This window comes from Callithrix jacchus, chromosome 8 (genome assembly GCF_049354715.1).
Source record: "Callithrix jacchus isolate 240 chromosome 8, calJac240_pri, whole genome shotgun sequence".
NCBI lineage: Eukaryota > Metazoa > Chordata > Mammalia > Primates > Cebidae > Callithrix > Callithrix jacchus.
The window spans coordinates 88287321-88431499 of NC_133509.1; the positions used below are offsets into that span (position 1 = coordinate 88287321).

General features: G+C 38.2%; 1 non-coding gene and 1 pseudogene across 1 annotated transcript; one reads left to right on the forward strand and one right to left on the reverse strand.

Annotated features, from left to right (window-relative positions):
- The first annotated feature begins 34064 nt into the window (after nucleotides 1-34064).
- Nucleotides 34065-107886, forward strand: LOC100402986 (small ribosomal subunit protein uS19 pseudogene; annotated as a pseudogene).
- On the reverse strand, nucleotides 100503-100643 carry LOC118145194 (U4 spliceosomal RNA). The gene has a single exon (XR_004730326.3). It is a non-coding gene; the product is annotated as a U4 spliceosomal RNA (small nuclear RNA).
- Nucleotides 107887-144179: the final 36293 nt, after the last annotated feature.

The following is a 144179-nucleotide window of genomic DNA, read 5'->3' on the forward strand; positions in this document are numbered from 1 at the left end:
TGCTGAAATCCCATCTTGGGTTCACCTCTCTCGGGTAAAAAAGGCCCCTCATGGACCCTCCTTATGCTGGAAGGCTGTTCCTACTGGCCCTTTATCTGTCAAACCTACCAGGGCCTAGCAGCCACACCCCCTACAGATGGAGATTCTTCCTAACTGAAAACTATACCAAAACCACCTTCATCTGTAATACCCCTCCATACAGCCACAACCACCTTCTTGCAACTTCCGACTGCCCCGCAGCCAGATGCCAAAGTGCCATATATCTGAACTTCACCAAATTCCACAACTCCCATACTGATATACCTCTCATGTGCTTCAACCATGACCAACCATCAGGAGCATGCAATAATACTCCTTGGCGCTCCTGCATGGGATGTACTTGGATGAGCTGTCAACTACATATAGCTGTCAAGTCCACAGTACCTGCCCGATCTCAGCTCAAAATCATCCCAGATGTAGATGGAGAAGGAAACACCATTATCGGTTCTACACGGTATTCCCTTCTCATACCTGACCCCTGGGACAACCGGTGGAAAAGCCCCCAGAAAGCTGCCGTGTATGACCACATAGATACCAAATATCCCTCTTCCCACCTGTACATCTGGCGGGCATACGTACATACAGTCCACCAAGTCCACTCTGACATTAGCCTACAAGAAAAATCTCTGAATGACCAATTGCAACCACATTCACCTCCGTTTTCCTGGTTAACCTTTCTCCAAGAAGGAATCAAGTTAGCTAACCTCTCAGGATTAACTGACCTAACCTCATGCCTCATGTGTGCCTTCTTAGGACAGACTCCCTTCATTGCAGTCCCCTACCCCATCCCTCTCAACCTTTCACCCTCAACTTCTTCCTTCTCCCCTATCAAGGAAGTTGATCTCTACACTCCACCTGATTTTGAACAGCTACCTGTGTGCTATTCCCTAGGCCGAAACTTCCCTAGCTGTAACAGAACTATACCGGTAACCACTAATATAACAGCCCCACGAGGAACGTTTTTCTGGTGTAACAAGACCTTAACAAAAACTCTCTACATTGGTCTTTCCTCATCTCTTTTATGCCTCCCGGTAACCCTAGTCCCTCGACTCACTATATATTCCCCAGCCGAATTCCAGATGCTGCAAACTCCCCATCGCCGCACCCAACGAGCCGCCTTCCTACCCATTGCCGTTGGAGTTTCCCTTGCTGGTTCAGCACTTGCAGCAGGATTAGGAGGAGGGGCACTAGTCCACTCTCACCTGGCTATAGCCCGACTGACCTCGCAATTCCAAGCAGCTATTGATGACTCTACTGAGTCTTTAGCATCACTCCAATGACAGATCACCTCAGTTGCCCAAGTTGCCTTGCAGAACCGAAGAGCCCTAGACCTGCTCACTGCTGAACGAGGAGGGACCTGTATCTTCCTACAAGAAGAGTGCTGTTACTACATCAATGAATCCGGCCTAGTAGAAACCCGAATCGAGAGCCTCCAGAAACTCAAAACTAACCTGCAGAGTCAGAAGTTCTCGGCTAAAGCCACGGCGTGGTGGTCTTCCTCTATGTATACCCTCTTGTCCCCATTGCTTGGGCCCCTAGTAGCTGTTTGCCTAATCTTACTTATTGCTCCTTGCTTTCTACAGTTCCTACAGCGGCGCTTTCAAGAACTGACTCGAGTCACCATCCACCAGATGCTGCTCCAACCCTACCCTGAACGAGTGCAAGAAACGGACCTCTCCCCAAACATCCAGGCTCCTTAAGAAAAGAAACCCCAGCCGGGCACGGTGGCTCAAGCCTGTAATCCCAGCACTTTGGGAGGCCGAGGCGGGTGGATCACGAGGTCAACAGATCGAGACCATCCTGGTCAACATGGTGAAACCCCATCTCTACTAAAATTACAAAAAATTAGCTGGGCACGGTGGCGCGTGCCTGTAATCCCATCTGCTCGGGAGGCTGAGGCAGGAGAATTGCCTGAACCCAGGAGGCGCAGATTGCGGTGAGCCGAGATCGCGCCATTGCACTCCAGCCTGGGTAACAAGAGCGAAACTCCGTCTCAAAAAAAAAAAAGAAAAGAAACCTCTTCAGAACCCCCCATCGACCCTTGTCAGCAGGAAGTAGCTAGAGAGACAACTGACGCCCCTGACCCCCTCTTTTTCTTTTCTTTAAGGAGTCGGGAATGTTTGGAAAACTCTGCCCCTACCGCGAAAGCTCTCTCTCTCTCTTTCCCTCCCCCACAAAGAGGCTCCCTTATCTCTCACTTTACATACCAGCCCTAGCCCTCCCGCCGCCCAGCTTCCCGCCCAGCAGTTCAAACTGACCAACAGTTGCCCACCACCTCGGCTTTCGGCTTCCCCACCCCCCAGCCCTTCAGCCCCCTATAAAACAACCCTGCCCCTCTGAGCGGCGCGGCCATTTTTCCTTTTCGTCCCGGCTGGCCCGCCCGGAGGCTCTTTCCTCTCAATAAAGCCTGAACTTAAGGAATTTCCTCTAGCCTGAGGTCTGGTTTTTTCCGAACGAGCTCAGTCTTCCCGCAGAGGGTAGGTCGGACACTTATGTCCAAGCAGGCATGGCTTTCACCAACACTCCATTCATACCAGATCTTTGAGAGTCTGTCCCAGTGACATAGAACTAAGCCAGGCCCATTTCACATGCAACTGGCTGGCTCCCTGCCTGCCTGTGCTCCCCACAAACCCTGACTGATTGCTGGTTCCTGTGCTGCCCAGGATCACTTAGCCCAGGCTTTCTCTGTCTCTCTGGAACATCTGCTTAGAAAGGAAAAAGTAGTTTTCCCCCAAACTGATGTTTTATTTTCTCATATTCTCTTTTGGATCCAAGTCTTTCATATTTGCTAATCTAAATGTATTCTGACATGCTTTGTGTGAATTTTTGTTTTGAACGACACACATAAAATTCAAGCTGGTGTTCTTGAAAAATTATCAAATAACTGCTTTTGCTGATTTTTTTAATTGAATTAGGACATATATTACAACATGTGTTTCATAGTTACTATAATAAATAATGTTTCACTTCTCAAGACTGAGTTATAAAAATAATTGATTTTGACATGAACCCATCTATTTAATATGGTCTATAAAATGTTCAAAAATTCCAAATAATATGATTACCTAACAAAAGAACCAATCTGCTAGCTGGATGAGGACTTGAGAGCTCTGTCTGAGGATTCTATGGAAACCCAGTTACAAAGACTGGAGGAAGGTCTCAGCTGTCTAGTCCTGATGTTTGTTTATCTACCCAGCATAGCTTAGGGTGAAAGTCTTGTATTTGTTTCTATGGTTATAAATGGTCCCACCCTTCTGGACATTTACATTGAATCAGCCAGCCAGCCAGCCAGCCAGTTGTGCCAAAAAAGTCTGGGAGTAATTAAAATGAGTTACAAATTTTATTTTATTTATTTTTTTGCCATTGTACCATTTCTCTGTCAGAGTCTAACACAACCAACGTATGCAAGACAAGACGAACAGTCTGAGAATGGTGACAATACACTAGCAAATAAAGAACATATTAATAATGAATTCCAGCTAATAAAGCTGTATGAATCAGGTGTTCTCCCTACCCCCCACCAGCTGTGTTTACTGTAAGGACATAAACAAGCCCATGCAGAGCCAGCCACTAGTGGGGGCGGGGCCCAGCAAGGCCTGATTTGTATAAGGAGCCCTGGAGACTCTTGGGAAATAATTTACCATAAGGGAAAGAAGGGTCAAATGCACAGGTTTGCTGTACCAGCAGTGTTTCAGCAGTCAGAGGAGATGGGGATGAAAACAGCATAAGTAACATTTGCCACACTGATCTGTCCTTCAGTGTCCTCACCCAGAACTGGCAGTTAGGCAACTTCCAACAAAGGCGAAAGCAAGCCTCTACAACATGTTAGGAGGTGACAGACTCTTACCCTGCACACAGCTCGCAGCTGGCTCTAAACCTTCAGCAGCAATAGCAGCAAAGACATCATGGCCCCAGTACTGCAAAGCCTCAGGGACCCCTTTGATTAGAAGAGGAGATGGAGAATTCTTATCAGGCACCAGGAGAGTAGCAGAGCACCTCCATACGGCCTCACCACTGGGGTTGTGGCACACTAATTTACTGAAGTATTGATTTCTATTTTGTGTTGGAAAGGGATGGATGAAGGAGTGGTTGTAGTTCTGAAAATGTTAGCAGTTTGAGCCCTACTCAGTTCACATAAGAAGGCTGAACCTGGAGAAAAGGAAGGAAGGAAGGAGGGAGGGAGGGAAGGAAGGAAGGAAGGAAGGAAGGAGGGGAAAGGAAAGGAAAGAAAAGGAGTTCTGTCTATGACTGCTAAGCACCCTGTTTTTGTTCCAGGCTAGAGCCAAAAGGGGTACAAAGCCAAATGCTAAGAAACTGCTGCATTTACTGAGGTAACCATCTTTGGCTAATGTGAAGCACCTACAACTTATATAGAGGAAGTGGTAGAAAACATGTGTTGCAAGGAAAAGAAAAAAATACATGGCATTTGTAAGGCCAGTTGCCTTGAGGGGAGCTCGGACATGCCCATCCCTCTCCACGCCTGAAAACTATGTCACCACTATGTGCTGACATCAAGCCCTGCATTCAGCATCTAGCTCCACCAAGTGGCTTCCCCCACGCCCACTTCTGCATTCCGCACCAGAATCTGCACTCAACACTAAACTCGCCACTTGGCACCTAGCCTGCTGTTAGAAAACCCCGCCAAAATTTACAGGAAGCCCCACCAAAACCTGCCCAATAGCATATTGCCCCACTCCCCCTGGGCAGCCCACTCACTGGAAAACCCGCCTACCTACCAATAGCAGCTTGCCCCATCCACGTCCTGTTTCTCCACAGCCAATCAAACACCTTCACTCCCTATAGAACCCCATGCCCGAGAGACGTCGGGCATGACTTCCCTGGCCCCTTTCCCCAGGACCATGGAACCTCGTCTGGGAGCTGAATAAATTGGCATTTAATTTTCTTATGCTGGCCTCAGTTTCCTCATTTTAAACTCGGCAATAACCCTTACAGCATTACTCTGGCCCCAATACAGGCACCAATTTTTAATTAAAAATCTATTTTATTTATCTGGTAAACTGTTGATGAAATGGCAAACAGAATGATAGACCTCAGTTTTCTATCTCATCCTTTGAGGATGTGGCAGCAAATGGCTTTGATGCTGAATAAAACAACTCTTTTGTTTTATTCATGCAGACAATCTGCCAGTCATGGTCACATTGCTTCTGCTCTATGATATCCAATAGACATTAAAAGGCATCCTGCACAGTGAGGCCTTGAACAGAATAATGTTACTATAACCACCATCTGGTCTGATATGAAGAGAGTGATTATTTCCTAATGCCAAGCCAGTCTAGAAATGCCTGAATCTGGCATTGGGAGGGAGGAATCAGTGTAATATTTTATACAGATCACACTTAGTAACCATGAGCATGAAAACGTTTTGGTCAACAGTCTTGAAGTCCACGACCAGAATAGTAGTGGTATAATCCATTGAGCACAAAAGGAACAGATGAGAATTTCTATTTGTCCTTTTTTTCATATAATCATCAATCACTTTATATGAATAGACACTTGTGCCTGCCTACTTTATATGTTAGATGATCATGTGCTATAAATGGAACATGAGGTAACAATTTTGAAACTCAGAGAGGCTGCAGACATAACTCTTACTTGTGAGTTTGTCTTCAGGACACGAAGACATATCACTGTACCCAATTAGGTGAATGTATATATTATATTGTCTATTTCACAAAATGAGCAAGAGAATTAAAAATATTCTTTAAATGAAATCTCATATTGAGTAGTCCTGATAAAACAAACATGTATAAACAATCAGAGAACAGAAGAACCGATGCTTCCCCATTCCTTAGTTATGAGATAGAAACAAGGAAACTTTTAAAAAATCTGTGTAGAAGTTGTATAGAATGATTAAGGGCAGTATATATTGAAAATTAAAAGTTCATAGGCCCTCAAGACTGTTGACCAAAACATTTTAATGCTCATGGTAACTAAGTGTGATCTGTGGAAAATATTACACCGATTGCTTCCCCCTCACACCAGATCCTCACATCTTTCTGGGGACAGACCTTTCTAGACCGGCTTACCACTAGTGAAGTTAAAGTTGAACTCTGTGCTAAGAATGTAAATTTACATAGTCTATTAGCTAATAGTGTTTGGATGTATCACCATCAGCAAGTCATTAAAACTGAAAAAAAAAAACTAGAATATTGTTAATAAATATTAGTGAAGGAAAATATCTTTGTGCTATTTATTTTGAAAATTATGTTAAAATATGGGCTACTTCACCTTTATCTTTTTTACAATTCCATTTTTGTGTCTGTTGTATCATGTGCATGTGAGGGCATGTGCAAAACTGTTTTACTGAGATGGATAAATCAGTGAAGTTCAGAGACCACTGGTGTAATTCCAGATCAGGAATGTATGCAAAAATCTCTCACAGAGGGCTCTACAATAATCCCCTGAACAATAGGTAACCCTTTTACCAAAACTAGGCCTCAAATATTTGGTTAAGAAAAGGGTTCTGAATTGGCCAGGCATGGTGGCATGCCTGTAGCCTCAGTGACTCGGGAGGCTGAGGCAGGAGAATTGCTTGAACCCAGGAGGCAGAGGTTGCAGTGAGCCGAGATCGCGCCATTACACTCTAGCCTGGGTAATGAGCAAAACTCTGTCTCAAAAAAAAAACAAACAAAAGAAAAGAAAAGGTTCTGAGCCTAAGAATAAAATTTTACAACCATCATTTTAGGCAGGCTTATACCTTCATTTTAGATTATCACCTTTTGGCCCAAATGTATTTTAATTGTTCACTGAGGAAAGAGAAGGAGGAAGGGATAGAGGCTACTGTATCTTGATCTAGCAGATTTTAAACATTTTTGTACCACTCTCATATGCTAGGTCTGGATTGTCAATTATTGCTTCAGTATTCTTTAGAGTGATACAGTATAAGCTTTCCAGGTGTCACTGTTCTTCTCTTGGCTGCACCCAATCTCTTCGGTACCACAGGCAGAAGATGCCCCACAAAGATCAAAGTAATAAAGTATAAAAGGTGATTAAGAGAACAAAATCTCATAAATATCTAGAGGGCAAAGGGACCATGAGCCATAGGCTTTTTGAGCAGGTAATAGTATGACTGTATCTTTCATGAGACTCTCTGAGTGCTTTGTTAGTCAGTATTATTATCCTTATGTGACAGATGGTGACATTGACACCTAGAGAGATGTGATACATCCTCAGAGTCATATATTGCATTGAGGGTGGAGTAGCAAGTGGAGGAGTTAGCAGACATCCTATAAAGCTATATTTATGCCAGGTGTGCTTTGAGAAGAGCTGGACAAAGCTTGTGAATAAAAACAAGCTGTTACAATCAGCTGCACTACCTATTTCTCTCTTTCCAAACAAAGGTCTGAGAGTAGAGAGGGAAGAGAAAGACAAAGCAATGTTTACAATATGCATGGGGAAAAATGATACTTGACATTTGGTTTTAAAAACATTCTTTTTTTAGCTTATGTGAATAATTCCATGAACTGAAGGATAAATTATGTAGTTTAACATCAGTTTATGCCACCTCATTTCAATCTCACACAACCCCACTGCCTCCACCAAAACCACCAGGTTTAGCATCAGTATTTTGTGTATACCTATAGTTCACTTTCTCATTATAGTGCCTGGCATATAATAATCACTCGAAGAACTACTGCATGAATAAATCTAGATAGATATTGATATTACTATCTCCATCTTAGTGATACCAGCTCAGAACAGTCAATTTGGACAGTCGCAGCATTCATTCACAGCAGAGCTGGGATTTTTAACTCTTCCTCCACCCTCTCACTTTACCTACCACTAAGAAGCTTATCAAGGAATCTCAACCCATGCAGTAGTCTTTCAGAAGAGATCTAGAAAATAGAATGTTCTTTATTTTGCATATTTCCAGCAATGTTCTAGTATCTCATGATGTTTCCACTATTCCATTTAAGTCTACCTTAAATCCCACAACTCATAAGACAATGGCTTATGTCACTAGTTTAGCAATAAAACAACTTTACTATGACATTTCTAGTGCTATTGTTTTATCTTACATATTTTGTAACCTCAATTCAAGTTTATATTCTTTGAAGGCAGAGGTCCTGTGTTACTTACATTTTTTTTATTACTTTCAGCATCTTGTGCTGTGTTGTTGACATAGTGGTAGAAACTTAGCATTTTTAGTAAACTGATCACAGTGAAAGAACATTACTGCTGTTATTCTGTGACTGGACATCCAAAGACAAGAAAGCTTCTTTTACCCTCACAACCAGCATCTTATCACTATAAAGACCACTGAAACAATAGCTGATCCATGCCCAGCCGTGAGACTGACACAAATTTTTTTTAATCTGATGTATCAAAATACCATAACTTCTATCACTTGCTCTTTCTTTTTCTTTAATAAACAATTATACACATATTTGGGACAATAAGATAATACAAAAACTCAGTACCTTTTGGTCTGGCTAACAAAGAGAAATGTTAAGGCCTTAGGACCACGTTATACCAAATAGAGATTTTTTTTTTAATAGCTCACATACCTCTTTTTATATATAACAGAGATAATGCGTGTGACTGTCTTCCAATACAGGGTATGATTGGCAGTTTCCACTCTCCTCAAAGTGAAAGGAAAGCACTGGTTATATCAAGGGTAGGTCATATAGCCAATGGGTTCCTATGGCCTAAGTACAAAATATAATTTACAAAAGTGTCCAGTGACTGCACTAATATATGAGGCTGGTGGGCCATGTTTGTCAAGCGTGGAACTCTGGTGCACAGGTACTGACAGCTGGTAATGAGATACAGAAACTTTTTCCACATCAGTAGCCCAATCACTCCTGGCTTGGAGCTGTCCCAAGATCTGTGCCCTCTGCTACCGTGTTTATGATACACAACACAGCATGGGCTGCTGAACGTGCCCATTTTTCAGTTCCAGGGGTGCTCAACCATTTCTTCCACATCTTTACTCATGAGAAGTGATTTTCCAAATTCTTGGATCCTGGAAAGGACCCAAACATAGCTCACTAAACTAATTTCTCTCGGAGTTTTTAAACGCATGTGCATTTGAGCATAAACACTATCCATATGTTTCTGATTCATTTACACTGAACTCATCAAAGGACTGTGTTGTAAGAGTTGTTTGATGTCCAAGAATACTTGAGGGTTTTTTTTTTAAGATGGAATTTTATACTTTCACCATTTTCCTTAGAAAGCTGAACGTTGTTGAGAGTAAACAAACATGGACCCCCCAAGGCTCTGGGGTATATTCTTAGTCAAAATTCGGAAGGAGGTGGGTTGGCGGGAAAGGCATCCCTGGCCTCGAGGGTATACTGGCACTATTCCCCAAAGGGTAGGAAGTGCTCAGGGTGAGGAGGGATACCCCTTTCAGGAGATCTTTTTACTTGGAGATTTATTCATTGGATTCCAAAAGGCCATTACAAAACCTAAAACAAACACAATTCTTGGAAGCTAGCTGGGGTCTCTTGCTTCCCAGTTTGAGGAGGAGGCTTTAAAATGTTTCCACTGCAATTGCCCTTCATTATCGGAAGAGAACCAGAGGAGGCTTTTTAGGAAACCCAGTATTTATTCACCTGAACGCATCCGTGTCCTACATTTATATGCTAAAGAGACAAGACAACCATCTCTGGCTACAGCTGAGAACTAATTAAGGTTGCTCTTTAACAAACATTATGTGATTCATTCCATTCTTCCTTGATTAAGAACAAAAGAGATGGAGAGTCATTTATTGCCATGAGTCACTTGAGGTACAATAGAAGGAATTCCAAAACGCTGCTGAGACAAAACAAAACTGACATTATGAAAGCCATGTCTAAACACTAATTTAAACTGTCAACTCACTACCAAGGAAGACTCCTGACAGACAGAGAATTAAAGCTTGAAAGACCTCATAAATCACTGCGGAGATTAGCACCAGCATGAATGAGTTAAAATACACTTCTGCCTTCAGAGCGTTACAGGGGTTCAAAGCAGTCCTCTAGGATTTGATGGGAAAATTAGTTGTAATAACTAGGAAGAGAAAAAATCTCAAATATAGCTTCTTGGGGACTTCAGAGTGCAGGCCTCACCCACCACAGTTATTTCAGGTACCTGACTTAGTGAAATATAATATAGACGCTTTAGGGATCCAACATACAGTGCAATAAAAATGACTTTTGAAAAATGTTGGAATCCAGAAACTTTATTTGCAAATACCAAACATTTTTCAAACCCCAAACCACTAAAAATAACTACAACTTAACCTAAATGTATGACTCAGCAGTGGATTTAACACCACTTTGTCCTTGTTTCCCATTTATGCCTCTCTCCAAAAATCCTGCGGCATATATATGATTTTTGGGCAAGACTCACCATTTCTCTCACTCGATGGAGTTTCCAAGTTCTGTTGCCAGCACCAAGAAGTCTTCAGAGAAAATTCTGTTGGCATTTCCAACAATTTTTATATTTAAACATTGCCTCTTTAAGGTCTTTGAGTTAAGAAGAACCTCTTACTCCAGTGAGAGAATCCTCAATCTTACCTACTGCTAAAAAGAAAAGGCCTAAGGAGCTTCTGCTTCTAAGTGGTCTGCACCCAGAGAGGCTGAGATAGATGCCTCTGAGAGAGAGACTATTAAGAGCTGAACAACCATTTAGAAAAAGAAGGAGCAAAAAATATGAACTCCATAGAGTTATATCATGCTACGGTAACTCTTCTCTACACTCCTGAGGTGTGACTAATCGTTTCTTTATAGGTTCTTTCCCAAAGCCCCCATAAAATAAAATCTTTTCCCTGAAGTCCTTGGTGCACTCTAGATGATCTCCTTGACTTGGATCTTATCATATCTCTGCCTGTCCAGAAATGATTTTCTGAAGCACATGTTCATCTGGTCTCTTCCTTCCCCAAATTGGAAAATTCTGCATGCAGTAATTTTATTCCATTCTTTGATTTTTTTTTTTCCTTTTGGCTTAAGTCAAAGTGATACAGAAATCCACATGGAGAAGAGTGGAATATAACCGCTGCAGCCTTCAGACTGGATCCTCTCTTAGCTAGGATACGGCGGCTGTGTACTCTTTTCCTTTCCGGCTCTTTGCTTCTCTCCCTCTGCTCTCCCTATTAGTGACAGTTGTCAGAAACAGTCTGAAATAGGTTTAAGTGGCTAAGAGAACATTTAAGGAAGAATCTTGAGGTAAACCAGTTGATTCAACCACATACATCCAGCTGTGGGACACTCACTCCCCAAGTTCTAAGACATAAAACGTAGACCCCATCTTGGATGCAGGTCTCAGGACTCCTTTAAGGATGTGAATTGCTCCAAAAGCTTTTTGTCCAGGGTCATAGCTCTGTCAGTCCTCTGCCCAATGGGAATCTCAGTTTAACATTTTAGTGGTGCTACAGAGGTTGCGTTACAGTCATGTGACTCTAAATTCAGTTCTATAATGCCAAAACTATAGCACTTTATTCTTTTTTGGAAGAAAGGCAGGAAGTATGCAATGTAATCGAGATCCCTCCTCAGGCTCCCCTTCCATAATCCAAAATAGAACTCAGGTTGAAAACTGCACAAGTGGTCTCAAAAAAACTGTTGTGAAAAGCATCCTGCTTCTTTGAATATAGACTTGGTCATATGCCTATCAATTTCTACAGAGTCCCAGGCTCATCCCCACGCTATGCTGGGAGATCAGAAGATGAAAAGAGACACTTAACTCCATTCCTCACCAGAAGAAGACTACCGCTCTCTCATGCCTTCTGAATCTACTCTTATCAGCAAGGGGTAATTGCCCCAAAACTCCCACATGAGAATCATGAGGAGCCTTGTCTGAAAAGTTGAAGAAAAACTCAATAGGAAAGCCTACCTGCACATGGTACCCTCAGAAAGGAAACCGAATTATGAAGCTCTGCCTCTGGATACTGTACCACTGTCTGCCTTTCTCTGACCACTGGCTCCGGGGACTGAATCTGCATGTAAACTCCCCTAGCCTAGTTCAAATGGCTTGTCATTATTTCCAGGTTCTTAATTCATCATGAACTCATAGATCTTTTCAAGCTCTTATGGTTCCTTTTAAACTTTAGTTTATCCAAGAGTATACCAGGTATTAGGCGGAAACTCTGGCATCAGGAAAGGGCTGGCTTGCCAGCATTTGAAGTGCAGATGAGTGATTTGATTTGGTTACCCTATCTAAAGCTCTGAGTGCAGGGAACACCTAGTGTAGCCAGAAACCATGTTTTCTGTTTATAGGTCAAATGACTAGCCTCATAGAGAATCATAAAGATCATATTTGGATTTGGCCATCTCTTGCTAACATTCCTCCTGTGTTTGTAAACATTGCTGACTTTGACCCCAATCTCTCACAAAGCCATGACTGACACCAAACAGCCACAGAGGAGCTGCAGAACGTAATGTGATTCTGTAATACAAAACAGGATGGCTTGTTAAATGTGCAGATCTGGAGAGAATTCCTGACATAATCCTTCTTACGTCTTTCATGATAATCATTTCCATCTTCAGAACACATGCAAACAGTGGTCCCTTGGATGTTGTTTCTGGAGGCTGAACTGAAATTCCTTCTGCTGGGCTAACTGCATGTGATAAGGCACTGGAGCTATGAGTATGCAAGCAGAATGTACTAGAACCCACAAAGTGGGAATGAAGACAGAAAACCCAGGTACTAGCTAGGCACATCAGAAAAGGGCTGGCACTTCAAGTGCTAGAGATGCTGCAGCAAAAGGAAATGTGTAAAACAGCAACTACTCTTCCAAATAGTGGAAATCAGCTGTGGTCATTACTCATCCATGTACACATTTAAAACACTGATTGAGTGCCTACTGTGTGTGATAAGCATTCATAAGGGACTATGATTTTAAATGCATTAGTAATCTCACATTTTTAATAGTCATGCTAAAACAAATACAGCTCACCTCTCAGAGCAGAGAACTAGAGTCTTCATAGTGGACTGGGTTTGTTTATTTAAAATATAGTTACTATTTTTAAACAGGTAAAAACACAGAACATTGGGAAAGGGTTAAAAATGGGAGGAGCCTAAGTCAATTAAGTAAACAAAGGAAAAAGAATTGAATCCTGGATCCCACCTAATCTGCACCTTATAGAAATGCAGTCTAGAACCAGCTCTCCCTAATGTCAGTTGTCAGCCTACACATGATGCTTCTTCCTAGGGAGTCAGCTCTATAAAGCAGATGGGCAAAGATTCTGGCTTCTTTTAATAAAAACCCCAGCCTACTGCAGTTTTGGGGAAACCAAGAAAGTGGGCATAAGGCTAAGGTCTTAAGTTATATGAATTGTTTCCATATCTAATGGACTTCCAGGAAATGTCACCATGGTCATTTATATAGTCGTGCAGAATATCATGAGAAAGCAAAAGAGCATGATCAGATCCAGGGCAAGGCTACAGTCATGGACACATTTTACTCAGATCATTGTCTCTCTACCTCAGGGATGAGAATTTTGTTTCTCAAAGACCTTATAATCAGTCCAATCAATAACTATTTCTTGAGGTTGTTGCTGAGTCATATGATATAATACAAAATAATAGAGAGAAGTAGAAAGTGGAGGCTTGAACCTAGGGAAGAATATAATAGTAGCATGATAAGAAACACCCATATCTGTAGAACACTCCACTGTGTGCCATTTTTTAAAAATCATACATCACTTCACTTTTTTCTTACAACAATCCTGTGAGCTAGACATTATTAACCCTTCTGGCAGCTAGGACAAAGGAGCGATGGAGAACAAGATTTGCCTAAAATTCCACTGATCCCAGACTTCTAAGACCAGTACTCCTTCCCTCACAAGACACTGTGGAAGTTGTGTTTGGAGACTCTGCACAGTAAAATATGGAAACAGTTCAGGGAAATCTGAAATGCAGAAATGATATTTTTACCTTTGCATAGCCATAATAGTACCAAATCCTCATTTGTACAGGGATCTTAAACATCTGAAAACTAGCATTTTGACACTTCGTTGTGAGATATTTTCTCAATGAGGGAATTTTAGATATGTAACTCCTAATAACTGTGTAGCCTGTACCAGGTACAGAGAAAAACTTACTCTCCAACAGTCCAGGAAATCTAATCTAATCCAAAACTTAAGACCACAGCTGCTCTGCCAAAACTTCTTATCTTTTTTTCTCTCTCTCTAGAAATGTTAAATATGTCTTTAAAAACTCCATACACTTTCTTTTTACATGGCAACTACTCTGTCCCATATGCTAGAAAGAACAATATTGATGTGCTGTTATCTTGGCATGGAAATACAGTTCTAAGACCTTCACAATATGAAATGTACTGAACAATGGATTATCAGGCTTTGCATATGATATTTTACCAGTTCCTTCAATGGTAATTTGCTAAGCCCATTTCACATAGAGAGAAAACAAAGGTCCACCCAGAAATAAGGTGAGAAACTTGTGGTAGAAGTATTGGTCGAACAAAACCCTTCAGGTAATATTTTATTACCAACATCTTTTCATCTTTTCGGAAAGCCAGATCTAGATAACATATAGATAGCTGAGCTAAGAAATCCAGATGATGTATGTTATCTAGCTAAAAAGAAAGACATACAACTGAGACAGACAAGGTAATTTGATTTTTTAATTTTTATTAAAGGACATCCTGAATGTAATAATTTTATAAAAAAGAAAAAACTAAGCATGAGCTCAACCTGAAATAACAAAGCTCTTGAGTTGAGAAGCTTCTTCAAAGTTCTTATGAACAGTATGTTTCAAGTCTGCTAAAAATAATCAAAATTCAGGCTGAGTGCGGTGGCTTACACGTGTAATCCCAGCACTCTGGGAGGCCGAGGTGGGCAGATCATCTGAGGTCAGGAGTTTGAGACAAGCCTGGCCAACATAGTGAAATCCCATCTCTACTAAAAATACAAAAAAAATTAGCTGGGCATGGTGGTGTGTGCCTATAATCCCAGCTACTCAGGAGGCTGAAGCAGGAGAATCGCTTGAATACCAGAGGCAGAGGTTGCAGTGAGTTAAGATCATGCCACTGCACTCCAGCCTGGGTAACAGAGTAAGATTCTGTCTCAAAAAACAAAAGAATAATTAAAATTCACTTCAAGTTAACAAATTCATCATAAGCATGGACCACTACCCAGGAATCATGCTAGGTACTAAGTAAGTGGTTAAAAGAATACCAAGAAGTTTATAAAATTATGTCATCACAAAGTGTTCAGATTTAGAATATCTTAAGATACTTTGAAGTTCACTCCTGTTAAAGAAGGGAAACATATATAATGAAAGCCAATTGTTTAATACTTCTTGAGATAAAAGATGAAATTAAAAATTGCATACAATCCAATTATTAACAGTAATATTGGATCAGAAATTAAGTTGTTTTTTTTTTTTTTTTTTTTGAGACGGAGTTTCGCTCTTGTTTACCCAGGCTGGAGTGCAATGGTGCGATCTCCACTCACCGCAACCTCCGCCTCCTGGGTTCAGCCAATTCTCCTGCCTCAGCCTCCTGAGTTGCTGGGATTACAGGCATGTACCACCATGCCCAGCTAATTTTTTGTACTTTGAGTAGAGACGGGGTTTCACCATGTTAACCAAGATGTCTCGATCTCTTGACCTCGTGATCCACCCGCCTTGGCCTCCCAAAGTGCTGGGATTACAGGCTTGAGCCACAGCGCCCGGCCCAGAAACTAAGTTTTAATGACAACCCAGATGAAGAAGGTTCAAAATGTTTGTTCTAAGAAAACATATACCCACCTGCAGAGTTAGATACCATTCCAGGAAAACTTAGCATGTGGCAGGAAGTATTGGGGAGGTGTGGGTACTACAAATTAGAAGCCATGAGGAATGCCAAAGAGTTAGACAAGATTCCTCCTTTTGGAGTTTACTACCGTTTTGAGTACAAAAGAAACATGTAACATGACCAAAGAACATCTTTGTAGAGTAGAAGTGAGATGGGAGGGAGGACAAATGCAAGGAAAAGACAATCAGTGGCACTTGTCTTCACTCTCTTTCGATTATGTCAATAAAATTTCCCGAGAAACTAAGAAGAGAGTTAAAAATCTATATGCAGAAATAAATTTTTCTTCTGGAACCCTGGAATAGATTATCATAATGGTAATTTTTCAATATATGATTTTAATACATGGTTATCAGTACCACTATTCATTAAAAATTATAATCAGATTGATATATTGGTGATAAAGAGTAACTTCATACAGCTCTTCTAACCTTCCCTAATTTAAAAGGGTCATTGCTTAAATAATGGTAGGTCATAGGTAGGGTGACTACATGATCTGGTTGATTAAGACAGCCTTAGTTTACACCAACTGTCAATAAATGAGCCCTCTTCTGTTCTCATAATTATCCTGATTTGGATAATAAGCACTATGGTCATCTAGTCATAGGACAGATAAAGAAATTTCCAACTGGAATCTCCTTAATTACCACCAATTAGTAGCCTTTCCAAAGTAGCACTGTGGGCAAGGACAGGAGTGGACTTTCCAGAACACAAATTTAGAGGCAATGTTTCCTCCAGGAATCAACTTCTCTCTGATGTTAGAGGCATCAGAGGCCAGCAGGCAAACATGTCTTCATCTGTAACTGAAGTGGAAAACAGGCAAATGTAGATATCAAGAACTGGCCCCATCATAGAAGGTGTCACTAAAGATGTAGAAGGAAGCACAGCTCCTGGTCAATCCACGATTCTTTTTTTTTTTTGAGACGGAGTTTCGCTCTTGTTACCCAGGCTGGAGTGCAATGGCACAATCTCGGCTCACCGCAACCTCCGCCTCCTGGGTTCAGGCAATTCTCCTGCCTCAGCCTCCTGAGTAGCTGGGATTACAGGCATGTGCCACCATGCCCAGCTAGTTTTTGTATTTTTAGTAGAGACGGGGTTTCACCATGTTGACCAGGTTGGTCTCGATCTCTCGACCTCATGATCCACCCGCCTTGGCCTCCCAAAGTCCACGATTCTTTTACTCCCTTAAGGGCGCCAAATCACCGAGCTGATGACATAAACTTAAATCAACCAGCACCTCACCTTAGGAGATGAGAGAAGAATTCAAACACAACCCAGAAAACAGCAAGGTAATCCAAGGAGACCTCACTAACACTCTACTGGGGGGCAAATCCAAACTTCAAACAGCTGCTTATCCTAGAATTATTAACCTGAAAATAATAACAATAATATAAAATAAAACATGGTAGAGAGCTATGTTTTAGAAATAATCAACTATAAATAACTCAGGTCAAATTTAAGTAACATCTGCTTAATATACTCAAGGAAATTCAGGAATACAAGAAATCTGTGAAACGAGGTAAGGTGAGAAGACAACCAACTGAAATGAAAATAAAGAGGGTTAAGAGGCACAAAAATGTTCTAAACCTTCAGAAAAATAGAAGACTGAATAAACAAAAATAAATTTAGTATTACCTTTAAAATTAACATATAAATAGTAAAAATTAGAATTAACCTAGTAAAAGCAAAATCAATGATATGAGAGGCAGAACTAAGAAGCATTCTATGATTGGTAACAAAGGCAAGAAAATTAAATCAACAAGAATGAGGATTACAGTCAAAAAATTGACAAAGGATAACTAATCAGTACATATAAAGACAAATGGAACAGATCGAACAAAGATATAAAAGAAGAAAATTTTCCTAATATGAGAAAGTTCTCATTATACAGATTAAAATATCATATCATGAATCAGATAAATGTAATGATAAGAAATCTAGACTTTAACAAAAATTAAGTTTTAAGGAAAAATAATCCCAAAAGTATTAAGACAAAAAAATTATCTATTAGACACATTTTTTACATTAAATGCTAGAATACCATGAAATTGCAACAATTTTATGAAGGCATCTTACCCACAATTTTACATTAAGCAACAAAAGAGATTCTCAGATAAATACAAATTTACAGTTACAATGATTAATATTATTTTCTTTAAAGTTGTACCTCCAAACATGAAACAAAAGATCTGAAAATATAGAAATAGTGATAGTAAATGATGTGTGGTAACTAGAAGACATTTACACATAAAACTAATTTAAGGGGTAGAATAATTTAAGATGGTGAAATAGAAGGCTACATTGTTCGTAATGCCCACAGGAACACCAAATTTTAACAACTATCTGTGGACAGAAAAGCACCATCACAAGAACCAAAAATCAGGTGAGCAATCGCAGTGCCTAGTTTTAACTTCGTATCATTGAGAGACATTGAGAAAAGTCAGAGACACAGTCGTGAATCACCAAAGCCACTTTCCCTATAACCTGACAGCAGCTATGCAACACAGAGTCTGTGCACTTGAGGGAGGATGGTGTAGTGACCGGGGAACATTACATTAAACTCCGTGCTGACCTGACAGAGAAGAGAATAAAGATGTGCTGGGCTCAGCCAGTGCCTGTACAAGAAGGGAGCATTTGGACCAGAGCTAGCTAGAAGGGAATTGCCCATTCTAGCAATTAGAACTTGAGTTTCTTAGCAAGCCTCGCCACCGCAGGCCCAAGTTCCCCGGGGTCCTAGGTAAAGTCGAAAGACAATCTAGAACACAGGGACTACAATTCCTAGGCAACTCCAAATGCTGGTCTGGGCTCAGAGGACCCCACTAGGGTGGCATGTGACCTGTGGAGACACCAGCCAGGGCAGCTAAAGGAATGCTTGTGCCATCCATCCCCCAAACCCAGGCAGTGTGGCTCATAGCCACAACAGTGTTATTTTTCTTCTGCTTAAGAGGTGGAAGGCAAAGAGTAAAGAATACTTGGTCTTGCCGTTTGGATTCTAGCTCAGCTGCAGTAGGATAGGGCACCAGGTAGAGTCCTGAGGCCCCCATTTCAAGCCCTAGTTCTCAAAAGGCATTTCTAGACACTCTAGGCCAAAAGGGAAGTTGCTTCCTTGAAGGGAGGACCCAGTCCTGACAGCATTCGTCACTTGACTAAAGAGCCCTTGGGTTGTAAATAACCAGCAGTGATAGCCAGGTAGCTTATCATGGGCCTTGGGCTCTGAGACACGCTAACTACAGATGTGACCCAGCACATTCCCAGTTGTGGTGGTTACAGTGACTCCTTCGGTTTGGGAAAAGTAAAGGGGACTTTGTTTTGAACCTTAGGTAACAGGTGACCCCAGTGGGGTAGAACAACAAGAAGGACTTTAGAGTCCCCACGTCTAGCCTTAGGCTCTTAGACAGCATTTCTCAGCCTTCCCTGGGCTAATGGGGAGTCCAGTGCCCTGAAGGGTCAGTCCCAGGCCTGACAGTGTTCACCACAAACTGACTGGAGAGCTCTTGGACTTTAGGTGAACATTGGTGGTGGCCTGGAAGAACTACCCTCCCACCAAGGGGCCATGGTGGTGGTGCCCACTGGGAAAGGCTCCTCTGCCTGTGAACAGGGAAGGGAAGAATGGGAAGGACTTTATATTGTGGTTTGAGTGCTTCTGTAACCATGTGATAGAATATAGGGAAACTTACTAATGTTTTTGCCTCTCATTTTCAGCTCCGAGACAACATCTCTGAGCCCGTTCAAGGTCTGGAGAACTTGAATGAGAAGAACATAAACCTGGCTGGCTTCACCTGCTGATTGTAGAGCCTTAAAACTTTTGAGTGCACACAATGGATAGACAGGTAACGATTACAGTGGGCCTTGGATAAGACCTAGTGCTGGGCTGGCTTCAGGTCTGACCTAGCACAGTTCCAGTGGTGGCAGCAAGAGGGATGTTTGAATCGCTACACCCCAAGTTCCAGGTGGCTCAGCACAGAGACAGAGACTCCATTTGCTTGAAAGAAAGTAAGGGAAAGAACAATAGTCTCTGCCTGGAAATTGAGAGAATTCTTCTAGGTCTTATCCAAGACCACCAAGGCAGTACCTCTTTGAGTCTGCAAAAACCACAGCTATATTCAAGTCTCTTTGAATATCTGAAAAGCCTTCTTAAGAGGATGGGCACAAACAAGCCCAGAATGTAAAAACTACAATAAATATCTAAATCTTCAAAGCCTAGGCACTGACAAATATCTACAAGCATCAACATCATCTAGGAAAACATGACCTTACCAAACAAACGAAATAAGGCACCAGGGACCAATCCTGGAGAAAGAAAGACATGTCACTTCTCAGTCAGGGAATTAAAAATACCTGTGTTGAGCAAACTCAAAGAAATGTGAGATGACACAGAGAAAGAATTCAGAATTATCTGAGATAACTTTAACCAAAAGATTAAAATAATTCAAAAGAATCAAGCAGAAATGCTAAAGTCAAAAATGCAATTGAAGTACTGAAGAATGCATCGGAGACACTTAATAGCAGAACTGATCAAGCAGAAGAAAGAATTAGTTGTGATAATAATGCTTAGCTATCATTTCAGGAGAAACAGCACCCAGAATGGGTCAAAAATAAATACACATACCAGCTGGATAAATGTTTAAAGTAATTGGGTGAATAGAGATATACACAACTACTCCAAACTAAAATATAAAACATCTCGATATATTTACATCAGATGAAATAAAATTCAAGTCAAAACATTTTTAAAAATGTAAACCAATGAGAACAGAGATGCAACATAGCAGAATTTCTGGGACACAGCTAAGACAGTGTTAATAGGGGAAATTTATAGCACTAAATGCTTACATTAAAAGGTTAAAAAGACCTCAAAGTAATAACATAACATCACAACTGGAGGAAGTAGAGAAACAAGAGCAAACTAACCCCAAAGCAAGCAAAAGACAAGAAATAACCAAAATCAGAGCTGAACTGAAGGAAACTGAAAGGCAAAAAAACTTATAAAAGATCAGTGAATATAGGAGTTGGTTCTTTGAAAACATTAATAAAACACTAGCTAGTCTAATAAAGAAAAAGAGGAAATCTAAATAAACATGATTAGAAATAACAAAGGCAACAGCAACACTGACCCCCACAGAAATATAAAAGTCCCTCAGAAACTACTACAAACACCTCTGTGCACACAAACTAGAAAATGTAGAAGAAATTAATAGAATCCTGGATACATACACTCTCCCAAGACTGAACCAGGAAGAAACTGAATCCCTAAACAGACTAATAAGGAATTCTGAAATTGAATAAGTAATAAAAAGCCTACTGTATTAGGCTGTTTTTACACTGCTATAAAGAATAGCTGAGAATGGGTAATTTATAAACAAAGAGGTTTAACTGACTCACAGTTCTCCATGGCTGGGGAAGCCTCAAGAAACTTACAATCATGGTGGAAGGCAAAGAGGAAGCTGGCAACTTCTTCCAAAGGTGGCAGGAGAGAGAAGAGAGCAGGGAAACTGCCGCTTATAAAACTGTCAGTTCTGTAATAACTCACTCACTATCACAAGAACAGCATGGGAGAAACCACTCCCATGATCCAATCACTTCCCACTAGGTCCCTCTCTTGACTCGTGAGGATTACAATTCAAGATGAGAGTTGGGTGGGGACACAAAACCAAACCATATTACTTGCCAATCAACGAAGGCCTAGGACCAGACAGATTTATAGCCAAATTCTACCAGATGTATAAAGAAGAGCTGGTACCTTTCCTACTGAAACTATCCTGCAAAACTGAGGAAGAGCAACTCCTCCCCAACTCATTCTATGAGGCCAGCATCATCCTGGTACTAAAACCTGGCAAAGACAGACACACAAAACTTCAGGCTACTGGTATAAAAACAGATGCAAAGGCCAATAGAACAAAATAGAGAGCCAAGAAATAATTCTACACACCTAAAACCATCTGACCTTTGACAAGGCTGACAAACACAAGCAATGGGGAAATGACTCATTTAATAAATGGTGCTGGGATAACTGGCTTGCCATTTGCAGAAGATGGAAACTGGACCTCTTCCTTATACCATATCCAAAAATCAACTCAAGATGACTTAAAGACTTAACTGTAAAATCTAAACTCATACCACCCCTGGAAGGCAACCTAGACAGTACCATGTCGGACAAAGGACCTAACAAAGATTTCATGATGAAAACACCAAAAGCAATTATAACAAAACGAAAAATTGAAAAATGGGATCTAATTAAGCTAAAGAGCTTCTGCATGGCCAAAGAAACTATCAACATAGGAAACAAACTACCTGCAGAATGGGAGAAAATATTGCAAATTATGCATCTGACAAAGATCTAATATCCAGCATCTATACAAAACTTAAATTCAGAAGCAAAAAACAAAAAACAACCCATTCAACCACATTAGAAAGTAGGCAAAGGACATGAGCAGATACTTCTCAAAAGAAGACATGTATGCAGGCAACAAGCATTTGAAAAAATGCTCAACATCACTAATCAAGAGAAACGCAAATCAAAACTGCAATGAGATACCATTTTACACCAGTCAGCATGGCTATTATTAAAAAGTTAAAAAATAACATGCTGGTGAGGTTGTGAGAAAAGGGAATTTATGTACACTGCTGAAGGGAGTGTAAATTAGTTCACCCATTGTGAAAAGCAGTGTGGCAATTCCTCAAAATGCTAAAAACAGAACTACCTTTTGACCCAGCAATCCTATTACTGAGTATATACCCAAAGGAATATAAGTCTTTCTACCATAAAGCCACAAGCCACATGCACATGACTATTCATTGCAGCACTATTCACAAGAGCAAAGACATGGATTCAACCTAAATGTCCCCATCAGTGCTAGACTGGATAAAGAAAATGTGGTGCATATACACCATGGAATACTATGCAGCCACAAAAAAGAATGACATCGTGCCCTTAGCAGCAACATGGTGGAGCTGGTGTCTATAATCTTCAGCAAACTAAGACAGGAACAGAAATCCAAATATGCATGTTCTTACTTATAAATGGGAGCTAAACAATGAGAACACAAAGAGGGGAACAACAGACACTGAGGCCTACTTGAGGGTGAAGGGTGGGACAAGGGAGATGATAAAAAAATACCTATGGGGTACTACATTTATTGCCTGGCTGATGGAATCATATGTATATCAAACCCCTGTGACATGCAGTTTACCTACATAACAAGCCCTGTACATGTACCCCTGAACCTAAAATAACAGTTAAAATTTTAAAAATTACAATTAGGTCATTCTTTACTAATAAAAAGCACATTTCTCAATCAGAATGTTATTTATATTAATGTGATAAATAATTCAAAAGAAAAACAATGTCAAGGCTAACAGAAGCATGTTAATACTTAAATAGTTGACAATTGCTTCTTGATAGATCAAATAGGCAAAAATAAGAATATAAAGAGTCTGAATTATGTAATATAAATTGTTTACAATAAATATTTGCCAAGCTTATTACTCTCATGGTAGAAAATACACTTCCTTTTCAAGTATCTAGACAGCTTTCCCTAAAAAATTAATTTCACAACATGTGAAAAAGAAAAACCTACTTCTTAAAGGAATTATGCACTATGTCTTCTAATCACAGTGAAATAGAATAAGCAATTACTAACAATGCATAAACAAATAAACATGTCAAAACTTTTCTTTGTAATATAAAATTCTTCACCAGGACAAACTACAAATCACAAATGAGGAAAAAATATAGATATTTTGATACACGGGAACATAAGGACGATCTGATGGATTTACATGAGGAATTATCCAGTAAACTCAGAGTTAATGATAAGAAAGAAGACAGCTTGAAATCCCAGACTAATGAAGAGAAACCAGAGTGGCTGTTGGACAACAGGCCTTAAAAGCGATCACTCTCAATTAGAATAGTTGGTTCCAAATAAACAGGAAATTAAAAGCCCCAAATATTTTGATTCAGCCTTATTTAAAATTACCAGTAAACTTATATGTCATGAGGCAAAATGGTATTTAAACTAGAACCATGAAGATGAAAATGATTATTGACACAAACTTTTGTTCTAAAGGTGATGGAGAAGGCTGAAAATTTTACATAGAGAAATAAAAAGCAATAGCCAAGAAGGCAAAGTTTCTGTATAATTTATACTTACGTTTTATTTTGTCATCAAGAGACTTAGTTTTTATCGAGTCTGTTTACCAAAAGAAAAAAAGTGCTTCTAGTGATTTTCAAATCCCATGGATTGTAACCTGTGACCTTAGGACTGTCTATGTTTGTTATTAGAAATTGCACTTGTTGGAGCGTTTTGTCCTGAAAACATGAATTGGCTCACCAACCTTGTGATAATTAATCCATCAACTATGTCCTCATGGATCTTGTTAAAACTAATCTAACTATTATATAAACCATAGTTATCTCGCAAATTAGAAAACATATTTTTAGGTTTTCTTGTAAGACATTTTGCAAATAAAATAGATTTTAACAGCTCATTCATTTTTAAAATGCAAAGCAAAATATCTCACAGCTCCAAAAAAATTATTGTTAAGAATAAAAAAAGAGAGAATTCCAAGCAAAAAACAGAATAACTAAGACCCTGGATAATATTAGTGCGTAGTGAAGAAAGCATATGTTTCTTCTCCTAAAAGAAAAAAGAATAGCAACTGCAATTAAAGGAAAAATACAACTGTATAAGAAAGTAAGGGTCTGATCATGAAGTAAACTAAGATATGAACTAATTGTGAACATTTAATGGAATGCAAGAAAAGATACGGATATTTGCTATTTGACAAGACGGGCACAACTTTGGACTGATAAGGAAGGAAATAAAGTACCAGCATATTACTTGGCTCCATGAAGAATGATATTTATGTGGTTATAAACAACATAAATCTTAAGTTCAAATTACAGAATACATCTATAAGGAAATCACTCAGAAAAGAAATGTAGTTACATAGCAAATTTTGACAATATGAAATTAAAGATAGAGTATGGAAAGTGGAAAAAAGTATGCGGGCTATTACTTTCCTCTGACAGTAAAGCAGCCAAGAATTATAAGTTTAAGTATAATGTTTAAAGGTAAAGAGCAAACCAATGGACTAAGAAAAATAACTTCTAAAATTGGGATAAAGCTTTCATTCCAATATTTGGTTCTTCTGGTGTAATAACCAATGACCGTCTCTATGCAAAGCCTGCTGGTTGATAAACCCATCCATAACCACAGAGCTTCAGTCATCCTTTGTGACCTCAATCATAGGTAAGAACAGACCACCAAAGATCACCAGAAATTAGAAGAAAATCTACAACATCAAAGAGAAGCCAAAGGAAAAAAATACATACTAAAATGCAGGAAATGGTGGTGGTAGGGGATAAGCTACATAGAAGCTCAATTCAAATACACAGAGAATCAGCCTAGCAAAGGAGGAACTTGAAGAGGAATTGTAAAAGAATCATATAAATAAGCTTATCATGGTTGAAGGGCACATGTCATCAAGGTAAGATGATTTACCAAGTTCTAAGTTATATGAAACAAGAAAAAGCTACACTTAGATATAACATTGTGCAATTTCAAAACTTCAAGACTAAAGATAATATATAGAAAACTTCCAGAAAGAAATAAAAAAAGATTGTCTTCAAAAGAAAAAAAAAGATTCCTGAGGCTAGAACTATTTCTTTTTGAGAGGCATGAGTTCATATACTGGAAAACCACCAAGAAAGAAATATATCATTTTATAATAGTGACTTTCTGGTAAACAAAACTTACACGGAAATATCTTGTTTCGGGTTTTCAAAAAAAAATCATAGAAGACATTATGCTTACCAAACAGAGTGTAATTATCTTCCTTGACAATGTCAAATGCAGTGGAGAGAAGCTGGCTGGTGGAATGTAGAAGGAAACATAATGGGTATGGTGAAGTAAGAATAACCTCCTCTCAAGATGGGAGTCAAGAGAAATTGTTAATAATAGATGGAATAAGAAATTGAAATAAAACAAAAAAATCATCTTTTATACTAACCTCATCTCCTTCCTCACTCAGAGAAGGAGAAGATGAGGTTAGTATAAAAGAGCTAGATCCATATCCATCATAGCAGAGAGTCAACAGATCATGTCTATAGGACATATCTGAGGGACAGCAGTATAATAATCATTCAGATTTAGGGAAATATTAAGAGAGCAGGTGAAGTACTTATTTGCCAGATATAAGACAGGAAAGAATAATTGAAAAGAAGTAGGCAGAAGAACTCCTGGGGATCAAAAGAGATAGGAATGATTCTTGTTCTATTAGCTGGAAGGAAAAGATGTTGTAACATGTGGGCATCAGATAGCATTCTCAGAAGGTATAATAGGGCTCATTGTTAGCACTATGCTAACGGTGTCTCTGAACCCCAACTAACAAAGCTGCAAAGGCTCACGATGATCCAACTAAGTCCACGTAACTTAACTATATACACAAAAGCAAACACTATTCAAAGTACAACATTCTGCAACCAATCATAAAAAATTTATTGTTATCCAATTAAAAGTGGCCATGCCTGTAGAGAATGAATGCAATATGCCTCATAACCAGGAGACAAATCAATCCACAGAAAAAGACACAGATGTGACAGACATTATGTAAATAGACAGAAGACTAAAATGCTATTATAAATATGCCCTGTGTGTTCAAGATGGTAGAGAAAAATGTGACCATGACATGAAGAAAAACAGGAGATAAAAGGGAATAGCTTCTAGTGATAAAATCTATAGTAATGAAGACATTGTGATATTAGCATAAGGTTAAACATATATGTAATGAAACAGGAGAGAGCCCAGATTTACAGATGCCCATGTATAAAGTCAATTGTTTTTCAAGAAAGGTTTCAGGCCATTCAATGGGCAAATGATAGTCTTTTCATAAATAATGCTAAGATAATTGGACAACTGTATGTAAAAACAACTTAGGCCCTTACTATCATACACAAAAATTAACTTTAAGTGGCTCATAGACCTGAAAATGACAGCTAAAACTATACAACTTCTAGAAGAAAACAGAAGATCTTTTTGATCTTGGGTCAGAAAAAATTTTCTTTCACACAACACAAAAAAACACAATCTGTAAAAGAAAAAATTGATAAATAATCTGTATCAAGTTAAGAACATCTATTCTTTGAAAGACAATGTTAAGAATATGAAAATACAAACTATATTTGTAAAATATACGTCTGGTAGCAAGCTTGTATCTAGCATATACAAACAACTCCTATGATTCAATAAGACACAACTTAATAAAATTACACCAAATGTTTGAATTGATACCTAATCAAAGAGGATATATACATAGCAAACAGACACATGAAAAGATCTTCAGCATCATTAGGGAATACAAATTAAAGCCATTGGATACTCCAACACACACTAGAATGTATAAGATTGAAAAGTCTGCTATACCAAGTGTTAGCAAAGACGTGGACCAAATGAAGCTCTTGTATATTTGTTGTGGGAGTATCAAATAGTATAGATGCTTAGCACAAACTTTTGGTGGTATCGTCTAAACTTTCACATACCAGGTGACCCAGAAATCCAACGCCTTAAGATTTACTCGAGAAGTTAAAACATATGTCCACAAAAGGTTTATGTAAGAATGTTTATAGCAGGTTTATTCATAATAAAAAACTAGAAACAATGCAGATGTCCATCAGCTAACGAATGGATAAGCAAATTGTGGTATATCCATACAACAGAATACTACCAAACAACAGAAGTAAGTGAACTACTGATACACACAACAGAGCAACAGATGATTCTCAAAATCATACAGAGCTAAAGAAGCCAGACACAAAAACTACACACTGTATAATTCCTTTTATAGGAAATATTAGAATAGAAAAAAACAAAAGTGACAAAAAACATAAAGATAAGTGTCAGGCATGGGGTGGAGGAGGGGATCAACTGCAAAGGGGCACAAGAAAATTTTTCTGGAGAGATGGAAATGTTCTGTATTTTGATTGCACCAGCAGTGGTATGAGCATAGACATTCATCAAAACTAACCAACTGTACACTAAAATAGGCTAATTTTATTATATATAAATTATACCTCAACAAAATTGATTCTAAAAAAAAATAGAAGTGAATGTAGAAGCAGGCCTGATAGCAGTAGAACATTGTTTCTTTTCATTTTATGTCTATACTTTTATTTCCATGGGCATGCATAACATTGACTTCAAAAAAAAAATTAGGCCAGGTATGGTGTCTCATGGCTGTAATCGTAGCACTTTAGGAGGCCAAGGCGAGCATCCTTCTCAAGCCTAGGATTTCAAGACCCGCCTGAGCAACATAGCAAAACTTCGTCTCTATGAAAAGTGTGAAAAATTAGCTGGTGTGGTGGTACACACTTGTGGTCCCAACTAGTCAGGAAACTGAGGTGAAAGGATCACCTGAACCCAGGAAGTCAAGGCTACAGTGAGTTGTGGATGCTGCCACTGCACTCCAGCCTGGGGAACAGAATCAGACTCTGTCATAAAGAAAAAAATTCAAATAAGGGGGAAAAATTGAACTTTACCAGATTAACTTGAATCACACCTTAATATGGTCAACACAATTTGTTTTATTTAAGGAAGAAAATAAAATATTTCCCCCAAAGCACCCATAATGTAAACATCTCATTCACAAGGACAAAAACAATCTATATGGAACAAAATGTTCCTGAGCTCCATGAAGAAACTGGATTAATGTAAAGATACAGTTACAATAAAATCACAAGTTGCCTTTCAAAAAAAAATGTACAGTATAATCCTAATGTTCGTCTGGAAAAATAAATATACATAAACAGTCAAGAAATGCCTGGGTAAATGATTTCTGTCTCACAGAACAAGGATGTTATGTTTTTTAAAAATTATTTTACTCTCTGTGATTTAGTATCACTCCCTTATTTGGTGGATTTATATATATTTATAGCAATCCTCAGCTAAGTGATCTTGGTTTACAATAGGTTCTGAGAAAGGAATACTGACTTTATACTGGGCAGGATTCTTCCAAATTCATTCTCTCATTACAACATGAGATTTGGATAAACTGCCTTTACTTAATGGGCTCAACTTTTAAATATTTAGCTTGTGAACTAGATGAGCATGGAAGGTCAACTTATGTATTCTGGAAGATAGAGAAGGCCTTGTCTGAACAAACCTCGAATGTGCAAATTTGTTTGTCAACATAGTCAACAACTCCTCCAAATAATGGAAGTTTAAGAGTTTATGAATCAACCTGAACAGCTTGCTGATGATCATTTAACAGACTGTGTGGGAAATTGAGTTTACTTCAAATTTATGAACTGATGGAGCTATTCCCAATAATGATTAACAATGAGTCATAGAAGAAACCAAGGTTCATTCTCAGGCACATGTGCCTAATGTCAGGTGTGGAGAGAGTGAGAACAGTTGTAGAAGAGGGAAAGGTCTCATGACATCTGTTAGCTAATTTTCATTTTTAAAGTGAAGACACAGACTGGAAAAATTTTTAGGTGAACTTAGTACCTAAAACATCTCCAAAATGGGTGCTTTGTGAAAAGCCTGGGTCACAATCCCTGAAGATTATTATTAATGTAAGAAAGCAATAACTCAGAGGAAGCTGTAATAATATCACAATATGTTTACTTAATTTGGGGTCAGAATATAAGCGCAGGGAACAAAGGGTGGTTGAACACATTTTCTGATAATTAATGTTTTTACCTGAAAAACACATCATACGCACATTCCAAGGCCCAGATGTGAAACACTTAGAAAGGTACTATATAAGAGTAACTGAAGCAAATTTAATAGCAGCTGCTTAAATAGAAAGAAGACATAGAACTGATCTTCCAAAAGTGATTTTTGGAATGCAGTCAACATTAAGCATGTTTAAAAACAGTAATTAATAAAATGAATGATATTTACTTCGAGTTTGTTCAATAAATATTTGTCCCAAAAATGTTGATTGAGCATCTGTTATGTGCAGGGACTGTAGTAAATACCTTAAAAACACAATCTTATCCCAACAACAAGAATCCAATCAGGGAGGTAAGTAGTAGTATTTTAAGTAGTTTATACAAAAAGAAATCCAAAATAAAGAGTGTAACAATTCATCCAAGTTCACACCACCAATTAGTAGTGGAGTGAGAATGCAAACCCAGGTATTCTGCTACAAAGAATACAAGTGTTGACGACTAATCTGAAAAATATTATTAGGTCAAATCCAACCTATTCCATGAATAAGTACTTTAAAATCTAAACAAATATAGCATAAAAATGTAAGATTTTTTAATGTTTTTCAAACAAAAAATAAATTTTTGTTAAACATTTCTAATAATAAACCTTTTGGGTTAACGTCTCATGTAGAATAACCAGAAAATGACCCAATGTCCTTCTGCTCCTTTTTACAAAGGAATGTTATTTAAGAAATATCAATCCGCCCATAATTATTAAGTTACCATGAATGTACTTTTGTACCTACGAAGCACATAATTCAGCCCTAAATTAGACATTGCAAAGATCATATAGACACTAAGAGGATGCATAACACTAAGTTATGCATCACTTAGCTGGGACACATTCTAAGAAATGAGTTGTTCTGGCATTTCATCATTACACCAGCACCAGAGTGTACTTAACACAAATTTGGTGTTGCCTATTATGAACCTAGGCTATACAGTATAGCCTATTGCTATACATACAGTATAGCGTATTGCTCCTAGTTACAAACCTGAAGAGCATGTTATTGTGCCGAATACTGTAGCAATTATAACACAATGGTATTTGTGTATCTAAACACATCTAAACATAGAAAAGGTACAGTAAAAACACAACATAAAAGACAAAAAAATGGCAACATGCATAAGGTATTTAACAGAAAGGAGCTTGCAGAAGTGGAGGGTGCACTCACTCGGTGAGTGAGTGGTGAGTGAATGCTAAGGCCTAGGACATGACTGTATATTGCTGTAGACTTTATAAACACTGTATACTTAGATTATATAAAATTTATTTAAAAAGTTTTATTTCTTCAATAATAATTAACCTTAGCTTAATATCACTTTTTTACTTTATAAACTTTTAATTTTTGTAAACTTTCTGACCCTTTTGTAATAACACATGGCTTAAAACACGAAGACATTATACAGCTGTCCAAAATGTTTTTATTTGTTTATAACCTTATTCTATAAGCTTTATTCTATTTTCAGTTTTATTGTTTTACTTTTGAAACCTTTTGTTAAAAATTAAGATACAAACACACACACTAGCCTAGGCCTACACAGGGTCAGGATCATCAATATCACTGTCTTCCACCTCTACATCTTATCCCACAGGAAAGTCTTCAAGGGCAATAACATGCCTAGAGCTGTCATCTCCTATGATAATAACACATTCTGGAATACCTCCTGAAGGACCTGCCTGAGGCTGTTTTACAGTCAACTTTCTTTTTATGAGTAGAAAGAATGCACTCTAAAATAATCATGAAAAATATAGTACAGTAATCCATAAGCCAGTATCATAGTTGTTTATTATCATTATCAAATATGTGTACTATGCATAACTGTATGTGCTATACTTTTATGCAACTGGAGGCACAGGTTTGTTTACATCAGCATCACCACAAACACGTGAGCAATGCATTGTAATACCATGTTAGGACAACTACAATGTCACTAGCCAATAGGTATTTTTCAGCTCCATTATAATCATAAGGGACCACCATCATACCATGCGGTTCATTGTTGACTGAAACATCATTATGTAGCACATGACTGTACATGAAATGATTAGAAATGACATTGAAAATAACTGTCTCAATGATCTGCCTAAACAGTTGGCAAATACAAGTGGATACAAATAGCACCTTGTATAGAACAGTGATTCTCAAAGTGTGGTCCAAAGAAACCCAAGAATCCCCAAAACCCTTTCAGGAGGTCCTCAAGATCAAAGTCATTTTCTTAATGTTTTATTCCCATTCCATCATGCGGGTACAGAGGTTATTTTCCACTACTGTGTGGTTGGAATGTGAATTCCTAATTTTTCCAGTCCCCACAAAGTGCTAAATCTTATGGTAAAACCACACTACGTGTTGGGCTCTCAAAGTTCATTAAAATGGTCTCTGCCCAGCTGTGTATACACTTCAAAATATATGATAGCAAATGCTCCTATCTTCTCTAGCGGTTCTCCAATTTGAATGTGCTGGAGAGCTTGTCAAAATACACTTCTGGGCCCCATCCCCAGATATCCTGATTCAGTGGGTCTATGGTGAGTGCTGAGAATCACTGTCCTCAGCCGTAGGCCAGCCAGACTCTCACCCCTGTCCAACTGGCAGGGCTTCAGATGGTAAAAGGGAGTGTATGACCTACTCTAACCTATTCAACCTCTCATGGTTTATCCTCAGACATTGTTCTTTAAATGCTTTCTGCCTGAGTACAACTGTTCTCAGATAAGTACTCACGGAAAGGCTTTTGAAGCATTTGGCTTTAAAGTTCTTTCTAGAAGTTTACACATTGGAAACATTAGTTGAAGTTGGACAGTTTAGTCTTGAAATGATTCATCACAACTGCAAAGTTATGCAGGTGAAACCCTTGGAGCACAGGCAAATATCTGGGAGACGCCCTCAATCCTGTTTCAGTCTGTAAAAGAGGTAGGTGTTTCAACAAAAACATGATCTGTAATTGCTAAGGATATGCTTTTTGCAATACTCTAAAGTATGTGCTGCACCCAGTGAAATTCTATGAGGCAGAGAAGTCTTTGAGGGCCTGCTGTCCTAACAGAACACTGGCCAGTATCCTGACAGAATTAGGAAGTCACTTTGAGCTGCCCTCCAGACAGGAGCACACACAAAGGAAGGCTTCATCTGAAATCCTAAGCAAAGAAAAGTGAAGTGAGGAAAGTGGAACATTAAATTTTAGAACTGGCAAGTAGCAACACTTTGCAACCTTGAAGATATTAACTAAGAGCTGGAACTCCACAGAAGTATGGTTTTGACAACTAAATGCCCCCCAAAGGTAAAGACTGTTCCTGGGAAAAAAAATCTAAAATGAAGTAATTTAACCCAGGTTAATAGCCACTAAAATCATATGTGCCAAAATTCAGGGGAGAAAAAAATAGTCTGAAGAAAAGAGAGAAAGAAGAGAACTTACTTTGGTAGAAGGAATGCTCTCATTCTTAAATGGACTGTACTTATAGACCCATTTTCCTTGTCTCTCCTCAATGATGTGTCTCTCTTTAGCATTTCCATTGAGAGATCTTCCTTTTCAAACCCTTCAGGTTTCTATGACACTTTCCGTATTCAAGCAATGACATTTTGCTTTCTTTTTTTATATTTATCTTTTCTCAGATCTGAAAATCTCCGTTGTTTCTAAACCAAGAACTTTGCAAGGATTCCAAAGCCACTCAGGGCTTGTTCATTAAATTCATCCAAGCTTGTTCAACAGGAGACCATAGGGCACCTATGAGGTATAACATACTCTATTAGATGTTTTGGGAGGAAAGGTTGGTGCATTTAATGTGGATTTTGCCCCAGAAGGGTCTTATAAGTGGTTTGGTTGAAGAAATAAGTTGCCTATGTGTATGATGATGAAATACAAGTAATTCTTGCTGCAAGATAAGTAAACATAGATGCAAGGAAAGTTGAGGGACAGGGATGGAGGTCAGCAAAGACTTTGAGGAAGAGCAAACAACTAAACTGAGCTTTGGAGAATAGTGAACTGCAGAGATAACGGTGGTGGGAAATGCAGGGAGGGGAGGTACTGCATAGCTAAAATTTCAGTTTTGCCAAATTTGTCTGTAACAGTATACATGTGCAATGCAAAAACAGCCAATACCCCAAGAAGCTCCTTGTGAGTCCGATTACCTTATTTACATAGCAATCCCCAAAAAATAACTTCTAAATTTCAGTAACAACTTTGGAAGCATTTGGGGAGGTTTTTTCCTTTCCTCACTGGATATTCAATTTCCTAGTGTAAAACCCAATTACCAGAAGACAATTCATATTTGTGCCTTGATTGAATAAATTATTGAAAAGAATCATGCTGAGATTTACATTATGTGTACACAAACATTGCATTTCAGATGGGAGAGACTACTACAAATCCGGCTTCATCTATATCCTTTTTGGAGAATAAAAGATAAATCATCCCAATGTAAATTTCATATCTTCAGGTCTGCCTTTGCTATCCATTTACAGTTGAATGATTTGAAATTCTCCATCATAGAGGAAAAACACTTGAATGAAAAAGAAGAGAGGAACAGATTAAAAAAAAAACAGGAGGAAAAAATACAACAAGATGAAGAAGAAATTTGGAAATGAGGCAAGCATAAAAGGAAACAGGGAAAGAGATGGAGAAGGGGAGATAGGGTTGGATGACAAGAAGCCTTTTAAAAACAACACAAACCCTCTGCCTGTCCCTACAGTGGAAAGCACCACGGACTCTTCTAGGTTTCTCCCCATGGGTACACCCATTATCAGGACTCCAAACAGTCTGTCTGGCCCAGCCTTTGGCATTCCTGTCCTTGTGGGGCAGAAGGAAGACAGACAAAATGCATGGGCTGGAGGAGGCCATGCATGCCAGAGGCGCCTGCGAGGATTGGAAGAAACAGACCATGCTGGTCCAAAGAGCCAGACACCTGTGTAAACTGCAGGAAGCTGAAAGGAGCCCAACTGAGCTGATGGAGACACCACATGCAGGCGGTTTTAGGAGTCAAAGTCACACAGAGGCAAAGGTGCACGCGCACACATACACACACACACACACACACACACACACACACACACACACCACACACATATGCACTCATTCACTCAGTCAATCAGGGAAATACGTAAAGGCAGACTGCCCCAGAAAGGGGTAGAGAAGCACTGAGAGGAAAAAGAAATATTCAGATAGGGAAAATGATCCCCCAAAAAGTATCTCAAGGAACATGACTATCTCTAAATGCCTTTGTTTTGCATTTTCATATAAATTTATTTGCTATGTCAAAAAAGCATAAGTGACACCTTTCACTGCTTTAACGGTACCCAGTAATTAAACTTACTAATGTGTCAAATGTCTAGACAGATGGGAGCTTACATAAACAACATCTATGAGTGTTTTGTAATATAACTATGGCCAGGCCTATCCGTGGTCTAATGAATCAGAATTTCAAAGCATAAGAGCTAAATCATGGGTAATACTGAGACCTACTCCCTCTTAAGAGCTACTGAGAGATTGGGAGTGGATTGTATTTTATTTAAAGAAACACACAGCCTGTCTCTGGGAGGTGAAACTGTTAACCTGCTCTGTATCTTAACCCACTTAGGCTGAAGGTTGCAATTTTCTTGTGCAAAAAAATCAGACTTTGGTGATGACCTTGAGCAGCAGGATATACATAACTCCCACAAGCTTAGCATTCCGAAAATGGAAGACTAGGCACAAGGGGGCTAAAGGGAACTCTTATAATGCACACACAAACATATATAGAGAAAAAAGCTAATAAAAGGATCTTGAAATCTGAATTCTTAGAAAAAAATATGTAATATCAACAGGTTAACTCCAAGGACTTTCACAAATACCCTAATATAATATCATTAAGATGCAGTAATTCCATCTTAGAATATTTACTCTCATGTTTTGGGTTCCCCAAGCATATTACCAGAAACCATTTCCCAAAGTGTGATCTGTGGTATACTATACCCTAGAAGCTCCTTGGGGGAAAACGTTAAAGAAAAGGGAGAACTCTACATATTTTTCTCCAGCATCCCACACATACACCAACTATCAAGCTAGCATCGCCTATGTCACTGATGTGTATGAGCTGGTGAATGATGCAGTTAGGAATCAACTCAGTGTTTTCACCAACAGCTAAGTGATCTACCTCCAGTCATCCTTTTATGTCCTGGCGCTGTGGAAGGGATCAGGACAGGCTGTGATGTAAAGGGCTCGGGACCGGATTGCTCCCTGGACAGCATCTGCACAGGCAGCAGGACATCCTTGACTATCTGAGAAGAGGCTCATCCAAGTTAACTTTCCTAGAAGTTGGTGAAAACACTGAGTTGATTCCTAACTGCATCATTCACCAGCTCATACACATCAGTGACATAGGCGATGCTAGCTTGATAGAACGGCCTTCAGGGAGCCTCTGAAGGTGGCATAAATCTGGTTTCAGCAAGGAACTCAGGATGTAAGACCAAAATCTCATAGGGGAATTGGGAAGATGGAACAAGAAAGGTAAGAATGTACTAACTTTTATTTCTAGACTTAATGAGCCTGGGGTGTTGGGGGGAACGCTATAAGTCATTTCTGAGTGACATACATAAATGGTACTGTAAAATGACCAAATAAAATAATTTTTTAGTTGGGCTTTTCATCATGGCGGGTGGCTTTTCCACATGGTTCTGGAGCCAATGGTTGCTAGGAAATGTAAGAGAATGAGGAAGTAAGCTGTAAGTAATATTCGGGGTGTGTGCAAGATAGGGAGGGGTGGGCAAGATGATCTCATGTAACTAAATGTAACTAAATACATTTCTTGTCCAAGGTTGATTTGGCACCATTTTAAATCTTTATTTTGAAATTTCCAAAGCACACCTCTCTAACTCGGTTTTAGAATATGAAACCTGATATGCATTCTTTTAAAACTCAGTGTCCACACTGTGGATGGCGGTGATGAGGGAGAACAATTTAGCAAGAAAATAATAAAAATTTCCACTGGGTGTTTATCTGGTCAAGGTTCTGTTCACTAAGTCTCAATTTTCTTAATAGAAACAGGTGTGGTTTTATTCTGAAATAAAAATATCAAATAATCTTCTAATAGTGACAAAGCTACGTACTGTGGCTTGGTAATTCTTATTACCCTCTTTCTTTCCCCAAACCTCTCCTCTATTCCACCCCTGAATATTTCAGCAGAGCACTAAGTGCACAGCTGGGGGAATCAGAGCATAACAGCTAGCTCTTCTGGGTGCTAGGAAAAATAATAACCACCACCATCTCAGGAATGGTAATGTGATGCTGTTTTCTGAGGCATTCTGTGTGTGAAATATGCCACAGATACTGACCTACAGGTAGTTCTGTATGGTTTCATCAGCTGTCAGAAGGGTTCTTGCTATGGAGAGGGATAACCATTTGTATTTCTTCTGAACTGACTAGGTTACCCAAACATATGTTTGAGAAGAGTGAAAGTGTAAAGAAGTATATATTGATTTGTATAATATTTGTTTGGAAAATATCATTAACCACACTAGGAAAATCACAAAGAAGTATGTATAAGATCTGGTTTTGTTAAAATAAGTATCCTTTTCTCCATGAAAAGTATATTATAGGTAATAAGCTACTAAAATGACAGTCACTATGCATCAGTTTTGATTGAGGTATCAGTAGGACAGATTTGGAGTGAATGTAAGACAGGCCTCCATAATTTCTGACTTTAGAAATAAAATGGTCAAATATTAGCTTCACAATTCTAAGTCACTAGCCAAAGGCCCCCTTACTCACATTGAAAATAAGGTATCAGATAGTGAAGAGAGTTTTCAAGAAGATAATTCTTTTTATGGTTGTTGCTGAGTTTCAAGTGCCCCTTACCCAAAGGAGGAGAGTTAGGATATACTACCTCCTTCACCTCCAGCCATGTGAGGATGGACTCCATGAGATCACTTAGAGAGATGTAAATATATTCCTTATTTTGGGGAGAGAACTGAATAGCTAACGCCCTGAGAATGATACGATGCCCTGATGCATTGGGATGGAAATAGCTGCATTGGAGTTAGACTGTACTCCCAGAATTTGTGGGGGAAAAGCATGGACCTGAGGTGGACCACGTCTGGGAGCAAGCCAGGAAAGGGTTGTCTTGGGTCCTGTAAAATAAAACCTTCTTGGGCAAGCTTGTCCAACCCATGGCCCACAGGTCTCATGTGGCCCAGGACAACTTTGAATGAGACCCAACACAAATTCGTAAACTTCCTTAAAGCATTATAGGATATTTTTGCCATTTTTTTAGCTCATCAACTATCATTAGTGTTGGTGTATTTTATGTGTGGCCCAAGACAATTCTTCATATACCCCAGGGAAGTCAAGAGATTGGACACCCGTATTCTAGAGGTACAGAGGGACTGAGCACCAAGAAGCTGAAGGTTGACATTAGATTTCTAGAAGCTGTACAAGTAAACCTTCCAAACAGAACTATATATGGTCCTCAATGATGGAAATCTCTAACAACTGCAAAAGGGGAGAAGGAGGTGTCAGCCTTAACCAACACGACATTTTCCAGAGTGAAAATGGGTGCTATAATAATTACTGTGAAACAGTAAATATAAAAAAGCACTGCCCCCATGCAAACTGGAAAGAATCATCATCCTATTTTAACTATCTGTTGCTTAGATAGATTCATACCAGATGACAAGACAATCTTGCTATTTATGATTGTGCCCTTTCCCCTTTGAGTAGATCAGGTAGGGATGAGGACTCTTATGAGAAAAAAAATGAACTGCAAATGAAAAATAGGACTGCAAACTATATTCCCAAGAGTTATTTCTTTTTCTGTTATTTAGTTTTAAAACTTAAAAGGTTTTTAAATTTAGTGGTTTGTTATTAATTTCTAATTGTACTATAGTGTATTTAGGGAATGTGGTCTGCATGACATGGATTATTGAGGCTTTTTGGTGTTTTAGTACAAAGTATACTTTTGTAAATGCTTCATGTATGCTTGAAAACAAGTAGTAGTCTCTATTTGCTGGAGTTGCATCTCACATGCATCTGGTAGCTAACATTTGCCCATTATATTTTGGAGGGGGTCTTTAAAAACTTCTGTTTGTTTTTCATGTGCTTTATTGTTTTCTGAGATGTATATATTAAGGCCAGATAAAATTTCTGATTGATTTCACTCTGTAGTTTTGTCAATTGTTGCTTGGTATATTTTAAGACTACATTGTTAGGAGCATATACATTAATGGTAGATATGCCATAGAGAACATCTTAAAACTAGCCAGGTAAAAACAGTTTCTTCAAAGAAACAGTCAGTAGACTAAGAGCTGACAATAATAGAAGCCAGAAAAATAGAATATATTTAAAGTATCGAAAAAACAACTGCTAACATGGAATTTTATATCCAGTGAGATTATGTTTCAAAATAAGGATAAAATAATTTTTAGACAATAAAACTAACACCCCTGAACTAGAGGAATTTGTTACCAACATCCCTGAACTAGAGGAAATTCTAAAGATATATCCTCAGCAGAATGAGAATACTCCTACATGGAAAGTCTTGGCTATAAGAAGGAATAAATAGCAGAGTACAAAAACATGTGTCAATTGAAACAAACATTGGGAATATAAAAGAATAACAAAAAGATCAGATAGGGTCATGAAAAATATAGCATTAAAATATATTGATTCAATAGCACTTATGTTGGGAGAGCTATCATCAGAAAAAAAGTATTAAAAGGTTCTTGTATTATTCATAAGGGTAATAAATATATTAACAAAATTATATTTAAAAGTTAATAATAAAAGTTAAAAACTTCAGAGTAACTCATAAAGGAATTAAAATATAACATCTCCAAATTTGTAAAGAAAAAGATATTCAATCACCCAAAAAAGCAAATGAGGGGAGAAAGAAATGAGAAGAGGAGGGGAAAATAGAGAGCAAAAAATAAGAAGCCAGAAGTTTTAAGAGATATGAGAGCTTAGGAAGGAGGAAATAATTTCAGAGATAACAAAAATCAATGAAGCTGGAAAAAAACAGCAAAAATCAATGAATCAAATAAGTGGTTCTTTTAAAAGGTAATAAAAGTCCCACCAGCAAGATTGACAAAGAAAAAAAGAGACGATATATACTGCAAAGATTAGAAATAAAATAACAGGTATCACTTAAACCCAAATTAGACAACTGAGATGAAATAGACTAATTCCTAGACAAGTATGAAACATCACAATTTTTCAATAGGAAACAGATAATTTGAATAGACCTCTAACTATTATGAAAATTAAATTCATAATTTAAAACTCCCAGAAATCTCTAAATCCAGATGATTTCATTGGATAATTCTAACAAAAGTTTAAATGAAAATTAGCACTAATTCAAGCTGGGCAGAGCCCACAGCAGCTTAGCAATGCCTCTGCTGGCAGACTGTGACTAGGCAACCTCCTCACTAGAAAGGCATCTCCAAAAAAAGGCAGCAACACATCAGGAACTTATAAATAAAGCCCCACCTTCCCAGGACAGAGCACCTGGGGAAAAAGGCGGTTGTGAGTTCCATTGCAGCAGACTTAAACACACCTGCCCAGAAGCTCTGAATGGAACAAAGGAGCTCCCAGCTCAGCATCTGAGCTCTTATAAGGGACACACTGTCTCCTCAAGCAGCTCCCTGACCCCTGTATATCCAAAGAGACACCTCATAAAGGAGAGCTCAGGCTGACATCTAGCAGGTATCCTTCTGGGACAAAGATAACATAAAAAGAAACTGGAAGCAACCCTTACTATTCTGCAGCCACCACAAGTGATCCCAGGAAAGCAGGATCTGGAGTGGACCTCCAGCAGTCCTACAGCAGAGGGGCCTGACTGTTAGAAAGAAAACTAAAAAATGGAAAGAAATAACTTCAACATCAACAAAAAGTAGGTACACTCAGAGACTCCATCCAGAAGTCATCAACTATAAAGACCACCGGTAAATAAATCCACAAAGATGGGAAGAAACCAGTGCAAAAAGGATGAAAATACCAAAACCCAGAACACCTCTCCTCCTCCAAGGGATCATAACTCCTCACCAGCAAGGGAACAAAGGAGGATGGAGAATGAGTCTGATGAATTGACAGAAACAGGCTTCAGAAGATAGGTAATAAGAAACTTCTCTGAGCTAAAAGAACATGTTCTAACCCAATGCAAAGAAACTAAGAACCTTGAAAAAAGGTGTGATGAAATGCTAACAGGAATAAACAGCTTGGAGAATAATATAAATGACTTGATGGAGGTGACAAACACAACACGAGAACTTCGCGAAGCATACACAAGTTTCAATATCTGAATTGACCATGCAGAAGAAAGGATATCAGAGACTGAAGATCAACTCAATGAAATAAAACGAGAAGGCAAGATTAGAAAAGAAAGAGTAAAAAGAAATGAGCAAAGTCTCCAAGAAAAATGGGATTATATGGAAAGACCTAATCTACATTTGACAGGTGTACCTAAATGTGATGGAGAGAATGAATCCAAGCTGGAAAATACTCTTCAGGATATTACCGAGCAGAACTTCCCCAACCTAGCAAGGCAGGCCAATATTCAAGTTCAGGAAGTACAGAGAACACCACAAAGATATTCCTCAAGAAGAGCAACCCCAAGGCACATAATAGTCAGATTCACCAGGGTTAAAATGATGGAAAAAAATCCTAAGGGCAGCCAGAGAGAAAGGTCAGGTTACCCACAAAGGGAAGCGCATCAGATTGACAGCAGACCTCTTTGCAGAAACCCTTCAAGCCAGAAGAGAGTGGAGGTGAATATTCAACATCCTTAAAGAAAAGAACTTTCAACCCAGAATTTCATATCCAGTCAAACTAAGCTTCACAAGTGAAGGAGAAATAAAATCCTTTATGAACAAGCAATTGCTGAGAGATTTCATCACCACCAGGCCTGCCTTATAAGAGCTCCTGAAATAGGCACTAAACATAGAAAGGAACGACTAGTACCAGCCTCTCCAAAAACGTACCAAATGGTAAAAGGCATAGACACAATGAAGAAACTGCGTCAACTAATGGGCAAAACAACCAGCTAGCATCAAAATGGCAGGATCAAATTCACACATAATATTAATCTTAAATGTAAACAGGCTAAATGCCCCAATCAAAAGACACAGAGTGGCAAACTGGATAAAATGTCAAAAACCTTTCGTGTGCCGTATTCAGGAAACACATCTCACATGCAAGGACACACAAAGGCTCAAAATAAAGGGATGGAGGAAGATTTATCAAGCAAATGGAGAGCAAAGAAAAGCAGGAGCTTTTGAAAAAATAGACTAAACCAACAAACATCAACATAGACACAGAAGGACATTACATAATGGTAAAAGGATCAATGCAACAAGAAGAGCTAATGATCCTAAATACATATGCACCCAATACAGGAGCACCCAGATACATAAAGCAGGTTCTTAATGACCTACAAAGAGACTTTGACTCCCACACAATAATAGTGGGAGACTTTAACACTCTACTGTCAAAATTAGACAGATCAACAAGACAGAAAATTAACAAGGATATCTAGGACTTGAACTCAGATCTAGACCAAGCAAACCTAATGGGAATCTACAGGACACTCCACCCCAAATCCACAGAATATACATTCTGCTCAGCACTGCATTGAACTTTCTACAATTTACCACATAATTGGAGGTGAATCATTCCTCAGCAAATGCAAAAGAATGGAAATCATAACAAACAGTCTCTCAGTCCACACTGCAATCAAATTAGAACTCAGGATTAAGAAACTCAGAACTGCACAACTTCACGGAAACTTAACAACCGGCTCTTGAATACTGACTGGATAAACAATGAAATGAAGGCAGAAATAAAAATGTTCTTCAAAACCAATGAGAATGAGCACATAACATACCAGAATCTCTGGGACACATTTAAAGCAGTGTCTAGAGGGAAATTTAGAGCAATAAATGCCCACATGAGAAACAAGGAAAGATCTAAAATTGACACCCTATCATCAAAATTGAAAGAGCTAGAGAAGCAACATCAAAAAAACTCAAAAGCTAGCAGAAGACACGAAATAAATAAGATCAGAGCAGAACTGAAAAAGACAGAGACACAAAAAAACCCTTCAAAAAATCAATAAATCCAGGAGCTTGTTTTTTGAAAAGATCAACAAAATAGACTGCTAGCCAGATTTATGACAAAGAAAAGAGAGAAGAATCAAATAGATGCAATAAAAAATGATAAAGGGGATATCACCACAGACTCCACAGAAATACAAACTACCATCAGAGATTACTACAAACAACTCTATTAAACCTGGAAGAAATGGATAAATTCCTGGACATTTACACCCTCCCAAGCCTAAACCAGGATGAAGTTGAAACCCTGAATAGACCAATAACAAGGGCTGAAGTTGAGGCAGCAATTAATAGCCTACCAACCAAAAAAACCCAGGTCCAGATGGGTTCACAGCCAAATTCTAACAGACATACAAAGAGGAGCTGGTACCATTCCTTCTGAAACTATTCCAAACAATTCAAAAAGAGGGAATCCTTCTCAAATCATTTTATCAGACCAATATCATCCTGATACCAAAACCTGGCAGAGACTCAACAAAAATAGAAAACTTCAAGCCAATATCCATGATGAACATGATACAAAAATATTCCATAAAATACTGGCAAACTGATTGCAACAGAACATCAAAAAGCTTGTCCATCACAATCAAGTAGGCTTCATCCCAGGGATGCAAGGCTGGTTCAACCGATACAAGTCTATAAACGTAATCCACCACATAAATAGAAACAGAGACAAAACCACATGATTATCTCAATAGATGCAGAGAAGTTCATCGACAAAATTCAACAGCTCTGTATGCTAAAAACTCTCAGTAAACTATGTATCGATGGATTGTATCTCAAAATAATAAAAGGTATTTATGACAAACCCACAGCCGATATCATACTGAATGGGCAAAAAACTGGAAGCATTCCCTTTGAAATCTGACAGTAGACACAGATGCCCTCTCTCACCACTCCTATTCAATATAGTATTGGAAGTTCTAGCCAGAGCAATCAGGCAAGAAAAAGAAATAAAGGGTATTCAATTAGGAAAGGAGGAAGTCAAATTGTCTCTATTTGCAGACAACAAGATTGTATATTCATATATTTATCCCATTGTCTCAGCCCAAAATCTCCTGAAACTGATAAGCAACTTCAGCAAAGTCTCAGGATACAAAATCAATGTGCAAAAATCACAAGCATTCCTATACACCAGTAATAGACTTAAAGAGAGCCAAATCATGAGTGAACTGCCATTCACAATTGCTACAAAGAAAATAAAATATCTAGGAACTAACAAAGAATGTAAAGGGCCTCTTCAAGGAGAACTACAAACCACTGCTCAATGAAATAAGAGAGGACACAAACAGATGGAAAAACATTCCATGCTCATGGTTAGGAATAATCAATACTGTGAAAATAGCCATACTGCCCCAAGTAATTTATAGATTCAGTGCTATCCCCATCAAGCTACCAATGATCTTCCTCACGGAACTGGAAAAAAACACCTTAAACTTCATACAGGACCAAAAGAGAGCCCGCATAGCCAAGACAATTCTAAGCAAAAAGAATAAAGCTGGAGGCATCACGCTGCCCAACTTCAAACTATACTACAAGGCCACAGTAATCAAAACAGCATGGTACTGATACCAAAACAGAGATAGAGACGACTGGAACAGAACAGAGGCCTCAGAGGCAACACCACACATCTACAACCATCTGATCTTTGACAAACCTGAGAAAAACAAACAATGGGGAAAGGATTCCTTGTTTAATAAATGGTGCTGGGAAAACTGGCTAGCCATGTGCAGAAAGCAGAAACTGGATCCCTTCCTGACACCTTACACTAAAATTAACTCCAGATGGATTAAAGACTTAAACATTAGACCTAATACCATAAAAACCCTAGAAGAAAACCTAGGCAAAACCATTCAGGACATAGGCACAGGCAAGGACTTCATGACCAAAACACCAAAAGCATTGGCAACAAAAGCCAAAATAGACAAATGGGATCGAATTAAATTCCAGAGCTTCTCCACAGCAAAAGAAACAATCATTAGAGTGAACTGCCAACCAATAGAATGGGAAAAAATGTTTTCAATCTACCCATCTGACAAAGGGTTAATATCCAGAATCTACAAAGAACTCAAACACATTTACAAGAAATAAACAAGCCCATTCAAAAGTGTGCGAAGGATATGAACAGACACTTTTCAAAAGAAGACATATATGAGGCCAACAAACATAGGAAAAAATGCTCATCATCACTGGTCATTAGAGAAATACAAATCAAAATCACATTGAGAAACTATGTCACAACAGTTAGATTCGTGATCATTAAAAAATCTGGAGACAACAGATGCTGGAGAAGATGTGGACAAATAGGAACACTTCTATGCTGTTTGTGGGACTGTAAATAAGTTCAAACATTGTGGAAGACAGTGTGGCAATTCCTCATGAATCTAGAAATAGAAATTTCATTTGACCCAGCAACCCCATTACTGAGTATATATCCAAAGGATTATAAATTGCTCTATTATAAAGATATGCACACGTACGTTCATTGCGGCACTGTTTACAATAGCAAAGACCTGGAACCAACCCAAATGCCCATCAACAGTAGACCGGACTAGGAAAATGTGGCACATATACACCATGGAATACTATGCAGCCATAAAAAACGATGAGTTCATGTCCTTTGTAGGGACATGGATGAATATGGAAACCATCATTCTCAGCAAACTGATGCAAGAACAGAAAATCAAACACCACATGTTCTCACTCATAGGCGGGTGTTGAACAATGAGAACACATGGACACAGGGAGGGGAGCATCACACACGGGAGTCTGTTGGTAGGGACTAGAGGAGAGATAGCGGGGGGTAGGGTGGTTGGGGAGGGATAACACATGGAGAAATGCCAGATAGACGGGGGGATGGAGGCAGCAAACCACATTGCCATGTATGTACCTATGCAACAGTCCTGCATAATTTGCACATGTACCCCAGAACCTAAAGTGCAATAAAATATATACATATATATATTTACAAAAAAACCAAAATTAACATTAATTCAATACAATCTCTTCCAGAAAACAGAAGAGGGCTGACTCTTCTGAACTCCTTCAGTGAAACCTGCATTACTTTGGTACCCAAACCAAAGATGCTACACACACACACACACACACACACACACACACACACACACACACATGCATACACACACTCTCTCTCTCTCTTTCTCTCTCTTTGCAGGCAAACACCCCTCATGAATATAGATGCCAAAATTTTTAATAAATTATTAGCAAATAGAACTGAGATACATATGAAAAGAATTATATAAGACCAATGGGGTTTATCCAGAAATGTAAGCTGGTTCACTACTTGAAAATTAATCAATGTAATCTATATTAATTGGCTAAAGAAGAAAAATAATTTGATAATATCAGTCTAAATACACACAAAAAAAATTTTAGCAAAATCTAATACCCACTCATGATTTCTTAAATTTCAGAAAAATAGCAATAGAGAGAGTTCCCTCAACTTGATAAAGAGCACCTACAAAAACACCCACAGCCTATGTTCTACTTACTGAATGCTTTCTCCTCAAGATTGCGAAGAAAAGAAGGACCCTCTCTCACCATTTTTATTCAGCACAGTGATAAAAGTTGTATCCAGTGCAATAAGACAACAAAAGGAAATAAAAGGTACACAGATATCTAAGGAAGAGTATCCCTACTTGAAGAAGACTATTATTGTATATGCAGAAAATTCAAAGGAATTTAAAAATATATATATTCCTGAGACTAATAACTGGGTTCAGAAAGGATGCAAGATATAAAATAAATAAACAAAAATTGGTTGTATTTCTGTATATTAGCAATGAAAAGATAGATAACAAAATTAAAAATAAAATACCATTTATGTAACTCGAAATAAAGAAAATCCTTAGGAGTGAATCTAACAAAACAGGTTTTGAACTTACATCCTGAAAACTGCAAAATATTGATGGAAGAAATAAAAAAGATCAAAGTAATTGAAGAAATAGTCCATGTTCATGAATTGGAAAACCCAGTAAAGATGTCAATTCTCCCCAAATTCAAATGTGGATTAAACATAATCTATGAAAATTTCAGCAAAAAATTATAGATACAAACAGGATTATTATAAAAATTTATATTAAAAGACAAAGAAACCTAATAGCTAAAACAATTTTGAAAAAGGAGAATAAAGTGGGAAGAATCACTACCTTACTTCAAGACTTATATAGCTATATTAATCTTATAGAGCTGTAATAATCAACACTGTAGTATTGGAAGAGAGAAAGACACATAGGTCAATGGCATAAAAGAACCCAGAAACAGACTCATACAAGTAAGGCCAAATGAGTTTTGCCAAAATTGCAAAAGCAATTCACTGGATAATCTTCAACAAATGGCGCCAGAGCAGTTGGATATCCATAGGCAAAAAAATAAATAGGTAAATATCAACCCAAATCTCACACATCACTTAAAAATTATTAACTTGAAATGGATCATAAATTTAAATATAAAACATTTTTTAATTAAAACTTTTCAAAGATGATATAGGAGAAAATCTTCTGGACCTAGGGCTTGATGAAGAGTTCTTAGACATAACACCAAAAGCATGATTCATTGCAGAAAAAAAAGGTGAATTGGACTTCATTGAAATTAAAATATTTTGTTAAGACTCTGTTAAGAGGAAGGAAGACAGGCTATGGACTGGGAGAAAATATTGTAAACAACATATCTGACAAAAGACTAGAATCTAAAGTATATAAAGAACTCAATTCAATATAAAAAATCCAATTAAAAAATCGACAAAAGACATAAAAAGTCATTTAACTAAAGAGTATAAAAGAATAACAAATGCACACATGAAAAGATGTTCATCACTGGTCATGGACATGCAAATTAAGACCACAATGAGATAGCCCTATATGTCTCCTAGAACAGCTAAAATAAAAAATAATGCCAATAACAAATGCTGAGGAGTATGCAGAGAAAATAGATCTCTCATACATTTTTGGTGGAAAATAGTTCAAAAGTTTCTTTTTAAAATAAATATATAGTTACCATACTCCCAGAAATTGTACTCCTGGGTATTTACTTAGAAAAATAAAAACTTATCACTGCACAAAAATCTGTATGACTGGTAATAGCATATTTATTTGCAATAGTAAAAACTGTAGTACATCCATACAACAGAAGACTACTCAGCAATAAAAAGGAACAGACTATTGATACACGCAATGACTTAGACAGATCTCAAGGTTGTGCTGAATAAAATAAGCCCTCAACAGGTTACATACAATATTACTGCATTTATATGACACTCTCGAAATGACAGAATTTTAGAGATGGCAAAAAATTATTGATGGCCAGCGCTAGGGATGGTGGAGGAAAGAAAGAAAAGGGAATGTGATGAGAATTTTATTATGGTGGAATAATTCCATATCTTAATCATAGTGGTGCTTAAACAAATCTATACATGTAATAAAATGTCATAGAACAACACATAAACTATCAATACCAAGTGGTTTTCATATTCTACTATATATTCAATGTGACCAGTGGTAGAAACTGCCTGATAGGTACTTGGGACCTCTTCATACTCTTTGCAATTTCTTTTGACTCTACAATTATTTGAAAATAAACATGTTTCAAAATTCATCAGGATAAACTCTAGAGTAACTCTACAAATTGTATATCAACCTTGATCTCAGATCTAATGAACAGCATAGAAAATATGGAGAAAAGAAGACAGTGTTAGTAAAAAAACGTCAACCAAATCATTTGTTTTTCCTCTCATCAAACTTATCGTTTTAAGAACATAATTCCTTTTTTTTTTTTAACTTCAGGGGTGCTACATTTTAAAGTAAAAGTACTTCTACTTAAATATTAACCATTTTTAACGGTTGAAAGTAACTGAGTATGGAGATTTGCCCAACTTATATATCCTAAGAAACAAAGTTATTTCTAGAAAACAAGTTATTAGAAGAAAAAAATTTTTTCTGTATTATATTTCTGTTGTGCACAAAAAGGTTAGTAATATTATTAAATATGACACCTCTGTATACTTTTGTACAGCTTTAGGACATGCAGACAGAATCGGAGGTCTTTTGTGAGTTTGACTGACCCAGTGATTGATGACAAACTTAACTCTGCTTCTGCTTTACTTGGCTGCCAAGAGATTTCTGGGTGTCACACAGCTAACTTGGTGAATCTGATTGAAGAAATATTTATAGAATGAAACAATTATAGAATGAAACAATCAGTTGAGAAAAGAATCATGTAATTATCACTGACAATAAAACAAACATGGTGAAAGCCATGAGTGATTTATGAAGAAATCCCAAGTGTATGATGTTGTGTTCTCATCCTTTGTGTCCTCAAAAAGCAATTATAGTACAGTATAATGTAACAGAGTTATAGATGATCAGTAGAAAGAGAATGAGCAACTTTGATTCTCCTAAGTCAAAGACAAACTCTGTGACATACAAGAGAGTTTAAAACTGCCTTGCCATTATTTTCACAAGCTATTCAAACAAAATGAAATAGCAGCTAATACTTGGTTTATTAAAAGCCCCTTGAGCAAAAGAAAGCCTTAATCATTTACTTTGCAGGTAACAATGACTTTTAACCAATGTTTCTCTGTGGAGATTTTTGTTTGCTGCAACCTGCTGAAGAAGAAAGCAAATCGAAACTCCTTGAGGCAGCAAATATTTCTCACAGTACATTCCTATAATTTTATTCCAGGGAAGATGGTGGAATAAGTATGCATGAGATATAAGTGGTAACTCAGCTCTTATTTCATCACTTTGTAAGCCATTCACAGTTGCCCACTGCCATCTCTAGACTCACGGCTTAAATACAAGTTTCTGAAGTGATCATGTGAAACAGCAATGGCATGCTGTTTCATTTTCTATTGCTGCATAGCATACCATCACAAAATTTATCAATGTAAAAAAAAACCATTATATGATGCTCACAGATGCTGTTGGTCAGAAATTAAGGCAGGGCACAGAAATAATGGTTGTCTCTGCTCTACAAAGCCTGGGGCCACAGCTGGAAAGACTCAAAGAATGAGGGTAACAACAGCTGGGGACTGGAATCACTTCAAGGCATCTTCATTCACATGTCTGGCAGCTAATGCTTCCTGTCATATGGTGCCTCACCTGGGATGCTAGCTATAAAAGTAGACACAATCTTTCTATGAAGTTTTCTCCATGTGGGCTAGTTTGTGCATCATCACAGCATGGTAGCTAGATTCCAAGCACATGAGTTCTGAAAAAACAAGATGACAGTGTGTGACATTTGGAATTTATACAGCTTCACTTCCACCATATTTTATTGGTCAGAGCAGTCACAAAACACCACCCAGTTCCAGTTCCAAGGAGACAAATTACAGGTCCTTCCCTTGAAGCTGAAGAAAAGCAGCTTTAAGAAAAAAAATGGATGGCATAAAAAATATTATTGTAGTATATTAGTTTGTTCTCACATTGCTATAAAGAAGTGCTCGAGACTAGGTAATTTATAAAGAAAAAAGTTTTAATTGACTCACAGTTCTGCAGGCCTTACAGAAAGCATGGCTGGGGAGGCCTAAGGAATGTTATAATCACAGTGGAAGTTGAAGAGGAAGGAGTCATGTCTTGCATGACCAGAGAAGGAGGAAGAGAGCAAAGGGGGAGGTGCTACACACTTTTAAACAACCAAATCTCATGAGAAGTCATTCACTGTAAGGAGTACAGCAAGGGGGAAATTCACCCCCTTGATCCAATCATGTCCCTCCAGACTCCTTCTCCAACACTGGGAATTACAATTCAACATGAGATTTGAGCAAGGACGCAAATCCAAAGCATATTATGTATTATGTGGCTATCTTTGGAAAATGCACTCTTCCACATGTTAAAATAATAAAGAAAAGTGATGACAATAATTTGAGTTCTGCTTCTGAAAATATTTGGTAAATTTTTTGAGAAGTTTATAAAACTTCAGATTATAGGACTGTTTCAATGAAATTACATCATCACTGACCAGTTTTTCATGAGGGAGATTAAAAAAATATGTGCACAATAAATTAAATAGAAATACAGAATTTAAATTATAATTCAAAGCATCCAGAGAAGAGGTTATAGAAGTAATTATCTTAAAGTTAAAAGGGACTCTTAACCTTAAAGATCCACCATTCCACTTTATAGAATTCCTTTAACAGTCTCAGCTTCAATATCTCCAGTGACAAAAAAATGTACTACTCCTAGGACAGTCCATCCTATCAAGAGCAATACTGAGAACCTGTCACATGCCAGTGTAGGGGAAATAATAAGAGGCTTGTAGAAAATGTATAAGGCAGATTTATCTTTCTGAACAAATAGAATTTAGATAATGAAAAAGGAGAGGAAGATCATTAAAAGGGGAATTCTGAAGTGGACACCTAAATTCAAGAAGTAAAAGAGCTAGTTGGGTACAAGGGGAATTTAATTGTTTAACTGTAATAGAAACATTTTGAGAAAAACCTGGAAGATAAGGCAACAAGTTGAGATCTAAATGGGGAAGAGTTTAATGCACTTTGTATTTTGTCCAATAAATAAGTTTCTGTAGTTTCTGAGCATCAGAGCAACAAAATTAAGAAAATTTAAGGAAGACTAATCTGGGAGGAGGGATTGAAGTTAAACAAAGTGGAGGCAGGAAGACCTCCTACCATTATCCCCATATAGCAGCGTAAAAAAGCCAAGAAGAGCCAGACATAACAATGATACAGCAAGTCACCATTTTCCACACTTCATCTTACTGCAGACAGAATGCAAATTTATAAACTCCCAGCCACCCTCTTCTTTCAAGCATATTACTATCCTTTTTTTAATTACACTTTAAGTTCTGGGGTATATGTGCAGAACGTGCAGGTTTGTTACATAGTTATACATGTGCCATGGTGGTTTGCTGCATCTATCACCTCGTCATCTATATTAGGTACTTCTCCTAATGCTATTCCCCCTAGCCCCCCAACCCCGACAGGCTCAGTGTGTGATGTTCCCCTCCCTATGTCCATGTGTTCTCATTGTTCGACTTCCACTTACAAGTGAGAACAACATATTACTATACTTAGAAATTAAAACTCAGCAGCAGAGTGTTGGCAAAGTTTGACCGGAATATAATATTTTAACTTAAGAAGTCCTGTGACATCCTTTCAAATCATATTTCCTCTTGGTCTTGAGTCAAGAAATACAGAAATTACCCAAGAAATTCCACTTCCCAGTATATATGCCAGGGAAGCTTTCACATATGAACACAAGATGTGGGTAAGAATGTTTGTGGCAACAACTGTGTAATTTTGAAAAAATGAAAAGAGTATAAATGCCCATCAACAAGAGAATGGATAAACTGTGGTATATGTACACAATTGAATACTATACAGTCATAGAAAGAACAAACAGGAAATACATATTTCAACATGGGTGAATCTCATAAACAAAACATCGGTTAAAAATTATATGGCAAGTAGACACAGCTGTATATTTGTATCAAATTTTCAAACACAATGAAATACTATATAGCCCTTAAGGATTAATATATGTACTAAAATATAAAGAAATGCACAAGAACACCAAATACCAAATTTAGGATAGAGATTACTCAGGAAGCAAGGATAGAGATGTGGGAGTAAACACTGCAACTGGGAAAAGAAATACAGAATCCAACTGCACTGTGATCCTACTTTATTTCTTAAACTGTGTATTAAATATAGTGTTTTGTTATAGTATTCTTTATACCTTTTCTGAGTCTGAAATACTGCATATGGATATTTTTAAAGAAATGTGTCAATCACATCCTGCCAATGTCCCAAACCATATTCAAGCAGGGCAACTATTCATCTCTTTGCAAGCCATATGTCAAAACTGGAGGGATTACAAAAATCTCTGCAGAGATGGTGCTTTTAATGACTCCATGGCAATAATGTCATTTAGATCCAAAAGTCTGGAGCTAAGAAATCAAACAGGATGAGAGCAGGCAAAAAAGAGCGGGAAAATTTTTCCCACCCTTGACAATATGAACTGAGGCCAAGTAGGGGAGCAGTTGTACTGTTGCCCCACCAAACAACTATGACCGTCCTCAGCTGTCCAATGAACAGCAGGCTTCTCCTGTCTCACTTGGAGCATGTCTTGGGTGCTCAAATACAGATTGGGTGGATTAAGTTTAGTTCCTGGTATTTTAAAGGACTCCTGAAAGTAATAATAGACAAAGACTCTCATTTTCACTCCCTCCAACTCCTCCCAATCAGATGTTTAAAAAAGAATATATACAGATCTGACTCCCTGCTTAAACCCTCTTTTATAGTCCCATCAGTTTACAATCAAAGCCAAATTCCATAGATTAGCATTCATGCTATACAAGGAGGTCCTACTAATATGACCTTTACTGCTTCTCCCTTCCCACACCCCAGACACACTAGAATATTGACAATGCTGTGCACCATTTGAAATCAGGAATCATAAGTCTTTTGGCTTCTTTTTTGAGATTGCTTTAGCCATTCTGCATTTCCATATGAATTTTAGAATCAGCTTGTTAATATGCAAACAAGGCAGTGATATTTTGATATAAATTACATCTGCTTTGTAGGTGAACTTAAGAGAATATTGGCATTTTAACAATATTGTCTTCCAATCCATGAACATAGGATGACTCCATTTATTTAGCTCTTATTTTTTCAATAATGCTTTATTGTTTTCTGTGGTTCTTTTCTTAAACAGATTTACTTAATATTTTATTTTTTTGACACTACTGTAAAAATATTTTTAAATTTTATTCAGATTATTTCTAATGTATAAAAATAAAATTGATTGTGTATATTAATCTTGTATCCTAAAATCTCACTGAATTAGTTCTATTATTTGTGTGTGTGTGTGTGTGTGCATATTCCTTAAGATTTTTTACATACAGGATCATGTCATCTGCCAATAGTTTTACTTCTTTCTTTCCAATCTAGATGCCAGTTATTTCTAATAATATTCACATCATAAAAAACAAACTTTATATATACTCACATAGTGACCAATTCTTATGCTCTTCCATATTTTTGTAGATCCATATTTTGATCTATCATTTCTTTCTGCCTGAACGACTTCCTTCAACTTTTTTTTTTGTAGTAGAGATCTTGCTGATGATCAATTCTTTCAGTTTTTGTGTCTTAGTCTATTTTATCTTCACTTTTGAAACATATTTTCACTGGCTATGGAATAGTAGGTTAACTACTTTCTTCTTTCAATATCATAAATACATTGCTCAATTGTCTTCTTGATTGCATTTGTTTCCAAAAGAAATCTGCCGTTGGGTTTCTCTGTATATAAGGTGTCTTTTCCCCCTCTGGCTATGTTTAACATGTTCTCATTATCATTAGTATTGAGCAATTTATTTATAATTTACCTTGATAAAGTTTTCTTTATGTTGTTGTGTTTGAGATTCTTTGAGCTCCTTGGATCTGAGGGGTTTTAGTGTTTTAGTTTTCATCAAATTTGGGAAAGTTTTGGTCATGTTTTCTTCAAATGTTTTTAGTCCACTTTTCTTAAAGTAAGGCATAGTTATTTGATCTGAATCAGCTAACAGATGGAAGGTTGGCAAGACACTCTACTTATCTAGAACCTACTCCAGATGCTACACCTAAATGAGCCACATGATTGTGTAAGTCATATAACTCCTTTACATTTCAGGGTTTTTTTTTTTTCACTTCTACACCTTTTACATTAAAACCACCACAGGTTATGTGTTGAAATTCCTGAAACAGCAACATACTAGTGTGGATGGGAATAAAGTCACATTTTATAAAAATTGATTAGATTTTAGAATAACCCCTATGGAGAAAGAGAGAATAAGGTGACCAGGGATATGCAAAAGATAGACTTGACTTGCTTAGGAACCAGCTGAGAATAAGATTCATGGTTATACACTTTATGAAGATGTACCTTTTCTCCAACAGCTCTCAGAAAATATTTAACTTATATGTCATGTCTACCTATGTTCCAGTGGCTAGAGAGTCAATATTGGTTGAGAGACTGAATAAATGAAGAAGACATTATTAGATGGGGATGAAGACCTGTACTAATTACCTCTAGGGTTTCTTTCAACCAACAATCTACATTCTTGTGGAGCAGCAAAAGAATGTAGATGCAAGGGTTACAAGAACAGAGATAAATGAGAAATTGATTTTATATCAGAAAAATCAAGGGGGCTTGATGAAGACAGGAGTTGAGGCTTGATGTGTGCATGCCATTTGATGGATTAGTCTTGTATATATCACAATCTCCAAATTGATGTCTGTTTGCTTGCTAACAATTGATTGATGGATGGCAACTAATACGTAGCTTCAAGATGGTAACTTCTAGGGCTGGTCACCACAAAGACCAAGGCAGAATTAGAGGGTTGGGACTTTCCCAACATCCAAGGAGGAGAGAGGGGCTGAAAGTTAAGTTGATTACCAATATCTAATGATTTAATCAATCGTGCCTACGTAATGAAGCTTCCATAAAAACCTAAAAGGACTGGGTTCAAGAGCTTCCAGACAACCAAATACATGGAGGTTCCTGGAGGGTGGCATGATCAGAGAGGGCTGGGAATTAATCCAACCAAACACAGGGGCCATAGGAGCCCCAGCTTGGAGCTGGTCAGGCAGAAGTTCCAGAGTTCCAGACTTGGGACTGGTGTCTTAGGAGGCAGTCTTGGAGACTGAGTCCTCAACCAGTGGTATCTGACACCATCTCCAGGTAGACAGCATTGGAGCTGAATTACAGGACACCCACCTGGTGACTGCTGCAGAATCGATTGTTTGCTTGGTATGTAGGAATAACACCCCACATACATTTGGTCATGGAAGTGTTCTGTGATGGTTGGAGTTGTGTTGAGAGAAAGAAGAGGAATGAGTACTTTGAGTGAGTGTGCTTCTCCACTTACAATTTTGTATATCTAAATCCATTGTTTTCAGTAGAATTTTAGTGTGAAATTTGTCTTTAGCTTTCACACTGCTTTAGGAAATAGAATGCAAAAGTAGAGAAATAGAAAATACCTTAAAAATGTGCATTAAATTTCAAAGTAACTTCAATTTTAATACATATTTGTCTAGTTTTTACTAGAAGAGATGTATCAGCCTAGTTTTCACTAGTTTTATTTTCCTTCTAATCTAAGTATTTCCACAGACACATACTTATATCTGATATTGTATTATAAGTGTGTAGATCCATTGCTATTTCAAATAAGCCTCATAACACCCATGGAGCTAAAGAAGAAAGGAGAGTGGTGGTTCCTATTTTGTGATGAGGGAAACTAAAGCAGAGAGGGGTTAAATGCCTTCCTTACCACAAGGTCAGAGAATCTATGCCATGGCAGGAGAAGGAAGGGGCCTTTCCTTCATTGCATACTGTTTTATATGTTAACCATCATGCACATGCTAAGTCAATGGATGCTGGCACTTTACATAAATATATGATGATGCAGTGCTATATGCAATAAAATCTGAGCCATGAAATGTGGAAGCAATTCAAGAAAACAGATCTCACATTTTGCCTTTGTCAGAGTCAGATTCTGACATGCTCTGATTAAAATTCAACATCTGCAGGCATTTAAAATTAAAATATACAGGTATTCATGTTTTCCTCCTTCCACAATGTTTTATTGCTGCTTTTTTCAGCTTTAATATTAAAAACATTACATTATTTTATTTCATATGTCAAATTCCATGTCTCTGTATATTACATGTTGCCCTTTCACCCCTGAGCTCTGGTTCAAATCCAGCTCCTAGCGGAGGAAATAAAAAACATCTGAAAATATTTAGTAGACTCATCTCAAAGCCTAATGGACTACAGTTTACATTAATTTGACAAACACAACAAACAAACAGATTTTCCACAAATCAAAAATGTTTACATGAAAACATTCAGGAATGAACAGTATGTAAAGACCTCTCAGATAGATCTGAAGGCTGTGCTTTTATTTCACGGAGAATTTGCAACAAAGATGAAGAAAATCTGAGATGCACCTGTCCACCCAAAGCAGGTGAAGAATGAGGGAAGTGGATTGTAGAATCCTTCTCTGCCATTTTGTGGTGGGGAAGACTCAAGTTTGGAAGGACTCTGGGGATGGGGGAATAAGGGAAAGCAGCCATAAAATAAATCATCAGCTGCATCACATTATATTTTTGTTCATGCAAAAATTATTTATTGAGGCATACACTGCATTAAAACACTTTGCTAGGTACTATTTCATTGGCACCTTCCGGTAAGTCAGAAAAATAAAAGTAGACTTGGTTTAAAGACAAATCAAAGAAAAAGCCTGTTCAACCCTTTTACTTTTATGAACATGTTCATATCCACCCATGATTGAAAGCAAGGAGACAATAGGCCATTTTGTGTTAAATCTGCCACCTTTCCCAGCAGTTGATGGCCAAATGCCTTCAAAGGCAAGGGGATGAATGAGTAGGCAGTGATGAGCTGTGGAGGACTGAAGAGGATATGCCCGGTATAAAGGCACTTTGATTTTTAAAAATTTTAAATTCTGTATAACTCAAAGAAAATGTATGTGCAGGTCACCAGTGTGAAATCCCTGCCCTATAGTTACTCTCAGAGTCCATTTGATTACCTCAACATCACCGTTCGAAAGGGTCCAGTCTGTCTCTTCCTCCACCCCTTCTCCTCCCTGTAGCCTCATCTTTAGGAAGCACCTGGTCTAACAATTACGACTACAAATGAAACAGGTAACCCAAATCTCAAGCAGAAATGCAGGGTACACCAAAGCCCCTGGGGAATCTTTAAAAGGCTTACTCCCAGGCCTCACTCCCAGAGATACTGATTCTGAATATTTAGCACAGGGCCTGAGAATATGCATTTAAAGGCTTGTTTGATGTTGATGCAGGTAGCTCAAGGACCACACTTTGGGGAAAACTTTATGCTGTGCTGTGGAACTATCTGTTCTCAACAGATTTATCAAGGTGATGGGGAGACACCAACACAGTGCAAACACGCATCTCCCATCATTGCTTCCTTTCCTCTGCCTCTAGGGCCTGCAATCTAGCAAGGGTTCACCAAGGACTAGAATTCTGCTTGACAGAGGATCTGGGGAGAAAACAACATTTCAGGTGAGGCAGAGCACTCAGAAACAGTAACAAGGTATATTCCAGCCCAAGTGTCTCTGAGCTGACAACTCACACCCTCCCTCAACTCCACATTTACCAGCAAATTCTAGAGTTAAACGACTCCACTTGCAGAAAGTCCTGCCTCCCAGCTCGCCTGCATGGTGCATACTTGAAATTTGGAGCCATTTTTAAATTTTTAATTCTGCACTCAACAGCGACGGAGACATCAGACACCATCCTCAGAGAGCTGAGAACCATTTAGGCAGTGTTAAGTAACACAGAGAAAGGCCATGGTAAGGGAAATGCTAAGTCCGAGTATGCTCCAAATCAAGGTTTTGCATGAATTCTTCCATGGTTTGAGTTCCTATTCATAATAACAGTTTGAAAGGTCTTCCATAGGTCCTTTCGGCTTTCAGTAGTGCAACTTGGAAATAGTTTATTCTCTCATAACTCGTATGGGAAGTGTCTGCCAAGCCTCAAACAGTCTTTTTTTTTTTTTTCTTGACAAATACTTCAAGACAGGGCTGCACTCAAGCATTCAAATTTGGTAGCATTAACTCTGGTAACATAACTCTGACATTCCACTTAAGGAAGGGGAGAAAAATCATAAAACCCTTCTGCTTCACTTAATTTAATGTTTGACAAGTCCCTTAAAGAATAACTGGGATATTCTCACCAAATGCTTTAAGTCCTGTTTTTACCACATCTGTCCCTGGAGTTTGTTCATGGACATCTTGTGATATAATAAATCCTTCTTTCCTGACACCCAGCCCCCAAACAAGGAATGTGTTAGACAGACGGCATTAATCACTGGGTGGCAATCTGATTTCGAGGCAGATATCCTGTGACGGGAGAATGGCATGGTTCATTTTGCATTGTCTTCACCACAAGATGCCTTTTAGTCAAGGCTGGTCAGGTAAGAACAAATATTTTTCTCTATTTAAGAATTTAATGGGATCAACCCAAATTCAGTTCATGAACTCAACTTAGTCACATGTGATTGTGGCTAGACATCAAATCCAGCAAGAGGGTGGATTTCTGTAGTGGAGAATAAAATGGGGATAATTGTGGTGTTTTTTTTCCCTGTGGTCTCTTATGTATTCTGGTAGACATTCCAGAATCAGAAAATTGGTATTTTTCTGATATTGGACATTGCTATTTGAGTCAGTCACAAGATGCAGACTTTCTGTAGAGAGTTTTGTCGTTAGGAAAACTACCCTACTAAGTAGAGTCGAAGGCACGTTCTCTTGCAGAGTTGTTTTCAAGGAGAAGATAAAAGCAATTTTTATTTTTAATAAAATAAAATTTTATTAAAATAAAATTAATAAAATAAAAGCTAACTCAAATCTAATTAACAAGCCAACCAGAAATCATTTACTGAGAGGTTATTATTTCTATTATACTTTAACTCTATATTTATAACCTTATAACAATACAATGGGACCAGTCCTTACTTTCCAGAAGAATAAAAGATGGACAACCAAGACTTACTGAGCTTGAGGAAACAATGATAACTCCCATATCCAGCCCTGTGTATGCTTGGTCCATGATAGATATTTAATCATTTCTTACACATACAATAAATGACTGCTGAACTCAGAGGTATGGATAATAAATCCCAGTCATCAGACAAGAGATAGTGTGATACTTTTCTCAAGCTTCTTTGACAATGGAACCCAGCTTTCAGGAAGCTCTCCAGGGAATCATGTTTCATAGAACTTACTTTGGGAACTTTTGCTCAGATGTACTTCATGGGATAGATGGAATTCCTACTACATGAATTCCAGGGAGAGGAGCAAAAAATTAAATGGATGAAAATGAGGGGAGAATCAAGGCAGAGAGAAAAACAAAAACATAAGGTGGAGGGCCAAGTTAACCTAAAGCATGGAGAGGTCAAAAAAATTTACCTAAATGGTTATAACGGAAATCATGAGAGAATTAAGTGGCTTTTACAATATTCTGTGTTTCTAAATAGCATCTGTTTTAGCTGAAATAGTGAAAGCCTGAGGAAGGCAAACTTGTGACAGTACAATAAACACTTGGTTTTATACCTTATGGAAAACTAGCCATCAATTAAGGCCCAACAGTCTCATGGTTCTCTTACGGAAGCTTCTGCAGAAAACAGGGTTAGGGGATGGGTGGGGGAAAGGGGAGGAACATGGGGAAGAAGGAGAAAATCTTATTTTTTGTAGCTTTTTCTAAAGTAGGAGATGCCAGTCTGATATCTGTGGTTCTAGATGTTCTTTATCTCCACTGATTTTTCTATATTTTATAATGGCCCTCTAAGGACATTATCACTTCTTACTATCTCCTTTACTTTCTTTTTTTTTTTTTTTTTTCTGGCGGTTTCTTCTTCCAAATGAATCTTCAGGAAAATTCAGGTTTGCTACAGGAGTTAGACAACTTTTTCTGTTTTGTCTTGGATGTGCAATTAATCAGCTGTATGCTGAGCGAATCTCCTAAATTCTTTATTTCAGCTTCCTCTTTTGAAAGGAGGTAAACTGGAAGATGATCTCTAAAATCTACTTATCCTCCCTACTAAGAGAACTATTTTTGATATTGAGACAAGTCCTGTCAAATGAAGGAAATCCACATTCCACCTAAACCCTGTCCAATGATCACTGCCATCTGGGGGCAGCCCCTTTTCTGTGTTACAGCCTTTCCACAAAGTTCCATCACCACACTCAATCAGCCTATATTCTTACGTTTCTGCAAGTCTGTCTTTCCTACTAGAATGTGAAGTGCTTGATTCAGGGGCCATATGTTTTTCATCTTTGCTTACTAATCTTACTTCAGGAGGCAACACTCCAGTGCAATATGGCCTAGTGGTTAAGAACCTGGTGATTTCAGTCTTGGCTCAGCTACTTACTTGTATGGCCTTTGGAAAATTGCTCATGCTCCCTTCACCTCTGTTTCATCACCTGTGAAAAGAGGATAAAAACAATAGTTTTTACTTGGTGACCCCATTAAACAAACATACAGCACAAAGCACAGTAATAAAAAAATTAGCTTATTCTCAGTAACCAACACACACTGAATGACAAAAATCTTTGAATGATGGAGTAAGTCTACCAAAATGAGGTATGGGAATGGAATGGTAGATTGGTTTTATAAATTCGAAACCAATGTTATTATATATGTTTTCCCTGCAAATTTTAGATATATAATGAGTATATATATTTATATTAATTTGTATATATAATATTTATAAATAGCAATATATGTATGTTTATGTATATAATTTGTAGGGAAAACAAATTTGAGTAAGATACAAAGTTCATTCCACTATGAAAATTACAGTCTAGAAGGGCAATTAAGACACATAGACGAATAAATAAAATGCTACATAAAATCAGTACTCCATAAGAAAAAGCAAAGTGTAGCAATAGCTCAGAGGAGAAAAGAAGATAAATGATTTCTAACAGAGGGATCAGTAAAGGGTGTGTGCCTGAGCTGATATATCTTTCAACATAATAGAACTGTGTTTACACAGCATCTGTTCCATCAACTCCCTTAGAATTCTCCCCCATGATTAAAAAAAAAAAATCTTCCTTTACAATACATAGACATGGAGACTTAGAGGGTTAAATTTATGTCTTGTTTGGGGCTAATATGTTAAATTCCACTATGTTTTCAACAACAAGGACAGGGGATGGGTATTCCCAAAGGGTGGTCTGCTATTTTGTGCAACCAGAAAACTTTTGCTGCCAAGCACCAAAGGCATATTCATAATCGTAACACCAGGAGAGCAGCCAAGGCCCCACTTGGGCTGCTTTTATTGTTTGTGTAAAGTGGATGTTTATCCAAGCAAACTGCATTGTGTTCCAAAAGGAGATTCATCATACTTGTCTTTGTGGTTACAGAACAGGAATCAAACTGATGGGGTGATGGGTGTCTGGGCCAAAGGCAGAGATGCTCCAGATCAGAGACCCCTCCCTTTGCCTGGTCCTTTTCAAGAACAAGAAAATCTTTGGAATGAAAATGTAGTGACTGACCTTAAAGGAACCCATCCCCAGGGTTTGACTTTCAGGGAGCTTTAGACACTTGGGAAACCCAGCTGAGCCACTGGGAACTTTGATGCAGACCACACAGAGTACAGAACCAGTTTACATTTGTCTAACAATGAAAAGTCTTCTCAAATTCTGCAGAATTAAGTCACATTTGGGAAGTTTGGGTGACTCTGGAGTACATAAACCCGATTTCCAAAGCCAGCAAATTCATGCAAATGGAAACATGGCCAGAGCACTCCTAACTGCAACAAGTTATTGTTAAGTAGTTTCCGAAACTTAAATCCATACATTTCTCAAATTTAAGCCAAAATATGTACCTGTCCTTAAAAGTTCATGAGGTTTTTGGAGTGTGACTTTTCAACTAGCCCTATATTTGAAATTATGATCTTGCCTTTCAGTGCCTCAAAGAACATATTAGGTTGGTTTCAAATCTGAATCAAATGAAGATTTTTTTTTTTTTTTTTTGAGAAGGAGTTTCGCTCTTGTTACCCAGGCTGGAGTGCAATGGCACAATCTCGGCTCACCACAACCTCCGCCTCCTGGGTTCAGTCAATTCTCCTGCCTCAGCCTCCTGAGTAGCTGGGATTACAGGCACGCGCCACCATGCCCAGCTAATTTTTTGTATTTTTAGTAGAGACGGGGTTTCACCATGTTGACCAGGATGGTCTCAATCTCTTGACCTCGTGATCTACCCACCTTGGCCTCCCAAAGTGCTGGGATTATAGGCTTGAGCCACCGCGCCCGGCCGATTTTTTTTTTTTTTTCTTTGAGATGGAGTTTTGCTCTTGTTGCCCAGGCTGGAATGCAATGGAGCGATCACTGCAACATCTGCCTCCCGGGTTCAAGCAATTCTCCTGCCTCAGCCTCCCAAGTAGCTGGGATTACACGCAAGTGCCACCACACCCAGTTAATTTTGTATTTTTAGTAGAGACAGGTTTCTCCATGTTGGTCAGGCTGGTCTTACTCAGGTCATCCACCCGCCTTGGCCTTCCAAAGTGCTGAGATTATAGGTGTGAGTCACCACACCCAGCCAAGTACAGATTCTTTTTTTATAGTGTTTTACTATGTTGCCCAGGCCGGACTCAACCTCCCAGGTTCAAGATATCCTCCTGCCTCAGGCTTCAGAGTAGCTGGGTCGATAAGCATGTGCCTCTATGCTCACCTTCGAGTGCAAGGTTTTAAGATATTAGCCTAGTACCATTCCCTAAGAATGTAGCTAGGGTCTTCAGCATGCATGAGTGCCTTTCTTTCAGGACTGGGCCCTCACCTTATCTCCCTCCAAACTCCCTCAGAGAAATTAATTTCAGGTACCATCTCCCAAAGCTGCTCCTACAACCATTTCGACAGATTACTGGCCCATCCCTTTCCTCTTCTTCCCTGCAGTTCTAGAAAGGATGATGTCTTTATCTCCAGAAATACTGACCTCTTTAAGTATCCGAATTGAGAATCTCTTTCCTTCTCCCTAAAGGGAGATTTGCCATAGTCCTATATCCTCTCTCTGGCAGCAACTTTTCCAGTTCTTTCCGCTTGTATCCAGAACATACACTCATGCCTATTTTTTAAGCAGTTAAAACTTCATCATCACCCTCATTTTCATGATCTGTCATTTATTGCTACTATGTGCTAAGCTCTTTATGTACTATGTTACTTATCACAATGATACTATAAGCAAAATATAACAATCAAAATAACAATCAAATCAAAGCTCACCTCATTGGATGAGTAGCCACATTCTACTGTCTGGTTACTTTGTGTATTCCTCTTTGTTTACTATGATCTGTTTCTGTTTTCGTATCATTCTTCTAAAACCATTCCCACAAACGCCTTCAGATAAAGTTGATGCTCACACACAAACGCCCACACTCTTCTAATCATGCATATCCCAGGATTATTGCACATTCCAATAACCTGTTTCTCCTTGATTATTGCCTTGGAAATCCTGCAAGCCAAAGCACTTCCTCCTGTACTGACTCCCTTAGGTTGTTTAGTTGCCCCATGAATTTAGTTATCATCGGAGATGTCTGAACTGTCACTCAGGCCTAAAGCACTATTGCAAGCTTCTTTCCAATTTGCCGAGACACTATTTTACAAAGTTCAGACACAAATATCTTTAATATTTCTATATGGATATCCGTTTAGGAAAACATGTAAATCATCTATTGAATTCAGGTTCCATTGCTGCTTAGGAAATATTTAGGATTTTTGAAAAGTGAGCTAATAAAAATTAAGAAGAGCACAGATAGTACAAAGACATGGGACAAATATTGTAAAGGTGATATTCAAATTATAAAAACTGTTATATCATCTTGTTCTATTGTCAAAAAGGAAGTGGTATGCCAAATTCCTAATTACATTTCCCTTTTTCTCAGTTTTTAAATCTTTCTATTTTACCTGTTACATTCAATCTATTAATCCTCTAACTTCTCAGTCTTCCAAACTTGTAACCTTGAAACCCCTCTATTGTCTTCATTTCCTATATCCAGTCTGTCTCCAAGTTTTGCCAAATATTCTGTAATTATAGTTTTCTATATGTCTCTCAATTTGTAACCCCATGGCCAATATTCCAGTAAAAATAAAAAGCCAGTGGAACAACTTTCTAACTCATCTTCCAGCAAAAGTTCTTCAAGAGCCATATTAAATTATACTCCCAGTAAAACAGCAAAAATTTGTAGCCACATAGCAACTATTGCTCCCTCCTCCATTTTCTCTGCCATGGAAGCTGGGAGAATGCCATTTACAGAAAGGTTTGATAGCTAGGGAGAGAAGTTTACAGAGGTAGGCTGTCTCAAACTTCCAATAGTCTTATCAGGACAAGTCACACTACCTTTCTTTTCCAAAGGCTGCCCCCAGCTTGTTGCTGACTCCTGCTCCAGGACGTCTGTATCCATAATCACTTCCCTGGGTGGCCTTTCACAGCCAGCTCCTCCTCCACTATCCAGTATGATGTTTAGCCTGCTACTTCCCCTTGTCAGTTCTGCCATACCCAAGCCTCTACTAACCTATGTTATCACAACCTGTGGAGCTCCCAAGTTACTCAGGTCCACTCTTCTAAAGTTGTTCCCTCTGTTTCATGCAGATTTCTCGAGCTGACATCATTTCTCGCACAGTTCTTAGATGAGGCTGCTACTACATGAATCTCCTCCGTGCTCTCCACCTCCTTGTCTACAGCCTCCAACCATAGTTTGGTTCCATAATCACTCAGAAAACTCTCCTACTGAAATCTACCACATTGTGTTATACCATCCTCTTTACTAATTTCAGATTTCTACCAATCTCCTCACATGCTTTCATGCTCCTCAGAGGTTCCAGCACCTGGTTGAATGTTTCTCTTCATATTATACAAGACCACTGGCCTTGTGAGCTTTAATATCCAGTGCCCTGTACTTTTCTCACCCTTCTTAATTTCATCTCTCTGTCACTTGACATAGCTGACTCTAATCCAAGCCTTGAATCCAAGTCTTTCATTGCTTTTGTGACACTCATCATTCTGGTCCTCCCTTTTTCAGGCTGACCACTTCTTGCTCTCCTTCTCTAGTTCTTTCTTCTCTGTTCCCTAAATTCATGTAACTTCCAGGATTCTATCTTCATTTCCTTTTTTTTTTTTTTGTCTTTACACTTTAGAAATAACTATTCTAATAAATCTAACCATTAATTCTACGCTAACTCTGTAGCTCTGACACTTTTACAAGGTTTGGTGGCCAGTTCCACCTACATGTATTTTTGGTATCTCCATATGTCATCAATTCCTCGTGATTTCGCTATTTCTGTTACTGGCAAAAACATTTTTCCAGTCATACAAGTTAAAAACCTTACAATCATTACTGCATGCTTCTTTTCAATCCTGGGCCAAATCTATTAATCCCTGTTAATTTTTTGTTCTCATTTTACCCTTTCAACTGGTCTCTTTATTTGTGTCCTTAAAAATGAAAATACCAAGTGGCTGGCAAGATGGCCCATAGGAGGTGGGAGATTTCTGCATTGTGGTACTGAGGTAGCCAGCTCATCTTTTTGAGACCAGTTAGACAGTCGGTGCAGCCTACGGAGGGTAAGCAGAAGCTGGGTGGGGCATTGTCTCACCCAGTAAGTGCAAGGGGTTAGGGAACTCACTCCCCTAACCAAGGGAAGCCATGAGGGACTGTTCCGGGAGGAACTGTACACTCTGGCCCAGATACTATGCTTTTCCCACAGTCTTTGCAACCTGCAGACCAAGAGATTCCCACAGCTCCCTATGCCACCAGGGCCCTGGGTTTCAAGCACAAAACTGGGTGGCCATTTGGCAGACACTGAACTAGCTGCAGGAGTTTTTTTTTTTTTCATATCCCAGTCGTGCTTGGAACACCAGTGAGGCAGAACCGTTCACTCCCCTGGAAAGGGGGCTGAAGCCAGGGGGCCGAATGGTCTAGCTTAGTGGATCCCACTGCCATGGAACCCAGCAAGCTAAGATCCACTGGATTGAAATTCTCACTGCCAGCACAGCAGTCTGAAGTTGACCCAGGACACTCGAGCTTGGTGAGGAGAGGGGTGTCCACCATTCCTGAGGCTTGAATACGCAGTTTTCCCCTCACAATATAAACAAAGCCACGTGGAAGTTTATACAAGTTAAAAACATAGCCCACTGCAGCTCCACAAAGCTGCTGTAGCCAGACCACCTCTCTAGATTCCTCCTCTCTGGGCAGGGCATCTCTGAAAGAAAGGCAGCAGCCCCAGTCAGGGGCTTATAGATAACACTCCCATCTCCCTGGGACAGATCACCTGGGGGAAAGGGCACCTGTGGGCACAGCCTCAGCAGACTTAAACATTCCTGCCTGCTGGCTTTGAAGAGAGCAGTGGATCTCCCAGCAGAGCACTCAAGCTCTGCTAGGGCACACACCGCTTCTCTAAGTGGGACCCTGACCCCTGTGCCTCCTGACTGGGAAACACCTCCCAGAAGAAGTTAACAGACACCTCATATAGGAGAGCTCCAGCTGGCATCTGGTAGGTGTCCCTCTGAGATGAAGCTTCCAGAGGAAGGAACAGGCAACAATCTTTGCTGTTCTGCAGCATTCACTAGTGATACCCAGACAAAAGGGTATGGAGTGGACCTCCAGAAACTATAGCAGACTTGCAGAAGAGGGTCCTGTTAGAAGGAAAACTAACAAACAGAAAGGAATAGCATCAATGTCAACAAAAAGGATGTCCACACAGAAGCCCTATCCGAAGGTTATCGACATCAAAGACCAAAGACAGATGAATACACGAAGATGAGGAAAAATCGGCGCAAAAAGGCTGAAAATTTCACAAACCTCCAAAGTCTCTTCTCCTCCAAAGGACCACAACTCCTCGCCAGCAAGGAAACAGAACTGGATGGAGAATGAGTTTGATGAACGACAGAAGGACACTTCAGAACATGGGTAATAACAGACTCCTCCAAGCTAAAGAAGCATGTTCTAACCCAATGCAAGAAGCTAAGAACCTAAAAAAAGGTTAAAGGAATTGCTAACTAGAACAACCAGTTTAAAGAAGAACATAAATGACCTGATGAAGCTGAAAAACACAGCACGAGAACTTTGTGAAGTATACACAAGTTTCAATAGCTGAATCAATCAAGCAGAAGAAAGGATATCAGAGATTTGATATCAACTTAATGAAATAGAGTGAAGATTAGAGAAAAAAAGAATAAAAAGAAACCAATAACGCCCCCAAGAAATATGGGAATCTGTGAAAAAATCAAACCTACGTTTGATTGGTGTACCTGAAAGTGATGGGGAGAATGGAACCAAGTTGGAAAACACTCTTCAGGATATTATCCAGGAGAACTTCCCCAACCTAGCAAGACTCCAACATTTAAATTCAGGAAATACAGAGAACACCACAAAGATACTCCTCGAGAAGAACAACCCCAAGACACATAATCATCAGATTCACCAAGGTTGAAATGAAGAAAAAAATGTTAAGGGCAGCCAGAGAAAATGTCAGGTTACCCATAAAGGGAATCCATCAGACTAACAGTGGGTCTCTGTGCAGAAAACCTACAAGCCAGAAGAGAGTGGAGGCCAATATTCAGCATTCTTAAAGAAAAGGATTTTAAACCCAGACTTTTACATCCAGCCAAACAAAGCTTTATAAGCAAAGAAGAAATAAAATCCTTTATGAACAAGCAATGCTGAGAGATTTTGACACCATTAGGCCTGCCTTACAAGAGTTCCTGAAGGAAGCACTAAACATGGAAAGGAAAAACCAGTACCAGCCACAGCAAAAACACACCAAATTATAAAGACCATTGACACTATGAAGAAACTGCATCAACTAGCAGGCAAAATCACCAGCTAGCATCATAATGACAGTATCAAATTAATGAATAACAATATTAATCTTAAATGTAAATGGGCTAAATGCCCCAATAAAAAGACACAGACTGGCAAATTGAACAACAAGTCAAGACCCATCAACATGATATATTTAGGAGACCCATCACATGCAAAGATACACATAAGCTCAAAATAAAGGGATGGAGGAATATTTGCCAAGCAAATGGAAAGCAAAAAAAGGCAGGGGTTGCAATCCTAGTCTCTGAAAACAGACTTTAAACCAACAAATATCAAAAAAGACAAAGAAGGGCATTACATAATGACAAAGGGATCAATGCAACAAGAAGAGCTAACCATCTTAAATATTTATGCACCCAATGCAGGAGCACCCATTCATAAAGCAAGTCCCTAGAGAACTTCAAAGAGACTTAGACTCCACACAATATTAATGAGAGACATAACACCCACTTTCAATATTAGACAGATCAATGAGACAGAAAATTGACAAGGATATTCAGAACTTGAAGTCAGCTCTGGACCAAGTGGACCCAATAGACATCTACAGAAGTCACCAGCCCAAATCAACGGAATATGCATTCTTCTCAGCACTACATGGTACTTATTCTAAAATTGACCATATAATTGGAAGTAAAACACTCCTCAGCAAATGCAAAAGAATAGAAATCAAAACAGTCTCCCAGACCACAGAGCAATCGATTAGAACTCAGGATTAAGAAACTCACTCAAAACAACACAACTACACAGAAACTGAACAACCTACTCCTGAATGACTACTGGGTAAATAACAAAATTAAGGCAAAAATAAAGATGTTCTTTGAAATCAATGAGAAGACACAATGGACCAGAATCTCTAGGACACAGCTAAAGCAGTGTTTCAAGGGACATTTATAGCACTAAATGTCCACAGGAGAAAGCAGGAAATATCTAAAATCAATACCCCAACATCACTATTAAAATAACTAGAGAAGCAACAGAAAACAAATCCAAAAGCTAGCAGAAGACAGGAAATAACTAAGATCAGAGCAGAACTGAGGGAGATAGAGACACAAAAATCCCTTCAAAAAATCAATGAATCCAATAGCTGGTTTTTTGAAAAGATTAACAAAACAGATAGACTGCTAGCCAGACTAATAAAGGAAAAAAGAGAAAAGAATCAAACAAACACAATAAAAAATTATAAAGGAGTTATCACCACTGATCCCACAGAAATACAAACTACCACCAGAGAATACTATAAACACCTATATGCAAATAAACTAGAAAATCTAGAAGAAATGGATAAATTCCTGGACACATATATCCTCTTAAGACTAAACCAGAAAGAAGTCAAATCCCCGAATAGACCAATAACAAGTTCTGAATTGAGGCAACCATCCAACTGAGCCTACCAACCAAAAATGCCCAGGACCAGATGGATTCACAGCCGAATACTACCTGAGATACAAAGAGGAGCTGGTACCATTCCTTCTGAAACTACTCTAAGCAATAGAAAAAGTGACTTCTCTCTAACTCATTGTGTGAGGTCAGTATCATCCTGATACCAAAACCTGGCAGAGACACAACAAAAAAAGAAAATTCAGGGCAATATCCATGATGAACGTTAATATAAAAATCCTCAATGAAATACTACAAACCGACTCCAGCAGCACATCAAAAAGCTTATCCACCATGATCAAATTGGCTTCATCCCTGGGATGCAAGGCTGGTTCAACATACGCACGTCAATAAATGTAATCCATCACATAAACAGAACCAGTGACAAAAACCACATGATTATCTCAACAGATGCAGAAAATGCCTTTGATAAAATTTAGCATCCCTTCATGCTAAAAACTCTTGATAAACTAATGAGGGAATGTATCTCAAGATAATAAGAGCTATTTGACAAAGCCAAGGCCAGTATCATACTGAATAAGTAAAAGCTGGAAGCATGCCCTTTGAAAACCAGCATAGGACAACAATTTCCTCTCTCACCACTCCTATTCAACATAGCATTGGAAGTTCTGGCCAGGGCAATTGGGCAAGAGAAAGAAATAAAGTCTATTCAAATAGGAAGAGAGAAAGTCAAATTGTCTCTGTTTGCAGATGACATGATTGTATATTTAGAAAACCCTATCGTCTCAGCCCAAAATCTCCTTAAGCTGATCAGCAACTTCAGCAAAGTCCCAGGATACAAAATCAATGTGCAAAAATCACAAGCATTCCTATACACCAATAACAGACAAACAGCCAAATCATGAGTGAACTCCCATTCACAATTGCTACAAAGAGAATAAAATACCTAGGAATGCAACTTACAAGGGATATAAAGGACCTCTTCAAGGAGAACTACAAACCACTGCTCAAGGAAATAAGAAAGGACACAAACAAATGGAAAAACATTTCATTCTCATGGACAGGAAGAATTAATATCATGAAAATGGTCATACTGCCCAAAGTAATTTATAGATTCAATGCTATCCCCCCCATCAAGCTGCCATTGACTTTCTTCACAGAATTACAAATAACTACTTTAAATTTCATATGGAACCAAAAAAGAGCCTGTATAGCCAAGACATTCCTAAGCAAAATGAACAAAGCTGAAGGCATCATACTACCTGACTTCAAACAACACTACAAGGCTACTGTAACCAAACAGCATGATACTGATAACAAAACAGATATATAGACCAATGGAACAGAACGGAGGCCTCAGAAATAACATTACACATCTACAACCATCTGATCATTGACAAGCCTAACAAAAACAAGCAATGGGGAAAGGATTCCCTTTTTTTTTTTTTTGAGACGGAGTCTCGCTCTTGTTACCCAGGCTGGAGTGCAATGGCGCGATCTCGGCTCACCACAACCTCTGCCTCCTGGGTTCAGGCAATTCTCCCACCTCAGCCTCCTGAGTAGCTGGGATTACAGGCACACGCCACCATGCCCAGCTGATTTTTTGTATTTTCAGTAGAGATGGGGTTTCACCTTGTTGACCAGGATGGTCTCGATCTCTTGACCTCGTGATCCACCTGCCTCGGCCTCCCAAAGTGCTGGGATTACAGGCTTGAGCCACTGCGCCCGGCCCAGGATTCCCTTTTTAATAAATGGTGTTCGGAAAACTGGCTTAGCTACATAAAGAAAACTGAAACTGGACCCCTTCCTTACACCTTATAGAAAAATTAAAGATGGATTAAAGAATTAAATATAAGACTTGAATCTTAAAGACCCTGGAAGAAAACCTAGGTAATACCACTCAGGACATAGGCATGGGCAAAGACTTCATGAATAAAACACCAAAAGTAATGGCAACAAAAGCCAAAAATGAAAAATGACATCTAATTAAAGAACTTCTGCACAGCAAAAGAAACTATCATCAGAGTGAACAGGCAACCTACAGAATGAGAGAAAATTTTTGCAATCTATCCATCAGACAATGAGCTAATATCCAGAATCTACAAAGAACTTAAACAAATTTACAAGAAAAAAACAACCCTATCAAAAAGTGGGTGATGCATATAAACAGACACTTATCAAAAGAAGACATTTATGTGGCCAACAAACACATGAATAAAAGCTCATCATCACTGATCACTAGAGAAATGCAAATCAAAACCACAATGAGATACCATCTCATTCCAGTTAGAATGGTGATCATTAAAAAGTCAGGACAGATGTTGGAGGGAATGTGGAGAAATAGGAATGCTTTTACACTGTTGGTAGGAGTGTAAATTAGTTTAACATTTGTGGAAGACAGTGTGGTAATTCCTCAAGGATCTAGAGCCAGAAATACCATATGACTCAGCAATCTCACTACTGGATATATAGCCAAAGGATTATAAATCATTCTACTCTAAAGACACATGCACACATATGTTTACTGAAGCACTGTTTACCATAGCAAAGTCTTGGCACCAACCCAAATTACCATCAGTGATAAACTGGATAAAGAAAACGTGGCACATATACACCATGGAATACTAGGCAGCCATAAAAAAGAATGAGTTGATGTCCCTTGCAGGGACATGGATGAAGCCATCATTCTCAGAAAACTAACACAGGAACAGAAAACCAAATGCCTCATGTTCTTACCCATAAGTGGGAGTTGAACAATGAGAACACATGGACACAGGGAGGGGAACATCACACTCTGGGGCCTGTTGAGGGGTGGGGGTCTAGGGGAGGGATAGCATTAGGAGGAATACCTAATGTAGATGATGGGTTGAGGGGTGAAGCAAACCACCATGGCACATGTTTACCTATGTAACAACAAACCTGCACATTCTGCACATGTATCCCAGAACTTAAAGTATAATTTTAAAAACATGTAAAAATTTAAAAATGTAAATACCATTATCATCATTTTAGAAGTAAAGGCTTGGAGGGTAAGTAACTTTCCCAGGATTAGAAATCTGGTAGGTGATGGGGCAGAATTAAAATCCAGGCCAGTTTTAGGCCAGAACCTGATCTTTTCCTCTCATCAAAGGGTTTCTTTGAAAATAGGCAACATTGTTACATAAAATAAGAATAATATCAAAATATGTACAATGGAAATAAATGTTTCCACTTTTATAATTCTTTTTATAAAAGATCATGTTAATTAATTGAGTCCTTCTTTCCAAACGTCAACTCTTATAAACATATGTAAATTACAGAAGTGACTTAGGGTGAGGCTGAAGAAAATCAATTTTGGAATGAAGTCTGCATGATTCTACTCCCAATTCCACACCCCAGTAGTGTCAACTGTGGTGTAACTTTTGGCAAGTTGCCCGCTCGATCTCTCTGCACCTTGCTGTCTTTATCTGCAATAACACGGTTCACTTTCTGGAGTAATTGTGAGGCATCCATGAAATCTAATGTGGGCAAAGCACTTGACATATACTACGTGCCCAAAAGAAGTGATGTGACACAAAGCATATGTTTAGCCAGCTTTGGGTGTGTAGAAAAGGAAGATGTACTGCATCCCCTGGACTTTCATAGGTGGGAGGTACCTTTGTGCAGGGAGAGCCCTGGACAACACACAGATGTGGATATTCCAAATGTAGGAAACAGGAAGGTAACTAAATTTATTGGTCATCAATACCAATATGTGACTCTCATATATGATATATAGCTCTATTTATCCACAGTATTGAGTCAGGCATACAAATAAGATAAACTCAATATGTTAAATCTAAGTTCCTTCTGACTAACAAAGTGATTAAATGCCAATGTCTGACTACATTCTATGACTTGAGCATCTAATCTCCAAAGTAGTTTACAAATAATTACATCTAATTCAAATTAACCTAGTCATATGAGTATGTGAAAAGTATAACCTAATTCCACAGCATAAGTGCTATCCTCTCCTCCAAGACAAACCTTAGTCTAAATCCTTGATGACCTATCTCATCACTTCCATCCAAATTGAATGGCTGTTCACTACTCTCCAATCTTCCTGAAGATCTTCAGTCTTTGGGTCTTCCCCAGCACTAGCCCTCTAGCAACATCATCTTCTGTCACCATAGCTCTCCATCTTACCTATCCTTAGGAACATAGATCCCTTTATTTCCCAACCAGTAATTGTTCTCATTTCTCTTTCCATTAGGTTTAAATGCCTACAAACTACCAACTCCTATTTATAAGTTCCTTTTCTTCTTTTCTCTACAGTCCCAGCTTTGCTTTAACCAACCTCCTAATTAGTCCTTTGGAACTTTTCCTTAACTGCTTATAAATAATACCTCCTATGTGACCTACTCTATAACAAATCACCCAATCTGACTTCTCCATCGAAGACTTAAAAATTCCTCTTCTTTGATAAAGTCCTCCAGGGTTAATCCAAAAAGGAGATAATATTTTTTCTTTAACCCAGTAACTTACTCATATATTCATCCACTTGAAATTAAAAACAGTTCACTAAGGAAGTTATGTAAATATTATTATTTTTAATTACTAGACTTTCCATTTTATCATCAAATCTATTAATATCTGCTAATTTCTTATTCTTTTTCATGTTACTCTTTCTTTAACTAGTCTCTCTCTCTTCATTTGTGTCACATCATTGCTTATTTGTTAAATCTGTCCTGTTATAAAATTATCTGGGGTGATTATAATCTATCTTAGACAGTGAGCATCTAAAGTATTGTTTCTTAACTAGTACCTCCTAATTTTAAGAGGCATGAAATCATCCTCAGAGAGAAACATTCACTTCTGCCAACTTCTGAGTAGAACTAGGGTTCTGCAGATGGTGGAGTGCAGACAAGGTAGAAAAAAGAGATGTCATAAAGTAAAATCACATATAAGCCTGAACATTAGGTGAAGCTTCCTCAAAACATTACCTCTTAAAAAAGTCACTTCATATTTGAGCCTTTGCCAACTATCTCATAGCATGTGGATGCCTTTTCAAGTACTTTATTCTGAACAACAAATGTCACTGGATGGAGATTCATTAAGCAAAACAGATTCAATCAATTCAATGTTTGGAAGCTTATGGATGTCTTCTAATGTGAGTAGATCTTTTTTAAAAAGTTACTATAGACTGAGTTATTAATCCTGGGTCTTTGGCAATTCTATACATTAGATATTGTGTTAATGAGACTTTCAGGATTTACTTACATAGTTATATCGTAGGGAGCACAGGGTGATTTTATTTTTTAAGAAAAATTATAATCCTAATACTATACAAAAGGGTAGATATGGCTGAGATAAATTTCCAGAAACAGTATTACACACTCAGATTCAAAAAATGAAATAGAAGGCAACAGTCTCTAGAAAGCTATACTAAGCAATTCAAAAACTAGCTCTAAGAATGGCAAAGGCTCTGATCATTCTTGTCTGTCTCCATAAAGCACATGAAGAGTTCAAACGAAAATGATCTTTTCAAAATTGAACTCAAAAAACTGGTTCTAAAATGCTATCTCATTATATAGAATATTTGATTTTAATCACGTGAGATTAAATTAATGAACTAAATATCATAAGTAAACATTTAACTCAACAATATTCATGACTCTTACCATATTAAGCTAGCCAAAAGTCTTCTTTAGGGATTATATCACGAGAAAAATGTTCTCTCACCATACATTGCGGTTGGCCTTACTTTTGGGCACCCATGGGGAGTGTGAAAACACATAATGTGGGCGGGGGTGGAAGGTTTGGAATGGACAGACAGCTGGATGAGGGACTGGCTCAGGAAAAAAGAACGGTGACATATTTTCTTATTTTTTTCACAGCAAGATCACAAGTGTGTCCTGTACTAAGAAAGATTGGGACACTCTGGTCTGGAGGACAAGAACTAATTCACTTGAGGTCATTTTGTTCTATTCCCAGAACGCCTAGTGCTCACAGAATATTATTCATTGATGGTTAGGATGTGCCATGAGACTGTTGACTGCAGTATCTTTCTAATTTGTTACATAACAAAAGAGTGGAATCTGAAAAACACAAAAGGCGGAGAAATGTTCAGCATAATAAAATCATATGTGATACGTATTTAACCCTCTTTACAAGTTTCTCCAGCTAGTTCTTTAAACCCACTGTTGGGCTGTTTCCCAGATAAAAAGCCTCCTTTCGTTGAGCAATTTCAACATATAGTCACATTTTGAATTGTTGCCAGGTAAAATTCTTACATTAGGCTCCATGGCTGTCTGTTCCACCAAGACAAATAAGAACTGGCCCAACCCCTCATTTGAGTACATTGTTCACGGTGCTGAGCAGTGATTTTCCGTATCTGACTGTCTTTGTGTTCACCCCAGGAGGAAGGGTGAGCCTGGTTTATTGAGTTCTCATTTCTCACAAAGCAGCAACATCTGGAGGGCTGAGCAGTTTGTTGGCAGGTTCAGCCCAAAGGAATTCGGCCATGGTTCTGATTGGCGCTTATCAGTAGGTGTCACTAAAGACAGCTTCAGAGACAGAAAAATAAATAGACCAATTAAGCAATGCCAAGAACAAACCATTTTATAGTCCTCTCTGCTCTTTTTCTTGTTATTCCAACTACAGAAGTTTCAAGATTCTGATTATTCCCTGGCTTTTTCCCTGCCACTGCAAATGAACAAGTTTCCATTTTCCAAGTACCTCCCTTTAGATTTAGAGAGTGAGATATCTAATTAATATACTTATTTTGTGGTGCCTCATGTAGTGGGTTAGCAAAATGAAAACAGATGAAGAAGATTAATTCTAACACTTTATTGCAATGAAGCTCCAGCCACTGCTCATCTGCAAACTGGCTGATGAATGCCTCACCAGCTCCTTTCTCTCTGCAATATGAGACACTCGGCCTATTAGGGGACACGAGTGCATGTCACCCAGCCATGTTTTTGTGTCCCCAGAGGTTGCAAGCATAGAAACTTTCGTGTGAGACCAAGTATTTCTGAGAAGCTCAGAGGGGGATCTTCCAGGTCTCTTCCCAGAGAGGGGCCACTTATAGTAGTCACTCATGGTCAATGACACTCATTGGCTTTATATTTGATAACTAAGGTTTTTCTACCTGCAAAGATACAAACTCAGTGAGGAACTGTAAATTTGATCTCCAAATCCAAGCAACACCACAAAATTAAGCAGACTTAAATGAGAAAAACAAGTTGGCAAACATTCAAATAGATGGACTTTATTGGTAAAATAAACTGTGAACACTACCTGGGGCATGAGTCCCAGTGCCAGCACATTTGTAGCACATGTTAGATGCCTCAGGCAATGCTGACTAAATGAGGGATCTGCCAACTTAGAATATCAATAAACTGTTCTATAAGTATCACAGATACCTATGTGATAGAGGCTGTACATATGATCCTTATAGAACAGTTTATTGATATTCTAAGTTGAACAGTATGTGTGCTACAGAATACTATGCACGCTAAATCTGCATGCATTTTGGTGGATGTTTGTTCTTTCTTTTTTTTTTTTTTGAGACAGAGTTTCGCTCTTGTTACCCAGGCTGGAGTGCAATGGCGCGATCTCGGCTCACCGCAACCTCCACCTCCTGGGTTCAGGCAATTCTCCTGCTTCAGCCTCCTGTGTAGCTGGGATTACAGGCACATGCCACCAGGCCCAGCTAATTTTTTGTATTTTTAGTAGAGACGGGGTTTCACCATGTTGACCGAGATGGTCTCGATCTCTTGACCTCGTGATCCACCCGCCTCGGCCTCTCAAAGTGCTGGGATTACAGGCTTGAGCCACCGCCTGTTCTTTCTAATTTTACGAATATCCCCACTTCATGTAGTGGATAGGTCCTTAGGTTTAAAAACCAAACCAAAGGCTTCTAATTCCAAATTACTTCTAATTCCAAATGCAATGGTAAATGACAACTATTAATAATAGCAGTCATCATTTATTGAGTACTTATCTTATGCCACACTAAGTTCTGTATATTATTTTATGAAATTTCACAGCTCTGAAAGAGAGATGTGACTATGATCCCCATTTTACATATGAAAAAACTGAGTCCTAGCCTTATTAAGTTATTTGTTCAAGAGACAGCTAGAAAATTGTAGAGCCAGGTTTGAGACAAGTATGCCTGACTCTAAACCTGTTCTCTTAACTGAGTACTTTACAACCTTCTCTTCTAACACGGAATTATCAGCAGTGAATGGCGGGTATTCTTGGAGGAGGTAAAAATGGAGAGTGAAAGCAAATGAGTGAAGTGTAAATCTATACTGTGGGCTTTATTACTGGGATGTTGGTGTTTAATATATGCTGGGCACAAGAAGGCACTGCTTGTTGCCATGACTGAGAGTTATTTATATTCACAACACTGTCATCTAGTCCCCAAACTTAACAATGAATGGCTAGTGGCCTGAATTTTTACCATGAACATTCTTCTCTGCATCTTTCTGCAATTTTAGACTCCCATGTCCAAGCTACAAGATGTCATTTTCCTTTGTTGAATGTAGTTACTAAATTACACAGGCCACAAATGTATACTTTTGTGTTCTCAAAAAAAAAAAAAATGGTTTTGTGAGTTGAAAACTACATACCAGAAGCCAGGACCCGCTGGCCCCAGGATGTTCCCACATCCACAGTCCTTCTACACAGAACCCACAGAGACTTCTATAATAGAAACTTTAAAAGCCAATCTTGCACTCCTCGTTTAGGTTAAACGTTTCAGAATCTAAAGGAGCAAATATGCGGCTAAAAACGAACCAAGGTATTTCTCACACATTTTCAAATATTTCATTATTTGTAAACTACCAGAATACTTAGTTTTTAATGGAATTCTTTCCAGAAATATTATATCCTCTAGCAAGGCATAACATGTCCAACATCAACATACTACAGCACGCTTCAAAGAATATTGCTTATCTATTACCCCAGATAAGGAAGATCCTTATAGAATTTTATTTGTAACAGGATTATGTTCAGAAAACTAGGTTTGGAAGTGAATTCTTCACAACTTCAAGGGTCATACTGATGTCAAGTAGGAGATGAGTAGTTAGTGAGTGATTATCATCCTTTTGTGAAGATTCCTAATATGTTTTATTCGGATGAATCAAAATATAGGGAAGGATTCAATAAGGGTATACCTTGTCAGTCATAACAAAACAGTTTAGAACAAGCTTTGCTAGAAGCTCTGATCCTTGAAGATTCATTTATAAAACTCAAATCTCCAAACACTGAAGTATCCTATTCATAATCTTTGCCTTCAAGATAGGCAAGCAATTAAAATAAAAGCAAGACGAGTGTCATGAAAGATTCATCTTTAAAGGAATGAAAGAAGACCTCCACTAGAGGCATCAGGAAAGGCTTTTTTGCAGAGGTTGCATTTGAAATGGGCCTTGAAAGACATGGAGAATTCATTGTTGAAAAGTAAATAAAATGGAACAGTATTAAAAAGGGGCCAAGCAGAAACTGAAGAACAGGGAGATGCATGTAACTTGCTAAGAATGGGGTTGGAGATTGGGCTCAAAACTATGTTGGCTGGTGAGCCTTGAAGACGGATCCCCATTTCTTCCTCCTCCAAATATACCCACTATTCACTACTAATAATTCCATGTTAGAAGAGAAGGGTGTAAAGTACTCGGTTAAGAGAACAGATTTAGAGTCAGACAGACTTGTCTCAAACCTGGCTCTACAATTTCTAGCTGTATGCTCTTGAACAAATAATATGGCTAGGTCTCAGTTTTCTCATATGTAAAGAGAGGATAATAATCACATCTTCCTTTCAGAGCTACAAAATTACATAATATACAGAACTTAGTGTGACACAAAGCAAATACTCAATAAATGACAGCTGCCATTATTATTAGTTGTCATTTACCTTTACATTTGTAATTGTAAGCAATTTGAAATTAAGAGTCTTTGGTTTGGTTTTTAAACCTAAGGACTTATTTACCAGATGAAGTGGGGATTGAGAATTATGTACACAAAGCATTAGGCAGAGGGGAGCCATTGAGGTTTGTAAGATGAAGGTGTAGTCAGATCAGTCCCAAGCTTCCAGATAAATCTGACAGCAATGTCTAACATGAGATCCAAAGATGGCAGAAAAGAGTGAAGGCTGTGGGTCTGTTAGGGTGCTATTGCAGCAATACGGATATTAGGGCCTGGAAAATGGTAAGTTTTAGTAAGCCTTGGAAGAAGGAAGCTCAGAGGTAGAATCCATGTGGGGACTCACCAACTAATTGCTTGGACAGGGATGGTATGCTTAGGAAAAATGAGAGAGGGGAAAAAGGTTTTGAACTGGTGATAGAAAAGTTGGTGGTTCTGTTATTAGAAATGAGAAAGCCAGAAGAGAGTGAGCTTTTCTATCAGTAGAAGTCACAGAGTTTAACTTGGGTCATAGGTGGTCAATTGCCATTGGTACACTCACAGGCATTTTGAATGGGTCTAGAATTTGGCCCTGGGGTTATAAACTTGGAATCTCCTACCTCAGCAATAGCAACAGAGGCCATGGAAGCTAGCCAATCTTCAGGAAACAGTGGATGGAGAAGTTGACCTTGTATGAGCAGGAAGGCAAAACGCTAGAGCATTGTAACAGAATATAGAAAAACAAAACATGATGCAGCCATAAAAAACAATGAGTTCATGTCCTTTGTAGGGACATGGATGAACCTGGAAACCATCATTCTCAGCAAACTGACACAAGAACAGAAAATCAAACACCATATGTTCTCACCCATAGGTGGGTGTTGAACAATGAGAACACATGGACACAGGGAGGGGAGCATCACACACTCTCAATTGTTTTCATGAAACAATTGAAAGAATACTTCAGAGCTATGTTGAGTGAACAAAGTCAATCTCAACAAGTTATATACTGTATGATTCCATTTATATAATATGCATGAAATGACAAAATTATAGAAATCCATTAGTGATTGACAGTGATTTCCAGTGGTTAAGAAGAGAGTTGGAACAGGAAGTTTGTGTTTGTAGCTACATAAAAGAGCAAAATAAGACATGACTGTAGCGATGGAAATCTTCTGTATCTTCCCTGCATTAATGTCACAATCCTGGTTGTGATACTGTGTGATAGTTTTGCAAGATGTTTCCACTGGAGAAACAGTAAAGTGTACATGGTATCTCCCTGTCTTGCAACTGCAGGCAAATTTGAAATTATTTCAAAATAAAACATTTAATTAAAAATAACTTAATCTCCATCATCCTCTCATATTTAGATGAGATTCTGTAGAGAATCACTCACTATATGTTAAATGGCTCTTTAGAAGAGGGGAAGGAAACAAGAAAGAAGGAAGGGAGAAAAGAAGAGAGGCAGGAAAAAAGGGTTCTAATAGGGTTGGAGGTAAAATATGATATATTTGATAATGGAGAAGAAACTGAACCCTTACCAACAAAGAGCACAAACTTACTGAATGTGAACCAAGAATTCTTCTTGGCATGTAGTTCCTGGAGTGTCCAAGAAAAAAACTGATGGTCCATGGGGTATAATTTTGCAAATTTAAAAGTTAAAATGAAATCTCCCTATCTGTTCTACCATGTATGTGTCCTTGCAACATGATATTTATGATGTGAACTGGACTCATTAAATCCATTTTAGGGTTCAGGGATTTGTACAACCTAAATATCCTGGTTCTCAGGGAATAAAGAGCTTCATATTTCCTTTGCATATTTAGTCTTTGTGACATCAATAGGAAGCTGTTAGTGATAAGGAGAACTTGGCACGGGGAAGTGGGGTGTGGGAAATTCAGCTGTGTACAGTCGAGTGTCAACCTGAATACAGGACTCCTCAGCCATGATTTCATGAAACCTCTTTTATAAGCCCCCACCTGGGACTTTCATACACAGATGGTATATATGAGAAAGCTTGACATGAGAGATTTCTCAGAGTTAGTAAACACAGAAGTGATGGATGCTAGAAATAGAGTAAACCTCACCATGGAGTCTGGAGGAAGGCAACATTCCTGCTAGAGACTAAAATGGAAATGGCAAATGAACCAGTGAATTAGAGTCGATGCTGAAATTAAAGATCATTACGTATGCCGAGCCCAAACTCATATCCAAACTTTACAAAGTAAAACACAATAGGAAAAATTATTATCCTCCTACAAAGTCAGCTCTGATAGACCTTATATCACATAATGGCAGGAACTTAGTACCCCCACACCCCCAAAATAAACAGATCTGCTTTAAAAGGAGCCAAAGAAAGGTCGAGGCACTATATTATCTTCACTCTGGGCAACTCCCATTGGACAGGATTTTGAATATTGTACAGACCTAGCAAATCTTTGTGTGAGGAATCTCCCATGAAGCTGGACTTGTCAGACTGCTTATTTCTCTTTATTAATTTCAGACTGGAATTACAGTAACAGGCCAAATAATGATGTAAAACCCAAAAGGAAGAATGCTGCTAATTGCCAAATTTGTTACGGAATTATCACATTTTGTTTCAGTGCTAAGTTCTGGAAGATGCATTGAATGAAAGCTTTGAAGGAACCATAGACCAATGTCAGCCATAAACGCTGAGGTAGAAGAAATTCAGAAGGCAAGGCTGTAGGCTTGGGCATTTGATACTTCAACATAGACACCTTTGTGGGGACCAATCAATAGAAACATATTTGCTGTTGAGCACAGTAATGAATGAAATTTCTGTATGCAAACTCGAAAGTGTAATGGATGCATAGAGGGCAAAAATCTGGTTCTTCTTTAAAGATTTAGGCACGTCCTTTATTAAGATTCATTTTTGTCTTGACCTCCAACCTGTCACTGCTTCCTTTCTGCCTTTCATGTTCTCTCACCTTGATGCAAGTCAAAATACTGTCTTGCTATATTGCTGACATTTTATTTTAGGTAACTGTATAGTTTAACTTTGCTCACCACCATCCCTAACATATGGAAACAATTAATTCATTTTCTTTGCCATCATTAGGATTGCAACCTTAGGATATTCTACACGTAACCTCATCACAGATTTTCCTTAACTAATTAGGTAATATCTAACCCATTTTCTTAAAACTTGCTAGTTAAGGAATAAAGAAATGGCATTGCTTATAATAAACTCTGCATGTGACACTGTAATTTAAACTGTACTGTTATGTATGGTGAAGGACTGAAAGATTAGAGTTCCTCCCCTCGGCAAAGTTTTTTTTTTTTTAAAGGATTGCTTAAATAAGCAGTACAGAAACCAGATGTCATTTGGTAAGAGTATCTGAATGACCAAAAATTTGCTGTCTGGGTATTTTTCCTTTTATAAAAACAAGAAAAATTCTTTGGATTTATATCATATTTAGCAGCTGTGAAACAGTGCAAACATCTGTTTGTACCTATGGGGAGCTGACCCGCGGGGCCCTCATCTCTTAATCACCAAGCATCAAGCTAGTCTCACATGCACAGTTTATTGTTTTCTTTGCCGTTGCCTCCCACACTTCAAAGTTTTCATACACTCATGTTCTATTGGCAGAATGGAGGAACTAATCCATTCATTATAAGACCAGATGATTAGAATTTTTTTGACACATGATCACAGCATTCTCTTCACCAAGCCCACGTCCAGAAACACATTCATATTTGCCTCTAAATTCATTTTGGAGTGTCTACACTTACTCCAAATAATGTAAGATTTATGAGCCTCAAGCAAGATTGTAGTAGCACATACACTAGACTGCACAGGCTTACAGTCACCATTTGGGGCCACAACCTTTAAAAGGCCATCTTAAAATAATTTCTCCCTTTTAAAATATGAGTACAGACATTATACTAAGTCTTATTTTGGAGGTTTTCTATTACAATTTTGCTACAGGTTTTTTTTTTAAGAGCAATAACAACAACAACAACAAAAACCTTATGATACTTGCACACCCAGGGAATATCAGTTTCTAAAAGCCAACATTTTTACTGCACTTTATAAATAGGAAAAGTACGCTGCAGTGGAATTGAAGCTTGCCAGATCACATCAGCTGTTTACTTATACCTTCTTTAAAAAAAAAAAAAAAAATTCTACCAAATAAAGCATTCCTATTGTAAAAAAAAAAAAAGTAACAATCAGCTTCATTTTCCAATATTTATAAAAACTAGTTAAAATAAGGTCTCATTACAATTACTTCCATTACAAAAATATATTCTATATCTCAATTTTATTTACGAAGATGAACCAATCAAAAAATACTCTATTAATAGGGTAATAACATTATCTGTAACAATTAACTTTTAATCAATGAATGCCTTCAGTCTCTCTTATTTCTGTAACAGACATTCTCTACACTATGTGCTATTTGCACTGCACTTTGGAAACAAAGAGGAGGTCATATTATGGCTGTACTCTCACCATGTAGAAGCTATCTTTTGTTGGTTTCTCTATTTTAAATATTCTGACCACCCCCAGAGAATGGAGTAAGAGGGGAATGTACCCAACAAATTAAAGCCATAGGAATAGCTAGGAACTTGAAGAAAGATGCTAAGGTAAAAACCACATGCACAACACCTCCTTTATTATCCTGCTGAGTTCAAAGCACTTCTGTAACTTGATGAGACACTAAAGAAAGACTAGACCTTGGATTTGTCTCATCTTTGTAAGCAGTATGGTCTAACGTACATTTTCTGAATCTGGGATTCATGAAACAAGATTAACACCCAAGATACCAATAGATGTTCCTGGGGGAAAAAATGGTTTCATGGTCAATTAAATTGGGAAACACTCATAGAATGCCCCTTTTTGGGATCAACACAAAGCCTATTAGTAAATTAAAGTCCCCAGGAACTACAGCAGTAAAGGCATCTTGCATTATTATTTCTAAAACACTAGGTAAACTTTTCAGACATAAGAAGGTGTAAAGAATGGTAGAATAAACCCCCTAGCAGCATAAGAAAGAAATATTACAAACACATTCGGCACCTCTGTGTTCTCCTCTCTCATCATACCTGTTCCCTCTCTCAGAGGTAACAGAATTCTGAATGTTGTATAGATTGTTTATGCAGTTACTAGCATCTTTATTACCTCTGCATATGCATCTAAACAAAAGGCATATTGATTTTTATGGTTTTAACTTTTACATAAATGGTATCATGCTCTAGGTATTATTTTGCTAATTCTTTTGAGGAGAGGACCTCAACATTATATTTATGAGATTTTAATGTATGTACCTCGTTATTTATTTTCACTGTTGTGTAGTACTTAGTTGTACATATATGCCACAATTTATTTATCTAGTCTCCTGTTGGATATTTAAATTTTTTTTTCAATTACAAATAGTACTGGTATTGGCATATGTACAGACCGAATAACTAAATGTCACAGAATAGAGAGGCCAGGTCAGATTACTAATGAGTAGAAATTTCACAGATGGAGGCAACTCCTGAAGGTCTGTGATCAAATGTTGCAGGGACAATTATTTATCCGTATGGGAAAAAAATTAAATTAGATCTTTACCTCGCACCATAGCCCCAAATCAGTTCCAGGCATATTATATTATCATCAGTTTTAGATATACTGTATATTGACTAAATGTAAAAAACAAATCAGGCCAGGTGTGCTGTCTCACACCTGTAATCCCAGCATTTTGGAAGGCTGAGGATAGACCACAAGGTCAGGAGTTCGAGACTAGCCTGCCCAATGTGGTGAAACCCCATCTCCACTAAAAATACAAAAAATTAGCTGGGTATAGTGGTGGGCACCTGTAATCCCAGCTACTCAGGAGGCTGAGGCAGGAGAATCACTTGAACCTAAGAGGCGGAGGTTGCAGTGAGCTGAAATTGCGCCACTGCACTCCAGGTTGGGCAACGAGAGAGAAACTCCAACTCAAAAAAAAAAAAAAAATAGAAAAGAAAATATATGACATTATATGAGAGTATGGAGGAATTCCCAAAACAAAACACTAAAAGCTTATATCATGAAAAAAAAATTAATAAGTTACTCAACAGTTTAATTTGTAACTTCTATTCATCAGAACATACTCTATAAAAGTAAAAAGACAAAGCTCAGAATGAGGAAATATGTTTACAAAAGACATAACTAATGAGTTAAATCAACAATATTTTTAAAAAAATACTTCAAAACTTAAACCAGCATTGTCTAAATTACTTGACCTTTTAAAAGAATACTTGTTGACATCTCATCAACAACAACAACAAAAAACAAAACATTAGGTGAGGCAAAATCTAGGAAAAATTTATATTATGGCAAAAGCGACAAACTTGGAAAAAACCTTGGTTTAGGTCTCTCCACCCAGCTCTTTATTCTTCAGCAATGTGACACTGGACAAACAATTTGCTAATCTAAGCCTTGATGTTTCATTTATAATATGGAAATTCGCTCTATCCTGGGTATATAAAATGAAATATCATGGAAATCTGGAAACTGCTAAGAGTCCAAAGTCACATTAAATTGACCTATAACTCCTTTAAGCGACCTCTTAGAAATCCTTTAACCTTACAAACAGTACCTCTCTCTACTGTTTGTAAGGTTAAAGGATTTCTAAGAAAGAAAAAGAACCAATTCTGGGCAAATTTTGTCTGATTTTGTATTCTTATGAAAATTTCTTCTTATGGTACTTAACTCAATTTCTCACTACCAAATATGACTATTGTAGATAGCAAAAAAAGGACAAAACACCCCTGAGGATGGAACTTAAACTTTTTTTTTTTTTTAGAGACAGGTTTCACCATGTTGGTCAGGCTGCTCTCAAACTCCTGACCTCAGGTGATCCGCCTGCCTCAGCCTCCCAAAGTGCTTGGATGACAGGCATGAGCCACCTCGCCCAGCGAACTTAGTTAAACTTTCAAGGTATTGCTGTTTATTTCCTGACATCTACATTTTGGCCACACAGATATAGCCACAATGCTCATGAGAAATAAGTGAGAGTATGAAACATAGGTAAAAGAAGCAAAAACAATTTTAATAATATTTTCAACCCCAAAGTACTCCCAATCAACTGTGCAAAAGCCATTTCAAATGAAAGACCAGTACAGTTTTAATCTTGAATACTAATCCAATTATATACTTGGAGATGCCATTCTTAAAGAGGGTCTACATGGACTTGCTCTTCTATCTTGTCATGAAGAGAGATCTTCTATCTTGTCATGAAGAGAGAGACTATCAATGCTTATGAGAAAAGCTATTTTGTATGCAAAACAAGGACAGAATGTTCATTTGCATAATGAATTAGTTCTAAAGTCTATATTTTACAGTATTAAAGCAAAATAGAGAGTGTAAAGGAATCATCTGTAGTTCAGATATTGGGGACCAATTAAAGAATTACAATAAGGACTGCCCAGGAGTGCAGCTGAGCAGTGAATAGGAGCTCTCCCCCTTCAGGACTTCGGTTTGGATTTTGCGCTTCACCCAAACCCTCCACAACCCACAGAAAAGGAGATCTTTGCAGGACTGAAAATCCCACACAAGCAGCCTGAACAGGGCTGAGCAGCAACTCTGGCAGTGCCAAGGTTGTTGGCACAGATCTAAGTGGAAGCAGTGGCCGATGTCGAGAAGGCTGTGGGATGGAGCTACTCACCACCAAGAGAGAAAGGGAACTGAAAACAGGGAATCAAGCAATAGTGCTGGGAGGATCACTCCTCAACAAAGCCCAGCAGGCTGAAGCCCTCTCACTTGAGAGAATCGCAGCCAACACATCAGTTAGAGTGCAACGATCAAGCTCGACAGAGGGAAGGGCAGCCGCCATTGCAGAGGCAGACCTAATCTTTCAGAGTAGGCAAAAAGACACAGGAAATCCACATAGCAGTTCCACTGAAACTGTGGCAGCTCAGCAGCGCCTCTGCAGGCAGATAAAAGAAAGGCCACCTCACCAAGCAGCTACCTGAAATCAAAGCTAAATAAACCCAAGAAATTGGGAAGAAACCAGTGCAAAAAGGATGAAACCGTCAAAGACCAGAATGCCTTGTCCCCACCAAGGGAACACAACTTCTCACCAGCAAGGGAACAAAACAGGATGGAGAACAAATTTGATGAACTGACAGAAGCAGGCTTCAGAAGGTAGGTAATAACAAACTTCTCTGAGCTAAAGGAACATGTTCTAACCTAATGCAAAGAAACTAAGAACCTTGAAAAAAGGTATGATGAAATGCTAACTAGAATAACAAGCTTAGAGAAGAACATAAATACTTGATGGAGCTGAAAAACACAGCACAAGAACTTCACGAAGCATACACAAGTTTCAATAGCTGAATCGATCAAACAGAAGAAAGGATACCAGATACTGAAGATCAACTCAATGAAATAAAATGAGAAGGCAAGAAAAGAGAAAAAAGAGTGAAAAGAAATGAACAAAACCTCCAAAAAATAAGGGATTATGTGAAAAGACCTAATCTATGCTTAATCAGTGTACTGGAAGCTGATGGGGAGACTGAATCCAAGCTGGAAAACACTCTTCAGGATATATCCAGGAGAACTTCCCCAACCTAGCAAGGCAGACCAACATTCAAATACAGGAAATACAGAGAATGCGACAAAGATAATCCTCAAGAAGAGCAACCCCAAGGCACATAGTCATCAGATTCACTAGGGTTGAAACCAAGGAAAAAATGCTAAGGGCAGCCAGAGAAAAAGGTTGGGTCACCTACAAAGGGCAGCCCAGCAGACTTACAGCAGATCTCTTAGCAGAAACTACAAGCCAGAAGAGAGTGGGAACCAATATTCAGCATCCTTAAAGAAAAGAACTTTCAACCCAGAATTTCATATCCAGCCAAACTAAAGCTTAGTAAGTGAAGGAGAAATAAAATCCTTTACAGACCAGCAATTGCTGAGAGATTTCGTCATGACCAGGCCTGCCTCACAAGAGCTCCTGAAGGAAGCACTAAACACGGGAACAACCAGTACCAGCCATTGCAAAAAAAGAACCAAATTGTAAAGACCAATGACACAGTGAAGAAACTGCGGGGGCAACCAAAGGGCAAAACATCCAACCAGTAACAAAATGGCAAGATCAAATTCACACATAACAATATTAATGTTAAATGTAAATGACTTAATGACCCAATCAAAAGACACAGACTGGCAAACTGGATAAAAATCAAGAACCATCAGTGTGCTTTATTCAGGAGACAAATCTCATGTGCAAAGACACACTCAAAATAAAGGGTTGGAAGAAGATTTACCAAGCAAATGGAGAGCAGAAACAAAGCAGGGCTTGCAATCCTAGTCTCTGATAAAATGGACTTTAAACCAGCAAAGACAAAAGAGACAAAGAAGGGCATTACATAATAGTAAAAGGATCAATGCAACAAGAAGAGCTAACTATTCTAAATATATATGCATCCAATACAGGAGCACCCAGATACATAAAGCAAGTTCTTAACCACATACAAAGAGACTTGGACTCCCACATGATAATAGTGGGAGACCTTAACACTCCACTGTCAATATTAGACAGATGAATGAGATAAAAAAATCAAGAAGGATATCCAGGACTTGAACACAGACCTGGACCAAGCAAACCTAACAGACATCTACATAACTCTTCACCCCAAATCCACAGAATATACTTTCTTCTCAGCACCACATCGTACTTACTCTAAAATCTACCACATAATTGGAAGTAAATCACTCCTCAGCAAATGCAAAAGAACGGAAATCATAACAAACAGTCTCTCGGACCACAACGCAATCAAATTAGAACTCAGGATTAAGAAACTAGCTCAAAACTGCACAACTTCATGGAAACTGAACAACTGGCTTCTAAATGTGGACTGGATAAACAATGAAATGAAGGCAGAAATAAAGATGTTCTTCAAAATCAACAAGAATGAGGACACAATGTCCCAGAATTTCTGGGACACATTTAAAGCAGTGTCTAGAAGAAAATTTATGGCAATAAATGCCCATCAGAAAAGCGAAGAAAGATCTAAAATTGACACCCTATGATCAAAATTGAAAGAAACAGAGGAGCAAAATTTAAAAAGAAGAAAAAACTCAAAAGCTAGCAGAAGACAAGAAATAACTAAGATCAGAGTGGAACTAAAGGAGATAGACACACAAAAAAAACCTTCAAAAAAAAAATCAATAAATTCAGGAGCTTGTTTTTTTAAAAGATCAACAAAATAGACCACTAACCAGACTAATAAAGAAAAAAATAGAGAAGAATCAAATAGATGCAATAAAAAATGATAAAGGGGATATCAATTCCACAGAAATACAAACTATCATCAGAGATTACTACAAACAACTCTATGAACATAAACCAGTAAACCTGGAAGAAATGGATAAATTCCTAGACATTTGCACTCTCCCAAGACTAAACCAGTAAAAAGTTGAAACCCTGAACAGACCAATAACAAGGGCTGAAGTTGAGGCAGCAATCAATAGCCTACCAACAAAAAAAAATTAGGTCCAGATGGGTTTACAGCCAAATTCTACCAAACGTACAAAGAGGAGCTGGTACCATTCCTTCTGAAACTATTCTAAACAATACAAAAGGATGAAATCCTCCCTAATCCATTTTACAAGACCAACATCATTCTGATACCAAAACCTGGCAGACACTCAACTAAAAAAGAAAACTTCAGGCCAATATCCATGGTGAACACTGACACAAAAATCTTCAATAAAATACTGGCAAACTCAAAGCAATAGCACATCAAAAAGCTTATTCATCATGATCAAGTAGGCTTCATCCCAGGGATGCAAGGCTGATTCAACAAACGCAAGTCTATAAACGTAATCCACCACATAAACAGAACCAAAGACAAAAACCACATGATTATCTCAATAGATGCAGAGAAGGCCTTTGACAAAATTCAAAAGCCCTTTATGCTAAAAACTCTCAAGAAACTAGGTATCAATTGATCATATCTCAAAATAATAAAAGCTACTTACAACAAACCCACAGCCAATATCATACTCAATGGGCAAAAATTGGAAGCATTCCCTTTGAAATCTGGCACTAGACAAGGATGCCCTCTCTCACCACTCCTATTCAATATACTGTTGGAAGTTCTAGCCAGAGCAACCAGGCAAGAAAAATAAATGCCACTCAATTAAGAAAGGAGGAAGTCTAATTGTCTCTATTTACAGGTGACATGATTGGATTTTTAGAAGACCCCATGGTCTCAGCCCAAAATCTCCTGAAAGTGATAAGCAACTTCAGCAGTCTCAGGACACAAAATCAATGTGCAGAAATACAAGCATTCCTATAGGCCAATAACAGACTAAAAGAGAGCCAAATCAAGAGCGAACTGCCATTCACAATTGCTACAAAGAGAATAAAATACCTAGGAATACAACTAACGAAGGATATAAAGGACCTCTTCAGGGAGAACTACAAACCACTGCTCAAGAAAATAACAGAGAACACAAACAGATGGAAAAACATTCCATGCTCATGGTTAGGAAGAATCAATATTATAAAAATGGCCATACTGCCCAAAGTAATTCAAAGATTCAATGCTATCCCCATCAAGCTACCAATAAGCTTCTTCATGGAACTGGAAAAAAACACCTTAAACTTCATATGGAACCAAAAGAGAGCCTGCATAGCCAAGACAATCCTAAGCAAAAATAATAAAGCTGGAGGCATCATGCTGCCTGACTTCAAACTATACTACAAGTCTACAGTAATCAAAACCACATGGTACTGGTTCCAAATCAGAGACATAGACCAAGGGAACAGAACAGAGGCATCAGAAGCAACACCACATATCTACAACCATCTGATCTTTGACAAACCTGAAAAAAACAAGCAAAGGGGAAAGAATTCCCTGTTTAATAAATGGTGTTGGGAAAACTGGCTAGCCATGTGCAGAAAGCAGAAACAACCCCTTTCTGACACCTTGCAATAAAATTAACTCCAGATAGATTAAAGATTTAAACATAAGACCTAACACCATAAAACCCTAGAAGAAAACCTAGACAAAACCATTCAGGACATAGGCATAGGCAAGGACTTCATGACCAAAACACCAAAAGCACTGGCAACAAAAGCCAAAATAGACAAATGGGATGTAATTAAACTTCAGAGCTTCTGTACAGCAAAATAAATTATCGTTAGAGTGAACTGGCAACCAATAGAATGGGAAAAAATGTTTGCAATCTACCCATCTGACAAAGGGCTAATATCCAGAATCTACAAAGAACTAAAACACATTTACAAGAAAAAACAAACAAACCCATTCAAAGCTGGGCAAAGGATATGAACAGACACTTTTCAAAAGAAGACATATATGAGGCCAACAAACATATGAAAATGCTCATCATCACTGGTAATTAGAGAAATGCAAATCAAAACCACCCTGAGATATCATCTCATGCCCGTTAGGAGGGTGATCATTAAAAAATCTGGAGACCACAGATGCTGGAGAGGATGTGGAGAAATAGGAACACTTTTACACTGCTGATGGGAGTGTAAATTAGTTCAACCATTGTGGAAGACAGTGTGCCGATTCCTCAAGGATCTAGAAATAGAAATTCCATTTGACCCAGCAATCCCATTACTGGGTATATATCCAAAGGATTATAAACTGTTCTATTATAAAGACACATGCACATTTATGTTCATCGCAGCACGGTTTACAATAGCAAAGACCTGGAACCAACCCAAATGCCCATTGATGATAGACTAGATAAAGAAAATGTGGCACACATGCACCATGGAATACTATGCAGCCATAAAAAACGATGAGTTTGTATCCTTTATAGGGACATGGATGAATCTGGAAACCATCATTCTCAGCAAACTCACACAAGAACAGAAAATCAAACACCACATGTTCTCACTCATAGGCGGGTGTTGAACAATGAGAACACGTGGACACAGGGAAGGGAGCACACACACTGGGGTTGGTTGTGGGGGCTAGAGGAGGGGCAGTGGTGGGTGGGGAGGGACAACATGGGGAGAACTGCCAGATATAGATGATGGAGGGATGAAGGCAGCAAACCGCCTTGCCTCGTGTGTACCTATGCAACAACCCTGCATGATCTGCACACGTACCCCAGAACCTAAAGTACAAAAAAAAAAAAAAATTACAGTAAGAAATAAGCTTAGGATAAGTATTATAGTTGGCTTATTTTAAGTCCACTAAAATTAACTTTGCAACTTCAATTTCCAGCAACATCTCAAACTAGAAATCTAGAAAGACTTTTGTTTTTAAAAGTGGTGAATAAAATGTACCAAATATTTTATTAGCAAGAAAGTACAGAAGCCGAAAAGGTTAAAATGAAGTAAGAATCCTCCAAAGTTATCTACTGTTTGTCTAATTCTAGAAATATAATAGGAAGAAACAACTTTTAAGGAGATTACAACTGAATTGTTGAAATTTACCAATTATCAGATTCAAAGAGCCCAATAAATCACAAAAAAAATTATACTCCTACACGTAATGACAGTAATACTAAAAAATACAAATAACAAAAAGTTTTCTTCAAGCCAGAGAGAAGACATATTATACTAAAAGAAATAACAATTAGACTGATAGCTATTACTTTCGACAACCACAATGTCACCAAACAACAGGATGATTCTTCCAATGAGCTTAAAGAAAATATAACTGGACCTCTGTATCTGCATCTTCCGCATTGGCAGATTCAACCAACCCTGGATGGAAAATATGGTTAGGTTTACAATGATTGTATCTGTACCGAACATGTATATGTATTGACTTCTCTTTCTTGTTACTATTTCCTAAACAATGCAGTATAACAACCACATAGCATTTACATTGTATTGGCTATTATAAGTAATTCTAGAGATGGCCTAAAGTGTATGGAAGGATGTGTCTAGGTTATATGCAAGTACTATACCTTTTATATAAGGATTCAAGCATCTTCAGATTTGAATATTGGCAGGGAGTCATGGAACCAATGCCTGTGAATATGGAGGTTCACTGTAACTCTCAATCCAGAACTCTAAACCCAATAAATTATTTTAAAACAAAGGAAAAAATCGGGACTTTTCTCAGATTTACCAAAAACCAAACCAAACAAAAACAGATTTGTTACCTTTTGCCCTGTAGACCTCACTAAAGAAAATTCTAAATTATTTATTTTAGGCAAAAGAAAAATGACGGAAGGTGTGATATATGACAGAATTGGTGGATAATTTTGGTTTTCTGGCTATTGGTGAAAAAAGATACTTTTAAATAAGTGGGTAGACCTAAATCAGTGATTCTGAACCAAGAGCAATTTTCCCCCTGAAACATTTGACAATACAGGGAGACATTTCTGTTTGTGGCAACTGGGGGAGGGGGGTGCTGCTGACATCCAGTGCGGCAGCCAGGCCTGCTGCTGAACATCTGCAGTGTATCGGACAGCTCCACATAACAAACAATTATTGCCCAAAATGTTAGTAGTGCTGATGTTGAGAAATGCTGATCTAAATTAATACTGTGTACACCAATAACAATAATTTGTCGTGTAGAGCTAAAACTAAAATACCATCCACTAAAACATAAAGTATAAGCAGAAGAGATGGTGATTAAAGTATTCTAAGGTCTTTGTCTAATTTGGGAAGAGGGAAAAGGCACTGATTAACTATAGGCTTTGATAAGTTAAGTGACCATATTAAAATATTAAAGACATCTACCAAATAAATACACCTTAGAAGTTACGTTCTCTAACCAAGTATAGGGTAACAGGGAATGAGAACAGACTGAAAAACAATAAAGGAGAAGCAAGAAAGGAGAAAGAAAACTAAAAAGATGGAAAAAATGTAAGGAATATGGCAGAAATAAATACAAATATCAGTAATCAAAGTAACTACAGATACACTAAAACTCTCCAGTTGATAGAAAAAAACTTCAGAGTCTAGAGTGAGGAAAGTTCCACATACTTTTAAACAACCAGATTGCATGAGAACTCATTCACTATCACAAGAACAGCACCAAGAGGTTGGTGTGAAACCATTTGTGAGAAACCACCCCTATGATCCAATCACCTCCCACCAGGCCCCATCTCCAACACTGGGGATTACAATTTGAATAGGGACACAGATCCAAACCGTATCACTCCCCAACTCACTGAGTAAGGCTAATACACCTGTAACATCAAAATAGTTAAGGACAGTCCACAAAAGGAATATCACAAGCTAATAGTTATACATAAAAAAATAAAAAATTCTAAGGAAAACATTAGGATACCAATCACTGGCATCCAAATCTGTCAAGGTATTAAAAAAAAATACTTCATAAGTAGAGTTTATCCCAAATGTGCCAAGTTGGTTTAATATTAGAAAATCTAACATAATTTACCACATTAATAGTTTAAAAGTAGAAAAACACATGACCAACTGCATAAATGCAGAAAATCTGTTTAATAAAATTTATCATACATTTTTATTTTTATGATTCAAGAAAACAAGAATATAATAAGATGCTACCAAATGATAAGGACTTTTGCAGAAAATATGTACAAAGAATTATGTACTTAACGATAATATATTAAGAGCTTCAAAACTAATACAAATATATCCATTCTCACCTCATCAATTCAGAGAGGCACTGAAAAACCTAGACAAGAAAAAGAAAGAATAAAAAGTAAAGATTGGAAAGAAAAAAACTGGTATTCTTGGTAGATGATGTGACTATCTAATTGGAAAATTCAAATAACTTCCATATAAATTATGAGAATCAATAAGAAAGTTCATTAGTTTAGTGGGTTTTCTGGATATTAAGTCAAAGTCAATTGCATTTCTATACACCAGCAACAAACTATACAAAATATATACGTATATTTATATATGTGTGTATGTATGCATATGTATAGATATAATTTGTAAATATAAAATGTATATATAATTTTCTAAAGTGTTGTTTACTACAGCAACAAAAATGATAATATACCTAGAAATAAATCTTCAAAATATATACAAGACTTTCATGAAGTAAATTATAAAGTGTTACTGAAATACATTAAATGAGAACTTTACAAATTAAAAGATATATCACATTTATGGATAGAAAGACTCAGTAATGAAAAACATGTCAGTAATGACCTAGATATTTTACATAATTTCAAAGTCCCATAGAATTTTTTATTGAGTTAGTCGAGACTATTTTAAAACAGAGAAGTGCAAAGAACCAAGAATCGTCAAAACACTCCTGAAGAAACACAGTCTGGTAGACTGCATTACCAGATAGCAAGACTTTTTGTATGGCTATAATAAAACTAACATAATGTTAGTTAAAAGAGAGACAAAGGACCAGTGGCACAGATTAGAGAATCCAGAAATAGAACCATAATAATACAGAGAAATCTGCTTTATGAGAAAGCAGGCAGTGGAAATCAGTGAGGACGAACTCTTTAAGATGTGGCACTGGGATAATTAGAGCTCTATATGAAAAATGATTAGTGAAACTGTATCTTCATCCTATACTGTTTACAAAAGTTAATTGCAAGTATCATACAAGGAAAATTATAAAACTTTAGGAAGACATTGTAGAAGATAAATGTATACCTTTGGTTAAGGAAGGATTTCTAAAACAGTATACAAAATGTGCAAGTCAGAAGAAAAAGATTGAGGAATGAAATTACACAAAGACCTTTGTTCTTTAAAGGATGCTATGATGAAAGTGAAATTACCAGCTATAAGTTGGGATAATTTATTTGCCACCTTTATAACCAACTAAGAATGGTATTCAAGATATTGTTAAAAAAAAAAAACTCCTAAAAATTGATTTAAAAATAATCAAACAACCCAGTAGAAAAATAAAGAACTTAGACACTTTGAGGAAAAAACAGTGATGACCATTAAATATATAAAAGTATGCCCAACATCATTAATCACTAACTAGATGTGTTAGATTACGTTGTTCCATTTAGTTAAGCTGGGAGCTCTTTTTCCTAGAGTCTCTGTCCTTATATCATATTTGGTTAGAGTTGATAAAAATTATTAATTTGCACTAGATTTGGAAGGTGGATGTGAAACAGTGGTTATAACTCTCTGAAGGTCTTAGTGACAAAGAGATGCAAAGGTACCCCACAGGTTACAGTTTAACCAAGAGCTGTGGCCAACTCTTCTTCACTACTTGCCCAGTAGTCAATGGCCAAGGCCCCTCAATCACATGCTTGGCTGCGGAGCCACCAGACAGTTCCTGCACAGAAGCAAGAGCTTCTTCTGCACCTCTTCACAAACGTCCTCTTTATGATCCTACTTTCTCAGCACGATGTGTATGACTTATCAATCGCCCTGCAAACTGCACCTTGCCCCCCATGCCAGTGCTGCCAGAGGTGGTTAGGGACCAGCCATCTCTGACCTCTCAATCCCTTCTAGTCCTTCACCTCCCTGGTTCCTCCCACACTCATGTGAGGTCTAATTGCAATAATAAATTCTTTTTCTTGTAACAGTTATCACCATGGCTCTTCTTCCCCAACTGAACTCTGATTGATACATCAAACAAAACACAACAGTGCTATCAGTATGACTTCCTCCACCTCCTTCTAGTCTTTGTTCAAATGCCCACCTTCTCAAGAAGCTTTCCTGACCACTCTACGGAAGTTCAGTCCCCCTCCAGCACCAGGACTACCTAGTCCTGCTCTGTTTTAATTTTTCCTTTAGTACTTACCAGTTACTAAAATACAAATAATGTTCATATGTATTTTATTTGCTGTGTGTATTCTCCACTAGAATGTAAGTTCTATGAGGGTAAGGGCTTTGGATTTTGTTTTGTTTTATTTTGTTCGTTTTATTCTCTAACTCTGTTTCATATCTCTAACAATAATGAATATTTGCTAGGTAAAAAAAAAAATGGGATTTAAATTTACATTCACTCGATTGGTAAAATAACTAAAAAGTCAGAACATGCCAAAAATTGGCAAGGATGTAGAGCAAAGGGCATTTTTATATATTTATACTACAATCGCTCTGAGAAAAACTTAGGCTTACCTAGAAACTTAAATATGTATATATCCTACAACACAGGGGTCCTCAACTGCCGGGGACCACAGACCTGTACTAGTCTGTGGCCTATCAGAAACCAGGCCGCATAGCGGGAGGTGACTGGTAGGCAAGTGAGTGAAGCTTCATCTGTATTTAGCTGCTCACCATGGCTTGAATTACTGTCTGAGATCCACCTTCTGTCAGAGCAGTGATTCTATTAGATTCTCATAGAAGGGCAAACCCCACGGTGAACTACATATGTCAGGGATCTTGGTTGTGCTCTTCTTATGAGAAAGCACAACCTCCTATCTGTCACTATTTCCCATCCTCCCAAGATGAGACCATCTAGTTGCAGCAAAACAAGTTCAGCAAAACTGATTCTACATTACGGTGAGTTGTATAATTATTACATATTACAAAATAATAATAATAGAAATAAAGTGCACAAAAAATGTAATGTGCTTGAATCATCCCAAAACCATCCCCGCCACCCCCGGTCCATGGAAAAACTGTCTTCCATGAAACCAGTCCCTGGTGCCTAAAAGGTTGGGGACCACTGCTACACAGAAATTCTACTTCTAACTCCTCACTGAAGGGAGAAAGGATAATCTGTGCCATAGTTGTAAAACAGGAATCTACACAGCAGTGAAAATGATGAATTAGATTTGTATACCTAAAATGTAATTAATCTCTTAAGCATAAAGTGGAGCAAAAAAGGGATTCATAGCATAGAACAATATAAAGTTCAAAAGTACGAAAAACTAAACATTTTATTTTTAGAGATACATAAAGATGTGGTAAAACTATTTAAAGAACAGAAACAAATAATAGATATAAAATTCAGTCTAGTGGCTGTCTCTGGGGCAGGGAGAAGGGTCAAATTGAGGAGGAACACCTGGCATTTTTCAGGATATTATTAATGTTCTATTTATTAAGCACAATGGCATTTTAATGAGTTTTATTTTGATATGCTTAATATTTTAACTAAATTATTTATTTTTTAATTTTTAAATTTCTGTATATTCATGGAATACAAGTGCAATTTTGCTACATCAATATATTACATTGAGGTGAAGGCAGAACCTTCACTGCATCCATTGCTAGAGTGACACATATCGTACCCACCAAGTGACCACCCATCACTCACCCTTTTAACATTTTATTTTAAAACTTTTACCAAAGAGATGATATACTGTCCAGAAATATAAAAACTATGTCATGAATTAGTATAATAAAATTGAATCATAGTTTGCATGCCTTTTATCCATGCTTAAGATAGTACTTGAACTGACAAATACTTCTTAAATTCTTCTAAAATTGTATATTTGAAGTTTTGGCCTACACTCTTGAACTGCAAGAAAAGAAGTCCTCTCAAGCCAGCTTAAACAAAAGTAGAAATGAATTTTAAAGAATACACTGTAGTCTCACAGACCCCAAGGATAAGAACGTGGCCAAGCCTGGAATAGAGAATGGAAAGAGGTCATGGCAGTTTCTCTGTTTCTGCTGCTTTCTTCAATTAGTCTCTTTCCTTCCTCTTTTCACAGTGGCTTTCCCTGCTATTCCATCCACACTGTAAAACCACACTCCCTGGCAGCTATGGTTTATTTGTTAGAGTTTCAACTTAAGACAGTGATTAATTAGTTCCAAACCCCAAATTTCAAATTTCAGAAGAGAATTTGATCACCCCAGCCTGAATTGGGTGTATACTGGGCCAATTGGCTATAATAGCAGGGTCTGGTTCACAAAGCACAAACTTGCTGTCATGAACCCTGCAACTCTAGTGAAAGTTTAAGGTAAAGGGAGTTACAGTGAGCTGAAAAGCTGCTCCTACAATTGGACAAAATGTAAGGCATAAATAATGGGATCATCAATTTATATATTTAATCTTCTAAGTATTGCTGCCTTGCTTATCAAGCAATCTTACTGGCATTTATAAAATCTGTTCCAAGGCCAGGTGCGGTAGCTGACACCTGTAATCCTAGCACTTTGAGAGACCAAGGTAGGCAGATCACAAGGTCAAGAGATCAAGATCATCCTGGTCAGCATGGGGAAACCCTGTCTCTACTAAAAATACAAAAATTAGCTGGGTCTGGTGGCGTGTGCCTAAAGTCCCTGCTAGTTGAGAGGCTAAGCTAGAAGAATTGCTTGAACCCGGGAGGCAGAGGTTGCAGTGAGCCAAGATGGTGCGACCGCACTCCAGCTTGGACAACAGAATGAGACTCCATCATAAAAATAAAAAAATAAAAAATCTGTGACAAAACAGTCTTCCATGTCTTGAGTAGTCATCACAGACCTTGAAAAACCACTTTGGGTAGTAAGCACAGTAGCTTATGCCTATAATCCCAGTGTTTTGGAAGACTGAGGTGGGAGGACGACTTAAAGCCAGGGGTTTGTGACCAGCCTGGTCAGTATAGCAAGACCCTGTTTCTACAAAATAAATAAATAAAAATTAGCCTGGATGTCACGGCATGAGCCTATTAGAACCCAGGAGCTTGAAGTTAAAGTGTGCTATGATCATACCATCGTACTCTAGGCTGGGTGACAGAGCAGGAAACAGCCTCTTAAACAAAAGAAAAAGAAAAATCACTTTTAAAAAGATGCAGAATTTCATTAAAGGTATCTTGAAAATTTACTTCTGATAAAACTGCAAACATCTACAGGTTCAATAATATTAGGGAAATCTTTCTTCGCCCTCAATCCATATTTTGAATTAAAACTATCATCCTCCTTAAGAATTTACATTCTTGGCAGTAGTCTTTGGTCCAGATAGTCATATCACCCAAACCAGGCTATAAAGAGCCTTTTCGTGAGATTTTTTTCAAATCAAAGCTGGAAATAAAGAGTTCTTTCCTTTCTAGTATAGTATCATAGAACGCATAGAACTGTGCCATATGTGATGTGACATTTGAAGTTTGACTCTGATATGTTAAAAATGCACATTATAATGATTAGAGTGATCACTAAAATGGAAAAAGAGGTATGGCTAATAATCTTTTAGTGGACTAATAAGCCAACATAGTGAACATAAAAATGGAACACTAACAAACAATCCAAAAGCAGGAAGAAAAGAGAAAGAGGGAACAAAACCCACAAGACTAAAATAAGACAAATAGCTGCATGATAGATTTGAATCCAATCATATTAGTATTTCTATTAAATGTAGATGGTCCCTCCAAAATGAATCTGTGAGGATGGCTGAACAACCCTGTGAATATACTAGAACACACTGCAATGTATGCTTCAAACGGGTAGACTATATTGTATACCAATCATATATAAATAAAGCTGTTTTTAAAATGTAAATAGTCTAAACAAACAACCCATAGAAAAGGCAGCAATAAAAGAGCAATGCCCAACCTAAGTTTTTTTTTTCTATTTTTTTTTTTAATTCAGTCTCCATAGAGACTGGCAAAAATTGCCAGTCTCGACTATGTCGCAAGTCGTCACGGCGGGATGTTAGGAAAAGTTTTCAATTAGCAATAATCGCGCCTCGTATAAACCTCATTGGCTACGATACTGCCACTGCGCAAAGCTCCAACCTAATTTTTAAAAGCACTTACAATATCCTGTCTGTAAGAAATCTACTCTGGCTTTTCTGAAGATCCGGCAAGACGGCAGAGGTAGAGCAGAAGAAGCAGCGGACCTTTCGCAAGTTCACCTACCGCGGTATGGACCTGGACCAGCTGCTGAACGCGTCCTACGAACACTCGACGCAGCTGCACAGTGTGCCCCAGCGGCCGCAGCTGAACCTGGGCCTGCGGCGGAAGCAGCACTTGCTGCTGAAGCGCCTGCGCAAGGAGGTGTCGCCCGTGGAGAAGCCGGAAGTGGTGAAGACGCACCTGTGGGACATGATCATCTCGCCCGAGATGGTGGGCGTCTACAACCGCAAGACCTTCAACCAGGTGGAGATCAAGCTGGGGATGATCAGCCACTACCTGGGGGAATTCTCCATCACCTACAAGCCAGTGAAGCATGGCCAGCTGGGCATCGGGGCCACCCACTCCTCCAGCTTCATCCCCTTCAAGTAGTGGCTCCACTATTAAAGGCACACAGATCTCCAAACAAAAAAAAAAAGAAAGAAAGGACAAAAGTGATAGGTTTTTAAAAGGTATATCAGAAGAACACTAATCATAAGAATACTAGAGATTAACATCATATAAAATATTAATCAGAACAAGTAATTTTACCAAGAATAAAGGGCATTCAATTATAATGAAAGAATAAATGGATTAAGGATACCTAACAATTCTAAATGTATATCCTCCTAATAAGAGAACCTCAAAATACATTAAGCAAAAACTGACAGAACTGCCCAAAAGAAACAGAAAAATCACAATTATGCTTGAAAATGTTAATACCCTTCTCTTAATAATTGATAGAACAAGAGACATAAAGTCAGTAATAATACAGAAGACTGAACAGGGAAGGGGAGAAAGGTGGCAGATAGGAGACAGGGCTAACGGGCAGCTCCTGCTTGGACGTACAGAACAGTGTATGGAGACTCATACTGTGAACGTTTTCTCCAAGAACCAGTGCAGGAACATACTAGGACAACCAAAAGAATTCACAGATCCTTTGAAAGAAGCAGCACACCACTGCAAATTCTGTAATATGTAAAAAACTGTGAGTTCCCAAAGTGTGAGGGGGAAAATCTGCCTCTGAACACACATCCCCACTGAGGACTCTGAAAATCCAGACTACCGAAGAAGGCTTTAACCTTACCTACAGCTGAAACAGATTGAGAGAGCCAACAAAATATAAAAGTAGAAGCAGCAGTGGAAAGAGCCTTGAAGGCACTCCCAGTCCCCAGCTCAAGGCCAGGAAGCCATCCCTGACTGTGTCTAACAGGGGCCCTCAGGGAAGGCAGCCAGTGGCATTAGGGAGGGATCTTGGGGTGAAAGAAGCTTCCAACTGAATTTTGTAATAATTTCAACTGGGAACAAACTTTATTGAGCAGAATCTGGGGGGCGAACAAGAACTGCTGCAGATACAAGCACAGGAGCTGCCACCAACATTGGGCAGATGGCCTGAAAGTGCTTGGTTTTGCAGAGGCAGCCTGGAGCAAGATCTGAGCCCCATGTGCAGACTGACTGGATCTAAACTTGGTGCTGTTAGTGGGGTACTGTGGGAATGAGACTGGTTTTACCTACTGTGTGGGAACTGGGTGAAGCCTTTCACTACCAGCTATCCCCCTCTTCCCTGGCAAACTAAATGGCACAGCAGAGGTAGCCATAATCTCCTCTGGAACATAACCTTATTGGCCTGAGAACCATCCTCCCATTTCTCACAGTGGCCATGGCAAACCCTGCCCAAGGAGGGTGTGAGTTCAGACCTGTCTAAACCTGGTGGCATTTCTCCACCTGCCCTGGTAGCTGAATACAAAAGACATAAGTTCTTTGGAGCTTTATGGTCCTGCTCTTCACCAGAGAAACCAGAATACCCACCCTGGCCAACTTAGGGCAAACTTTCATCTCCCTTCTCCTACTGCAGCTGGTGTTCTCTTTAAAGCATCATCACCTGGCAGGAGGCCAACCAACTGAGGCCATTAGGGCAACTCATGAAAGAATAACCCTGCTTCCAGGAAGGAGAAAACAACAGCTAATACCACTACCCGGAACATCTTGGCTAACCTGAGGTCCTTAGTCTGCCCAAGTGACAGCTTCACTGCTAGCATAACCAACATTTGAGAAAGCCAGAACACTGAACAAAACTGCAACAAAGGATTCTCACAGAGTCTACTTCATTCCCCTGCCAACTCCACCAAACCAGGTGCTGTTATCCACAGGTGGGAAACCTGAAGAGCAACGCTATCACAGGACTCTTTTCAGACATTCCCCAGCACCAGTCCAGAACCTGGTAGCCCCACTGGATAGCTAGACCCAAAAGAGCAATAACCATCACTGCAGTCTGGTGCTCAGGAAGCCCCATCCCTAGGGGAATGGGGAGAGAACCACATCAAGGGATATCATGTCATAAGACAAAGAATCTGAACAGCAGCCCTTGAGTTCCAGATCCTTCCACTGAAATTGTCTACCCAAATGAGAAGGAACCAGAAAAGTAATTCTGGAAACAGGGATCTATAACACCCCCAAAAGACCAACTATCTCCCCAGCAATGGATCCAAACAAGAAGAAAGCTCTGAATTGCCAGATAAAGAATTTAGAAGGCTGATTATTACGTGACTTAAGGAGAACCAAAGAAAGGTGAAAACCAACTTAAAGAAATTAAAAAATGAAAATTTCTCCATAGAAATAGATATCATAAAGAAAAATAAGCACAACTTTAGGAAATCAAAGACAAAATACTTAGAGAAATACAAAATACTCTGCAAAGTTTTAACAGTAGACTAAAACAAGTAGAAGAAAGAACTTCAGAACCTGAAGACCTGGCTTTCAAATTCACCCAATCAGACAAAGACGTATATATATATATGTCAAAAAAAAAAAAAAAAGAACAAAGCCTCCAGGATATTTGGGATTCCATTAAATGGCCAAACCTAAGAATAACTGGTGTTCCCGAGGAAGAAGGGAAATATAAAAGTTTGAAAACCTTATTCGAAGAAATACTTGAGGAAAATTTCCTTGGCCTTGTCAAATACCAGAAGCTCAAATACCACCTGGGAAATTCATCACAAAAAGATCATCACCTAGCCACTTAGTCATCAGGTTATCTAAAGTCAAGATGAAGGAAAGAATCTTAAGAGCTGTGAGTCAAAAGTGTCAGATAACCTATACAGGAAAACTTAAGAGATTAACAACCGATTTCTCAGCAGAAACCTTACAAGCCAGAACGGATTAGGGTCCTATCTTTAGCCTGCTTAAAACAAAATGATAGTGAGCCAAGAATTTGGCATCCAGGAAAACCAAGATTTATAAATGAAGAAGATAAAGCCTTTTCAGACAAGCAAATACAGAGAGAATTTATCACTACAAAGCCAGCACTGCCAGAAATGCTAAAAGGAGTTCTAAATTATGAAACGAATCCTCAAAGTACACCAAAATAGAACCTCCTTAACACATAAACCTCACAGGGCCTGTAAAACAATAGCACAATGAAAATACACAAGTTATTTAGGCAACAACTAGCATGATGAATAGAACAGTACCTCACATCTCAGTGCCCACTTTGAATGTAAATGGCCTAAATGTTCCACTTAAAAGATAGAGAATGGCAGAATGGATAAAAATTATCTGCTGGATTCAAGAGACTCACCTAACACATAAGGACTCACATAAACTAAAGGTAAAGGGGTGGAAAAAGATATTCTACATAAATGGAAACCAAAAGATAAAACAGACTTTAAAGCAACAGCAGTTAAAAAAGACAAAGAGGGACATTATATAGTGATAAAAGGATCAATCCAGGCCAGGCACAGTGGCTCACACCTATAATCTCAGCACTTTGGGAGGCCAAGGTGGGTGGATCATGAGGTCAGGAGTTCAAGACCAGCCTGACCAACATGGAGAAACCCCATCTCTACTAAAAATACAAAATTAGCCAGACATGGTGGCACATGCCTGTTGCCCCAGCTACTCAGGAGGCTGAGGCAGAAGAATCACTTGAACCCGGAAGGCAGAGGCTGTGGTGAGCTGAGATCAAACCATCACACTGCAGCCTGGGCAAGAAGAGCAAAACTCCACATTAAAAAAAAAAAGATCAGTCCAATGGGAAAATGTCACAATCCTAATATAAATGCACCTAATGCTGGAGCTCCCAGATTTATAAAACAATTAGTATTACTAGATCTAAGAAATGAGATAGATGGCAACACAATAATAATGGGAAACTTAAATACTCCACTGACAGCACTAGAGAGGTCTTCAAAACAGAAAGTCGACAAAGAAATAGCGGACTTAAACTGTACCCTAGAACAGATGGCTTTAATAGCCATTTACAGAACATTGTACCCAACAACTGCAGAATATATATTCTAGTCATCCGCAAAAGGAACATTCTCCAAGATAGACCATATGATAGGCCATAAAACAAGTCTCAATAAATTTAAGAAAATCAAAATTGTATCAAGTATCCTCTCAGATCACGGTGGAATAAAATTGGAAATTAACTCCAAAAGGAACTGAACTCTCAAAACTGTACAAATACATGGAAATTAAATAATCTGCTCTTGAATGATCTTTGAGTCAACAATGAAATCAAGATGGAAATTTCAAAATTTTTTAAAATGGCCGCGCACGGTGGCTCAAGCCTGTAATCCCAGCACTTTGGGAGGCCGAGGCAGGTGGATAATGAGGTCAAGAGATTGAGACCATCCTGGTCAACAAGGTGAAACCCCGTCTCAACTAAAAAAAACAAAAATACAAAAATTAGCTGGGCATGGTGGTGCGCACTTGTAGTCCCAGCTACTTGGAAGGCTGAGGCAGGAGAATTGCTTGAACCCAGAAGGCGAAGGTTGCGGTGAGCTGAGATTGTGCCATTGCACTCCAGCCTGGGTAACAACAGCGAAAACTCTGACTCAAAAAAAAAAAAAAATTTTTTTTAACTGAAAAATCATAGTGACACAACTTACCAAAACCTCTTGGATACAGCGTAAGTGGAAAGCTCATAGCATTACATGCCTACATCAAAAAGTCTGTACACATAAACAATCCAAGGTCACACCTTAGATAGAGAAACAAAAGCAGTCCAAACCAAAACTCTGCAGAAGAAAAGAAATAACCAAGATCAGAGAAGAACTAAATGCAATTGAAACAGAAAAATACCAAAAGAAAAGAAAAGAAAAGAAAAGAAAAGAAAAGAAACAAACAGCTGGTTCATTAAAAAAATAAACAAAATTAATAGACCATTAGTGAAATTTCTTTTTATTCCCAATAGTGGCTCTAAGAAAATTAGTAAAATATATCAAGAAGAGAGAAGACCCAAATAAGTTCAATTCAAAATGAAATGGGAGTTATTACAACTGATACCACAGAAAAGGTCATTCAAGGCTACTACAAATATACCTTTACATGCACAAAGTAGAAAATCCAGAGGAAATGGATAAATTTCTGGAAATATACAACCCTCCTAGATTAAATCAGGGAGAAATAGAAACTTTGAACAGACCAGTAATAAGTAGCAAGATTGAAAGAATAATTTTTTAAAAGCCAACTAAGAAAACGTCCAGGACCATTTAGAGTCATAGCTGAATTCTATCAACATTCAAAGAAAAGTTGTTATCAATCTTACTGAAACTATTCCAAAAGATAGAGAAAGAGGGAATCCTCTTTAAATCATTCTATGGAGCCAGTATCACCCTAACACCAAAACCAGGAAAGAACATAACAAAAAAAGAAAACTACAGATCAATATCCCTCATGAACATGAATACAAAAATCCTCAACAAAGTACTAGCTAAAAGAATCCAACAGCATATCAAACAGGTAATCCACCATGATCAAGTGGGTTTCATACCAGCAATAAAGGAATGTTTTAACATATGCAAGTCAGTAAATGTGATACATCATATAAACATAATTAAAAACAAAAATCACATAATCATCTTAATAGACACAGAAAAGGCACTTGACAAAATCCAAGCATCCCTTTATGATTAAAATCCTCAGCAAAATTAGCATAAAAGGGATATACCTTGAGGTATTAAAAGCCGTCTATGGCAAATCCACAGCCAACATTATACTGAATGCGGAAAAGTTGAAAGCATTCCCTCCGAGAACTGGAACAAGACAAGAATGCCCACTTTAACAACTTCTAGGCAACATAGTACTGAAAGTCCTAGCCAGAGCAATCAGACAAGAGAAAAAAATACAAGGTATCCAAATCAATAAAGAGAAAGTAAAACTGTCACAGTTCATCAATGATATAATCATATATCCAGAAAACCCTAAAGAATTACCCCAAAACCTCCTAGATCTGATAAAGAATTTCAATAAAGTTTCAGGATACAAAATCGACATACACAAATCAGTAGCACTGTTATACAGCAAAAATAACAGATCTGGAGGCATCACATTACCTGATTTCAACCCATACTACAAGACTATAGTCACCAAAAGAGCATAATATGGAAAATATGCACATAGACCAATGAAACAGAATAGAGAACCCAGAAATAAAACCAAACACTTATAATTAACTGATCTTCAACAAAGCAAACAAAAACATAAAATGGGGAAAGAATACTCTATTCAATAAATGGTTCTGGGATAATTGGCAAGCCACATGTAGGAGAATGAAACTGGATTATCTCTCACCTTATGCAAAAAAAAAAAAAAACAATTCAAGATGGATCAAAACCTTAAATCTAAGACCTAAAAGCATAAACATTCTAGAAGATACCATTGAAAAAACTCTTCCAGACATTGGCTTAGGCAAAGAGATATGACCAAGAACCCAAAAGCATATGCAAAAAAAAAAGAAAGAAAAAAAACGAATAGATGGGACCTAATTAAACCAAAAGGCTTCTGCACAGCAAAAGAAATAATCAGCAGAGTAAACAGACAACCCAAAGAGTGAAGGACAATATTCTCAAACTATACATCCAACAAAGGACTAATATCCAGAATCTACAAGGAACTAAAATAAATGAGCAAGAAACAAACAAATAATCCCATCAAAAAGTGGGCAAAGGAGATGAATAGACAATTCTCAAAAGAAAATATACAAATGGCCAACAATCATATTTTTTAAATGCTCAACTCACTAACTACCAGGGAAATGCAAATTAAAACCACAATGTGATACCACTTTACTCCGGCAAATATGGCCATAATTTAAAAATAAAAAATAAAAATAATAGATTAGTTGGTGTAGATGTGGTGAAAAGGGAACACTACCTTGAGGTGTGACTTTAGATTGTCATACACACAGATATATATAACAATCCTTTATGTATATAAATACACATAATACATATATATATACATATACATAGATATATATCTTTTGCCCACTTTTTGATGGGATTATTTGTGACATATATATTAAAATCTAAGGTCATACCTCAAGGAACTAGAGAAACAAGAACAATCCAAACCTGAACTCAACATATATACTATGGAATACTACTCAGCCATAAAAAGAAATGAAATAATGGCATTCACAGCAACTGGATGGAATTATTCTAAGTGAAGTAACTCAGGAATGAAAACCCAAATATCATATGTTCTTACTCTAAGTGGGAGCTAAGCTATGAATATGCAAAGGCATAAGAATGATAAAATACACTTTGCAGACTTGAGGACAAGTGTTAGAGGTAGGTGAGGGATAAAAGACAACACACTGGATACGGTGTACGCTGCTTGGGCGACAGGTGTACCAGAATCTCAGAAATCATTACTAAATAGCTTATCTATGTAACCAAAAACCACCTGTTCCCCCAAAACCATTGAAATAATTTTTTTAAGTTGAAAGATACTACTAAGCAATTAGACTTAATTGAGATTTTTAGAACACTTCACCTAAATATAACAAAACATACATTCTTTTCAAGTGCATGTGGAACATTTACCAAGATAAATCATAAGCTGTTCCATAAAACAAATACTGATAAATTTAAAAGAAATGAGATTATACAGAATATGTTCTCTGATAATCATAAAGTACTTATATTAGAAATCAGTAACAAAAATTTAGAAAATTCCCCCAAATATTTAGATAGTAAACAACATACTTCTAAAAAACTCATGGGGTAAAGAAAAATTACAAGAGAATTTGGGAAATAATTTGAACTGAATGGAAAGAAAAACATGATATTTCAAAATTTATGGGATATACCTAAAGTATGCTTAGAGGGAAATTTATAACTTTAAATGTTTATGTTAGAAAAGAAAAAAGATCAGCAATCACCTAAAGTTTCAGTTTGAAAACAAATTAAACAAGAATAAATGTAGTAAATAATATAATAAAGATAAATGTGGATATCAAAATAGAAAACGAAAAATTAAGAAAATCAGTGAAGTCTAATCGTTCTCTGACAAAAATTAATAAAATTGATAAAATGCTGAGAAGACTGATTAAGACAAAAAAGAGATAAAACAAAATTACCAATAGCTGAAAGTTAAGTGGAGATACGATTGGAGATTCTACAGACAGTAAGAGAATAAAAAGAGTGTATTATAATCAACTTCATGTAAATAAGGTCTAAATTTGTTAAATAACAAGGAACTCATCTAAATTATTAAATAAAAATGGACTTATTCCTCAAAAGATAAACTTACCAAAAGTGAACCAAAAAGAAATAGAGTATTTAAATAGTCCTACATGTGTTACAGAAATTGAATTTGTAAATATAACTCTTCCCACAGAGAAAACACTAGGCCCATATAGCTTCACTGATGAATTCTTAACATTTAAGGAAGAAATAATATCAATTCTACACACTTTCAAAATATAGAGTTCAAATATATGAGGCAACCATGACCTTGACACCAAAACCTCACAAAAAAGGAAATAAAATTTATTGACCAATATCCAACATTTTTTATGAATGTAGATACCAAATATTAGCAAGGTGATGAAACTGTCGAGTAACTGAAACTCTGTTACCTTGCTAGTGACAGTGTAAAGTGATATAACCACTTTGGAGAACTCTTTGGCAGTTTCTTTTAAAGTTAGGCATAGATTTAACCTATGATACAATAATTACATTCCTAGTTATAAACTCTAGACAAATAAAACTACATGTCCACAAAAATCCTTGTGCAAAAGTCTTTATAGCACTCATGTTTATAACAGCCCCAAAATAGAAACAGCCCAAATGTTCATGAATAGGATAATGGATGAGCAAATTGTATATTTATATAATAAACTGTAGTTGTCAATTTAAAAAACACTACTCATACACATGAAAGCATTGATGGATCTCAAAATCATTATGCTGAATGAAACAACCCAGACACTAAAGAGAATAAATACTTCATGATTTCATTTAAATTAAATTCAAGAAAATTATCTATGATAATGGAAGTCAGAACAGTGGTTATATCTGGGGTGGAGGGAACTGGAGACATAAGGAAACCTGAGCTGTCAGAAATGCTTTATATCTTGATTAAGATGTTTATCGCAAGGATGTAAATATGTCTCAAAACTCTCATAGAACTACACACTTAAAATCTGTACATTGACTGTATATAAATTATACTTCCATTGAAACATGACATTAAGAAAAGAGCAAAAAACACAAGGGACTTTCACTAATTAACAGTCCCTTCATTCTCGTCTCCTGACACAGTTTTCATTCAACAGCAAATCTTTTCACAGCCTCTACTGCCACATCTATTCCCAAATGGACGTCCCTGAACATCATTATTTATCTGCCAAATACACCAACATTTTTCCTTTCTCTCAGGCTTGAAACTTTATACTCAAACATCTGCAGACCTAGAGATTGAATGAAAAGAGACAATCACAAGTCTTTCAAATCCTCCCCTATCCAATGTTCTTAGCATTTAACTTCTTTCCTTTCTCTTGTCATCTCTTTCTCAAGTCTACTCAACTCGAACTTGGTTCATTATAACAATTCCCTGACTCAATCTCTTTCTAATCTCTCACAAACACACTGCTATCAGATTAATTTTCCTGATACAGTTTTTTAACTGTTTACCTGTCTACTCAAAATCTTTAGTAGGTGCCCATTCCTTAGAATGGAACTCAAGACCTTCATGATTTGGCCAACTTAACTGTATCTACTGGTGTGCTGATCGATGTTAAACAGCTGGGAAAGGGGTGAGAAGGAGCCATAATTTGTAGCATTTGCCTATTTTTCTGGTGTACATGCACCCACTGTAACCAGTCTTGAGCTACAAATGGCTTAACAACCGACACAATTTTTAAAAATTTAACAATCAGTTCTCACATGAGTCAGTGTGACCTGACTCCAGCATTCTACTCTGTCTACCTGTTGGAATCACAATAATATCTTCTTTTCTAGCTAAGTTGTTCTGCTGACAAGCTCACAAATATTGCATAAAACATACTCACACTAAAACAAAATTTATTGTTTATCTAATGTTAAATCTAATAAAATGTCCTATATTTTATCTGGCAATTCTAACCTGGATTGTCTTTTCCCCTCCCACAGTTTAAATATTTTCCCACTTGTCCCTAGAGCCACTCACACCCTTTATAGCATTCCTTAGCACATTAAAAATGCCACTGTTAAACTATCCAAGCTCTATAAGAACCACAATGTATAAACACACCCAAGAAAATGAAAATAACAGTCTGTTTGGAGTGATGTTATAAAGTAAAATGATGATGAATCCAATCCAATGATGGAATCCTACAAAGTTATAAAAAAATCAAATTAAAGAAAGAGAGAGACTGAGGACTATGTATTATCAAACAGACATCAACTCTTTTTATGGTCTATAAAGATATCTCTGTCAATAATCCATAATTTCAGTGAAATTTATCAAATTCCATTAAAGATTTTCATGCAACATAACAAATTTAAAATTTACACAAAAGACTCAAATTGCAGAAATCGATCAATTTTATACCATTCAACACAAAGAACAATATGGGCAGGTAATACAAGGAAGAAAACAATATCTTTTCCTTCACCTTCCTTAGGCTTATGGTTGAGGCCCCTATAATAAAAGACAAAATAACAAGAGAGAAGCATACCAATTTATTTAATAAGTTTTATGTGACATGAAAGACTTTGTAAGAAAATGAACACCTGAAGAAATGGATAAATCTGTGTATTTTTAAAGCTAGGTTTGATGATGAGTAGGGAAATGTGGAGAAAAACGGTAGGGCAAAAATGGTATGAGCTAATTTTAATGAACTGGGGGAAAGTTAGCAAGGCCTGTTTCTTGAGATTCTTCTTTGTGAACCCAAACAACCAAATCTTGCATGAACACAGAGCAAGAACTCACTCATTATCTCAAAGACAGCACCAAGTCACTCAGGAGGTATCTTTAGAGATAAAGATATTCCTTTCCTCCAAGTCTAAAGAGGGTCTCAATGAGGGTCTTAGGACCTACTTCAGGGGAAGTCAGATGATCCTATCCAGATTTCATGGCTGACTTTGGGGAAGAAGGGCTGGAAAAGGTGAGCATGACCTTCCTGTTTCAGTCATTCTCTCCATTTTTTTTCCAGCTTAAAGTATTCTGAGGTATTGTTTTATTGTTTTCCTGAATCCCATCAGAAGATTTTTTTAAATAAAATATCAAGATTTATTATAAACGTCTTAGAACTAAGAAAATACGTTACACATTTATTAAAAAGTTATAGAGAAATAGGCCAGTGGTACAGGATGCATAGCCCAGACACAGACACACATTTACATAGAAACAAGAACCACAGGTCTTACCTAGAGATCTGATTAAAATGCAGACTCTGATTCATTAGGTCTAGGATAAGTCTAGGATTCTGCATTTCCAACAAGCCTTCAAGTAATGCCGATGCCCTGGTCTGTCACCTTCACTTTTAGAGCTAGGTTAATCTGGAATATTAACCATGGTGGGCAGATATAAACAAATAAAGTAGTTCTAAATAGTCCAATCAGAATTTTATCAGCAGAGGGAAATGTTTCCCCTCACTGAGTTCCTTGGCCCATGAAGTAGGAACTTTTACCAGTCATTCTGTCTTCTCAAAGAAGTAAAGGGTGATTCTTCCGTGCTGTATACTCCTCACCCAACCCTCTCCATAGAACACAACAGTGACATATCTGGGTGGAGATATTAGGCAATGGTCTCTGTCCATGAGTGGCCTGATGTCACCAACTGCCTTCACCCCCTCAGAGACACCTGTCCTGATACCTGAGCACCCTCTTTCTGCTTCCCTCCCCTGTGGAAGCACAGCCCAATCACAGCCCAGGTTCTGCCTTTTAGAGATTAGTGCATGATAGAAATTGGCAAAAACAATGGGGCTACAGGCCCTATGCAAGTCTGAAATTTACCAGGGCAGTTATTAAATCTTAAAGGTCCAAAATAATCTCCCTTGATTCCATGTCTCACATCTAGGCCAAACTAATGCAAGGGACAGGTTCCCAAGGCCTTAGGCAGCTCCATGCCTGTGGCTCTACAGGCTATGGTTCCCATGGCTGCTTACATGGGCTGGCACTGAGTGCCTCAAGCTTTTCTAGGCATATGGTGCAAGCTGTTAGTAAATCTACAGTTCTGGGGTCTGGAGGACGGTGACCCTCTTCTCATAGCTCCACTAGGCAGTGCCCCAGTGGAGACTCTGTGTGGGGATTTCAATACCACATTTCCCCTCTGTACTGCCCTACGACAGGTTTTCCATGAGGGCTCTGCATCTGTAGCAGACATCTGCCTGGACATCCAGGTATTTCCATACATCCACTGAAAGCTAGGCAGAGGCTCTCAGTCCTCAACTCTTACCTTGTGTGTACCTGCAAGCCCAACACCATGTGGAAGACACTAAGGCTTAGAGCTTGCATCCTCTGGTGCAATGGCCCAAGCTGTAACTTGGCCCCTTTTAGCCACAGCTGGAGCTGGATGCAGGGTGCCACGTCCTGAAGCTGCAAAGAGCAGCAGGGCCCTGGGCCTGGTACACAAAACCATGTTTCCCTCTTAGGCCTTCAGGCCTGTGATGGAAGGGGCTACTGTGAAGGTCTCTGAAATGTTCTGGAGGCATTTCGTCATTGTCTGGGCTATTAACATTGGCTTCTCTTTACTTATACATATTTCTGCAGTCTTGAATTCCTGTAAAAAAAAAAAAATGTGTTTTTCTTTTCTACCACATGGTCAGGCTGAAAATTTTATAAGCTTTTATGCTCTGCTTCCCTTTTAAATGTAAGTTCCAATTTCAGATCATCTCTTTGTGCAAATATATAAGCATATGCTGTTAGAAGCAGATAGGCCACATTTTGAATGCTTAGCTTCTTAGAAATTTCTTCCACCAGATACACTAAATCATCTCACTCAAGTTCAAGGTTCCACAGATCCTTAGAGCAGGAGCACAATGCTGCCAGTTTCTTTACTAAAGCGCAGTAAGAATGACCTTTGCTCCAGTTCCGAATAAGTTCCTCATTTCCACCTAACACTTACTCAGTCTGGACTTCACTGTCCATATCACTATCAGCATTTTGGTCACAACCATTCAAGTCTCTAGGAAGTTCCAAACTTTACCTCCTCTTTCTGTCTTCTTCTGAGACCTCCAAACTGTTCCAAATTTGCCTATTAACCAGTTTTAAAGCTACTTCCACATTTTCAGGTAACTTTATAGCCATGCCCCACTTCTCTGGTACAAATTTTCTGTATTAGTCCATTCTCACACTGCTATAAAGATGCACCTGAGACTGCGTCATTTATTAAAAAAAAAAAAAAAAAGGTTTAGTTGGCTTATGATTCCACAGGCAGTATAGGAAGCATGGCTGGGGAGGCCTCAGGAAACTACAATCATGACAGAGGCAAAGGTGAAACCAGCACGTCCTACATTGTTGAAGCAGAAGGAAGAGAGACAGAATGAGGAGAGAGGTGCTATGCACTTTTAAACAACCAGATCTGTCAGAACTCACTCACTATCATGAGAACAGCAAGGGGGAAATCCACCCCTACATTTCAATTACCTAACACCAGGTCTCATCCCAAATATTAGGAATTACTGTTTGACAAGAGATTTGGGTGAGGATGCTCACCAAACTATGTCATCTATAGATAGAAATGAGAACAAAATAGAGAAAGAAAGATACAGGTTTCTGAAAGGAATGACTTAGGCAATGACTGAGCTGCACTTCCCATGGGAGAAGCAAGCAGAACGAGGATGCTCAAGTGTGAGGACAGCATTTCTGAGCAGGTGAAGGCAGTGGGACATCAGGCTTCTTACAGACAGAGATCATTGCCCAATCTCTCCTCTCAGATATGTCACTGCTGTATCCTATAGAGAGAGTTCAGTGAATGGTGTAGAGTATAGAAGAAGCACCCTTTACTTCTTTGAGAGGACAGGAGGATCGACAGACTTCCTATTTCATGGACCAAAGAACTCAGTTGGGAAAAACATCTCCCTGTACTGATAAAATTCTGATTGGCCTCCTTGTTTGTTTATGTCTCCCTGCCATGACTGATCTCCTGGATTAACCTGGCTACTCAAAGTGTGGATGGCGCACCCAAAAAAAGCCCAGGTCCAGATGGGTTCATAGCCAAATTCTACCAGACACACAAAGAGGAGCTGGTACCATTCCTTGTAAAACTATTCCAAACAATCCAAAAAGAGGGAATCCTTCCCAAATCATTTTATGAGACCAACATCAGCCTGATACCAAAACCTGGCAGAGACTCAGCAAGAAAAGAAAACTTCAGGCCAATATCCAACTTCAGGCAAACCGATTGCAACAGCACATCAAAAAGCTTATCCACCATGATCAAGTAGGCGTCATCCCGGGGATGCACAGCTGGTTCAACACACGCAAGTCTATAAATGTAATTCACCACATAAACAGAACCCAAGACAAAAACCACATGATTTTCTCAATTGATGCAGAGAAGGCCTTTGACAAAATTCAACAGTGCTTTATGCTAAAAACCCTCAATAAACTAGATATTGACAGAACATATCTCAAAATAATAAAAGCTATTTAGGACAAAACAACAGCCAATATCATACTGAATGTGCAAAAATTGGAAGCATTCCCTTTGAAATCTGGCACTAGACAAGGATGCCCTCTCTCACCACTCCTATTCAATATAGTACTGGAAGTTCTAGCCAGAGCAATCAGGCAAGAAAAAGAAATAAAGGGTATTCAAATAGGAAAAGAGGAAGCCAAATTGTCTCTATTGGCAGATGACATGATTATATATTTAGAAGATCCCATCGTGTCTCAGCCCAAAATCTCCTGAAACTGATAAGCAACTTCAGCAAAGTCTCAGGATACAAAATCAATCTGCAAAAATCACAAGTATACATCAATAACAGACTTAAAGAGAGCCAAATCAAGAACAAACTGCCATTCACATTGCTACAAAGAGAATAAAATACTGAAGAATACAACTAACAAGAAATGTAAAGGACCTCTTCAAGGAGAACTACAAACCACTGCTCAATAAAAAAACAGAGGACACAAAGAGATGGAGAAACATTCCATGCTCATGGTTAGGAAGAATCAATATCATGAAAATAGCCATACTGCCCAAAGTAATTTATAGATTCAATGCTATCCCCATCAAGCTACCAACGACCTTCTTCACAGAACTGGAAAAAACCACCTTAAACTTCATATGGAACCAAAAGAGAGCCCACATAGCCAAGTCAATTCTAAGCAAAAAGAACAAAGTGGGAGGTATCACACTACCAGACTTCAAACTATACTACAAGGCTACAGTAATCAAAACAGCATGGTACTGGTACCAAAACAGAGATATAGACCAATGGAACAGAACAGAGGCCTTGGATGCAACACAACACATCTACAACCATCCAATCTTTGACAAACCTGACAAAAACAAGCAATGGGGAAAGGAGTCCCTGTTTAATAAATGGTGTTGGGAAAACTGGCTAGCTACGTGCAGAAAGCAGAAACTGGACCCATTCCTGACACCTTACACTAAAATTAACTCCAGATGGATTAAAGACTTAAACATAAGACCTAACACCATAAAATCTCTAGAAGAAAATCTAGGCAAAACCATTCAGGACATAGGCATAGGCAATGACTTCATGGCCAAAACACCAAAAGCATTGGCAACAAGAGCCAAAATAGACAAATGGGACCTAATCAAACTCCACAGCTTCTGCACAGAAAAAGAAACAGTCATTAGAGTGAATCAGCAACCAACAGAATGGGAAAAAATTTTTGCAGTCTCCCCATCTGACAAAGGGTTGATATCCAGAATCTACAAAGAACTAAAACAGATTTACAAAAAAAAAAAAAGCCCATTCAAAACTGGGTGAAGGATATGAACTGACACTTTATAAAAGAAGACATACATGAGGCCAACAAACATATAAAAAAATGCTCATCGTCACTGGTCATTAGAGGAATGCAAATCAAAACTACATTGAAATACCATCTCACATCAGTTAGAATGGCGATCATTAAAAAATCTGGACACAACAGATGCTGGAGAGGATGTGGAGAAATAGGAACACTTACACTGTTGGTGGGAATGTAAATTAGTTCAACCATTGTGGAAGACAGTGTGGCGATTCCTCAAGGACCTAGAAATAGAAATTCCATTTGACCCAGCAATCCCATTACTGGGTATATATCCAAAGGATTATAAATCGTTCTACTGTAAGGATACATGCACACAAAAGTTCATTGCAGCACTGTTTACAATAACAAAGACCTGGAACCAACCCAAATGCCCATCAATGATAGACTGGACAGGGAAAATGTGGCACATATATACCATGGAATATTATGCAGCCATCAAAAACGATGAGTTTGTGTTCTTTGCAGGGACATGGATGAACCTGGAAACCATCATTCTCAGCAAACTGACACAAAAACAGAAAGTCAAACACCACATGTTCTCACTCATAGGTGCGTGTTGAACAATGAGAACACATGGACACAGGGAGGGGAGCACCACACACTGGGGTCTGTTGTGGGGAAAGAGGGGAGACACATTGAGGGTTGGGGAGTTGGGGAGAGACAGCATGGGGAGAAATGCCAGATATAGGTGATGAGGAGGAAGGCAGCAAATCACACTGCCATGTGTGTGCCTATGCAACAATCTTGCATGTTCTTCACATGTACCCCAAAACCTAAAATGCAATAATAAAAAGTGTGGATGGCAGACCAGGGCATCAGCATCACTTGAAGCTTGTTAAAAATGCAGAATTCTAGACCTATCTCATACTCAGTGTTTTAGTTTATTTTGTACTATTATAATGGAACACCTGAAACTGGGTAATTTTTAATGAACTAAGATTTATTTCTCACAGGTCTGGAGGCTGAGACCAAGATTGAGGGGCCAACATCTCTCAAGGGCATTTATGCTGCATCATTCCATGACAGAAGGCAGAAGGGCAACAGAAGGTGAGAGAAAGCAAGAGATCATACTTGCAGTCTCAAGCCCTCTTATAACCGGCATTAGTCAATTCATAAAGGTAGAGTCCTCATGACCTAAACACCTCCCATTAGTCCTTCCCTTCCAACACCGTTGCATTAAAGATTAAGTCTTCAACACGTAATTTTGGGGTACACATTCAAACCATAACACCTAGTAAATCAGAATCTGCATTTTAGTCAGATCCGCATCTAAGTTCTCTGCATATGATAGTTTGAGCAGTGTTCTCTAGGAGATCCTCTGACCAAGTCAATTTGTTTGGCATTATACTGCCTAACTTGTCCCATCAGTGAGATTCCTCTAGACAGCTGCTGTCCAACAGGAAAGCCACTAGCCACTTATTGCTATTAAATATTTGAGATCTCCTTTAGTGTAAAACTAACAGGAGATTTCAAAGACTTAATAAACAAAAGGAAATGTCAAATATATTATTTTTTTATATTAACTACATGTTGAAATAACACTTTAGACATATTGGGTTAAATAAAATATATTATTAAAATTAGTCATCTATTTCTTTTTACTTTATCATGGCTTCTAGAAATTTTAAAATTATATATGTGGCCTCCATTTGTGACTCAAATTATATTCCTACTGGCCAGCACTGCTCTAGATCCTGGTCTCTGCCTCCTCGTCTGAAATTGTATGACTCACATACCCATTTCCATCTAAGTAACTTCCTGGCTGCAATCCCATGATGTTCATCCCTTGATATGACTAATAACCCCCCTAGACTGACAGGCCTTATAGTCCTGGTCATCCCCATCAGGTTGTTAATGCTCTGGCAAAATGCAAACTTTTTTCTTAGTTTAGGTTTTGCTGTGGTCTGGAAAGGCCCTATAAATCAGAGAACAGGAACCAGGGCTCCAGTTCAAGCTATGCCTTTAATCTTCCACATTCTCTATGACCTTGACCACAATATTTTACCCCTCAGTAGCTCTTCCTCTAACCTAACTCTGTTATCTGAAAAGTAAGAGGTTTGAACTAGATAATCTTCATGATTCTAGAAATTTCTAACCTAATTGTTTATTCTCAATTATGATTTATGCTCATTTACTGTCACTCCAGTTAGACCGTAAACTTCTTGAAGGCAAGCATTTTTATCTTATAATTCTACCTCTACTTACGCTATGACCAACCTTCAGGGTTCTCAACAATTGTCTTTGATGATGACTTTTGTGCTGAAGGAGAAAGCACAAAATTAGATTATTCAGCTAATCTAAGCTTTAGAAAAAATTTGAGGTCCAATAAACAGAAGTAGAGACATAACCCACAAGCAGTAGCATTTCGAGGTAAATCATGCCTGCCTACTTGTGTGTGCACATTTGTTTTTGAAAATTTGACCATCTGACTGTAACCTGAGGAATCTTGGTTAAACATTTCCTCATGCAAAACAAAGAATGTTGAGTAGTTAAATATTTTACCTCTGAGGCTAAAATTGGGTTATTTTTTGTTTCCTCCTCTCTGAATATTTAAGGTGGAAAACCAAGTATAAATGTTCAAATGATTTCCAGAGACAAAAATCCCATCATCTATGACAGAATAGTGGTTACCTTCGGATGGTTAATTCAACAAACACGGATTATACACCTTCTATTGTAACTGAATGAGTCAGCAATCTTTGCTGAGCATCTTCTAAATACAGAGAGCCCTTAAGCAATACAGAGGAAATTGAAGACCAGTTCTTCTTCTCAAGCATCTTACAACCTAGTTGAGGAAAACCAAACATGTAAAATGAAAAGAACGAAATGATATTTACACAATACAGTAGTAAAGAATGAATATTTGTTGAGTCTGTGCTTTAAGTAAAGTGCACAGCAGATACTAATAGGAACAAGTCTAATATATGCGCTCTCAGCATGTGTTCAGGTGTTACAGATTCAAAGGGAGCTCAGATTACCTGGATACTCAAAGGGTTAAAGAATTGTCTGGAGAAGTAGGTAGCCAGGAGAGAGCAACTGTGCTGGAGGCAGCAGGGCAGATGCAAGGATCTCCAGGTAGCAGTGCTGTTCAATCCTTTGCCCAGAGAAACTAGAAAAGATAGGAAACCCCAGAAAGGCAGTTCAGTCATCTGAAGTCCACCTGTGGACCTGCGGGTTGAGGACCACCTGTGGAGAATCACTTGGTAATCTTGTTGTAAATGCAGACTTCTCTAGCCTACTCCAGGGCCAACACATCAGAACCTTTGAGGGTGAGCTCCAAAAACCTCCGCTTTGAATACGCTGCAGGTGATTCTTAGGCACACGGAAGTTCCAAGGGTATCAGATTGATTCTGACCCAAGCTCCAGGCCTGTCTTTTTTTTCCTTCTCTTTCTTTTGAGACAGGGTCTTACTCTGTCACCCAGGATAGAGGGCAGCAGTGCCATCACCACTCACTCAGCCTCAACCTCCTGAGCTTAAGTGATCCTCCTGCCTCACTCAGCCTTCCAAAATGCTGGGATTACAGGCATGAGCCACCATGTCTGGCCAAAACCAAGCCTGTCTCCACAAATTTGCGATCAGTCCCCCTCCCTTCCACACAACCTCTCTAAGTTTCAGTGTTCCTATCTGCCAAATGGAAAAAATAAATACTACTTACCTATAGTCTTGTTGTGAGGATCAAATGATGAACAATCTACGAGGCTCAGATGTAGTGTGCACTCAATAAGTGCAATAAAAACTATAATACGCTCACAAAGAATTCACCAAGCAGGTGAACAGGTAAAGGAGATGTGATGACAAAACGAGATAGAAGAAAATTCCGAAAGGGCAGAGTCACAGGTCCAAGCAGGAGGCTGGTGCTCTCAGACTGTGTTTCCAGTGATAACCTTCAGTTACCCATCAATGTCTATGTGCAAGGTTACATTCACATTGACTGAAATGACCCTTAAAGCCACTCTGTGAAGTAGGAATTTAATTAATTAATTAATTTTTCAAGACAGAGTCTTGCTCTGTTGCCCAGACTGGAGTACAGTGGCACAATCTCGGCTCACTGCAACCTCCACTTTCCTGGTTCAAGCAATTTCCCTGCCTCAGCCTCCCGAGTAGCTGGAGTTCCAGGCACATACCACCATGCCTGGCTTATTTTTTTGTATTTTTAATAGAGACAGGGTTTCATCATTGGCCAGACTGTTCTCGAACTCCTGACCTCAGGCAATCTGCCCACCTCAGCCTCCCAAAGTGCTGGGATTACAGGCGTGAGCCACCGCGCCCGGCCTTGAGGTAGGGATTTAATACGACGTTAGCTAAAGATTGGTGAGGTTAAGACTATTGAGCAAAGCAACCCAGCTAGTAAGACATATGACACACATTAGGGAATAATTTGTGTTACCGTCAAATGGCCAGAATCCAACTGTGAAGCATGCCTTTCTCTGGACAGAGATGAGCCAGGCCAACATCAAGCAAGCCCTGGAATAGAGCCTTATTCTGAGACTAAAGGGTACACAAAGGTATGGGGGCTCAGGAATGTGGGGTCAACAGTAGAGCCGTATTACATGGTCGCCAAGAATTTTCTTTATTGCCCAAACTACTGTTAGTACTCATAGAGATGGGAAAATAGCAGACATACATTTCCTGCCACATTTCTAAAAGTGATGAAATTTAAAACACTCTCCTGTTACTCTTCAGTCATGATTTGCTATTGAGTGAATATACTATATTTTACAGTATTTTTGATACAGTTGGATAGGATTCAAAATCCAAATACAGAAACAAGAGCTCTGAAAGGATCACAGTCTGCCTAGGAAGGAGATTACAATGGATACTTGAGTTTGCCTAGCCAGCACCCATTCCCCCATCTTCTGTACTAACACCCTTCTTTTCCTTTGGTTACCACTTCTCCCACCTAAGTTCTCCTGGTTTCGGTTTGAACTGGTTCAATCAAGGGCTGATCAGAAAGGTTGCACTGCAATATCAGGAAAGAAAATGTTTTCTTCTGCTGGGATTGGATTTATCAGGGAATACCCAGGTTTGCCTGGCCCACCTCATGGAGGAAGTTGGAAGTTTGCACCACTGGATCTATACATGCCAAAAGGTCCATCCCTGGACTGTGCAGGTCTGTGAGTCAATGATTTCTTTTCTCTAAGTATGATTAAATAAAAAGTTTTGTAATTTGGGAGAAATAATCCTGACATTGAGAGCCACACATAACTCAAAGGCTATCAATTTTGTCACCAATTTACACTTAAAGCTAATTGATTGTGGGAGTATAGTGTTCGGGTAGGAAGAGAAAGGTGTGAAAAAAGTAAGACTGGTCCTTAGTCCATGGTCTAGGATAATGATATTGAGGAGAGAAAGAACTCAAGCAAACAAACAAAATGAAATGAAGCTACAAGCAATATGGGTGAAGGGCATCAAAAAAATAAAAAAAACCAGTGGGGAACATGCACCCCCACTCTCTGAAAAATAGGAAACAATTAAATATGAAAACAGAGGTTTTGCAAATACACGTGTCCCTGCTGTAAGGTGCCGGGGAGAGAGTGTTAGAAGGGGCTACATTTTTTTAAAAGAGGCAAGGAGACTAGAATGGAATAAAAAAAGGACAAGGCATTTCTATGTGGGGCATATTTGGGACAACAATTCGCAGGAGGAGGCATTAAAGTCTAGGATTTTTCCCTCAAATCTCAAGTTAAACAATTAATTTAGTCTGTTGCTTAATGGACAAACTTAGAACAATCTATCTGAATTCATCACCAGCAAATATCCTATTTTCACATGTAGTAGAAGAGAGTTGGGAAAATTGCCAACACAGAATTCATAATGCTAGAATACGTTCATAACTAAGACACCATGCTGACAGACAAAAGCGAGAACAATTTCAGCATATAATTTCATTTAAACACACAAAAAAACCTCCCTAAATAATCTCAGGCAAAGAAATGGTCTCTGTCCCCATATATGGATTTTTTAAATTCCATGTGACTCAGTAGTATTTGCTTATAATTTTTTTCATGAACAGCAATTAACAGGGTGCATAATTCCATGTATCTCTTCAGGTGCCACACAATAAAAAAAAAATAGATTAAATGGAGGGAAAGTAAGAGCTGAAAGCCCCTTATTTAGTAATTTGGGGTTGGGTGTGGTGGCTCATGCCTGTAATCTCAGCACTTTGGGAGGCCAAGAGGGGAGGCTCTCTTGAATCCAGGAGTTCAAGACCAGCCTGGGCAACATAGTGAGACTTTTACTCTATAAAAAACAAAATTAAAAATTGAAAAAAAAAAATTTAAACCGTAATTCACTCCAACCAGAAATCAGATTTAAGCCCTAACTATAGCTAGATGGCATGAAATACCTCATTTTGATCTCAAGGACAAGGACTTAATTAGAACAGAAAATACAAATGAAAAGATAATAAAATTAAAGAGACTATATAAATTTAAAAGTCAGATAACTAGGATATGGAAAAACACATTAGTACTCTGATGAAATTGTATTATATTCCTTTCAAATCCCTAAACTCCGGATATATTTGCCGTGTAAACTTAGGAGTGACTCCAAGATTCAGCAGAAGTTAATGTACTGTAATTCTAAGTAATTGTACTAATTACAACTATGGGAAAATTAATAATTGGGCATCAATATGGCAGTGTCTGATGGCTAAAACTGGGAAGACTACAAATATTTTCTCCTCTGGTGATTTCTTCTGCTCATTGATTCCTTGCATTTTATCTGTGGCTCTTTGATCCCTGTACATATCGGATTATGGTTGGTTGTTTACGTGGCCAGATGTGTCCCTGGACTGTCACCTTTTTCAGAGCGAGAAATGCTTCTTGCTCATTATCCTACATCTGAGTTTTTTACACAGGGACTTCCATCTTAGTAGAGTGAAAAGGAGACACAGAGGCTGTCACAAAGGTTGGAACTGTCTTTGAATAGAAATAATATACATGCCTTAAAAATTCAGGGGTCATAAAAGTCATATCGTCTTGGGTCCAACTTCTGGCTTCTCCACTTATTGGCTAAGGTACGTTGGGTTCGTCACTTCATTCCTCACACTGTATTGTTCTCTATAAAACTGGGATGAAGGTGATATCCACACTTCAAAGTTGTTAAAGAGACTTCATGAGATGATAAACTTGGAAGCACCCTATGCACTATAAAGGGCTTACAATGTAACATTATGATAATTTAGTATTATTCTATCCATAGGATAAGCACTAGAGTTTAAGTATATCACTCTTCAGTTAAACCAAAGTCTTCCTCTTGGTAAATGAATTTCACTCTAGTTTATTGTTACTTGGCTTAGTTGCAATCCTGTGGGAACCAATGAAAAAGTACTTTAGGTGTGAAGACAGTTCCTAGGTACTGTATTGCACAGCCCATAACCTAGACTCTGCTCCTCTAGACAGCTTACTAAAAGCAGTCATTTGGTAATACAATTGGAATGTGTTAGTATGATTTTGCTTTGTAAAATTTCCTCATACTTGACAGGAAGAAAAAATCTGCCCCAAGGAAAAGAGTGAAAGGAGGAGGAAAGCAAAAAACTAATATTTGAGACCCTACTGTGTACAAGGCACCAAGGAAAAGAGACAGAATCAAGTCCAGCACAACTTTCACAGACCAAGGGTCAGTGGCAGAGGCATGGCAGAACCTTCCCAAGGTCAAGGCCAGGTTATAGAAACTGTGGCTTCTTTTAAATATTTACATTTAACATAGCAATGCCTTTAACAAGAAAACAAAATCCAATGCACTATGTGCTAGCCATACTTTTTTTTAATATCAATTCAAGTGCATCCCAGGCATGCCGTGTGGTAATAGGACACACATAGAAAGGTGTGTGATGAGTCACTTCTACTTTCCTGGTAACTGTACCTACAAGCTCACTTGGAGATAAAGTCAGAGGCTTACTTTGTGAGCGTGAGGTTTGATGCTGCAATGCCCAAGCCTCGCCCCTGGGATGGGTCTGGTTCAAAGCAGGGCATTTTGATCTAACACTTTCATGCAGCCATTTGATGTCAAACCACTTTGTCAACATGTAAAATCTCCATGTTTTCAAAAACATGAAAATGATATCCCTTACGAGTGTTGGATTCAGGTCTCGTAGGACCTGAGTTTTATATTTGATATTTTTTTAAAGAATAAATTAGGTATGAAAATACATATTTATTTAGAATGAGAAAAAAACAAATAAATTTTTAAAACTTGCAGAAGCACAAACATAACCAAAAAAACAGTTTTTAAATAAACTACCTAGCATACCTCTGAATAAATTTTTCTACACTTCTTGGCCATATACTTCCTGATACTCCCTTCATATGCCATTACTTTTGTAAGATCAATCCTTAAAAGAGAAAGATAATCCTCTTTCTCTTTCTTCTAGGATCATTGATCAAAATTTATTTTTGATTACTAATAGTTTAGAACAGTTGCTTTTAGCATAATTATAGGGGCAATACATATATTAATAAATTCTTAGGATGTTGTCAGATTCAAGGAAACTTCTATCAGGTTTTTCATATATGAACTGTAAGATTTCAGCACATTTCACATTTTCTTTATGCAGTGACTTCTCTTAAATACTCTTTGAATGAACAAAACTCAATAACTAGTCAATGTACGTGTTGTAAGTTTTATGTTATTGTTGCTGTCAGCATTTTAAGTCAGACATGTAAATATTTTTCCAATGCATCCATGTAATTGACATGTTGGAATAAATAAAACATGTAACTTCACAAAGATTGACTGTAGTACTGCTACAAATGTGTGTTCTACAAACATAATAATTCTGATAAATTTCCTCTTGAGAGATTTCCAAAATATCTCTAAATGTATCAAATACTTTTTTTTTTTTTGAGATGGAGTCTCACTCTGCCACCCAGCTGGAGTGCCGTGGCACAATCTTGGCTCACTGCAACCTCTGCCTCCCATATTCAAGCAATTCTCTTGCCTCAGCCTCCCTAGTAGGTGGGATTACAGGCATGTATCACCACACCCGGCTAATTTTTTGTATTTTTAGTAGAGACAGAGTTTTACCATGTTGGCCAGGCTGGTCTCAAACTCCTGACCTAAGGCAATTCACCCACCTCAGCCTCCCAAAGTGCTGGGATTACAGATGTGAGCCATCATGCCTGTCCTATCAAATATATTTTTAACCATCTTCCTGGAAGCAGATAACTCATTTTGATGAGACTGGATCATTCTCTTAAAATTTTACATGCCTGATGATTGGAAGAAACTTCCACACACTAGCTTCTGGCTTTGTATATTTCAAACCGTATTTCTCCTCCATCACCCACAGTCTTTCGGTGCTGGGAGCCGTTGCTCAAGCTCATGCCACATGTAAGCTCTGGCTACACACCTTTGTTTTATAATGTTGGCAGGTTAGAGCAATGGATGGTAGGAGTGGACCTGTAGTAATTTCTACATCAAAACAGCTGGCTAAATAGCACTGCATGGATCTGACTGCAAACAGTAGACCCTCTAACCTAAACCTAAATGGATCCCCAACTCAGCTGTCCTGTTCCCAGCTCTCCAAAATGCCTGTGGCAACCTGGTGCCACTCCAGAGCAGGCGAGAGTAGAAATAACTGCCTTTGTTAGCTGAAGTTAAAATATTTTATTTTTACACATTTTACAGAAGCAAGTAACTATATGGACATATGACTGGGTCCCTCTTTGGGCTCCTGACAGTGCCCATGCAAGTGAGCAACCCTAAAGCTTGTGCATCAGCAATTCACAATCAGTTTGCTTTGGTCCCTGACTTTTATTTCATCCATAACCTCAAACTTGATCATGGAGAATGTTCCTCTTTTAAAATCTCACTTCTGGATTATTTGAATCTAGAAAGTATGTTATTCTATATGAACAAATTCTAATTTTAAAATAAAAAAAAAAAACAGCATAGTCGTTTAAAGTATATTAGAATTGATCAGGTTAGGCTGTAAAGCTGATCAAATGTTTCCCCACAAAACTCCATTTTGAAGGAGTTTAACAATAAGCCAGGTGCTTAAATATAAAGGGCTACTGAGAAAACTGTTAGAAATTTAACTGTTTTCTGTGAAATCTGGAGAGTATGAGATCCTATTGTGCTACAAACATCCTCTTCCTGCTACCACCTCCACCTTGCCCAGTGGATAATCTGTAACCACTCAAATAGGGTATGGAATCAAGGAGTCAACTTAAAACAGAGGTGTTCATCCTACAGATTTTTCAAATGAAAAAACAGAATGAGTATCTCCATTAAATGAGCACATCTCTGTATTAACTAAAAGCAAATGGCAATGACAATGACCATTTCAGAGAGAAATCTGAGACATTGAGGTACACGTGATAGAAGTAAATTCACTGAAAACAAGCAGCCTCCTGAATTAGATGACGGATGGCTCCTTCTGAGATGTGCAAGTGTGGTAAGAATGTGACTCCTCTTTCCCTGTAGTGAGCCAGCCTTTGAGCCCTCATTTCCATACCCCACCCCCCACCTGCCCCTGCCTTGTCACTGGCCCATCCCTGATTTCATCTCAACCCTAATCCTTACCCTGGGGAGTATAGGTTGCAGATGGGGTGAAGTTCAAAGATGGGATAAATCTGAGTCACAATGTATTCATAATTAAAGTAGATACATTTTTAGGGTTTGTTTCTAAACTTTTAAGACTATGTCAAAATATTTCCCACAAAAACCAAATGGCCACATCCAAACATCAAGAGCCCTAGTGAATTCATTACATTATGAAGCAAAAATCATAGAAGATTATATAATTTTTTGTTAAATTCTTAAGGAATAAATTTATCCCCAGATTGCATAATATTTTCTGGGTGAGACACAATAACACATTTCTATAACTCTTATCACATCTCTTATTATTCCTTAGTAGCTTATTTTATGCATGTGTCTCATCAGCTATTTTCAATAGAACTGCATTTTAAGATACTTAAAAAGCATACTCTTTTTCCATTCTGATGTCAGATTACACAATAAAGCAACCCACTGTGACTATCAGGATGTAACTTTTACCTTTGTAGGAAAAAAGAGTCTTGAAAAATGCCAGAGGAGTATCTCCTGGTGGAAGAAAGTTAAAGAACTCCCTGTTTGTTCCAAGACAGATGGCTAGGCATTCATATATCACACATACTTTCATTTGGGGGCCCTTTTGCTGAGTCATCATAGTGAAATCTGATGAAACAGATCCACAAATCTTCCACTGGCATCAATTTCCTTCATTTAACCTTCATTGCAAGTTGATGTCTCCAAGACTAGGCATTCATTCATTCTTTCATTCATCCATCAGAAAATGATGACCCTCTATGTGCTAGGAAAAAGAAACTTCAGTGAACAAAACAGGCATGGCTATTGTCTTCAAGGAACAAATAGTTAAGCAGAAAAGATGGACAATAAACAAAATATTGCTCAAATAACTAATTAATCATAGAGGATGTCCCCCAGTTGCCAGGAGTACTGGGTTTGGCCCTTTGAGGTGGGGGAGAAAGATGGTTGCCAAGAGCTTCAAATTCATACACTTTCACCAGGGCTGCTTCTACTCTAGCCCCCAAAATTGTAAGGCAGGAGGATCTTTGATAATCTGGAAGGCTTGGATCACCATCTGCACCCTAAGATATCTGAACATATGCCCATCCAGTGGGTTGGGGGTCAGGAAGATGTGTTCCAGAGATGAGGAACTTTGCTGATCAGACCAAAACAAACAAAAATAAAACTCTACCCCTATATTCACATATGTAAAGACCATAAGTATCTGTGATTTATTTTAAAACCAAGCAAAAAGCCAGGGCAATGTTTAAGCAAGGAAGTGATGGATCAGATTTATTTAAATTGCCCCGGCTGCACTGTGGACGATGGTGTAGATATAAACTAAGAAGAGAGGCAATGAGAACAGTTACAAGATTATTTCAGGCCAGCAAAGATGGTACCTTGCTGATGGTTTTGACGATAAAGGCAGAGTCAAGTCAAGAGCTATTTAGTCATTGAAATATCAACAGGGGGCTTACTATGAAAGTATAATGAAAAGGGAGAGATCAAGACAAATGGTTTTCCAAGTTGAGCAACATATTCAGTAATTCTTAACCTGGCTGTACATTACACTCATATGGAGACCTTCACACCAGAAACTGATTTAATCAGTTCAGCATGGGGTCCACGCGCAGGTATGTTTCAAAGCCCCTCATATGTTTCAAATGTGTACTCAGGTTAGAGAGTCCCTCTAACTTAGACAATAGTTCCAAGGTAGATAACACTGGACAGGGAGGAAGTTTCAGAGAAAATGCCATACATTCCATCCTCTACGGATTTTTTTCAGAGAGGCTTGTAACTTTTCCAAGTGAGATATCAAGTTAAGAGTTGAATTACATATCCGGGTGTTAGAGGAAAGATCTAAATTGAAGATAGGTGAAAGTGACTGACATTTCTATTGTAACAGAAGTCATGGTAGAAGACTCAATGGCCAAGGAAAAGAGTATAGTGAGAAAATAAAAGGGCCCTGAAAAACCTCTACATTAAAGATAGGGGATAATGAATCAGCAAAAGAGACTATGAAGGAATGTTGGTAAGTTAGGAGGAAACCAGGAAAATAGGCGTTGCCAAAGTCAATGCAAAAGAATGTTTCAAAAAGAGAGAGCATAAATGGGCTGAAAGCTGTGTTTAATTTTGACAAGTCCTGGAACTCCACCCTCCTCCCAACCATCAAATCTCTGGGTTGATTTTAGGTCCTCCCTGTGATAAAGCTCTACTTTGGCAAGATAACCATTAGCAGAGAATCATGATTTAAAAGTCAAATTGTAGGAAACTCCAAAGCCCATTTTTTGAAGATTTGAAAAATAATTGCAATCTCATTTCAGATACTAGACACAAAAGAAAACACTCTATGTTCACATGCACTCATGGCTTCTAGCACTTTCATATATTATGTTCGCCTGTTTGTGGGTTTGCAGTTGGCGAGGATTGTGACTCTTTTAGTGTTCAGTAGCATTCTTTCTGTTGCCAAGCCTACACAGGGCAGAACTAACATAGAGTGATCTTTCAGGACTTGTCTCCTCTTTGGGCTCTTACTGTAACATGTACAGATTTTTGTCACTGTCATGGTATCGATATCATTTTATTTCTTTGCATGTGTGTCTTCTTACGCTTTCCCTGATAGCAGGTAATATTCTTAGATGAGCTTGTATCTCTGGGGCCTATCATAGTGCCTGACACTATGGACTGAATTCACGTTTGCTGAATGAATGGAAAGTTGCATAATTTTTCTGTGAACTCATGAACAGCCAATCTGGAAATTCCATCTCTAAGTATTCTTTCATCGGAGACCGTAAAATAGTGTTTAAATAGAGGATGTGGTTTATCCGTGTTTAAATGTTAGGTCCATTTTGTATGGAGTTAGTAAAATCTCATTCCAATACAAATTGTTTAATCCCTTGGTGCTGGGGGTTTTCTGCCCATAAAATAAGTATGGCAATGCTGATTTCCCTTGGCACTGCAATGAAGACTGTAAAACTCAGAACTCTACTTGTCCGTAAGAGGTACTTGGGTTTAACAACCAGTTGATAATCATTTTTGTCTCATTCTCTCTTTGAGTATATGTTGGTTCAGGCACTGTGAGGTGCAAAAGATAAGTTCTCTGGATGTATTTGCAGCTGCTCCCAGAGCAGCTGCTGAAAGCTGGGTCTTATTGATTGTCCTTTTTTTTTTTTTTTTGGTACAGGAGTGATTTTTCTGGAGGTCTCCCGGCCTTTCTGGACTGGGCAATAGGAAGTAGGAAAATGGGAATAGGAATAGGAAAAAAGTAGCAAATATAGTAAGTACTGCCTTGAAGGTCATCAGATTTGGATAAGTTTGTTCAGAGATAATCTCCCCTCTAGTTCAATTCTGCTATCCAGCTGATGTAAGGATATCTTGGTAGAAAACATGTAAAAGAAGTGAGAGATTACCTTATCCAAGGGCAATCTTTCTGACTTCAATTTAAGTAATAAAATGTATCAACTCACTGGATATATTGATTGATTGCCAGGCTCCTGAAATTCCTTACCACATTGTCTCATTTTATATTCATGCAGGTATTGTAGCTCTCTCCATTTTACACAAGCAAAGAGTGAGGCTCAGAGATGTTAAACAATCTGCCTAGCATCGCACAATTGGAAACAGGCAGAGACCAGACAGAAACTCAAATCTCCCTGACTCCCAGCTCAGCCTCTTTACTACTATTCAATATTGCCCAGTAGATGCTGATTTTCTCTCTGTAGGCTTCTAATGTGCTTTTATCGTAAAGCTAAATTTTATTAACAGGTTGAATATATGCCATCCGACCTCAAAGGACAAACATAGGGGTTTACTTCTCATTTAAAGTTAGTTTGAGGCAAAAGCAAAACATGAAATAAGATCAAGTACAGTTGATCTTTGAACAGCATGGGTTTGAACTGTGTGGGTCCACTGATACACTTATTTTCTTCTGCCTCTGCCACCCGAGATACCAAGACCAAACCCCTCCTCTTTCTCCTTCTCCTTAACCTACTCAACATGAAGACTACAAGGATAAAGACTTTTATGATGATCCACTTCTACTTAATAAATGGGAAATAAATTTTCTCTTATAATTTTCTTAATAACATTTTCTTTTCTCTAGCTTACCTTATTATGAGAATACAGGATGTAATATATATATAAAACACAAAAAATATGTGTTAATTGACTGTTTATGTTATTGGTAAGGCTTCCGGTCAACAGTAGACTATTCATAGTTAGGTTTTGGAGGAGTCAGAAGTCAGACATGGATTTTCTAGTGCACAGGGGTTGGTCCTCTAACCCCCATGTTGTTTAAGAGTCAACTGTACAATATTTATTCTGATGAATAATCTTGTTAGATTTTAACTGAAATCTAGCTTTTCATTTCTTTCAGCAATTTTTATCATCTGCTTTTAAAAGAAATCCAGTTATCTTACTTCTATAGCTTTTGAAATTCTTTTGTCTAATTCTCGTACCATTTGCACATCTCATTAGATTTATCAGTAGTTTAAGGCAAATAGATGGTGCATTGAATATTTTAATAGATACTCGACTCATATATAGATTCTTAAATTTTCTTCTGCAAGAACCTAACAGCTTCATGGGAGCGAGATAAAAATTAACAAAGATCATGTTGTGGTCCCTGAGGAAAGTTTCATTTTGTTCAAGAAGTACTAGGTAGCCTACAGGGTTGGTGTAAGAAGCAGTTCAAATTAATCCTGGGGTAAATAGTAAATAATTTTCTTAGAGGTCCACTCCAAATGATTGGTAGGAGTTTCCTGAAATGCTGGAACGACGAGGAACGTTGTGAAGCTGTGTCCAGACTTAGTGACAAAGAACGCAGTGATCAGTTTGGGAGGTCTTCCATGGGTGATAAGGAGCTGTGAAAAGGTTGTACACATGTTAGAATTTGCCATCATAAGAGAGAGCAATAGACCAAAAAAGACTAATCCCCAAATCAGGAGGTATATCACTTTTACAGTGGCAAGAGCCCCATTCCACAAGTTACCCAGAAGAAAATCTATGAATGAGACACTTTCGGTTATTCTTTTTTAACTGAAGTACAAAGAAATGTAGAGACGGGCATATCCTTCAGAAAGGGATTAAACAGATCACGTTCCCATAATGTCTCTTCATGTACAAGGACAAAGGAACTATGCCCAGTGAGTAGCAAGGGACACCAGATCTGGCAAAGCTTTCCCTGCTGCAAACTTAGAGAACAGCCTAGTGGACGAGGTGAATGGGAAGCTCGCTTAACACATTCCAGTACGGAAAGAGAGGAACTGTGCTGTAAGGGCAAACATTTGGGACATGAGCTGAGCAAAACAGATGTTCAAGTCTTCGCGGATCCCTATATGGAAAGCTTCTCCTCCAAGGACACTGAGCGTGACTCTTAATGGGACTCACAGAACTACTAGGTGCTTTTAACTGCTGGGATTTTTTTTTTAATATGGACTGTTCTCTCTAAATACACTGTGTCTATCTGAAACATTCATGGTGTGGTAGAGAGAAACAGGCAGGTACAAAGCAGTGACTGTTATCCCAGAGATACCAATGAGGGGCAACTGGAGGTAGACGGGGCCTGTCTCTGTCTGGAAGGGGCAGGAACAGCTTCTTAAAGAAGAAGATATTAGAGCCAGTTTCCTGGATGGAAAATTATAAGGTCGTTCGGTCTTGGAGAAAAGGTTGGGCAGAGACATAGAAGCAACAGCACAATCAGCCAACTGCAAATAGTTCAAGGCTCTTGGAGAACAGAGTGAGATAAAGAAATGGATGGAGGGTTCAGATGATAAGGGGTCTGAAAGTCACTGAAGGCTTTTGAGCAGAGATGTGGCATGAGTATCTTTGTTGTTAGAACCATCACCCTGGAAGCACTGTAAAGATTGCATTGGAAGAGAGATAGAGACACCATTAGGAAGTGATTGTAGTTGTCCAGATAAATCAGGCAGATTCAAGAAATACTAGGAACTAAAATCATGAAGACTTAAAGACTTATGAATGAGGGGAAGTGAGCAGAGAGACATAAAAGAGGTTAAAGTGACCCCAGGTTTTTGGCTTTGGAAGATAATAGGGCCTTTAACAAACTAGAGAATATTGGAGGAGCCATGGGCTTTGGCTTCCTAGCATGCATAGCCCAACACCAGGAGCTATATGAAAAGTGCCTCATCAAAAGCATGAGTTCTGGAGTCAGAGATTAGGACTCAAATTAGTAGCTCATCATCATCCCAAAAGGCACAATCCCAAATGTTGAAATCCCAAAAAATCAAATTACCAAAATTTTGATTCTGGAAAAACATAATTTTTAAATCATTTGAAAGGTATTTATTTATATTTTTAAAAGGGATTTCTTTGGGAAACATATAAAAACACAGCAGAACACTTTGTAGGCTACTTTACACAATAAAATAAGCAATAATGACAGACATATTTTTACAAGCATTAACATTCAGGTATACTAACAACAGTTGCATGAGTACAACTGTTATAAGCTGGCAAACTGTATTTACGAAGCAATAGGGCCAGGTACAGTGGTTCACGCCTGTAATCCCAGCACTTTGGGAGCCCAACGCAGGTGGATCACTTGAGTCCAGGAGTTTGAGACCAGCCTGTGCAACACAGTGAGACAGACCCTGTCTCTACCAAAAATACAAAAATTAGCCAGGCATGGTGGTGCATGCCTGTAGTCCCAGCTACTCCAGTGACTGAGGTGGGAGGATCACTTGAACATCAGGAGGTCAAGGCTACAATATGCTGTAATCACACCACTGTGCTCCAGACTAGGTGACAGAGTGGGACCTTGCCAAAAGGAATAAGAGGAGGGGAGGGGAGGGGAGGGGAGGGGAGGGGAGGGGAGGGGAGGAGAGGAGAGGAGAGGAGAGGAGAGGAGAGGAGAGGAAAGAGAGAGAGGTCAAAGAGGGAGATGTATAAATGCATATCACTATGTTTGGAACTGTGTGTACCCAGCTTTATAACTACAGTTATCTGAAATACCATGGTGAGCAATCTAAGTCTTTTGATGAGATCAATACAAAACCACGATGGGTTACCACAACATGTGCACTTGCCCAAAGAGCCAAGATCTCAAGGAATTTTATCTTTCACAAATGTATATGCACAAAAAGGACATCTCTTCATTTATTGGGGAAGTTTCAGCACTTTTTCGTGTATACACTATACTTACACACAAAGTCACTTTTGTAATAATGCACATCTGGGGAGTCAAATTTGCAAAAAAAAATGCACAAAATGAACTAGAAATCTCTAAAAATCTCTACACAATTTATATATTAAGTACTGGATGTGTGAAGATGAAATATATAGCAAATTATAAAAATAATGTGGACAATTTAAAATAGTGAAGAAAAACTAAAAAGAAAATTTAATCTATGAAAAAGTATACGACAGGGATAGATTATGGGAAATTGCACAGAGATAGTCTATAAGAGCTGGCCAACTTGCATAATTGTTAACTATATTTTAAAGTCTTGTATCCCAATGAACAGCTTCTTTTTTTCTTTTAGGTTGTGGCTCTCCTCAGGGAATACACCCACATTCATTTTCTGTGTGGTGTTGCTCTTTTTTAAGTTCTTCTATGATTTGATACATACACCCAAAATAATGCTTTGCCAGGTTTCTAGGTATTCCTTAATCCAGTCAAGTTAACACCTAGAATTAAATCCACAAGTCCGGCCCTTGCCAACTTGGCACCCACATGTGCCTCCTTAAACATACTTAATTTCCAAATAAAGACAATAACAGAGTAATAGTTCCACCTAACATGATGCAACTATCCTATGATTTTGATTTTCAGGATTTTAGATATCAAAGAGTTTAGGGATTTAGACTTGAAGGATTTTGATCTTTCAGAATTTCAACATTGAGTTTATGGCATTCAGGATTATGATCCAAACCCATTCAAAGCTAGCTACCTTCTCCCCACCCATTCAAAAGCTACATGATGTTAAACAAGGTAGTTAGCCTCTCTGTGCCTTAATTTCCTAATCTAAAACTATGATAATAACAGTATGCAGCTTACAGGGCTGATTTTGGAGGTTAAATGAGAGTGTGTATAAGATGCTTAGTACAGCTCTTGGTACACTGTAAGGACTCAATAATGGTAGCTCTTTTTGAATCAATGAATACACTCTTTTTCTACAAAGTAAGTAATGGGATAAAAATGTTTTTTATTCTTCTAGTCACATAAAACTCACTATTTTTATTTCACTAGCTTAACTGAATTTCTGCTAAGGCATTTATGATATAGCACATAAAAACTGCTCTTGAATTGTCCTCCAATATGAGGATTTACCATTGGTTCCATGACCAAATGGTCTATAGTGCCTCCTGGGAGCCTGACTCCTCGAGCCCACACATAACAGAAGATAAGACCATACTCCTTGGCTTGTGCCAGGATCCGTCTCAATCCAATCAGTGCTAAGATTTGACTTCGTATTTCCTTTCACATAGCTCTTGTGAGCTATCCCTAACAATTGCTAGTGATGTACAAACTGTAAAGTCCATAGGGCAGACAGAGAGTGGTATCTGTAGTATCCAACACAGAGGTTGGCATATAGCAGTTACTCAGTAAATTTTGGTGGAATAAATGCAGGCACTCCCTGCACCTCCACTCCAATGCCTACCCCCAGGAAGCATTTCTGCACCATGCTGATCCCTACACACTTCATCCTTCTACCTGACCCATGTGCCCCAAGCAGGAATAATTTTAGCATGAATTATTCTTTCTAGACCTTTCAAGACATGTCACTGATGTGTTTCATCTGCCAATCATAAAATGAAGACTATAAAATAAATATGGATTAAGAGACCAGTGTTTATATGAATATGTTTCCTCAAGTAGACACTGATAAACAAAAATGTTTTTGTCATGTAGAGATTCAGTACGCTGACCAAGCTTCTCTGTTTGAATGTGAATGTATCCACCCAGACAACTCATCACAGTATGAATTAGCAGAACTTACAGTGTTTGTATGTTTTTCAAACCCTGCTTTAAGGATCTGTGATTTAATACTCCTTTCAAAGCTGAAAATATATCCCACGGAGATATAAAACAGAAAATAGATTTAAAATAGAATGAAATAAAACAAAGCAAGTTTTGTTTCAGGGGCACAGAAAGGTGCGAGAATTATTTACTGCTTTCTGGACTTTGCATTATGACCAAATTGATATTTTGCAGGTTTTTCATTAACTTAAAATATTCTGAGGTAAACACATCATTTTCCATGATTAAATCAAAGCTGTTTCTGTAGCTTCCTTCTGAGCAGTTAAAAATTAGACTGAGAGGTAAGCATTCTCCTTTGTTGAGGTAGCAAGACAGAAAATGCACAGATTTCACCAGCAACTGGACTGAGATTCCAACAGATACAGCAAGCAGAGGTTCTAAAGCAGAACCACATGGCAAAATTTTCTAATCTAGCACTCTCACCTCCAGAACCACAATTCATTGCACCTTACCTTGGAAATTTACATCATCAAATTATAAAAGAACTTGGAGTTGGCATACCTCATCCTCATACCTGCTACAGCATCCCTCTGTAGAAGGGCTCTTCACGAACAAAGCTTCTACCACTCTTCTGGAATGGTTCTAGCTAGGTCCACGTTACTGGAAATATAGCTCTCAGAATCCATTAGGATCTGTGATTTAATGCTCTGGTAGGATTCAGAGAGCTACATTTCCTTCTCTTTCTGAACTAGATGTATTGAATTAGCTTTTTTCAATAATCTGAAAGGAGATGCAAGATCATAAGGATGAATAAAAAGCTGATTCAGTACAGCCCTTTCTTCCTCTTCCTTTACATTCAACTTTTTAGTCTTGGAGACAGAGATATCTCTAGGGTGAGACTTTGCTGGGTTTTGTAAAGCCCATCTCGTGGACGAACACAAGATGCTATAAAACTGGCCTTCACTTGCCATCCATTTTGGACACTCAGCTGGTCACCCAGCATGGCCTTGAGTAAATTATCTGGAGGAGATGGTGAAGAACACTCAACACTGGAGTGCCCAGAACACTTTTTTAAAAAACCCTTTCCCTGATCCTGGCTACCTGATTTGGTATGCAGCCAAATTTTAAATGTTCATTTCTTGACCCTTCAGTAGGGTTTGAATCAAAAGCACAACCCCTATTCACTTATCTCATCATTGCATCCCCCATACCGTGCATTCCCCCAAGATAAGGCAGACCTTTCTTTACAATGCTTGTCCAGAATGGATCCTTACTTTGACATTCTAAGACATTAGTATATATCGACTAATTAAAGTTCACAAACATTACCTGGTTCACACATATAGATAACAATTCTTAATATTTCAGTGAATTCAAAAAAAATAATATAAGACAAAATGTAAGTAGGAAACATTTTAGGGGAAGGGAGTACATTTAAGATTATTTCATCTTATAATATACCTCACAAGAACAACCACTGCACAAATGGGCAATTTTAATTGTAAACAGTTGTTTGTTTGTTTGTTTGTTTGTTTTTAAGACAGAGTCAAGCTCTGTTGCCCAGGCTGGAGTGCAGTGGCGTGATCTTGGGTCACTGCAACCTCTGCCTCCCTAGTTCAAGCAATTCTTAGGCCTCAGCCTCCTGAGGAGCCGGGATTACATCAAACAGCTCTTAAAACTGAGATAAAATTGCCTTTCCTAGGATGTTCGGCTTCTGCTCCTAATTCTGTTCTTTGGAACAAATCATGGTACCCTTTCTTATGTGGTGATATTTTTCTAAGAAAAGTTTAATTCCTTGCTTGGCAACAGTGACTGATCCTTTCAAAGTAAAGCTGGAAATTTTAAATTAAGGCATTTGATGAACAACCAACCAATCAATCGAAAACACTGAATATGAGTACATATTAAATGCCAGGCACTGCCCTCAACACAAAGGACAATCAGCAGTAAAGCACGTCCATTGTCAAGAGGATGGAGACTTCTGCCTGCAGGAAGCCATGGCAAGGACTTGTAGTCGATAATACTATCTACCTAACTACCAAACACAATTAACCAGGCTCCCATTATTATATATGAAGATTCTAATTTTCACTATCAGAAACAACTGGGTATTGAACATAAAATGTGTGTGCATATTCTTGTAATGTATATTCATTCATTGTATATATTCATTCTATGAGATAAACTCCTAGAAGAAGGGCATCATCTAAATAAATATTTTTTATAGAATTGCAAATAATAATAATAATCAACCTATTCCTAAGGGATTGTTTTCCACTGGTTTCATTGTTCCTGTTTTCTAACACCTACTATAAGGAGAAATTAAAAACTAAATTAATTTGGGGGTAAAAAGAAAATGTCACCAAAATAATATAGTATGTGCTGGTTGCAAATGTAACCTGTAGGAAAAGCAGGCGTAGGGAAAGACTGCAAGACATATGCTACGGCACCTAGTCACTTCAGGTGTGTTATATTCATTATTTTACTTAATTCTTATCACAACTCTGTGTGATGAGTTTTACTCCCAGTTTACCAAAAAGGAAACTGAGGTTTTAAGAGTTTATATGAATTGCCCACAGTGATACACACCCAATCTAATTCCAAAGGAATTATAAAGCTAATTTCTTTAGCTTTATAACACTCATCACTTACAAATAAATCAATACGAGAGCATTGCCACATATCACAGGATTAAATATTGCATGTGAATGGCTAACGCTATGCTGCTCTCTATTAGTTGTTTTATATACAGACCAACCAAAAAACGTAATTATTTCTTTTTTAGCTTTAAGACATTCTTAAGCCATTGACTTGCAATATAATAATTGTGTATAATTTGCAATGCCATAAATATTATTTGATGTTTCCAACTTGGCACATCACTAAACGCTTATAGAACGGTAATTCGTAATCAAAAATTTCAAAGAGAACATGCTGTGGCAGAGAACCTCTGAGCAAAAAATCATATGGCCATCTATTTTTCAGGAAATCTTAAGCCTATTAAAATCAATGAGTGTGGGGAAGGGTAAAAGTAAATTTAGGGGAAAGCAAGTTGCCTCTGCGCACCCCTTTAGGGATGTGGGGGCTCTCTTACAGTAGAACTGCAACTTAGGGAGTCCTGGTTGGTCTCCTTTGGGTGGTTCACTTTAACTCTGACCAGGATTTTGTGTAACCTTCCTGCTCCTTTGCTGACTGGTTGCCTCTTAGCAGGAGATGGCTTAGGTCAGGCCACTCCTCGGCCCCATTTTCCCATGGTATTTATTTCTGCCACATTCTAAAAACAACCACCTTACCAGTGCGTTCAAGACCCTCCTTGCATTTTCCCATGATGGGAGACAGATCCAGCTCTGCTCAGAGGCCAGGCACTTATGTTGCAATGTAAAAGAAGGGATGACAGAGAAATGTGGTTTTGCTCAATATGCCCTACCATGTGTGACATTTGCTACGCAGACCTGCACATTCCTCTTGGAGGGCAAGGTTGCTCACCATTTTTCTGACTCCAAAATTATTTCCGATATGGGTACCTGCAGTTAACCTCATATCTTGACATTACACGTAAGAGGTGCCGAGAAAGGCCCAAAAGTATTGTTAACTGGATCTTCTGTCACTAACAAGCAGCCAAGATGGGCACAGATGCATGTTTTCAACTTCCCTCCATGGTAGAACACTTGAATAGGTCCTTTGTGTTTGAATCTCTTTTAAAAGCTTTAAAATTTCAATGTGAAATTAAAGGAAAGGAGTTCAACTTACAGATCTTTGCATTCAGCCCTGCAGCACATCTTTCTCATTTTTATCTTGGCTCTTAGAGATCACATTATAAGGTGGCATAGGCAAAACCAAAATGGACCACATAAGACTGCTAAACATGAGGCACAGCCCTGCATCCCTGGGAGCTCTGGTCAGGAGTGGTTCTGAATGCATGCTGTGAAATAGTATCATCCAGCTCCACTGGTTCTAGCCCGCCAGCACCAGCTCCCTCCCTCGATAACTGTTGCTCAGGAGGCTTTTTTTTGTTTTGTCAAAACAGTCATTCTCACAGTCTGCATTCTTACTTACCTGACTCAATTTCAGCTTGCAACCACAAAAGGCCTAATTCCTTTTTCGCCAGCAGAACAGCTGTATCAGGTTGATGGAGTAAAATGGAAAAGATATTTGTTGGCTATTGGTAACAAAATGTTCCTTGGTATGTGCTGGGGATAGATGTAGAGATTAAGGTGTTCATTCACTTCAAAACCTTGGCACATTTCTACTATCATCCAGGGTTTGAGTGCAGAAAAAAATGTGGAACATGGTAAGAAATTATGCAGTAAAAGTCAGCTACATCTGATTCACAAATCACTTGTGCAGAAAATGTATCTATTGGGGTGCTTTTGGCTGTGGCAGAAACCAGTATATTATAAAACTAAAGCTAATAATAATAATAATAGATTATGTGGACAGCAAGTATCTCCCTGACGTCGAGCCGAGATGCAGCTGGGCTTTAAAAATAAGGAATTGCCATGCTCTGGTCTAGGGAACCCTCAACATCCTCTCTTTTGTCTTTTATTCTCTCTTACTGCAAAGCTGCATTCTCTCTGATTTAACCGCAAGGTAGAAAAAAGCATCATCAACCAATACCTTCTGAGTTTACCACCTCTCTGTTTAAAAAAACAGCCAGGTGAACCTAAAATTTCTTGGTCCCAATTACAAGAGTTTAAGGGTCCTCCTTGGTCAGTCAGCCGTGGTTCAATTACAGGGGCAGGGAGGTCAGGTCACATTGCTTAAATATGGCTTGGAGGAACCCAGCAATTGTAACCATGCAGATGGGAGTGGGCTAGGCAGTGGAGGGGGGACAGTTACCCCAAAAGTAAAGGTGTAGGAGAGACAACCCAATGGATGCTAATACATATATTATTGGCTTGAAAGTCTATCCCACCCACCAAATTTTTTTAAGCAGTAGAGTCCTCATTTGCAGATGAAGAAACTGAATTTCAGAGGGATTACACAGGGAGTAAAGGCAAAACCAAAAGTAGAATCAAGTTCTTCTCAGTTTCTTCATCAGCCCTTATCAGTCTTACTTTAAGCACAAAGGAGTAAAATGGAAGACAAAGTTAACAAATAACAGCAACAACAATAAAAACCAAAATCAGAGCACCCACCCCATCTTAAAAAATTTTAAATTTAATTGTAGACCCAAGACAGATGCTCAAGAAAATAGTTTAGTAATATTTTGCAAGTAATGCATAAATGCTGCAAACTGTTTAAAGAGGAAAATAGAGTCAAAAGAAACTAAAGTTAATCAGAAAGAACAACTTCAGATTCTTTTTTAGAGGGAACTTGGGAGAGAGTTTGGAAGAACATTTCAGATATAAGAAATGAAAGAAGTTACAGGTTACCAGCAGCAATTCATGTATCAATGCTGCAGAGCTGATTTACTCATCCCTCTAATATTTGCAAGAAGGCAAGTTTTATATTTTTAAAACAATAAAAAAGGATAAAAATAGAACAGGAATAAATCTAGAATTCTGGATTTCCAGATTTCCAACTAAGTCCAGAGCACTACCTCCAGCCTACCAGTCTCCTTCTCAAAGATAGCCAGTTTCTCAGAATTACTGGGTTTTCTGAGGCAGATCACAAGAGTGTTATTTTAATCTCAAGTTCAATAGGATTAAAGCAGAAATCCTTCTCAGATCATCCTCTGAATAGGATTCCTTTTGTTTTCACATCACTGCTCTCAAAACTAATTACTTCTACCAAAAATTAATTCTACATGAATATTCATGACTCATTTCTATTGCCATTTTGAAGACTCAGATTTGAGCAGGGAAAGTGCCCAATTACAGTGGAACTCACCCAAACAATCAGTAATTTGGTCTGTTATCACATAGACCCAGCCAAAACCCCAAGATGAAAAATCAGGGACTCAGGCTCCAGATTCAGGCTTTCAAGTCATCAAGTGACTTGAAGAAAGCTCTTCAACCTTCCAAGGCTTCTCCACTCAGTTATCATCAATTATCTTTGGAGTTACCACTGTGTGCCAGGTTCTATTCTGGTCTCAGGAGGTGTACTAGAAGTCAAGCAAAAAAAGTGCCCTCCCCATGTAGAATTTGCATTCTATTGGCAAAAGACAGAAAATAAATACAAGTAAGTAAATTACATAAAATATTAGAGAACCCAAGTACTATGAAAACAATTACAACAAAGAGAAATGCAGAGTGGAAAGGGATGATTATAATTTAACATAACATGACAAGGGTAGGCCACAATGACAAAGTGACAATTGAAGGATAGAGGAGAATTGAAGGATGCAGCCATGCAGACATCTAGGAGAAGGACATTTCCAACAGAGAGACAGTCAGTGCAAAGGTCCTGAGGTGAAGCATACTTGGCATGATTGAAAAACAGCAAAAATGCTGCCGGAGAAAGAGTCAAGAGAGGCAGTCATATTATAGAAAATATGGTTGCTGGAAAATGAAAGAGCAGATGGCACAGAACCTTGTGATGACTTTGCCTTTTATGTTGGGTGAAACAAAGGGCCATTGAAGAGATTACAACCATGTGACATAATCTAAAGCCAGATTTGAACAGGGGCACTCTGGCTGATATGTTAGGATTCAGCTTCAAAGACACAGAAAGATGAGTTAAGAGTGACCATACCTCCTGCTGGCCCAGAATAATTTTGGGCAATGTGTTTCAATGTAATTGCTAATGCCCTTCTTCCCTTTAGTCTTCATAATTATCATCCTGATTAAGAGGACACACTAATTCAGATGAGAAATGATGATGTTATGAGACAGGTTAATAATGATGAAGGAGGAGTGGTTTGATTCAAAGATTCAAAACATAGGGTGAGAGATCCCACAGGATTTCTTGGTGAATCTGATGCAGGCTGAAAGAGAAAAAGAGTCAAGGATGACTAAGATATTTGGGTCCTGGCAACTGGAAGGACAGAGTTGCCATTAAATACAATAGAGCAGGCTTTACAGAAGTCTCGGAGTCTCATTTGATGCATGTGAATTCTGAGCAATCTCTTAGATTTCCAAGAAAGGTGTCAATTAGGCAGTTGGAAATATGACTGGAGTTCCAATGGGAGGCCTGGCCTGGAGGTGTAAGTTTGTGAAACAAGAGCACACAGATGGAATCAAGAGCTATGAGATTAGAAAGAATCATCAAACAATGTGAGTGTGGAAGGAGGAGAGGCCTAAGGACAGAGTCCTAAGGAGCCCATATGGTAGAAAAAGAGGAGAATCCAGCAAAGGAGATTGAGAAGAGCAGCCAGAGAGGAAGGAGGACAATCAGGCATTTCTTCATCTTTACAATAAACAGGTTGTGCTACACCACCAGTGATTTTCTCTTTTATATTTTGTAACTATAGTCCGATAAGTACATTAGGAATAGCCATATAAAAAGGTGGACTGCAAGAAGCAGAGAGACAAGTGCCAGAGTCCTCACTTCAGCCAGAGCCAGTCTGTGTTTTCTTGCTCCAAAAAAATGGACTACTGCGTTAAGATTTCACTTACAGAAAAAGAGAGGAGAGGAGGTAGATTCCTCCTGTCTAAAAACATGAAACCCTTGCCCTGGATAAGCTTTAATGCCTACGGTTCTTTCCAGCTCTAAAATGTTTTTGATTCTATCTGATTCTCACACAGAAGGAATTTTCTAATATCAAAAGCTACTTGCTGCAGTCACCTGGGAAAGTCAAGGTAGAGATGGGCAATTGTATTGTTTCTCTTGCCTGAGAATATTCATTTGTTTTAGAAATTAAGTCATATG